Here is a 144,179-nt window from a genome sequence, read left to right on the forward strand (position 1 = left end):
ACTACCTGAGCTGACTAGGTGGCAGACGGCAGAGCAGGGCCACAGGCGATGGAGATCCGGTCGCGGGAAACCTTAAGTGGACCAGGGAAGGGTCGTAGCCCGCTGGTGCCGACAGCGGGAACCCGATCCAGAGGCCGTGCACAGTCGGGGTACCTGGACCCTAGGGTGAGGACAGCTTCAAGCACCTTTCCAATCAACTAGCAGGGGACAAGATTCCAAGTCTTGTCCCACTAGTAGCCCAGATAGAGCGAGACGGAAGTAGACAGGGCGTCTGCAAGTGCCTGCAAAAATCCCAAGGGTCAGATCTCACAGGCCACAGTTCCCACAGCAAAGACACCGGGAGTGGACTTTTCCCATTCTATGAGGACTAGTCAACAAACGAGACACCAAACTAGAGTGCAGGTGGAAGGGCCCCTGTTCTGTTCACCGGTGTGCTGGACCCGAGCACACAACTCCGGAGGCTACCGGTATCCGGCACTTCGTATACTATCTGGACTCTGTGTGATTTATTCAAAAACAGTGAGTACACCGGTATCATCCGGTCCAGCCCTGCAGACTGTGTACCAGCAATCCACTCCACCTTCACCTGGGCTCCGGGACAACACCTCCCCTACCCGTGGAGGGGATACCATCCTGCTGCCCCACTCCATCAGCCCCGGGTGCCCCATACCAAGGCAGCGGCGGTGTCACCAACTATCACCGCAACCCATGGGTGGCGTCACTGACAAACTCTCGGCTGTAAATACCCCCTTTATTAAGTTGTGGATGACAGGCTGCTGCACGAGCCCCGGATCCGGCTACCACTCGAGCCACAGCCATATCCTGGATCCAAGCATCTCGAGTAGCTCCCCACTGACGTGGTCTGCGCCCCCGCCCACGACAGATGCATCATGCACCGCGGCTTCAGAATAAGGAAGACCAAGATGGCTGAAAGGGGAGGCGCCGGTCCCGGAGAACGGTGCCACCCATCCAACCGGTGTGCACCGGAGCGACCTGGGCTCTTATATACAGCGTGTTAGAATGCTGTATATAAGAGCCGAGTGGTGGTGGCTGCAGCTTATAGGGCAAAAAACTAGTGACAGGTTTCCTTTAATCATCTCACACTGATCATAATCTACAGTATTAGGTGTCTGTAGATATAAAGCAGAAAATGTCTGTCCTGAAGGATCTCAAATCTCAGATCTGAAACCTGCCTCCCAGTCAGACTGGGCTAGTTGTTCAGAGCAGCCAATCAGAGCTCAGCTTTCACTTTACCTCAGCAGCTTCAATGCTGTAAACTGCACTCTTGTTGCTATAGGCCACCAGAAGATTTTACAGTGAGGCAAAGCTCAGTGGATCGATCTGCTCATCTCTAAGGCCCTGTGCGCACTTAACGTTTTTTGCCGCGGATTTCCTGCGGTTTTGCTGCATGTTTCGCTGCATGTTATGTTCATAACATCTCTGTAGTGATTCACCAGCAAATCCTATGGGAAAAAAAATGCTGTGCGCACTTTTTTTGCGGATTTTGACAGCTGCATGTTTTGCTGCGGGATTCCCGCAGCAAAAACAATTTCATGTCACTTCTTTCCCGCACGTCGCTGCGGCATTTCACTCCATTGACTGCAATCTACTCGGGAAATCCCACAGGGAATAACGCAGGTAGCAAATTCTGTGCGGTTCATTGCGTTTTCCTGCGTTATTCCCTGCGGTATTTCGCGGTTTCGGGACATAATGTTCATCACTGCCCTGCGGTATGCAGGGAAGTGATGTCATTATGATAGGAAGAGGAAGCGGAGCAGAGAGTAAACACACACACATCACAGACACAGACCTAGAACACACACATATCGCACTCACACACAGACACAGACATATAGAATAGACATACAAATCAAGCGGACATATAAAAAAACACACGGGCTCCGTCATATTTTTACCTTCCAGCCGAGGTAAGCACAAAGCAGCGGCCCGGTATTCTCAGGCTGGGAAGGGCGAGGGCCAGGGTTAATGCCCCCCCCCCAGCAGGCGAGAATATCAGCCCGCAGCTGCCCCGGGACTGTCGCATCCATTATGCGACAGTCCCGGAGTGTCCTCGGCTCTTCCAGATGCCGTGATGTGGTGGCCATCCAGGTAATAAGGAGTTAATAGCAGCGGATCGCCGCCACTAAGTACGGGCTTTAATCATAGCAGCGTCTATGAGACAGCTTTCATGATTAACCTGTAAGTAAAGTGAATAAACACACACACACCGAAAAATACTTTATTTTAAATAAAACACAAAAAAGACCCTCTTTCACCATTTTATTAACCCCTCCCAAACACACAGCTTCGGCGTAATCCACGGAGGTCCTGCGATGCTTGCATCCAGCCGCGACTGACACACTGCTGAATGCAGCCTCGCAACGAGACAGCAGAGAGGTGACCATAGGTCATTTCCCACGGCCGGTAATGTGAACACACTACCACTCGGGAGAAATGTAGCGTGTCGATTGTTGATTAATCTCTATCTATCTATCCCTCTATCTATTCTTTTATATGTCTATTTATCTATTTATCTACTATCTATCTCAGAAGGAAATTACTTTTTTTTTTCAATGTGCTTTATTGCATTGAATGCATTAAAACACATGTACCAACTGCGGGTGTAGTAATCTTTCAGACTCTGCGGAATTTTCTTAAGAAAATTCCGTTTTCCAGTACGCACAGGGCCTAAAAGAGATCCTGATACTCTTCACTTATTCATTAGAATAACAGCATACCATTCTGTAACCATAAAAGGAGGCTCCCTACGTTGTGATTTTTTATTTTTTTTTACAAGTTTTCATGAAAGTAATAATAAATTCATATACCACCTAGTGGTGGCAAAGATAATTATCATTTTTATCTGCATTTATTTTTCTCTAAAAAATACCTTCAAGTGGGTAGTCATGCTCTGTTTCAGGTCGCTCCTTGGCAGGTCTGGGGTCAGGGCTTAAATATCACTACACTACATTTGTCACGGGCGGGGAGTGCGCTGCTCGACTGCGCTTGCGGCTCGGGTCCGGCTGCTGCTGCTCGGTGGCTCGAGCGGTGGGCCGGATCCGGGGACTCGAGCGGCGCTCCTCGCCCGTGAGTGAAAGGGGCGGTCTGTCGGGGTTTGGGATGTCGGTTTGTGACGCCACCCATGGTGTGTGGTGAGGTTGGGGCACCACCGCTGCTCTGTACGGGAATCCCGGGAGCGATGACAGGGTAGGGGGATTTTGGTAGTCCCGAGGCCCGAAGTTGTTGACTGTAAGGTGGATTGCGGGGCTTGGCCGGGTGAAGGGTCGCGGGGGGCAGCGCAGTGCCAGACGGCACGGTGGTACTTACTCAGCCAGTAACGTACACGGAGTCTCTGGTAAAACAAACGGCTGGATGGACGAGTCCCACAGACGGCTGCGGCGGTCACTCCTGGTAGGTTGGCGGTAACTGTCTCTCCCTGCACCGGTGTTGTGTTCTCGGCCCCGATGGCTTCCCACTGGTAACCCGCTCCCCAGCGGTATATTTGCCGGAGGAGCCCCTTTTGCCCGCAGGCACTGGCCCTGGGAACTCTAGCTGTGGCGGTAGCTGTATTTCCCTTCACGGTTGAGCAGTTGCCTTTAGTCGGGTCTTTACTGCTGGGAAACCCCGGAGGTTCCCGTCGCTGACGGATTTGACCAGTTTAACGGCGACTCCAAGCCTGGTCGGGGTCCGCAGGCCCTGCCGAATGGTGCTGGCCTCTCTTCGCTCCCCGCTCCGGTACCAGTGGGCCACCGCCCGTCCCCGTTCCTCACGGTTGTGTGTCAATCGGCCTCGCCTGCAGACGGTCACCACCGTCTGCCAACCTTGCTGTTTCTGTGCCCGGGCCACGTACTCGGATACGGCCAGTCAGCTCCTCCACTACTACTTCCTCAACTCCACTCCAAACTCAACTCCAAACTGAACTCAACCCTTTTCCCACCTCCAGGACTGTGAACTCCTCGGTGGGAGGAGCCAACCGCCTGGCTCCACCCCACCTGGTGTGGACATCAGCCCCTGGAGGGAGGCAACAAGGATTTTCTGTGTGCGGCTGATGTGCCTAACCGGGGTGTGGGGTGTGTTGTTGCAGTACCTGTGTTGTCCTGGCTTGTCCAGGGCGCCACATTCCCCCTTGGTTAAACGCAGACCGTCCGCAGGCTGCTCGTCCATCACCGGTTTTATTTTCACAACTGAAAAAGTAGAAAACATGTAAAAACACAAGCATTACTTTATAAAACTTCCCATAACGGGAGGAACTTTTCTTAAACGTTCCGAACATTTTTATTAATGATAACGGCTTCCGCTCTCTCCCGCCCAAACAACCTGGCCCTGATGCTGCCCCTAAGAAAATGGGCAGCACCCCTTGCCCCAGTCCAGAACCAAATTGCCCGAGCGGTTACGGTCTCTTTCAGGGGACCCGCGTCCATGGGGACCCCTGAACCCCCGGAGGATTGCCACCGGTTATGGTAGTGGCGGGCCTGGGCCATCCATTTCCTCCAGACCCATCCTCCCAAATCAGCCTCTCCGGAGGCGGTCATGGTAACAAGCCAACATTTTTATTTACATGCCACAAGTTTGTGGTTGCCCGGCAAGTTATCGGGCTTGTCCGTAAGTAGTTCCTTATGCAACGGTTGCAGAAGGTCCCTATGGGGACTAGTTGCCGGCAACGGCCGGTTCAATCACGGTGCAAATCAGGTAAACAACGGTTGATTCCTTTTCTTATCATTCGGTTACATTCAACAACATTACAACGGTGCTGGTGGTCCCAACGGGGACAACTTGCAGCGGGGAACCGCTGACCCTGGGGCGGCTATCACCGCGGAGGGTCGGCCCAGTCCGGGACCGGACGGTACATCGGGTTCTCCTTCCATAAGCAGTGCAGTCCAGAACCGCTGATCGCTGTTGGAAACGACGGCGGGGGCAGCGTGCTTGGGACCCCCTCCTCCATCAGCTGCACTCTCTCTGGGCCCCTTGCGGCAGGGCCGGTCCCCGGCTCCCACTCAATCAGGGCTGGTTCGGGAACTTGGGTGGCCTGGTCACGGCGTGCCACGGCCGCCGCGGCCCCTTGCTCCCGGGCCTCCACTACGGCGACCATCCTGCGCACCTCTGCCCGCCAATCCAACAGCTGCTGCAGGCTCTGTGCCCTGACCTTCGTAGAGAACCGGCCCAGCTCTCGTTCCAGCCACGCCACGGTCCCGGTGGGGAGCTCACCCGGGCCGCTGTCTTCGAAGGCTACTCCCCCTCTGCTCCTCCAAAGCTTAGACGCTCCAGTGGCGGGTGCTCCCGCGCTCCAGCTCCAAGATGCCGCCATTTCTCCATCCGCGTCCCCCCTTGGTTTCTTTCCGGCACCTCCTCTTCAGGGGCGGAGCTTCGGCTTTCGCGCCTCCACTGCTCGGGAAGACGCTTGAGCGGGGACTTTTCGCGCCCAAGATGGCGGCTTCTGAAAACTTTCGGCCGGACCCTCCGGCGGGACACAAGGCGCACCTCTACCAGATGGCAGAGCGGTAAGATCCTGTTCATGACGCCAAGTTGTCGCGGGCGGGGGGTGCGCTGCTCGACTGCGCTTGCGGCTTGGGTCCGGCTACTGCTGCTGCTCGGTGGCTCAAGCAGTGGGCCGGATCCGGGGACTCAAGCGGCGCTCCTCACCCGTGAGTGAAAGGGGCGGTCTGTCGGGGTTTGGGATGTCGGTTTGTGACGCCACCCACGGTGTGTGGTGAGGTTGGGGCACCACCCCTGCTCTGTACGGGAATCCCAGGAGCGATGACAGGGAGCAGCTGGGATGTTTCTCTCCCCTCCGTGGGAAGGGGGATTTTGGTAGTCCCGGGGCCCGGAGTTGTTGACTGTAAGGTGGATTGCGGGGCTTGGCCGGGTGCAGGGTCGCGGGGGGCAGCGCAGTGCCAGACGGCATGGTGGTACTTACTCAGCCAGTAACGTACACGGAGTCTCTGGTAAAACAAACGGCTGGATGGATGAGTCCCACAGACGGCTGCGGCGGTCACTCCCGGTAGGTTGGCGGTAACTGTCTCTCCCTGCACCGGTGTTGTGTTCTCGGCCCCGATGGCTTCCCACTGGTAACCCGCTCCCCAGCGGTATATTTGCCGGAGGAGCCCCTTTTGCCCGCAGGCGCTGGCCCTGGGAACTCTAGCTGTGGCGGTAGCTGTATTTCCCTTCACGGTTGAGCGGTTGCCTTTAGTCGGGTCTTTACTGCTGGGAAACCCCGGAGGTTCCCGTCGCTGACAGATGTGACCGGTTTAACGGCGACTCCAAGCCTGGTCGGGGTCCGCAGGCCCTGCCGAATGGTGCTGGCCTCTCTTCGCTCCCCGGTCCGGTACCGGCGGGCCACCGCCCGTTCCCGGTCCTTACGGTTGTGCGTCAATCGGCCTCGCCTGCAGACGGTCACCACCATCTGCCAACCTTGCTGTTTCTGTGCCCGGGCCACGTACTCGGATACGGCCAGTCAGCTCCTCCACTACTACTTCCTCAACTCCACTCCAAACTCAACTCCAAACTGAACTCAACCCTTTTCCCGCTTCCAAGACTGTGAACTCCTCGGTGGGAGCAGCCAATCGCCTGGCTCCACCCCACCTGGTGTGGACATCAGCCCCTGGAGGGAGGCAACAAGGATTTTGTGTGTGCGGCTGATGTGCCTAACCGGGGTGTGGGGTGTATTGTTGCAGTACCTTTGACGTCCTGGCTTGTCCAGGGCGCCACACATTGGCAACAAAAATGTTGGTAATCATGGTATTTTGCCTAAAACTGTATCATGACAGTTTTCTTCTGTATGTTCTATAACTTTAAATTGAATTAAAAAAATGAAATGCTCATAGGGCCACTGATTAGCAATTCCCTTGATAAATTTTACACTAATCCAATCACATTCCAGTACCATGTAGATCTTAAGACCTTCCAAAGTTACAACAGTAGATCTCAGGATGTCCGAGGCTTGATGAATACTTCGTCTGTGTGCCTAGCCTTCAGTGTATATGTAAGAAGCTTTTTCAGATGCCATAAGTAGTGATGAGCGAGTACTAAAAAGCTCGGGTGCTCGAAGCTCGGGCTGAGCCTCCCAAGATACTCGTGTACTCGCCCCGAGCACCGAGCCCAATGTTATCCTATGGGAGACCCGAGTATTTTTGTGAAATGACCACCGGCAGCATGTAGAAACCCTAAAAATGGCACAAAAGTCTCCGAAGAGTGCTCAAATGACATGGCAACAGCATGGGGAAGACCCCTTGAAGCATTTATCACTCAAAAGTCACAGCTGTGAACAATTTTGTCCGCGTTTTACGCCATTTTTACGGACTCACCAGAAGACCTTCCAAAATGACACCAAAATGATTTTTCATGGCGGAAATGTTAAGGGCACATACCCAATAGTGAGATAGAGCTAATGTATGTTACTTTTTGAGATCAATACATGAAAGATTTTACGTAAAACATTGTGTGGCACTCCGATGTCCCTGAGAAGAGACGTACATAAAGGCTTCTTAGTCTAATGTGCCCATTTTGAGGAACTGAGTCTTTGTAGTATTTTCCTTTGCCAGGGCAGTCCAAAATTGTGAGGTTCACCAATGCCCCTGCATACAGACGTGCATGATGGCCTGTAAACCTGAAGTGCCCATTGTAAGGAAGTGGGTCTATTGTAGTATAGCCCTTAGGCAGGGCAGCCAAAAATTGGGAGGCTCCACGTTGTCCCTGGATAGAGACGTGCATGAGGGCCTCAAAACATTAAGTGTCCATTGTCAGGAAGTGGGTGTATTATAGTATAGCCCTTAGGCAGGGCAGCCAAAAATTGGGAGGCTCCACGTTGTCCCTGGATAGAGACGTGCATGAGGGCCTGTAAACCTGAAGTGCCCATTGGAAGGAAGTGGGTCTTTTGTAGTATAGCCCTTTGGCAGGGCAGCCAAAAATTGGGAGGCTCCACGTTGTCCCTGGATAGAGACGTGCATGAGGGCCTCAAAACATTAAGTGTCCATTGTCAGGAAGTGGGTGTATTATAGTATAGCCCTTAGGCAGGGCAGCCAAAAATTGGGAGGCTCCACGTTGTCCCTGGATAGAGACGTGCATGAGGGCCTGTAAACCTGAAGTGCCCATTGGAAGGAAGTGGGTCTTTTGTAGTATAGCCCTTTGGCAGGGCAGCCAAAAATTGGGAGGCTCCACGTTGTCCCTGGATAGAGACGTGCATGAGGGCCTCAAAACATTAAGTGTCCATTGTCAGGAAGTGGGTGTATTATAGTATAGCCCTTAGGCAGGGCAGCCAAAAATTGGGAGGCTCCACGTTGTCCCTGGATAGAGACGTGCATGAGGGCCTCAAAACATTAAGTGTCCATTGTCAGGAAGTGGGTGTATTATAGTATAGCCCTTTGGCAGGGCAGCCAAAAATTGGGAGGCTCCACGTTGTCCCTGCATAGAGACGTGCATGAGGGCCTCAAAACATTGTTCCCATTGCAAAGGAGCGGGTCTCCTGTCATTGTAATGTCCATTCTGCAAAGAATGGGCGAAACAATTTACCACTGGGGGTATACCTGAAACAAAGGCCTAACTCTTGTAACGGTCATCATGGTGGCGCATGAGGAGAAGGAGGAGCAGTCCAGCGATTATCCAAAGTCCAGAAGTGTGTACCCATGGGTGACTGGAGGTACATGGCAAATTCCCGTTACAAACTTTAAATTCCGCTCTCATTTGCTGGTGGTGTGGTGAAGTCTGGCCCAATCCAACCCTTGTTCATCTTGATCAGAGTCAGCCTGTCAGCATTTTCAGTTGACAGGCGGGTGCGTTTATCTGTAATGATTCCACCTGCGGCACTAAAAACACGCTCTGACAAAACGCTAGCGGCAGGGCAGGCCAGGACTTCCAAGGCGTAGAGAGCCAATTCATGCCACGTGTCCACCTTGGATACCCAATAATTGTAAGGCACAGAGGAATGTCGGAGTACAGTTGTTCGATCTGCAAGGTACTCCTTGAGCATCTGGGCAAACTTAGGATTTCTTGTGGCACTACCCCGCACCTCAGGGGCTGTGGTACGTGAGGGGCTGAGAAAACTGTCCCACATCTTAAAGACTGTTCCCCTACCTCTGGCGGATTGGACTTGTGCCTCTCTCGGCTGTACGCCTTGGTTGTCCACTGATTCCTGACCTATGCCGCTAGCGTTTTGTGAGGGGAATGCTTTGCCTACTTCCGTGACTATGGCCTTCCGGAACTGCTGCATTTTGGTTGACCTCTCCGCCTCGGGAATAAGAGACATAAAGTTCTCCTTGTAGCGTGGGTCTAACAGTGTTACCAACCAGTAATGATTGTCGGCCAAGATGTTCTTAACGCGAGGGTCACGAGACAGGCAGCTTACCATAAAGTCAGCCATGTGCGCCAGACTCTTAACAGCCAGGACTTCAGTAGCCTGACCAACACGTTGACTGAACATGCTGTCCTCCTCCTCCTCCTCCTCCTCCTCCTCATCTACCCTGTCCTCTGGCCAGCCACGCTGAACCGAGGATATGACTGGTGTGCATGTCATATCCTCAATTTGGCCGGAGATTTGCTCCATGTCTTCATCCTCCTCCTCGTCATAGTCCTCCACTGCACGTTGTGATGAGACGAGGCTGGGCTGTGTGTTATCACCCACACCCACTACTGTTTCTTGCTGCAACTCATCGCGCTCCGCCTGCAATGCATCATGTTTGGTTTTGAGCAGAGACCGTTTTAGAAGGCAGAGTAGCGGTATGGTGACGCTAATAATGGCGTCATCACCACTCACCATCTTGGTGGAGTCCTCAAAGTTTTGGAGGATGGTACATAGGTCGGACATCCATCTCCACTCCTCAGGTGTTATGTGTGGAGTTTGACCCATTTCCCGACGGCTTAGGTGATGCAGGTACTCAACAACTGCCCTCTTCTGCTCACATATCCTGACCAACATGTGCAGAGTTGAATTCCAACGCGTGGGGACATCACACACCAGTCTGTGAGCCGGAAGATGCAAACTGCGCTGAAAGCCGGCAAGGCCGGCTGAAGCAGTAGGTGACTTTCGAAAATGTGCAGACAGGCGGCGAACTTTTACCAGCAGATCAGACAGCTCTGGGTATGACTTTAGAAACCGCTGAACCACGAGGTTGAGCACATGGGCCACGCATGGAACATGTGTCAGCTGGCCTCGCCTCAAAGCCGCCACCAGGTTCCGGCCATTGTCACACACGACCTTTCCTGGCTTTAGGTTCAGAGGTGTGAGCCAGTGATCTGCCTGCTGTTTCAGAGCTGTCCACAGCTCTTCTGCATTGTGGGGTTTGTCACCTATGCAGATTAGCTTCAGCACAGCCTGTTGCCGCTTCGCCGAGGCAGTGCTGCAGTGCTTCCAGCTTGGGACTGGTGTGGAGGGTACAGTGGATGAGGATGCGCAGGAGGAGGAGGAGGCTGAAGAGCATGACATTCCGGAGCTGTAGAGTGTGGGTGAAACACTGACTGAGGTAGGGCCTGCAAACCTTGGTGTGGGAAGGACGTGTTCCGTCCCTCGCTCAGACTGGGTCCCAGCTTCCACAATATTAACCCAGTGTGCCGTCAATGAGATGTAGCGGCCTTGCCCACAAGCACTTGTCCACGTGTCTGTGGTTAGGTGGACTTTGGGTGAAACAGCGTTGTTCAGGGCACGTGTGATGTTTTGTGACACGTGGTTATGCAACGCGGGGACGGCACACCGGGAGAAATAGTGGCGGCTGGGGACCGAGTAACGTGGGACAGCTGCCGCCATCAGGTCGCGGAATGCTTCTGTCTCCACCAGCCTAAAAGGCAACATTTCCAGCGCAAGCAGTCGCGAAATGTTAGCATTTAGAACTGTGGCATGTGGGGTGTTGGCAGTGTATTTGCGCCTGCGTTCAAAGGTTTGCTGAATGGATAACTGAACGCTGCGCTGGGACAAGGACGTGCTTGATGATGGTGTTATTTCTGCGTAGGCAACTGCAGGTGCAGGACCGGAGGAGGCTTGTTCGCAGGCAGCATGGACAGGGGATTGGCTCGCATGCACAACCAGCGAAGACGTAGCAGTGACATTAGCAAGCACTGCTCCTCGACTCTGTTGTACTTCCCACAAAGTCGGGTGCTTGGCTGACATGTGCCTGATCATGCTGGTGGTGGTCAGGCTGCTAGTTTTGGTACCCCTGCTGATGCTGGCACGGCAGGTGTTGCAAATGGCCTTTTTAGAATCATCTGGATCCAACTTAAAAAACTGCCAGACTCGGGAAGACCTAACATTTGTACAGGCACCTTGTGTCGTGTTGTTGTTCCGGGGAACGGTTGCCTGACTTCTGCCTGGAGCCACCACCCTGCTTCTTACTGCCTGTTGGGATGCTACGCCTCCCTCCCCCTGTGCACTGCTGTCCTCGCTCTGCATATCCTCCTGCCAGGTTGGGTCAGTTACTGGATCATTCACCACGTCGTCTTCCTCTTCCGCACCCTGCTCCTCCTCCTGACTTCCTGACAATTGTGTCTCATCATCGTCCACCCCTTGTTGAGACACGTTGCCAACTTCGTGAGAACGTGGCTGCTCAAATATTTGGCCATCTGTACATACGATCTCCTCATGACCCACTTCAACATGAGCTGGCGAGAGGCCAGAATGTGCGAATGGAAACGTGAACAGCTCTTCCGAGTGTCCAAGTGTGGGATCATTAATGTCCGAGGACGTGTACTCAGCCTTGTGGTAGGAAGGAGGATCAGGTTCTGAAATGTGCGGTGCAGTATCACGGCTACTGACACTTGACCGTGTGGAAGACAGAGTGTTTGTGGTTGTGCCAATCTGACTGGAAGCATTATCCGCTATCCAACTAACAACCTGTTGACACTGGTCTTGGTTCAAGAGCGGTGTACTGCTGCGGTCCCCAAGAATTTGGGACAGGACGTGCGAGCGACTAGATATGGCCCTTTGTTGTGGCAAAATTAGAGCTTGCCCACGACCTCGGCCTCTGCCTGCACCACCATCACGTCCACTTCCTTGTTCCTTGCCAACGCCCTTGCGCATTTTGCAATGCTGTGCTGACGTGTATTCACTAGACTTGTGCGTTATATCAAAGTTTGTGCAAATGGTGCACCTGTACGCTGCCACCGACAGGCACACACGTGCGGTTTTTAAATGCAAGCACGGACGCACTAAGAACCTAACAGGTTTTAGGAGCAAAAATTAATGACGAGAACTCTGACACTATCAGCCACTGCTGACTGACGTGTATTATACACTACACTTGTGCGTTATATAATAGTTTGGTAAAAACGCACACAAGTGCACCTGTACGCTGCCACCGACAGGCACACACGTGCGGTTTTTAAATGCAAGCACGGACGCACTAAGAACCTAACAGGTTTTAGGAGCAAAAATTAATGACGAGAACTCTGACACTATCAGCCACTGCTGACTGACGTGTATTATACACTACACTTGTGCGTTATATAATAGTTTGGTAAAAACGCACACAAGTGCACCTGTACGCTGCCACCGACAGGCACACACGTGCGGTTTTTAAATGCAAGCACGGACGCACTAAGAACCTAACAGGTTTTAGGAGCAAAAATTAATGACGAGAACTCTGACACTATCAGCCACTGCTGACTGACGTGTATTATACACTACACTTGTGCGTTATATAATAGTTTGGTAAAATCGCACACAAGTGCACCTGTACGCTGCCACCGACAGGCACACACGTGCGGTTTTTAAATGCAAGCACGGACGCACTAAGAACCTAACAGGTTTTAGGAGCAAAAATTAATGACGAGAACTCTGACACTATCAGCCACTGCTGACTGACGTGTATTATACACTACACTTGTGCGTTATATAATAGTTTGGTAAAAACGCACACAAGTGCACCTGTACGCTGCCACCGACAGGCACACACGTGCGGTTTTTAAATGCAAGCACGGACGCACTAAGAACCTAACAGGTTTTAGGAGCAAAAATTAATGACGAGAACTCTGACACTATCAGCCACTGCTGACTGACGTGTATTATACACTACACTTGTGCGTTATATAATAGTTTGGTAAAAACGCACACAAGTGCACCTGTACGCTGCCACCGACAGGCACACACGTGCGGTTTTTAAATGCAAGCACGGACGCACTAAGAACCTAACAGGTTTTAGGAGCAAAAATTAATGACGAGAACTCTGACACTATCAGCCACTGCTGACTGACGTGTATTATACACTACACTTGTGCGTTATATAATAGTTTGGTAAAAACGCACACAAGTGCACCTGTACGCTGCCACCGACAGGCACACACGTGCGGTTTTTAAATGCAAGCACGGACGCACTAAGAACCTAACAGGTTTTAGGAGCAAAAATTAATGACGAGAACTCTGACACTATCAGCCACTGCTGACTGACGTGTATTATACACTACACTTGTGCGTTATATAATAGTTTGGTAAAAACGCACACAAGTGCACCTGTACGCTGCCACCGACAGGCACACACGTGCGGTTTTTAAATGCAAGCACGGACGCACTAAGAACCTAACAGGTTTTAGGAGCAAAAATTAATGACGAGAACTCTGACACTATCAGCCACTGCTGAATGACGTGTATTATACACTACACTTGTGCGTTATATAATAGTTTGGTAAAAACACACACAAGTGCACCTGTACGCTGCCACCGACAGGCACACACGTGCGGTTTTTAAATGCAAGCACGGACGCACTAAGAACCTAACAGGTTTTAGGTGCAAAAATTAATGACGAGAACTCTGACACTATAAGGACTGTTTTAGACTGTGTACACCAGCCCCAGATATGATGAAGGCTGGTATACGGTCACCACTAGGAATGGCTATATACCCTGCCTGCCTGCCTGCCTGTATACTGCTACAATAGTCCTGACAAGGACTCTTTTGGTCACTAGCCTGTATTCCAACCTGGCTATACCCTGCCTGTATACAGCAACAATAGTCCTGAGAAGGACTCTGCTACTGTACTCCGACCTGGCTATACCCTGCCTGCCTGTATACAACTAGAATAGTCCTGAGAAGGACTTTTGGTCACACTGTTTGCAGCCCTGCTACGGAAATAGCTATAAAGGGCCGCAAACCTTTCCCTGAAGCAGCGACACTCTCCCTGCACTGACTGTCTGGATAGCTGTGAGCAGAGCACAGCGCGCCCGCCGGTATAAAGGCTCGGTCACGCTGTGCAGGCCGGCCAATCACTGCAATTCCACAACTAACAGGGCTGTGGCATTGCAGTGGTCTGCCAGCCAATCCCTGCATGAGGGCTGGCTCTCAAAAGAGCGCCAACATGCAGAAATGAAGACCACGAGTACAGCACGAGTATCGCGAGATTACTCGGTCCCCGCCGAGTAGACCGAGTACAGTGATACTCGTGCGAGTACCGAGTAGTAACAAGCATGCTCGCTCATCACTAGCCATAAGTAACCATTCACCAGATCTCAGGCTGAGGTTACGGTTCCACTTGCGTTTTGCATGAACAAGTGCAATCCGATAAAACATCAGATTGCTTTTACTCTAGAGCAAAACTATGGGCCAGTGGCCATCTGCGATTGATTTCTCATGCCATACTAGCCTGAGAAATGAATCGCAGCATGCTGTGTTTGGCATCAATTCTCGGCTCACGCACCCCCATACAAGTCTATGAGAGTGACATGCCTGCACCGTCGTCGTGGGGCACTCGTTACTGAGCCATGGTTCTGTTTCTGGGATGCCCCGGTGGTAAGGCCCGGTTCCGTGACCCCAATGGTGTCAGTTAAAATAAAGAGGGGGTAGTAGTTTGTTATGCCACCTGTGGTATGCGGCAAGTTAGGTGCCACCGCTGTGGGATGGGGCCTCTGGGACAGATGGTCACGCAGCTTAGATGGTATAGCTCTCCACAGGTAGAGCTGGGCCCTAGGGCAGATGGGAGTAGTAGCAGTAGTAGGTGATTGATGGAAAGATGTTGGGGTGCAGGACTGAAGATGCCGGTAATAACTGGACAACACAAGGGCCGTAGTTTTCTTTACCTTTTACTTGGTAGTTGATGGTACAGGCCCGGGAGACTGGTCCAGTAGGTAACCGAGATCCGGTCAGTCTGGAAGCAATTGAGGGGATCCACCTAGCCAGATGGGTTGTAGGCCTTCCTGCTTGCGCTGTAATGTGTGGGTCCCTGCACATTGAAGCTACGCTGAGACCCTCTTCCTTATGTTGGTTCTGATTCTCACCCGTATGGCAGGCAGCGCAAGTCCTTTACTGGTGCCGTTTTGTCTATCACAGATCCTGGCTCTAGTATGCTGCTGTGCTCCTGGCAGTTTGTGGGCCAAAAGACCTGCAGTCCACTGCCCTTCTTATTCTGCTGCGGGGACTTCAGTACCCACGCAGCCTTGAGCTCCGATGTATAGTTCAATGCGCTCGGCCCTGAGGGAGCTATGGCGCAGCTCTCTTCTCAGCAACCGTCTTCTCTCCACTCCTGACTTGTTCTGATCTGTTAGTTTCACTTTTGGGTGTCTGTGTGTTCCTAACTCCTCCTCCAGGCCAGAATACATAGGGAAGCTTCACTCAAACCGGGTTCTCGAGTTCCTTCTTTTGGTCTGGAGTAGGAAGTGTTTCAGTGCTAGTGTACCTAGCATGGGAGACCCCCTCTTGCTTCCAGGCATAGCATCACCCCCTGTGAGGAGGGCAATGTTACTGTGGCAACCGGACCACTGGGGTGCCACAGCAGCGTGTGAAACATCACACTGCACTTGCATGTAATCCGAGTACAGTGTGATGTACACAAAGATAGGCCGCGGAGGAGATGGGGAGAAAGTGTTCCCTCCCTCTTCTCCGCAGCTGTGATCCAATCGCAAGATCGCATCACAGTCAAATGACCCTCGGCTGACACTCGCAGCAGATCGTCATTAGCATATTGCTTCCGATGCTCTCACATTGGAAGCTATGCACAAGTGGAGCAGTACCATGACAATAAGTACGGTTGTTAGAAAAGACACGGATACTTAGATTTCAAAATGATTTATTGATTGAATGAAACATATGATTTATAGATCATTATCAAATTATTTTATACTTTTTTTTTCTTTTTTATTGCATGCTTTCTTCTATTCTACTGTTTGTGTCCAATGAACCTAAAAAAAAATTGATAAGCCCACATTAACTTAAGAAATACTTACATCATTGTAGTACAAATTATTTAGAGAGACAAGTTCTAATACTAATTAACTTAGGGAGTATACTCATGTACAGTCCCTGACAGAAGTTCTGTCGCTTATCCATGTTATGTAAATAAAAGCATATAACCTGACTTTAAATTCATCCATTGGTTTCATAAATTACTCTTTTGAAAGCTGAAACCCTCCCAAATTTGGTTTAGGTTATGAAAATAAAGTTGCTGCAAAGCTGAAATATTGATCATTTAATGAACACAGAAAGGTCAGAAATTATCAAGACAAACGTTTTGTCGTCCACAGAAAGTAATGTGAAATTCAAACAAATAATTAACTTCTAATACCAAGATTTGTTACATAACATTGGTGAATGAAGTTGTGGTGCTATTAGAGCAATATTTAATATTTTGTGTGACTTCTATGAATTTGAAGGACTGCATCCATGCGGTTCAAGAATGATTCATACAATTTATTGATGAAGTCATCAGGAATAGCAAAGAATACAGTCTTACATGCCTCCCAGTGTTCATCTAGATTCTTTGGTTTTGTCTTCCAAGCTTCCTCTTTCATCCTACCCTAAACATGCTCAATGATGTTCATGTCTGGTGACTGGGCTGGCCAGTCTTTGAGCACCTTGATATTCTTTGCCAGAAGGAACTTTGTTGTAGAGAAGAATGGATGAGATGGAGCACCATCCTGCTGCAGAATTTGGGTTTCTTTTTATACACATCCACTAATTAACCGATCATTTAGTGAGCACAAGTGAGGATGTAAACTAGGATTGGGTGCATTATATGACAAGGCGACAAAACTTTTGTCTTGCCAAAATCTGACCTTTCTGTGTTCATTAAATGATCGATATTTCAGCTTTGCAGCAACTTTATTTTCATAACCTAAACCAAATTTGGGAGGGTTTCAGGTTTCAAAGGAGTAGTTTATAAAACCAATGGATGAATTTAAAGTCAGGTTATAAGCTTTTATTTACATAACATGGATAAGCGACAGAACTTTTGTCAGGGACTGTAGGCTAATACTATGAGAATTGTCTGTTAACCCTTCGACTGGTCTTTAGTTTATTATTAAGTTGGAGGGAAGCAAGAACAATGAAATCTGAACTAAGTTGTATGGATATAACAGCAATTTCAGCTGCAGAAATACAGATACACGGCTGACATTAATCTTTGCATTGCAAATTGTGAAATATCTTTTGAATATCGGTAGCATAAATTCACAGACTTTAGATGAGAAATCCACTGTGTCAGTCAATTTACCCTGATTTTCTCCACAGTGTAGATGACATTTCATAAATACTGTGACTTGCAGCATATTTTCCATCTGGAAACTCTGGATAGAAATAGACACTGTGCGTCTGACCTGTGTAGACATTTCCTAAATAAACATTCCAGGGAGCTGCAGAATTCATAGCAAGTGTTGAAAATTAGAAGATCTGGTGACATCTAGTGATGAACGAGTGTGTGATCGCACTGCTCATTATTTGATCGAGCATCAGCGTGTACTGAGTATAAGGGAAGTCAATGGCTACTCAGTACTGAGCAAAGGGTCTGTATATTTATGATCATGTGATATTTCAGTTTTTTTCTTGTTTAATAAATTTACAAAAAAAATCTACATTTCTGGGGGGGTTTCTGTCAAGTTGGGGTACATAGTGTACATTAATGATAAAAAATGACCTTTTTTGAATTTGCCAAATGGCTTCAATGAAACAAAAAGTGAAAAATTTAAAGGGGTCTGAATACTTTCCATACCCACTGTATATTGTGTGTGAAAAGTGGCCAGGGTAATATAACTCTTTGGATGTACAACAAATGATCGACACCAAAAACTAAAGTACAGTAATAGGGTCACGTGTAACTATTCGACGCAGTGAAATGGGTTTTTTTAACATCTGCATTGCAAACTGGAAATACAGAGTTTGTCAGTAATGGTTAAAAAACAAACAAGAAGCCCTTTTAACTCGGTTGACCACATTTTCTAAATTTACGACATGTGATTGCATCGGATGTATGGAACAGGCTCAGGAATTGATCTCGGTCCATACCAAGCATCTGCTTATAGGATTATGTTCACACAACAACTTTAGAGGCAATGAATGAACATGCTACTTTCTTTCTTCTACAGAGCCTCCGAACACTGAAGCTGTTAAAAGAAGAAGCAAAAGACAGAACTTGTGCACAGCAAAGTAATTTATACATTGCTGAGCACTAGATTATTTTTTGCGCAGGTTTTGCAGCACTTTTTCAGTTGGATTTCCTCCCGAAAAAGACATTATGCGCATACACCCTTAAAGACACGGTCAAAGTGAGCTCTGTTTGCGGCTGTTTAATTATATACTGTAAATGCCGCTGTCAATCTCTGATAGAAGCATTTCAATCGCATGATCACTGGGCACATGATGTTGTCCATGATAATATGAGCATTCTGCTTGACCTAAATGTGCTACTATGGCCTGCAGCATCACCGGACTTGTCTCCCATCGAGCACGTCTGGGACTCCATTGGTCAACAATAGCAAAGGCAGGTGCCAGCAGTGGACCTTGATGATTTTTCCAAGTGCATTCAGCATTGTAAAACATTCCTCAGACAGCTGTTAACCCCTTAACCTCCGGCCGATTTTGGATTTTTTACTTTTTGTTATTTCCTCCCCTTCTTCCAAGAGCCATAACTTTTTTATTTTTCTGTCAATATTGCCATATGAGGGCTTTTTGTTAATGCTGTATATTGGCATTGTTCATTTTTCTCATTCGACCCCTGATTTACCTTAGATTGTGAGCCCCAGTGGGGACAGTGTTGCTGATGTATGTAAAGCACTATATAAATGAATAAATATTATATTATTATTATATTATTATTTGGTGGCCGGACAGGACATGAGATAAAACTGAGTCCATGTCTTATACCAATGCAATGAATAAGGACACATAGTCGGAAACATGTCCGCTGCTAGCGTTTGATATTTTTCTATATGTTTGTTTCCTGATGTCATTCCATTTTTTCCCTTGCAATACTCTTAATGGTTTTGGATTAAAGTTTATACCCTTTAAGAAGCCCTTTAGACGCTGGATTTCTTTGGATGTTTTTTTTTATTTTTTGAGGGACGAGTTGCACTTTTGAATGACACCATTCATTTTACCATGCAGTGTACTGAAAAACAGCAAAAAAAATTCTAAATGTGGAGAAATAGTGAAAATAGTGAAATTGCACAATGGTTTTGGTTTCTTTTTTATTCACCGTGTTCACTATATGGTAAAACTGACCTGTCCGTATGATGCCTCAGGTTCATATGGGTTCGTAAATAAGCATGTATACTTTCACTTTTATATAAGGGGTGAAAAAAAAATCAGAAGGCTGCCAAAAAAAAGAACTGTGTTTTTGTCGCCATTTTCTGAGACCCATAGCCTTCTCATATTTCGGAATTGGGGGTTCAGAGATGGCTTATGTTTTGTGCCTTGAGATGTGCTGTTATGATTGCCTGTTATTGCATTTTAATTAAATGTTGTGGCGATCAAAAAACATAATTTTGGCATTTGGAAAAAAAATTTTTGTCACACCGTGTACCGATCAGATTAATTGCTGATATTGATGATTATGATTTGATATTTTGATAGATCGGGCATTTCTGAACATGGCAATACCAAATATGTGTATTTTTTATTTTTTTAATTGTTTTTTTTTTCAATGGGGTGGATTTGTACTTTTAGGGGGGTTTTATTTTTTAAATTTTTTTTTTACTTTTTTTATTGGTTTTACTTGTCCCCCTATGTGACTTTATGACTCCACAGTCCAATCGCTTGTGCTGATCAAAGCGATGCTGCAGCACTGTTCCTGTGAGTGCTGTCATCATTTTGGTTCTCACAGGTGGTGAGTCATGGTAGCATCAGGGGTCATCAGCTGACCCCGTGCTACCATGGCAACACCATGGTGCTCCGTGATCACGTCACAGGGCCGCCGATGATGGCGAGGATAGTCATGATTCCTGTTGCGGCCCTTTAAATCACGCTGCCAGCGTTTGACAGTGCGATCTAAGGGGTTAAGAGGCACGGGTGGATCTCCGATTCACCTATGCCTGTTAGCCAAACATCTCTGCTGATAAGATCAGCACACATATGCAGGGAATACAGTGGGTTCACCTCCGGAGCCGAAGTAACTGTAGGGAGGGGACCAAGAACATACCAGTACATCCTTGATCGTTAAGGGGTTAATAACCTCATTGATAGCTACAGATGTTGTAATTGCAAGGATTTCTACATCAGGAGCTCATATTCAATACTGAATAAATTGAGATGTTGTGATGATTTTGCTTCCATTTTTTCATAGTATATAATTAACCCTAGAACGCATACCTGGGGCCTCGCAGGCCTGCTAGGTCATTTGTTTTCTATGGTAGATTGAATTGCTTGCGCGTTCTAGGGTTAACATGTCTATAAATCCTGTGATTTTTGCAATTCCACTACTTTTTCATCTAGCTGCTGCAGTTTCAATGAAGGGAATGTATAATTGTTTAATAGATAGATGTGTTTCACTTTCATTTTTAACATTGTTTGTTGTGAAACACATTTTACACAACTTACCAGGTTTTTTTGTTAGGTAGGATTAGATTTAACTGGAACACGTTTTGGCTTCTGAGCAAGAAGGCCCCCTAGAATGCCTCCACCAACACTGCCGCCTCCAGAGCCTCCACCAAGAAGGCTGCCTACAATGCCTCCAGGAAGAATGCCTCCTCCAGCGCCTCCACCAACGCCGCCTCCACCAAGAAGGCTGCCTCCAAAGACCCCACCAAGAAGGCCGCCTCCTGCTCCACTGAGAATATTGAACTAAATACAAATCAGACACACCCGAAACATGGAGTAAATATTTCAGGAAAGTAATGCAGAGACAATTGTAAGATACATAGTAGCAATTTAACACAAAAATCAAGTTTCCTTGAATTTCAAACAATTAATTTTTCTGCAGAAGCTTTTCAAGACAGAGAAGCAAAGTTCTGACAACTTCTACATTACCTCTAATTCATAGCACTAATGAGCCATTCAGGGACAGATTACATATTAGGGAATTGCATTTACAACAACTCCATAATATTTACCTATTACAAAGATTACTTCCTATTTGTATAATTTTGGTTTATAGGGAAAAACAAATTGTATAATATGCTCCACAACACAGTTCTCTTCAAATAATAGGCAATTAATAATGTGATCCCAGAAAACCCGCATGATATACAACGGCCCAAATTCATCAATGTATTTTTGACAGAAATTAGGCGTGACACATTAAGTCATAAAATATTTGCACAACTCGAGTTTGCTCATAAATGTGGCAACTTATGGTGTTTTCACACAAGTTTTGCCCAGTTCCACCAAAATCGACAGTTATAGGGCGGGATGGGGACATAACACCACAGCAGGGTGGGACGGGGACATAACACCACAGCTTGTCTACTTCATGATGAGCTGTGGTGCTCCTTAAACCAGAATTCTTACTCCAATCCTTGACTGGAGAAAGATTTGGGGTGAACGGCATGGAGGTACTCACCACTTCTCAGACAAGACCTATTCATTAAGAGGCATATAACTCTTAATGAATCAGTAGCACCAGACTCCACCATGCCCTTCATCAAGACTGGCGGTGTTTATTGGACTATGTCAGAAAGTGAATGGAGACACATAACTGATAGTTTCCAGTAGTCAATAAAGTCACAGATTTCTAGGAGGAATAACAGAAGAATGGCAAAATGCAGAGCTCTGAGAAAAAGTCTCCAGAATTGCTATACCGTAATTTTCGGATTACAAGACGCAATTATCCTCCCAAAAATTTTGGGAGGAAAATGAAAAATGAGGGGTGCGTCTTCTAATCCGAATGTAGTTTACCAGGGGAGGTGGAGAGAGGTCTCAGGAGATGCTGCGGGCTGTGCTGCAGGTTGTGAGGCAGGGGCTGCAATTCTGAAAATGCTTCAAATAATGGCACCCGGAGTCGGCGGATGCGCAGATGGAGCTCTCGGCTCAAGACCTCATCTGCGCACGCACCGCCTCTGGCCTATTGATCTCCCTGCAGCGGACTTAAGGAAACTGGCGCCTGGAGGTGGTGCATGTGCATATGAGATCTCTACTTGTCATTGAGCTGAGAGCTCCATCACCGCACGTGCCAACTCCGTGCACCATTTCTTTGAAACCCGCACCGCCGACAGTTTATGGATGCTCCTGCCACCTCACAGTGCCCGCAGTGAGCATCTGGGACACCTGCTGCACCGCCCACAGCTTCACCCTACTCCAGCACCGCCCCTGACTCCTGTGACTCTGCTCCACCAATGCTGCAGCCTCCTCTGCTGTAAGACAACACCAGATTAGAAGACGGACCCCATATTTTTTTTTCTTCTTTAAATTTGGGGTGCGCCTTATTATCCAGTGTGTTTTATATAACGAAAAGTATGGTATTATGCAGAGCACAGGTAATACGAAAAGCAGACGAGTCCAGACAGCTGACATTATATGCAACACAATACAACATTAATTGTTCTTTAGCCTCTTTTATTTTGTACAATCCTAATCTCTATATTTTCTTATTTATAGTGATGGTAAGAGGGGAAACAAATATAGAAGAAATTAGCTTTGAAATGGTGACAAATTGTATAAAATAACACTTACCAAAAGGCATCCTGATTTAAGTACTCCACTGTCCTTTAGAATACCCTGTAGTAAAATAAGATTATTACATTGTATGGTGCTCGGTATAGTTAATATTCTACCCATTTCTAGGTAAATTATTATTTTTATTATGCTGTAATCTGTGCACCATAATGAAAATGTAAAATCTAACTATTCAGCTAAATACTTTTGAACAAGTTATACAGTACAGTATCTCAGCTGCTTGTGTATCATATACAAATGCATCCTGCTTCCTTGTGCACCTTTTCCTACCACACTTTTTCTTCCACTCAACTTTCCATGAATATGCTTGGATACAGCACTCTGTGAGCAGCCAGCTTCTTTAGCAATGACCTTTTTGTGGCTTACCTTCCTTGTGGAGTGTATCAATGAGTTCCCTCTGGACATCTATCAATTTAGCAGTCTTCCCCATGAATGTGTAGCCTACTGAACCATACTAAGGGACCAATTTAAATGCTTAGGAAGCCTTTGCAAGTGTTTTGTGGTAGTTATTCTAATTTTCTGAGAATACTCATCTATTTTCACCTTCTGCGAGTAATCTCTTGGGTTTTCATTGACTGTAAGCCATAATCATCAACATTAACAGAAATAAACACTTATAATAGATCTGTGTGTAATGACTCTATATAATATATATGAATACTATTGCGCTCACTAGATGGGAGTGGGGTTCGGGAAAAGTAGTTCTACCTGAATAGAGATGTATGGATGTAGAGTTAAATGAAACACCTGAGAATTAATAATGATAAAAATATCAATATGTATTTTATTAAGTATTACATTTGAATAAAAACATCTCAGGGTGATCGAGCTTAGAGGATTCACTTCAGTCCTGTGTGCACCAACTGCTCAGTGTCACTCTTTTATGCCTTTTTAGTGATTTTCTCAATTTGTATGTAAAAATTATTTTTTATATGAATACATATATTTTTATTTTAGTTTCAAATACCAGCCCCTGGAATACTCATCTATTTTCACCTTCTGAAAGGACACATCTAGTAGGAAAACCACATCAGGTATCCGTAAATATTACTAGTAGCATCATTCTATTAGTTTTAGTGACAGTATATAACTTGTAACCATCACTATTCCAGGGTCTTTTTACATTCTATCTACGCAAGCCTTACACGAACTTAAAGCCCTCCTATATTTGGCATAAGGTACCTACAGTTAGGTTGCCTTTATAGAGATTCTATGTTTTGTATCCTCTAAGGTAAAGTAGATTATTGTATATATCTTTTTATTTCAGGTACTCTTTTTAGGTGGGCTTTTTCTGTAACTACACCTTTCTACTTACCTTTTCAAGACAAGAGTTACGCCTTCTCCAACAAAACCGCTACCTTCAGGTAAACTCCATTTCCTTGTAGACGCTCTAACATCTGTTAGCACAGGTACAGGTATACTTACTCTTGTTTATTTATTTTTTCAATTTTGGCAGGTCTTATACCTATCAGGCTGGTTCTCTATTACCTATTCGAGTACCCAACTCAATGTATCACCCTGAGACATTTTTATGCAAATGTAGTACTTAATAAAATACATACCGGTATTTATATTTTTATCATTATTAATTCTCAGGTGTTTCATTTATCTCTACATCCACACATCTCTACTCAGGTATAACCACTTTTCCTGAACCCCACTCCCATCTTGTGAGTGCAGTAGTCTTCATATATTATTGTTATTAACCCGCCAACTACCTGCAGCTCCCTGGAGATCCAGCACTCCCACAATCAACCCACCCCCCCCCCCCGCCCATTCTTGAGCACTAGTGTCCATCTTTTAAATATCTACAGTGCCTTGCGAAAGTAATCAGCTCCCTTGATTTTTTTCAACCTTTTCCCACATTTCAGGCTTCAAACATAAAGATAAAAAAAAATTAAATTTTATGGTGAATAATCAACAACAAGTGGGACACAATTGTGAAGTTGAATGAAATGTATTGCCTATTTTAAACTTTTGTAAAAAAAAGAATAAACTGAAAAGTGGGGCGTGCAATATTATTCGGCCCCTTTACTTTCAGTGCAGGAAACTCACTCCAGAAGTTCATTGAGGATCTCTGGATGATCCAATGTTGTCCTAAATGACTGATAATGATAAATATAATCCCCTTGTGTGTAATGAAGTCTCCGTATAAATGCACCTGCTCTGTGATAGTCTCAGTATTCTGTTTAAAGCGCAGAGAGCATCATGAAGACCAAGGAACACAACAGGCAAGTCTGTGATACTGTTGTGGAGAAATTTAAAGCTGGATTTGGTTACAAAAAGATTTCCAAAACATTAAACATCCCAAGAAGCACTGTGCAAGAGATCATACTGAAATGGAAGGAGTACTGACCAGTTATGGGATAGCGTCTTTCTTTATTTACACAAGAGTCCCATTCCTGGAGCTATTTCTGCTCTCGGTCATGTATTTTACCAATTCTTGCTAAATTGTATATTGTTGCAAAGTGCTTTTCTGATTTATAGTATGTGTACATGTTGAGTTTTTGCAGCCATAACAACCTGAGTGTGGGAAGAAAAATGCTGCAGAAAAAGTGTGCCTTTTTACGCGTTTTTGATACATTTTTAAATGAGGCTTTTTTTCCTATTCGTTTGAATGGGTGAAAAATTCTGCATTAACACTGAAGAAATATACATGCTGCAGATATAGATATAATGCTTTCATGATTCAAATCTGCAAGGAATTTTTTGATGCTCAGAGAAAAAAAGGCTGCAAAACACAGAATATGAACAAATCTTTAGAATTCTGGAGTAATCATTTACTTTATCCTGTACCTATCTGTTTCATCTACCTACCCGGCCTATATAAACTGTCTAGTCAGTCATTTCAGATGACTCCACCTGATACATACTACCCAATGCCACTCAAGCCGAATTATCTAATGGTCCCTTACCTCACAATAAAACCAACAGACCTTCCTCCATAACCTCTTTCCCACCTCTCCGGTGACTGCAGAAATCATGGAACATAGAACCTTCTATCTCTTGTCACATAATAACCAAAATCTCTTACATATTATAAGACAACACGTTAATTACCAATATGAGTAAATATAGAGATATCAATTATATAGAAAAGTAATTTAAGAAATACTTACAGCCAGAGATATAACAAAGTTCTGCAGTAGAGGAGCAAGAGGATCGCCAAATTTCTTAAACAATTCTTCCTGTAAAATATGTCATGTTAGTTGCACAATTTGCACCTGTCGTCTACATCTTCCTAACAAACATTTAATAGATTGAAAAAATGCAATGCAAAAGTGCAAAACAGTAAGATATCATTAACCTTTTTGCTATATTACATAAGGTTCGAGGTGTAAGAAATGGCATTTAGTAGGTTATCTGTCAATCATTGGCCGGGAATAATACTCTGTAATCTGAAGAGTTCAAAAGCATTTATATAAGTGATCAAGAGATCACAGCATTAAATCACCTAGAAGAAAGTTTCAAGTGAAAAATACCAGAAAAATAGCAGTAGTGAATACATTGTTATTGATACCATTCTTATTGAGCGTCCTAAAGGGTGCTTTACACGCTGTGACATCACTAGCGATGTCGCTAGCGATAGCACCCGCCCCCGTCGTTGGTGCAATATGTGGTGATCGCTGCTGTAGCGAATATTATCGCTACGGCAGCGTCACACGTACATACCTGCTTAGTGACGTCACTGTTGCTGCTGAACAATCCCTCCTTCAAGGGGGAGGATCATTCGGCGTCACAACAACGTCACTAAGCGGCCACCCAATAGCAGAGGAGGTGCAGAGATGAGCGGCCGGAACATGCCGCCCACCTCCTTCCTTCCTCATTGCCGGTGGAGGCAGGTAAGGAGATGTTCGTCGTTCCTGCGGTGTCACACATAGCGATATGTGCTGCCGCAGGAACGACGAACAACCAGCGGCATGCACCACCAACGATATTATGAAAAGGAGCGACATGTCAACAATCAACGTTTTTTGCTGTTTTTGCGATCATTGATTGTCGCTCCTAGCTGTCACACGCTGCGATGTCGCTAACGACGATGGATGTGCGTCACTAACAACGTGACCCCGACGATATATCGTTAGCGATGTCGCAGCGTGTAAAGCACCCTTTAGTGAAAATGCTAAGGATTTGACCAAGAGACTTTCATTTCACCTGCTTTTATTTTGCATTTCTAAGGCCACGTTCAGAGCTAGCTCGGCATGTCTGCCACATATTTTGCTGCAAACATTACAATTCTGTAGCAAAATCAGCTATTCATCTACTGCAATGGAAAGAGTGGAATCAATCGCAAAATTTCCCAGCACATTCTGTAGCTTTGAAGATATGCAGCTTGCGCTTAAAGAAAATGTTTCCATCATTGTGATATCTATAACTCTTTATAAAGTTCTATGATGAAAGGTTTGCGCCAGCTCTCAAAGTTACGGTAACACCTAACCATATATTAGGTAATCTCTCTCTGATTACTGGTGGTCTCATCACTGTAATCCCTTCAAATCTCAAGAATGATGAGAATTATAACAATCATCGTTATACTTTCAAACAACCCTTTTTTCATGTCAGAATCTGAAAAAAAAAAAATATATATATATAATGACATATGACAGGTTTCATTCTGGCAGTTGAGTATCAAAATTTCTTTACACTCTCTCTTTTCTGAAGAGTAAAGCTATTGTCTGATGAAAAATAAATGATCATCTGTTCGATGGAGAGGTGATAACCCATAATCTTCAGAATGAAGAATTCCTATTCCCATTACAAAATGGAGTGGCATGCTGTTGGATGTTCAACCTCTGTTCCATTCATTCTTTATGGGGCTGACAGAAAAATCAAAATGCATCACTCTGAAGCCCCATAGGCAAGGATTAGAACGATACTCAAGCATTTGTTCTGACGCTCCAATCTAACTGGGATAAAAATGTCCTGTTCTGACGGCTGGTGAGGGTCCGAGTGGTCGGATGCCCACCGATCAACAGTTTAACCACTACTTTCTGGGAAGGTGATGATTTGTTTACATTGCACAATCTCTGTAGTCTGCTCATTAGGCTGAGGCCACACGGGGTTATGTGCAAGTCCTTGCATGACTATTGGCTCATGCTCGCAGAATAGCGGGAGCCGAGTGTCATGCGAGGGTCATGCAACTGTGGTCCAATCGTGCGATCAGTTCAGAGGGGAGGGCGAGCGCTGCGGAGGGGAGGGACGATGATTTCTCTCCCTATCTCCTCCCTTGCCGGCTGATGTGAGAGCAGTCCGATGTTTCTCTCGCCCCATAGACTTGCATTAGTGCGAGTGGAACAGGATCGCATTCCACTCGCAGCATGCTGCGACTGTTTTCTCGGTCCGATTAGGGCTGAGAAAATAATCGCTCATGGGTGCTAGCACATAGAGTAATATTGGTCCGAGTGGAATGCAATTTTTATCGCATTCCACTCGCACCGTTTTTCTTGCCATGTGGCCTAGGCCTTATCATCAGAGTTGGTTATGGTCACAACCCTCCTCTGAACAATGAGATCTGGACAAGTCAAGAATATTTCCAGGAATCATCTAACAAATGTAATTATATAAATAACACAAATGTGATTAAAAAATATTCACATACAGTGTTAAACTTTATTTGTAGACATCTCAAGAACAGAACAAGGAAATATTTTCATACCACTGTTTCTTTGGTTCCAAGAGCATCATCCACAAAGCAACCGATATTTTGCTGAAATACAAATAAATAAAATATTTGTAACGTTTCTGTAAACATTCCACACTATTCATGCATTTATAGTGATACTATGACTCTGTTTATGTTTACATTCATGTCATGGTTTGTCTTAATTACAGAAACAGTACGGGTTACAGATACTATTAGTACCTGACAGATTCCATTGTTGGTTGTTATTTCATACCATTCAGTATGAAAAATAGTGCTACATAAAAAAATCTTCCAGTGAAATCTGAAGGAATAAATAATTCCAAATAATTGTAAAAGTTACAGAATATTTAATAATTTACCCTAATATTCTGGGTGTGTGTCGCTTGTTTTATATAGTAACCGAGAGTGTATATTTTTTTGCTGATTGATGAGTCCATCAGCAACTGTTCAGTATTGTTTGAGACATACTGCACCATTGCTATGAAGCTATATAACATTAGTATTTTCCCATGCAGTCATCACAAGATCTTAGTTCATGGAAATTTTTACAACACAAATTATGATCAGTAGTAGCTGCAAAAAAGCACTGAGCTCCCCCTAGTGGTGTCTCCAGGATGAGGAGTTTTATCGTGCGCTGTGTAAGGGGATGTAAAGGACTTGGAAAATTATCAGTCCACTCATTTCAGTTGTCTGGTATAAATTGTTCACTCCAGTCTTGATGATGATGAGGGGGTGCACTGGAGTTAGACACGCCTGACTCACAATAAAGCACTTGTGATTTCAATGTCAATTCTGTGTGATTCGTTGCTTGTGGATTGACAGGTCTATTTTTAATGTGACGCCCCTGGACTATCAGGTCGTCACAGGGTATTGCACAAGATGCCCTTCCGTGCAGTATTCCGCCTCCCTCTTCGTTCTCAGTCCCTACTTAAGTGGTGTTGCCTCCAACAGCAAATCAAAACCCTAAAGACACCCTGCACCAACCCATCTGACACACCAGTTGATGGCTTGAGCGGAATAGAGTCGCCCACCTGGGGGGTCAGGGAGGGGAGGTGAGGAGTGCAGTGAGTCTAGTCTGTGAGAGAGCGAGTTGAGGAGTGGAAGGAGAGATGAGCGTTGGAGTAGCCCTCGAGCTGAGAGGAGCTCAGAGGAAGTCGGGAGTGGTGACTCCTGAAGTAACTGCCTAGGTTGCAGACGTTGATCTGGGCCTAGATGAGTCGGACCCCCAGTCGCAGGGGATTGTGGCGAGGTGCTCGGACCTGTCGAGGAGGACGGCCGGCAGCCTAGCACTATCACCAGTCCGGGACCGAAGGCACGACAGGGTACACGGACCCTAGGTCGGGGAGTAGCTTCAGGCAACCCGACAATTCACCTAAGGAGAATGGAGCCTTCACGATCCATTTCCACCCACTCCAGAATTGGGGCATTAGTGCAACGAGGGGGATAGGATTTTCCAACCAAAACGGTCCATAAAATCCCAAGCATGAGCCCTGAGAGCAAGCTCTCATACTTAGCCATAGTGGGGAGCGGGGCCCAGCTAGTTCCATGCTACCGGGCCATCAAGTTGAAGTCAAACTAAGTGCCAGGAGGCAGGTCACGGATCACTAGGCAGCACCACTTGGGGACAGGACACGGACGAGCTCCCCTCAGCGGCAGCGGTACCCAGAGACTTGGTTTACCGGTTGTCAGTGTCTGTTTATGAACTGAGTGAGCACGAGAGTGACCCCTGCACCCCACGGCACCCCTCACCGAGTCCTGGGGCACCCCCCTACCCGTGGACGGCTACAACACCTTGCTGCCCCCACTCCGTCATCCCCGGGTACTCCCAACAGCATATGTGGTACTCTCAATTACCACACACCACAGGTAGCGTCACGAACTATAACTCCCCTGTAAATACCCCCCTTTTCCCTCGAATGGCCGCATGACCCCCACGTCCGGAGAACCTCGAGCCACAGCGAACCCGGATCCGAGCAGCTCGGCTGCTTCCACGGGGGCGGTACATTAGCATAATGTTAAGAGATAACTATTGGATAGCATTGCTTTTAGACTCATGCGATGAAAGCTAAAGGGAAGAATTTGTTTCTGTTTCCAAAGGGAGGACCTATGTACTTAGTATGGTGCAAATTTCACCAAGCAAGTGCTTGCCACCCACATTTATGCTCGCAAAACCTCTCTCTGCTTCTCACACAGTCTATGCCCCACCAGCTCTGACAGCACTAATGCTATAACGAAAATAACGTTTATGGGACATGATGCACCAGAAGTTTTTTCTTCTGCTGCATCAACTTGATGCACATCAGCAAACAGAGATGCACCGGCTGACCTTCCAGGTTCAGTTGTACTGGGCAGTGCTGTGTACCTGTATCCCTGTATCCCTGATCCCATGGTCATCAGGTTAGAACAGTGGCGAAAATTTGCCTAGTTTGACATTGTTATACTGCCTTGTCCAGCTGTAGGGGGTGGCGAGCGGTGCCCATTTCTACGTGGAGGTGTTATTGTCATGAAAATAAAATGTATATAAAGGTATGGTGTATAATATAGGTTGCAGCAGAGCTGAACGGGCACAGTGTTCTGTAACACCTAGCGGCCGTGTGGCGCCCCTGACCTGGTCAGGCACCACAGAGTATTGCACCCATGCGGGGACAATGCCTCCAGGTAATCTCCAAAGGCCAGGATGAGGTGCACACACAAACACATAGTGACCAGGTCTCCCACATCACTAGAGGGGACCCTTGGGTAGCCAGTAGGGGTTAACTTTCAATTCCCAGCAAGGGGTGTGCTCCGAGGCTGGTTGCTAGGAAGCAGGGCAGAGAGGAAGTGAGGAAAGTCGGGAGCTAGAGGTTGAGGTGTGTGGAAGGGAGCAGAGGGGCTCTCGTGTAAGACAGGTCCTGAGGAGTGCAGTAGCTGAAAGCGGGGGAGAAAGGGCACCGTGGGTCGGCCTGAAAGACATCCAGAGAGAGGGGTGGCTGAGTACGGAGATCCTGGTATCCGAGCACGCAAGGGGAAACAGATCCCCAGTACGGGCAGCAAATCATCCAGAGCTGCTTAACCTGCAGGTGGGGGGGGTACTTCATGCCCTCACCACGACTACACAGAGCTCGAGCCAAGCAGCAACCACCAGGCCCATAAGGGGACAGGGCCAGAAGCCATCCCACCAAGGCCACGCTGCCGGCAGACGGGCCAGAGCAAGGGGAGCAGGGTAGTAACAGCTTCCCTGGAGGAGTCCTACCACGCTTCAGGCAAGGGATCCTCCCAAACAGAAAGAGTGCAAGGAGGGCGAGTGGACAGCTACCCTCAGAACGGCCTCCTGGAATTCCTGGTTCCACCTGGTTATCACAGTGTCGCCCGGGCATCTCACCGTGACCTCTAAACAGTGAGTAAACACGTTAAAAGACTACTTGGACTGTGTTTGAGTCATTCTGCGACCTGTGGTCCCACACACATACACAGGGGCCTGGGGCTTGCCTCACTCTCAGGAGGCTATTATACTGACTGCACCCACCATCAGCCCCAGGCATCCCTTAACCTGCAGTGGTGGTCCTCACTGACCGCAATTCTCAGAGTGGCGTCACGGCAAATCCCAAAACGAAGGTTCCCTACCTGTGACCCGATCGTTCCATCCCGTGGAGTCCCTAAGGGTAGTACCCTACTGCACCGCACCTGAAGGGCTCAACAGATCTGGCGTCACAAACAGGATTTGGACTAGACCTGTTCAGACAGGTGACCGTGTGCCTCAGAGGTCCGACCGCAAAAATTGAACCGCCGCCATATTGCCATCTTCAAAAGCGCGCGCTGCAGCCCGCGCGAGGGAGAAGAGCACCGCCCACGAAGAGGTGTGGCCGCCCCAGAATCCCCACAATTCAGAGAGCGTACTGACCCAGGAAGTGGAAAGGGAGCGCGCAGATTTTTTTTGAAGAAAAATGGACGCTGCAGGAGGTAATGCCCCTGGTCAGGGCGACGCAGCCCAAGCGATGCCAGCCCCCGTCGCGCTGGACGCAGCAGCGCCTGGTGCCGGTGCCGCGATCGCAGCTGCGCCGGCCGAAATCTCCCCCATAATGCCAGTTTCCTTACTGTATGTCCCAGGAGCGCAATGGCTGCCCCAATACGCCGGTAAAATAGACACGCTGACCGGGTTTAAGAAGAAGATCAACACCCTGCTAGACATGCACGCGATGACTGGTAAGCAGAGGGCCGCTGTGGTGCTGGGACAATTGACTGGAGCAGCAGAATTGGAAGCTGAGTCCTGGACCAATGATGACCGGGGCTCTGTTGAGACCATCTTTGCCAAACTAGCAGCTGCTTTTGAACACCGCACAGAGGGAGAGCTGAGGACGGACTTCTATAACTGCCGTCAGAAGCCCCAAGATAGTATAAGAGACTATGCCCTCAGGCTGCAGGCTGCACTACGGGCTCTCAAGCTGGTGGACCCTGTCAGTGATCAGGAAGGAAACCGGATGATGAAGGAACAATTCTTGCGGGGCCTGCGCTCTCCTGAGGATGGGAAGCAGATGAAGCTGTGGTCCCTGGAACACCCTGACGTGGACTTTGCCATTCTGAAAGACAGGGCAGTGAAAGCACTCCAACCTCCTGTGGACACAGACCCCGTCGCACCAGCATGGCCTGCCAGTTCCACGGCTGCAGGAGCGGAATCCTCCTCGCAGGCCCTGATAACTGCAAAAGGACTCAACACGCCAGCAGAGACCATAAATACACTATCCTCCCAGGTGCAACAGCTCACTAAGGACGTCGCACAAATCCTGAAAGCAATGCAGTTGCCCTCGGACACCAAAGTCCCTCATCGGATCCTGCTAGCTGACAGCCCAGAGGACGTCCCGTGGATGCGGAGGAGAAGAGGTCCTACAACCCGAGGCAGGAGCAGTGATCGCTATGACTCATCTGGACAACCCATCTGTCGTCGTTGCCAGGAGGCAGGTCACTATGCAAGGGCTTGCCCTTTAAACGAGCCAAACCTGGGGCCGAGGGCCAGTCCTCAGGATTAAGAAGATCAGGCCCAGGTCGCTGCCGTGATCAGTACGTGGGTGGACGTCCTGTCCTGTCCATCGTCCTGGATGGGATCCCTACCCCGGCATTATTGGACACCAGCTCTCAGGTAACCACGATCCCGTATGTCCTTTATCGTAGGTTTTGGTCGGACGACGAACTCCGACCCCCGGACCCCTCCCTCACCATCTATGCTGCCAACGGACAACCTATAGGCCAGATTGGAGTCAAAGAGGTAACCATAAAGGTGGGAAGGCAGGAAATGAAGGGACAAGGACTGATTGTTGTGGACACTGATATTAGAGAAAGGAACCCGCAAATGATTTTAGGCACTAATGTCATAGAAAATTGCCTAGGGGAAGTGTTGTTGTTGCTTCACCAGATTGTTGAAGGTGCTGAGGGCGGGTCGCAAAGAGCCTTGCAAAAGGAGATCCGAATCATTCTGAGGAAGCAACAGGTAAAACAGACTGGCGGTGAGATTGGTAGTGTACGGGTGATGGATGCTAACCCCATTGTGATACCCCCACGGAGTGAAATGATGATGTGGTGTAGAGCAGCGGTAGGTCTCAGAGGACAAGATTACCAGGCTGTACTAGAGCCCACTCATTCAGACCACTGGCCCACGATTCTGACAGCCAGGGGGGTAGTTGATGTACACAAGGGACGAGTGCCTGTACGAGTGTTGAACTGTGGGGAGGAGGAAGCCAGACTACCAAGGTACGCTACCATAGCCAAACTGTTTACATGCTCAGATGACGCCATAACACCTGTAGGTCCCCTGACACAAGCTGACTCAACAGAGGACGAGACCTCCCAAAAGCAGTTAGAGGACTGGTGCCAGAAACTACACGTGGGGACTGACTCTACACCCGTCTACCAGAAACATGGGGTTTACAGGGTCGTGCAGGAATACGAGCAGGTCTTTAGTAAGAACCCACTAGACTTTGGTAGGATCAAAGGGGTGCAACATCACATACCCACAGGCAGTCATCCTCCCATTAAGGAAAGACATAGGCCTATTCCACCAGCCCATTACCAGCGCACAAAGGACATGCTGAAGGACATGAAGGAGGCAGGAGTCATAAGGGACAGTTGCAGCCCCTGGGCGGCTCCCCTGGTCCTGGTGAGAAAGAAGGATGGCACGATGAGGATGTGTGTGGATTACAGACGGATAAATCAGATAACACACAAGGATGCCTACCCTTTGCCAAGGATAGAGGAATCCCTCGCTGCCTTAAAAACCTCCAACTACTTTTCTACCCTAGATCTTACTAGTGGCTACTGGCAAGTATCTGTAGCAGAGGAAGATCGGGAGAAGACGGCCTTCACCACCCCAATGGGCCTCTGTGAGTTCAACAGCATGCCATTTGGACTCTGCAATGCCCCCGGGACCTTCCAGAGGCTTATGGAATGCTGCCTAGGGCACCTCAACTTTGAGACCGTCCTGCTCTACCTGGATGATGTCATCGTGTACTCCAAGACCTACGAGGACCACCTGAAACACCTGGCTGAAGTCTTTGAAGCGCTATCCCGATATGGAATGAAGCTGAAACCATCCAAGTGCCATTTACTGAAGCCAAAGGTCCAGTACCTAGGTCACGTGGTCAGTGCAGAAGGAGTAGCACCGGACCCAGAGAAGGTCACAGTCATCCAGGAATGGCCCACACCTACTACCGTTCGGGAGGTACGTCAGTTCCTTGGCTTGGTAGGCTACTACAGAAGGTTCATCAAGGGCTACACGAAAATGGCAGCGCCTTTGCAAGAGCTCCTGGTAGGCCACCCAAAGAAGAAAGGAAAGATCTCCGGCCCGCCATTTCACTGGGGAGAAGCAGAAGAACACTCCTTCAGACAAATGAAAGGGGCCTTGACGGGTGAAGAGATCCTAGCCTACCCTGACTACGGTCTGCCATTCGTACTGTACACAGATGCCAGTAATGTGGGATTGGGAGCAGTGCTTTCACAGGTGCAGGGAGGCAAAGAGCGTGTGAGTCCTATCTCATTAGTGGTATCAGAAGTAATGCCTGGCACGACTAATGAGATAGGACCCAGATTCATGTGGTCCTTAGTGGCGCTACCAGGCACAGCAACCGTATCTCCATTGTGATATCGGCTGTAGAGACTGAATATCTCCTGATGAACCCCCAGACATCCTGAGGGAGAAACGCGTTGAGATGAGATGACAAGCGATATGATAAGTACTCTAATCAGAATGAGATGAATATTACTTTAACCTGAGATGGGTGTGCAGGTGCTTAAGCACCTTATTTGAAATTGTATTTGTATTGACATGTCCTTTAGGATAAAAGTATTGCCTGTTTATCCTGAGGGGATTATTGTAATTTGATATTATATAATGACTCTATAGAGTAGTTACCCTGATTGGGGAACTACTGGATTTGATATGTATTGACTCTATAGAGTGGTTATCCAGACTATTAAGGTTTTTTTGACCTGCATGTTTTTGCACGTACACTATATGGTGATGGTGGTTTGTGGTTTTGAAGGGATAGTAAGGGACAGCCGCCGAGGAGCGGGGGCACCGAGTGTTAGGGTGTTTACACTCCGCTGGTAGGTAGGGGAAATTCATAGGGCTAGGTTAGGCCCTTTCCCTCCTACATATCCAATATCCTCAATATCGACATCTGGCGCACTTGTCCTTTTCACCCGCCCAACCACTTTTAAGTGGCTATTCTGTTTTTGACTGCACTGACAGTTTTTTAGCAAATGACTAATAAAATTTTGGTAATTTCATTGTGAAATCTGCCCTTCTGTGCAATATCCACCTCCCCCTTGGTTATGGGTCCCCAACTAATGGTGTTGCCAACAGCAATCAATCAAAGTCCTAGGTACACTCTGCACCACACCCACCAGACACACCAGTGGACGGCCTGAGTAGAATATGGTCGCCCACTTGGGGGGTTTGTTAAGGGGAGGTCAGGAGTGTCAGGAGCAGAGAGTTGGAGTTAGGCAGTTGAAAGAAGAGGTTAAAGTCAGGATCCGGGTGCCTTGGAAGTAACTAGGTGACAGACGGTGCTCTGGGCCTAGTAGGAGCTGGACCCCCGGTCGCAGGGGATCATGGCAAGGGGCACAGAACTGTCGAGGAGGACAGCCGGCGGCCTTGGACCATCACCGGGCTGGGACCAGGGCATGACGGGGTACGTGGACCCTAGATCAGGGAGTAGCTTCAGTCAACCTGACAATTTACCCGACGAGAATGGAGCCTTCAAGATCCGTTCTCCACCCGCTCCAGAATCGGGGTACTAGCGCAACGAGGGGGATAGGACTTTCCACAAATACGGTCCAGAAAATCCCAAGCGTGAACCATGAGAGCAAGCTCCCACAGTTAGCCATACTGGGGTGCGGGACCCGGCTAGTTCCACACTACCAGGACCAACAAAGAAGTAACTTAGTGCTAGGAGGCAGGTCACGGATCACCAGGCAACACTATCGGGGATGGGACCCAAACTAGCTCCCCTCAGCGGCAGCGGTGTCCAGAACTTTGGTTTATCCAGTTGTCAGTGTCAGCTTTATGGACTGACTGAGTACGGAAGTGGCCCCTGCGCTCCCCACGGCACCCCCCAACACCATCACTGAGTCTCGGGGCATTCTTCCCTACCCGTGGAGGGTCCTAACACCTGGCTGCCCCATTCCATCGCCCCTGGGTACTCCCAACTGCAGCGGTGGTACTCCCAAACATTACCACAAACCATGGGTGGCGTCACGAACTCTAACACATCCCCTGTAAATAATCCCCCTTCGTTTGAGTGGCAGCACGACCGCCGGGTTCGGAGACCCCTCGAGCCACCACGGATCCGGATCCAAGCAGCTCGTCTGCTGGCATGGGGGCGGCACACCTCACACCCTAATGGGAGCACAACACGGACATACACATTTAATGAAGCAAAGGGGAGTTCTGCCGGCCATCACCCGCTTCCTCTCTTCACAGCTTCCTCTAATGTGCTGTATAAAAGGATAGTCACTGTGGCAGGTGGCATTCTCACACTCTACATTTGTGAAAATGAATTTGACATGCATCCATTGAGATTTTCACACACCTATAGCGGAGCAATTACCACAGCCACTAGACAGCCATACCGCTCTGGCCTGTCCATCCTGTTCTATACCGTACTGCTGCTGAGAACTACCCTGCACCTGCATCTCTGTCTAGAAAATGGCTGCCGATGGAGGAGCATGTGACCACACCATGTGATCAGCCTCCTCTGTAAAAATGTCTCACATGGAAAAGCTGCATTTCTATTGGACGAGGCTGATTAACTTGTCTGGTCACATTTTCCTTCACCAGCAGCCATTTTATGGACAGAAGTGCTGGTCAGTGTGAGGAAAGTTGCACTAACAAGGGAATTTGGCAAATAAGTCATTATTGGATCAGTTTTTGTTTTTAAAATGCCTAATCAGTGTATTATTACACAGGATGTCACCACTGATCACCATCCGGCTACCTATTGAGGTCACTGTGACATTAGTAAAGCTGTGTTTGCATTAAAGGGCTTGAAATTAATTGTATAGAGTCCTAGGAGACCCCAGAGTGTTGGGCCATGTGTGCACGTTCAAGATTTCGTGATTTTTTTTTTACCTCAGTATTTGTAGCCAAAACCAGGAGTGGGTAATAATTACAGCAGTGCCCATGTTTCTATTCTACTTTTCCAATGATTGTTCCCCACTCCTGGTTTTGGCTATAGATTCTGAGGTAAAAAACTCACCAACTTCTCAATATGTACACAGGGCCTAATAGACATTGTTTTTTCAGTGAAAATGGAGGTTCTGGTGAAGTTTTGATTTACTACAGATTCAGTTATCATCTTTTGTTCCAAATTATGTTAATTCTTTGGCATTTTAGAAAAGTTACTCAGGCAGCACGGTTGCTCAGTGCTTAGCATGGTGGCTCAGTGGTTAGCACTGCAGTTTTGCTGCGCTGGGGTCCTGGGTTCATAATCCCACCAAGAATAACATCTCCAAGAAGTTTGTATGTTCTCTCCATGTCTGTGTGGGTTTTCTCCCTCACTTCAAAGAGATACAGATAGGGATTGTAGATTGTGATCCCCAATGGGGACAGTGTTGATCAGTTCTGTGGAGTTGATAGCGCTATATAAGTGACTAAAATATAAATTAATGTTAAAAATCTTTTACTTACAAAGAATATAAAGATGTCGTATGCAGATAAAGCTGTGAAATCATCCTAGAAATAATGAACAAAAAGTAATATTATAAATGACGTGAGCTCTCAGCCTTATTCACCATGGGGTCTGTGGAGATTCTGCAAGGGTGTCCATCACAGTACCAGACAATCAAGGGCAGCATGCTGCGTTAATTTGTCCAGTATTCTTACCAGAATATTCAGCACCGGCTCCTAAAGGGGGCTTTACACGCTACGATATCGCTAATGCGAAGTCGTTGGGGTCACGGAATTTGTGACGCACATCCGGCTGCTGTAGCAATGCCGTTGCGTGTGACACCTATGAGCAATTTTGCATCGTCGCAAAAAAGTGCAAAATCGCTCATCGGTGACATGGGGGTCCATTCTCAATTATCGTTACTGCAGCAGTAACGAAGTTGTTCCTCGTTCCTGCGGCAGCACACATCGCTCCGTGTGACACCGCAGGAACGAGGAAGCTCTCCTTACCTGCCTCCCGGCCGCTATGCGGTAGGAAGGAGGTGGGCGGGATGTTACGTCCCACTCATCTCCGCCCCTCCGCTTCTATTGGGCGGCGGTTCAGTGACGCTGCTGTGACATCACTGTGACGCTAAACGAACCGCCCCCTTAGAAAGGAGGTGGTTCGCTGGTCACAGCGACGTCGCCGGGCAGGTAAGTACGTGTGACGGGTCTAGGAGATGTTGTGCGGCACGGGCAGCGATTTGCCCATGTCGCAAAACAAATGGGGGCGGGTACCCACGCTAGCGATATCGGTACCGATATCGCAGCGTGTAAAGCGGCCTTAACAGAGGCCCTAATTTAGAAATGATCAGAAAGAGAACAAGACAATGGACAAATGCTGCATGAACCATGGACAGCAACTATCAGACAATGGCTCCATCATGTCAGCCAGGCAAGTTTTATTCAGAGAGACATTTGAAAGCCACATTGGCAACTAAGTCATAAGGCAGCATTTCAGAATTTCTGATATATGATGTCTGTCCTTCAAGGACCATGTACCAAATGTCAGGTTCACTTTAACATCCAATTCACACATCTGCATATTTAGATAGTATCTCATCCACATTTGTAAGGCCTCATTAAGTTGTAAGGCCTCATTGTAAGGCCTCAGACGTCCGTTTTTTCCACATATGAGAAACGTGTGATGATTTTTTTAATCAGACTTTGATCTCAGTGTGGTCCAAATATCAGTAGTTTTCTTAGAAAAAAAAAGAGAAAAAGAAAAAAAGTTTCTCAACTTTCTCAATTCAGTCAGTCTGAAAATCGAACCATATTCGGATGTCATCCTATTGCAGTCAGATGATTTTTCACTGACTCATAGACTTGCATTTCTGATTTTGACTCGACCCTCAAGATTACAATCGGCTCTATCTCTGCGATATTCAGTTTGCATGGTTCATGAAGTCATGGACATGTGAATGACCCCATAGACTATAATAGGTACCAGTGCGGTCCATGAAATTACGGATAGCAGTCGCACATGAAAATCAGATGTCTGAATGAGACCTAAGCCAGAATATGGAGTGGCTTTAAAAGTCAGAACAGGAGTGAAATGTTCTACCTGTAGGGTCTACTTCTGGGTTGAGATTACAAATACAGATGGAAAATACTGACGTGTTACTTTTGTTTTGTCATTACGCTGTGGAATCTGCACAGATTTTTCAGAACCAAAATCCCCTTTAGAGAATACTCTATAGATTTTTGTATATGCCTCATTTATTCCTGTTTTAGTTGATGTGCCATGCCTGGACTGTTTGTCATCTTGATTCTTTCTTTCCCTCTCTGATATGGTTTCCCTCAGGCTGGGGCTACATGGCGACTTTGACCACATCATAAGTTGTGTCATTATATATTGTGGCAGAATACATGAGAATGGAGTATCCTCAGCAGCCTAATGTAGATTACATTGCCGTAATGCAAAGATCTCTTCATATTGTTTTTGCTGCCATCTAGTGCTTGACAGTGATAGATTAGAAACATAGAATGTCTGTCTTCTGATGTGTACAGAAGTGTTAGTGTCTGATATGTGATTTATATACAGCTGTCTCTGTATATCATATCTGATGTATATACAGCAGTCTTGGAGTCTCCTATGTGATGTATATACATCAGTTTCAGTGTATCCTATTTGATATAAACACAACAGTCTCAGTGTCACCTAATTGATGTATAGGGCAGGGTCTTAGTGTCTGCTATGTGATGTGTATACAGCAGTCTTAGTGTATCCAATGTGATGTATATACGCCTGTCTCAGTGTATCCTATGAGATGAATACAACAGTTTCAGTGTATTTTATGTGATGTATATACAGCTGTCTCAGTGTCTCCTATGTGATGTATACAGTGAAGTCTTAGGGGTACTTTGCACACTATGACATCGCAGGTGCGATGTCGGTGGGGCATTGTCGAAAGTGACGCACTTCCTGCATCGCTCTCAACATCGTAGTGTGTAAATCCTAGATGATACGATTAACGAGCGCAAAAGCGTCATAATCGTATCATCGGTGTAGCGTCGGCGAATTCCATAATTACGCTGATGCGACGGTCCGATGTTGTTCCTCGCTCCTGCGGCAGCACACATCGCTGTGTGTGAAGTCGCAGGAGTGAGGAACATCTCCAACCTGCGTCACCGCGGCTCCCATAGGATATGCAGAAGGAAGGAGGTGGGCGGGATGTTTACATCCCGCTCATCTCCGCCCCTCCGCTTCTATTGGCCGCCTGCCGTGTGACGTCGCAGTGACGCCGCACAACCCGCCCCCTTAAGAAGAAGGCGGTTCTCCGGCCAGAGCGGGTGAGTGCATGTGAAACTGTCGTAGCGACAATATTCGCAACGGCAGCTATCACAATGATATCGCAGCTGCGACGGGGGTGGCGACGATCGCGCTCGGCATCGCAGCTTTGGCTTGCGATGTCGTAGTGTGCAAAGTACCCCTTAGTGCCTGCTATGTGATGTGTATACAGCAGTCTTAGTGTATCCAATGTGATGTATATACACCCGTCTCAGTGTATCCTATGAGATGAATACATCAGTCTCAGTGTCTCCTATGTGATGTATACAGTGAAGTCTTAGGGGTACTTTGCACACTACGACATCGCAGCTGCGATGTCGGTGGGGTCAAATTGAAAGTGACGCACATCCGGCGTCGCTGTCGATATCGGAGTGTGTAAATCGTTTTTGAAAAGATTAACGAGCACAAAAGCCTCGAAATCGTATCATCGTTGCAGTGTTGCTCACTTCCATAATATCGCGGCAGCGACAGGTACGATGTTGTTCCTCGTTCCTGCGGCAGCATACATCGCTGTGTGAGAAGCCGCAGGAGCGAGGAACATCTCCTTACCTGCATCACGCGGCTCACGCCGGCTATGCAGAACGACGAAGGTGGGCGGGATGTTTACGTCCTGCTCATCTCCACCCCTCTGCTTCTATTGGCCGCCTGCCGTGTGAAGTCGCTGTGACGCCGCACGACCCGCCCCCTTAGGAAGGAGGCGATTCCCTGGCCAAAACAACGTTGCAGGGCAGGTAAGTGCATGTGAAGCTGCTGTAGCGATAATGTTCGCTACGGCAGCTATCCCAAGATATCACAGCTGCGACGGGGGCGGGGACTATTGCGCTCGGCATCGCTACCATCGACTTGCGATGTCGTAGTGTGCAAATTACCCCTTAGTGTCTCCTTTGTGATTTATATACATCAGTCTCAGTGAATCCCATGTAATGTATATACAGCAGCCTCCGTGTCTCTTATGTGATGTATATAGCAGAGTCTCAATGCATCTTATGTGATGTATATAAGAGCAGTCTCAGTGTCTCCTTTATAATTTATACACATCAGTCACAGTGTATACTCTGCGTTGTATATACAACAGATTCTCAATGTATCCTATGGGATGTATATAAGAGCAGTCTCAGTGTCTCCTTTATAATTTATATACATCAGTCACAGTGTATACTATATGTTGTATATACAGCAGAGTCTCAATGTATCCTATGTGATGTATATAAGACCAATCTCAGTGTATCATATTTGATATATATAAAAACAAAAGTCTCAGGGTCACCTAACTGATGTTTACGGCAGGGTCTCAATGTCTCCTATGTTATGTGCATACAGCTGTATCAGTGAACCCTATGTAATGTATACGGCAATACAGCAGAGTGTGGAGAAAAAGAAGTAGTATCGAGAGCTGCTAGGAGAATACGTTAATATATGTGCTGGACTGCTTGTAAGATTTTTGATCTCAAGACCTATATTGAAGTGGGGGGAGGGGAATGTAAAGATGTAACTGAAATGAGTTAAAAGGAAAATAAAGCAGTGAAAATATGGATGGAAAATAAGCACTGAATGAGCAAAATAAAAGACAAAAAAATTACGAAACTACTTCTTTAATCTTATTTTGCACTATGCTATTCACATTCTTACCTTACAAAACAGATCATATAGCTTCGTATTTGTGGATGGTAATGAGTTCTTCAATAAAAAAATATTTATATACAAATATTAAACATTTATATTTGGAGTTTCAAAAATATATTTGAAAGGATAAGTATAATTTTAACCCTAAATATTTTTGCAACCAACATAATTAATGTTTGCAAACACATTCAAATGGGCTGAGTTTACATACATTAATGCTATGTTGTGGCGTTGGGCTCTTGGTGAGTTTCTGATGCTGCATATTTCTAATGCATCAAAAACGTGGCGTCTTACAGTTCCAAAATCCGCAGGTAAAAACGAACATGAGTGGCTGAAATATATAAAAAAAAATGCAATCTTCACCTAAGTATATCAATAATGTTTTGTCAAAGCCAAATAGCAGGAAGTATCAAAAACAAAGCAGCTTTATTTAAAGCATGACACACCAAAAATAGACAAACATGCAGTGGCAAAGGCGTGATAAAACACATTAAAAAAAAAAACAAAAAAACCCCCCACAAAACTCCAATGAAAAAACCGCAAGAAACCTAACTTATTAAATAGGTGCAGAAATGCTACAGAGATTCTGCAACAAGAAAAACTCACCAAAATCTCATCGTGGGAACGTATTGGTATGTTTTGTTTTAAACAAAGCTGCTTTGTTTTTGACACTTCCAGGACTTTGGCTTTCACAAAACTTTATTATGCATGTTCATTTTTTGCCTATTTTTTTTTCTGTATCTAATGCAAATATATGGGGAAAATCTGCAAATACAAGTGCATCTCAATAAATTAGAATATCATCAAAAAGTTAACTTAGTTCAATAATTCAATGCAAAAAGGGAAACGCATATATTATATAGAGTCATTAGATACAGAGGAATCTATTCCTATATATTATATAGTCAATAGACACAGAGGGATTTATTCCTATATATTATATAGAGTCATTACACACAGAGGGATCTATTGCTATATATTATATAGAGTCATTAGACACAGAGTGATCTATATCAAGTGTTTATTTCTGTTAATGTTGATGATTATGGATTACAGCCAATGAAAACCCAAAACTCATTATCTCAGAAAATTATAATATTATATAAAACAAACTGAAAAAATTATTTTAAACTCAGAAATGTTGGCGCCTACTGAAAAGTCTGTACAGTAAATGCCTCAATACTTGGTTGGGGCTCTTTTTGCAGGAATTACTGCATCAATGCAGCATGGCATGGTGGCAATCAGCCTGTGGCACTGCTGAGGTGTTATGAAAGCCCAGGTTGCTTTTATAGCAGCCATCAGCTCGTCTTCATTGTTGGATCTGGTGTTTCTCATCTTCCTCTTCACAATGCTCCATAGATTCTCTATGGGGTTTAGGTCAGGTGAGTTTGCTGGCCAATCAGTCACAGTGATACTGTGGTTATTAAACCAGGTATTGGTACTTCTGGCAGTGTGGACAGGGGCCAAGTCCTGCTGGAAAATGAGATTTCCATCTCCAAAAAGCTTGTCGGCAGTGGGAAGCATGAAGAGCTCTAAAATTGTCTGGTAGACGGCTGTGCTGACTTTGGCCTTGATAAAACACAGTGGAGCTACACCAGCAGATGACATGGCTCCCCAAACCATCACTGATTGTAGAAACATCACACTAGACCTCAAGCAGCTTGGATTGTGGCCTCTCCACTCTTCCTCCAGACTCTGGGACTTTGATTTCCAAATGAAATGCAAAATTTACTTTCATCTGAACAACACCTTGGACCACTGACAACAGTCCAGTTGTTTTCCACCTTGGTCCAGGTAAGATGCTTTTGGTGTTGTCTATTGGTCATGAGTAGCTTGACACAAGGAATGCGACAGTTGTAGCCCACGTGCTGGATACATCTGTGTGTGGTGGCTCTTGAAGTCCATTTCTTGTGAACATTTTTGAATGGCTTTTTCTTAACAATCCTGTCAAGGCTGCAGTTATCCCGGTTGCTTGTGCACCTTTTTCTTCCACACTTTTTCTTCCACTCAACTTTCCATTAATATGCTTGGGTACAGCACTCCGTGAACAGCCAGCTTCTTTAGCAATGAACTTTTGTGGCTTACCCTCCTTGTGTAGCGTGTCAATGACTGCCTTCTGGACATCTGTCAAGTCAGCAGTCTTCCTCATGATAGTGTAGCCTACTGAATCAGACTAAGGGACCATTTTAAACTCTTAGGAAGCCTCTGCAGGTGTTTTGTAGTAACTATTCTAATTTTCTAAGATAATGACCTTTGGGTTTTCATTGACTGTAAGCCATAATCATCATCATTAAGAGAAATAAACACTTGAAATAGATCACTCTGTGTGTAATGACTCTATATAATATATAGGAATAGATCCCTCTATGTGTAATGACTCTATAAAATAAATGCGTTTCCCTTTTAGTATTGAATTACTGAAATAAATTAACTTTTCGATGATATTCTAATTTATTGAAATGCACCCAAAGCATACCCATGAGGAAAATTGACATGTTGCGAATTGAAACAGCCTTATGAATTTTTTTTTACCTATTTACGGACGGAATTTTTAAATTCTAAAAGTAAACAAAACCATGAACAAAAATAATTTTCATTGATCCTGAGATTTATTGTAATTTTATATCTGGGAATTGAAAAGAGATTTAGCCCAGTTATGAAGGAATTTTCATGGAGATCAAGAAATGTGCTTTGCCCAGTGCTGCATCAATACTGTAGGTTAGGCTGATCCAGCAATTAGCAGGTTAATATTTTCAACATACTATATATTAATGGGAAGGTTAATATTGAATATAATATACTCTACTAATATATAACACAGTAGTATAAATAAATACATATCTACAAAGAAATATATGTGACTGATAAAAAAAATATTGAAATATAGAAATTCTTACATACATGTAACTAGTGTGTGAGTGTGTATATATATATATATATATATATATATATATACACACACACACACACATTAATTACATGTATGTAGGAATTTCTATATTTCAATATTTTTTTTAAATATATCTATACAGCTATGGCTGAAAGTGTTGGCACCCTTGAAATTGTTCCAGACAAATACATATGTTTTGTTATACACATGGTTATTTCCTTTGTGGGTATTGGAAAAATGCAAAAAAAAGGCTAATTTGACACAATTTTACACATTACACCAGAATGAGCAAAAAATTGTTGGCACCTTTCCAAAATTGTGGATAAGGAACTTTGTTTATGTTTATGCATGATGCTTGTTTAAATTCATCTGTGGCAAGTAAAAGGTGTGAGCAACATTAAAATTCAGGAGTGGACATGTAACTGGTGCTACTTCTGCAGCTGCACAGGGGCTCAAGAAGAGGTAAGCGTGCCCATTTCTACCTCTAAGGCCCGTTTCACACGTCAGTGAAAAACACAGACATTCTTCACTGACGTGTAAAACACGCATATGTCCCTCCGTGTTCCATGATTCATGGCTCACGGTGGTTGCCCATGTGTAATCCGTGATACATGATCCGTTTTCCGTGATTGCACATGGACTTATGTTCACCTGTCCCTGCTCTCCATGGTGCTGAAGTCTCCAGCTCTGTAGTGTCCGCTCACTGCTCTCTGCAGCTACTTCCGGGTCGTCTCTGGCTGCATTCATGAATATTTATGAGAAGTTGCAGAGAGCGGGAGCTGCACAGAGCGTTGCTGGAAAGGTGAGTTGAAAATGTTTATTATTTTAAATGTCCGTGTTTTTCTGGTACGTGTTTCACGAATCACACCACTGCGTGATCCGTGAGACATCAGTGATGCCAGAAAAAAATGGACATGTCTCCATGCGGCAATCACGGACACGCATATATGCTACACAGAGACACGGTCAGTAAAAAATCACTGATGTGTGAGCAGACCCATTCATTATAATGGGTATGCGTATGTCAGTGATTCTGGTACGTATAAAAAAAAGAATATACGTACCAGAATCACTGATGTCTGAAACAGGCCTAAAGTAGGTGGAATTGTGCATGTTGATGAGCTTTTAGACTGCAAAGTGCCCATATATTGTTCTTGCCCAGGTGCCCTTTTCTCTCTTAGACCACCAGTGTTAAAATCACAGATAAAAAGAGAAGTTAACTCAATCTTTGTATTGTGTATCTGTTTGTGCCACACTAAACATGTAGAACAGAAATTTGAGAAAGTTAAGAAGAGAACTGTCTGAGGACTTGAGAACCAATATTGTTGAATATCAACAATCTCAAGGTTACAAGCCCATCTCCAGAGATTTTGATTTTCCTTTGTCCACAGTACACAACATAATCAAGCAGTTTGAATAAAATTAAACTCTATGGCAGGAGACCCAGGAGGACCACACTGCTGACACAGAGACATTAAAAAGCTAGACTGCAGTTTGCCAAAATGTCTGTGAGTAAACCAAAATCTTTCTGGGAAAGCATCTTGTGGACAGATGAGTCCAAGATAGAGCTTTTAGGTACAGCACATCATTCTTTGGTTTACCAAAAACGGAATGAGGTCTATAAGTATGGTGGAGGTTCAAATAAAGAGGAGTCAAATATGGTGGAGGTTCAAAGATGTTTTGAGGCTGTTTTGCTGCCTCTGCCACTGGGTGCCTTGAATGTGTGCAATGCACCATGAAATCAGAAGAATTACAAAGGATTTTGGGTGTGAATGTAATGCCCAGTGTCAGGAAGTTGGATTTGTGTCCTAGGTCATTGGTCTTTCAGCAGGACAATAGCCCCAATACATACTTCAAGACCCTCAGAAATGGATGGAAAAAAAAGCCATGGAGGGTTCTGAAGTGGCAGAAATAAGTTCAGATTTAAATCCCATTAAACACCTGTGGAGAGAGCTTGAAATTGCTGTTAGGAGGATGCAACAGTCAAATATGAAAGACCTGGAGCGGTTTGCTAAAGAAGAGTCCAAAATTCCAGTTGAGTGGTGTAAGAAGCTTGTTGATGATTATAGGAAGCAATTTATTGCAGTAATTTATGACAAAAGGTGTGCACCCAAATATTAAGTTTTGTCTTGCCCATTTTTGTTGTTTTGTGTGAAATTATGTCCAATTTTGGCTTTTTTTTTGTTTTGTTTATTTTTTTTGTTATTTTAACACAAAAAGTAAATAAACATTTATATATCATATATTCTATATAATATAGTGGTATAAATGTACCTATGGATAAATTTATAAATAAATATGTCACTGATAAAAATAATTTAGAAAAAAATAAATATAGGTTCACAAATGTGTAAACAAGGATTTTACCGTAAGAATAGTAGCGGCACACTTTGAAAACAAAGCCCCACTGGTCTGTGAAAGAAAAAACATATTAATCATTATGTAGATTCTGTTTTCAGTAACAATGCATTTTACATGTCCATTCTTTTTAGACTTTCCACTTTGTGAATAAACCATTAAAGGGAACCAATCACCAGGATTTTCATATATAAGCTAAAGCCAGTGCTATACTGGCACTATCAGGCTGATTCTATACATACCATTAGTGGGCAGCTCGGATGTTTACTCTTTCAAATCCAAGAAAGGGAAGTTTAAAAATTCATCAACTAGTTTTTGAGTGACAGTTGCAATGCAGCAGGTAATAGCAGGGTGGGTTATGCATATGGATTCCTGTCCCCCTGCCGCTTGTTCCTCCCTCTCTCTGTTCTCTATTCTATGCTAATTTTTCTATTCACTAAGATGGCGTCGGAGTTGGTGGCTGCGCATAACGCTTATCTCCAGCACCATCTTTGTGAAGCCCGTGTTACCCGTGTTAGCATAGAGAACAGAGAGGGAGGAACAGACTGCGGGGGGCTGGAATCCTTATGCATAACCCACCCTGCTATTATCTGCTGTGCTGCAATTGTCACTCAAAAAACTGACAAATTTTTAATCTTCAGTTTCTTGGATTTGAAAGCCTAAATATCCGAGCTGCCCACTAATGGTATGTATAGAATCAGCCTGATAGTGCCAGTATATAGCACTGGCTTTAGCTTATATACAAAAATCCTGGTGATTGGTTCCCTTTAACAGTGAAAAACATGTGGAAAAAATGTTACCACAAATATTTAGCTTTGCGAATATTCGCCGAATAGGTCGCCGCTAATTGACTATTGCGAATATTTGATGCGCAATATAAGTCTATGGGAAACTCGAATAACAACTATTCGGCCTTCCCATAGACTTACATTGCGCATCAAATATTCACATAGCGGCGACCTATTCGTCGGATATTCGCGAAGCCAAATATTTGTGGTATTCAATCATCCCTAGTTCTTATTATTAAAGGATCATTCCCATCTAAGCAAGTTATCAACTTTCCACAGGACAGGTCAAAACTTGTATATCACTGGGCCCAATACTAGAACCCACCAATCCTGACAACCTGGGCTGTGAAATACCCCTCTAATGGAGTGAAGAAGCTGCCCACACTCCGCCTTGAAGATATAGTGATTATATAGCACATTGCTATATATATGTATAAATGTTGTTTTATCTATTTGGTGCCCAGAAATAGTTACACAGATTGTACATTCTGAAGTAAAGCAAAGATTAACAGACAGCAGGATTCTGGATCTTAAGGCCCCGTCACACTAAGCAACATCGCTAGCAACATCGCTGCTAACGAACAACTTTTGTGACGTAGCAGCGATGTTGCTAGTGATGTTGCTTAGTGTGACATCCAGCAACAACCTGACCCCTGCTGTGAGGTCGTTGGTTGTTGCTGAATGTCGTGGGCCATTTTTTAGTTGTTGCTGTCCCGCTGTGAAGCACAGATCGCTGTGTGTGACAGCGAGACAGCAACAACTAAATGTGCAGGCAGCAGGAGCCGGCTTCTGCGGAGGCTGGTAACCACAGTAAACATCGGGTAACCAAGAAGCCCTGTCCTTGGTTACCCAATATTTACCTTTGTTACCAGCCTCCGCCGCTCTCACTGTCAGTGCGGGCTCCTGCTCTGTGCACATGTAGCTGCAGGACACATCGGGTTAATTAACCCGATGTGTGCTGTAGCTAGGAGAGCAGGGAGCCAGCGCTAAGCATTGTGCGCTGCTCCCTGCTCTGTGCACATTTAGCTGCAGTACACATCGGGTAATACCAAGTGTTATCAAGAGTTACCAAGCGCAGCATCTTCCACGTGGTGCTGGGGGCTGGTCACTGGTTGCTGGTGAGCTCACCAGCAACTCGTGTAGCCACGCTCCACCGATCCCTGCCAGGTCAGGTTGCTGGTGGGATCGCTGGAACGTCGCAGTGTGACATCTCACCAGCAACCTCCTAGCAACTTACTAGCGATCCCTATCGTTGTTGGGATCGCTGGTAAGTTGCTTAGTGTGACTGGACCTTTAGTTCGCAGCCAATCAAAGATAAAGGGAAGGACGAGGTGCTTATTCCAGGTCAGGAGGTCTAATCAATGGTGCAGAACATCGTTCAAGGGGAGCAGTAGGTCAGGTGGCCTAAAGAGAACTAAGCTAGTTAAGATCCTTATCTCAGGCAACCAGGCCTTAGGCAAACAATCTGTACTCGATATAAAGCTAGACCCATATAGGGATACAAGTTCTCCTATGGAGAGCTGAAGATGCAGTGGTACAGCAAGGAGCATGGAGCACTCATCAAATGGTCTTTAAGATTACTAGTAAGGAGTCATAATTGTGCACCTCAGCCAGTGGGGTCCTCACAAATCAACTATGAGTTAAGAGTGGCTGTGAGGGTGCGTAGCAACACACCCCGACCTGTACGGTCCTCACAGATGGAGCTTGCCATGCTGGTTCCCTGGACTGTTGTAACATGTGATGGAAGTAGTGTACGTCCAAATGTAACTGTAAAGTTCCTTTCTCTGGATTGTACAGAGGAAGAATTGGTAAAGATAAAGAGCTGTGCCCGCTATCTGATATATACACTTCTCGTCAATTTTTTGATCAGTAAGAAGTCTTTTTTTGAACTTTGGTCTTTCTCTTTCAACTCTACCTCATCTGGTCCTGGTCTGACTCCAACGGCAGTATGCGGTCTGCTGAGATGTATCCCCAAAGTAATAGCAGCTCAGATACCCAGCCAGGAGCCCCATTTTACTGTAATGTGGTGGGGCGCGGATGACATGCACCTCCCCTCCCATCCGTTAAACCCTTTAGAATGCAGCGGTGGTCACACATGTGCCATGTACTCAGCTATACTCAGTAATTCAATTAGAGGCCACCTCCCAATTCCAACTAATCACTGCAGAGCTGCATTTTAATGTGGAGTATCCCTTTAATTATTTTATATAATATATTTATATTCTATTATTATAAAGATAGAACAATATATTACATTCTATGTTGCTACTTTCTTCTTTCTGTATAGTCAAAAAATACTTAAGATACCAAAAAAATACTCTTTCAATGTAAAATTGTGTCCTTACCAGTTTGCAAACCACTTTTGCCAATCCAGGAGCTATACCTAGTGCACTCTGTAATAATAAAGAATACAAGATCGTTGAGGATTGTGTTTTTAATGTATAGAAACTGATAGAATGCAAGCAGCTAAGGTTGGCAATAGTGTAAAGATTTTCTAAAATTGCACAATATATTCTGATCTGAGCAGATTTTCATTGTTTTGGTATTATATGAATGCTGTTTGTATATTTCAAAATCATCATAATCTTGTGAGTAACTGATCGCCAGTTGGAATCTGCAGAATTCATTAGCAACAACCAAGGTAAATCTATTGGAAGTCTGATACTATTATTGTTGAAATGTAGTTAGACATATCTGGTGTAACTGCAGCCTGAAGCTAGGAGAGCCCTTTGCTTCTCACCTTACTTCTGAGCAAGGTGAATAACAAAAATTTTGGACTAGCGAAAGAAAATCAGTAGATCAGAGAAAGTCCGTCCCCAAATATATTCTTGTAAGCAGCTTCATGGAGGACAGATACCCCGGGCATCAGTCGTCTTCTTCCAATGGACCCTGCTTTCTGGTAAAGAAGTTGCCCACTACTCGGACAACCCCTTCTCAAAACTGTATGTTTCCCCATTTAAAATAATAAAACTTATACTCACCGCCGGTGCTAGTGCGGTTTCAGCAGTGTGGGCACTGTCTTTCCTGATGATCGGGTAAAAGTGTGACGTTACTCTATCCCACTGGCCAATCAGCAGCCGCGTCACTCTTCCCGATGTCGGACAAATTGCTAACATCCGGAGTAAGTCAGCGCTGCTGCTCTCTCTTCCTCCAGATGTGTGTGTTATAAGTGTAGCGAACAACCCCTTTAACCTATTATCTACCAATGTCCTTTTTTTGGGACGCCTAATCTTTTGCTTCTAGCAACTAAGATTTTATAATTAGTCCAATAATTATTATTTTAATTATTATCTTTATTATATTATTACTATTTATTAATATTAATAACGGTTATAATTATTAATTTAATAATTATTATTAATTATTATTTGGCAAATTATGTTTCTGATTCATTAGGACCCAAATCATTAAAAATCTGTAATTTAATAAAAAAAAAAAATGAAAATTGCTAATTTAGCAAGTAATGGGTTAAGAGCTCCACGCATGTTTTTTCAGATATCTCAGTTACACTTCCACCATGCAGGATATGGTAATAATTTTCACAGTTGTTGCAATACTGTTCTTTTGTTTTTGTGATATTCATAAGGCGCAGTTCTGACAGGATTCTAAAAATTGTGGCGAAAATATTGTTGTTTTCTGCAATTAAGAAATCATTGCAATTTCTGCCATTACAGAAATGCTGACGAAAAATAAAAAAATAAAATAAAAAGGAACAAAATGGGACTTTTTAGTGAAAATCTTTTCAAAACGCACAACTTCACCCTATTTTGAGACTATATGTTTAGGGTTCTCAGCCACTCATCCTGTTTCACACGTCCGTGAAACATAGATCGCATTTATAGCAGAAGATCTGGCTCTACTGCTTGGCCCACCAAACTGGCCTGCTTCCATTTCTACCTGTAAAGCAGTTGCTCTGGCAGGGGGGGTCAGGCCGACTCTTCCAATCTGAGCACGGCCGAAGTTTCACAGACATGTACAATGGGCCTTAGGCCTCTTTCACACATCCGTGCAAAACATACACGTTTTGCACAGTCTGTGGTGTAGGTGCATATGTGTATGTTTGTGTCCAAGTGTGTGTTCAGTGTGTTCTATCCCTGTGCTATCCGTCTGACATCAGGATAGCACATGGACAGCTTGTACTTGTATAGTCACCTGTCCTCAGTGATGCTGTCTCCGGCGCTGCTGTTACTTTTTGTTCCGCGGTGCTGTGAATATTTATGAGCATAATGAGCAGTTCGGAAGCAAGTGACAGAACTGTCAGAGACAAGTGAGTATAGAAGATAATTTTATTTCAAAGACACGTGTTTTCTCCGGTACGTGTCACACTGATGTCACGTTGATCACATCAGTGGGCGGTCTGTGGGACGTCAGTGCTGATGGAGAAAAATGGACATGTTGCCGTGTAGAATACACGGACACGCGTGTGTTCCACATGGACACAGGTCCGTGTGAAGACACAAAGGTGTGCGTAGACCTATTGATGTAATGGGTCTACATGTGTCCTTATCTCCGGTAAAAACGGACGTCACACATACCGGAGACATGGATGTGTGAAAGAGGCCTTAGGGGTACTTTGCAAGCTGCGACATTGCTAGCCGATGATAGAAATGCCGAGCGCGATAGTACCCGCCCCCGTCGCACATGCAATATTTTGTGATGGCTGCCGTAGCGAACATTATCGCTACGGCAGCTTCACATGCACTTACCTGCCCTGCGACGTCGCTCTGGCCGGCGACCCGCCTCCTTCCTAAGGGGGCGGGTCGTGCGGCGTCACTGCGATGTCACACAGCAGGCGGCCAATAGAAGCGGAGGGGCGGAGATGAGCGGGACGTAAACATCCCGCCCACCTCCTTCCTTCTGCATAGCCAGTGGAGGCAGGTAAGGAGATGTTCTTCGCTCCTGCGGCTTCACACACAATGATGTGTGCTGCCGCAGGAACGAGAAACAACATCGTATCTCCTATTGGTGCGACATTATGAAAATGACCGACACTACACAGATCACCGATTTTCGATGCTTTTGCGATCGTTTATCGGTGCTTCTAGGCTTTACACGTTGCAACGTCGTTATCGGCGCCGAATGTGCGTCACTTTCGATTTGACCCTGACGATATCGCAGTAGCGATGATGCAGCGTGCAAAGTACCCCTTAGTGTGTAACTGAAACAAATCTGCCACATGTGAAACGGCCCCAGGATATATTCAAATGTAGCGGTTATGTTAATGATTATTGCTGCGACTACTGCAAACTCATATCAAATGACTTCAGTTTAACAAATTCTATAGCATTTTGATACAATTTTGGGTTACTCGTCAAAAAACCCCCCCAAAAAATAGGAAATAACCTAACACCATTTAAGACATGGCCGATCTGCACTAAAAAATCTTGTACAAATTATAATACATGAGAATGGGGTTGTAAAAGCAGGATGCATATGCAATAAATTTAAACCTGGAGGGAATTGTGGACTTGTCTATGGGAGAATAACTTTTCAACACAAACCAAGTCTCATCTGTCAAATGCCTCAATAAATATTAAATATTACTTTTCAGAACTTTTAGATGTTATCGCTTGTTATAATTTCATACAGGAAAAAATGATATTGTAACAGTAAAATGTAACATTTTCACAGTTTGTATTGTAGAATATGCTTGGAATGTTTGAGCTTTTCACTAATAAAATGATATAAAAAAAAACAAAAAACAAACAAAACCTGAACAACTTACGAGAACCTCCCCGAGGACCCTGCTAACTTCTGTTGCAATGTCTGCAGCACCTTCACCAGTCTGTTCCTGTTGTAAGATACAAATTTATAAACATTTTCCCAACCATTTTAGACAAACAAATACCTTTTCTAATCATTACTACATTATTTGAGACAGATATAAAAAACCTTTCATGAATGCATCAATGTAATTCAATCTTTCAGATTCATAATTTAGAGTTGGATTTTTTTTATATGGGTTAATACAAAAGTAGCAGGCTGATTTCAATATTGTAAAAAATATTGTTCAAAGCTTTATTTATTTAGTTGCCGTTTTTTTTTAGATAGGATATAGTATCAAATACAGTAAATGTGGCAGAGTATATTATAGTAGTATATACTAGAATCCACAATCACTATTCAGTAAAGTGTGAATTGAAACAAATATTAGACCCTAAGCATATCATCACCTACATGTGTCGCGCTCCCTCCTCACATGGTAGATGCCGACAAAGTTACACAACCGGCACTTGTGCCTAACAGCCCGAGTCTCAGAAAATGGTGACACTAACCAAAATATATATTTTTCCAACCACTTAACCCCTTTACCCATGGGCGACTTTCCGTTTTGTTTTGTTTTTTTTTTTTCGTTTCTTCCACCCCTTCTTCTGGGAGCCATAACTTTTTTATTTTTCCATCAATATAGCCATATGAAGGGCTTGCTTTTTGCAGGATGAGTTGTACTTTTGAATGACACAATAAGTTTTACCATATAGTGTACTGGAAAATGGGAAAAAAATTGCAAATGCAGTGAAATTGCAAAAAATAAGTGCAATTGCACGATTGTTTTGGGGGTCTTTTATTTATTCTGTTCACTCTATGGTAAAACTGACATGTCCGTATGATGCCTCATGTTGGTACGAGTTTGCAGATACCAAACATATATACTTTTACTTTTATCTAAGGGGTAAAAAATAATTCAGAGTTTTGTCCAAAAAAAGAAAAGTCCTTTTGGCCCCATTTTCCGAGACCTGTAGCTTTCTCATTTTTCAGGATCTGGAACTAAATGAAGTCTTATTTTTTGCGTCTTGAGCTTGTGTTCTTGAAAATACAATTTTAGTGCAGATGCTACGCTGTGATCGCCTGTTATTGCATTTTTAAAAAAATTAGCGGCGACTAAAACACATAATTTTGCAGTTTTAATTTTTTTTTCTCACCACGCCATGTACCAATCAGAATAATTTATTGCATAGTTTGATAGATCGGGCATTTTTAAATGTGGCAATACCAAATATGTGTATTTTAACAATTTTTTAACTTCTTTTTTTCAATGGAACGAAAGGGGGGATGATTTGAACTTTTAGGGTTTTATATTTTTTCATATTTTTTAAAACTTATTTTTTCTTTATTTTACTAGTCCCTAGGGGACTTTATCACTGCACAGTCTAATCACAGTCTATTCATTTCTGCTAATCAGAGCAGCATTGCTCTGATCAGCAGAAATGCAGCGTTCCTGTGAGAGCCGGCATTCTCACAGGAAGTTAGTCATGATAGTGTCAGGGGTCATCATCTCATCCTGCGCTACCATAGCAACACATTGGCGCCCTGTGATTGCATCACGGGGACAGCTGGTGTCGGGTAACAGCGTGGTTCCCGCCACAATAATTTAACACCAGAAGTCCCAGAGAGGGGTCATTTAACATTTCTACCTTTGGAACCCAGAGACGGGTTGAATGACCTGAAGGATTTTAGCTAACATCCCATAATCACCGTCTTTTGCTCTGTAATTAAGGCCATTACTGTGGCACCACAGGAGGTTGTTGTTTTCCATTGAGTTTAGCATTTTAGTTTCTAGTTAGTTCTATTCAGTTTATTGTATTTGATAATATAATTGACTAAGGGTCATTTGACCCTCTTTCGGGACTTCAGGGGCGAGCTTGAAATTTCTGGGACTTCTAGTGTTAAATTGCACTGTCAGTGTTTGACAGCGCGATCCAAAGGGTTAACAAATGCGGGCAGGTTTCCAATACACCTGCGTCTGTTAGCCCCACATGTCTGCTAGTCAGATCAACAGACATGTGTGGGTATTACCGCGGGCTTGCCACTGGTGATGAGGAATTCACCTTTTCATATATCCCTCCAGAATATAAAAGATAAAAAGTTATCTGATTAAAAAAAAAGAAATAATTATTTTTTTTAATCAGATAACTTTTTATTTTTTATTTTGTGTATATATACCTGGACCTCATGATGGTGATGAGATGCATGTACCCCAATACATAATGAAATGGACAACAGAGACTAAAGGGGCTATACTCTGCTAATACATAATAAGTAAGAGACTACTGTTTGTAAAAAAGTATATCAATTTTATTGTACAAAAATGCAACACTAATTTTATAAAACAGTGAGAATATCACAGTAAATAATTATATCAATGTTAAATGTAAAAACACAGAAAGAGAGGTAACTGGAGGAGGAAAATCCCACAAGGAGGACGGGAGACTGACCCCTACCATAGCCAGAAGTCAGACAGGAGGCCAAGTGTTAAAAATAGCCACCAATGTAGATATAAATACATAGGAAAAAATATATGAACCCCTAATACATTGGTGGTAATTAAAATCAGAGGAGCCTACCTGTATATTAATAAAGAAGGGCTGGAAGGGAAAGACTGCCATCCAAGGTGTGGGACCGGTCCCGACACATGTTTCCGTAACTGCTTCAGGAGACCGACTGACTCACTGTTTTATAAAATTAGTGTTGCATTTTTGTACAATAAAATTTATATACTGTTTTCAAACAATGGTCTATTACTTATTATGTACTAGCATGGTATAGCCCCTTTAGTCTCTGTTGTCCATGCAGGGACTTTTGTATACATTTGAATACCTTTCTAATAATACAGTAGATTGCAGGAATAGCAGGAGAACTGCAATATTCTGTTAGTGTGGTGGGAAGGTATTAGATGGGTCCTGGATCTCCCATTTAGGATATTTATGGTTTATCATCAGAAGTTGCTACACTTTATAGATATGGCGACCGTGGTTCAGGCAAGTTTCTTTCTTGAGAATGGGGTCCCATTGTACTGGCCAAAAGTATTGGCACCCCAGCAATTCTGTGAGAGAATACTCCGTTTCTTCTTGAAAATGATTGCAATCACAAATTCTTTGGTATTATTATCTTCATTTAATTTGCTTGCAATGAAAAAACACAAAAGAGAATGAAACAAAAATCAAATCATTGATCATTTCACACAAAACTCCAAAAATGGGGCAGACAAAAGTATTGGTACACTTAGCCTAATACTTGGTTGCACAACCTTTAGCCAAAATAACTGCGAGCAATCACTTCCGGTAACCATCAATGAGTTTCTTACAATGCTCTGCTGGAATTTTAGACCATTCTTCTTTGGCAAACTGCTCCAGGTCCCTGAGATTTGGAGGGTGCCTTCTCCAAACTGCCATTTTGAGATCTCTCCACAGGTGTTCTATGGGATTCAGGTCTGGACTCATTGCTGGCCACTTTAGTAGTCTCCACGTGCTTTCTGTCAAACCATTTTCTAGTGCTTTTTGAAGTGTGTTTTGGGTCATTGTCCTCCTGAAAGACCCATGACCTCTGAGGGAGACCCAGCTTTCTCACACTGGGCCCTACATTTTGCTGCAAAATTTGTTGGTAGTCCTCAGACTTCATAATGCCATGCACACGGTTAAGCAGTTCAGTGCCAGAGGCAGCATAGCAACCCCAAAATATCAGGGAACCTCCGCCATGTTTGACTGTAGGGACCGTGTTCTTTTCTTTGAATGCCTCTTTTTTTTTTCCTGTAAACACTATGTTGATTGGTTTTCCCAAAAAGCTCTACTTTTGTCTCATCTGACCAGAGAACATTCTTCCAAAATGTATTAGGCTTTCTCAGGTAAGTTTTGGCAAACTCCAGCCTGGCTTTTTTATGTTTCGGGGTAAGAAGTGGGGTCTTCCTGGGTATCCTACCATACAGTTCCTTTTCATTCAGACGCCGACGGATAGTACGGGTTGACACTGTTGTACCCTCTGACTGCAGGGCAGCTTGAACTTGTTTGGATGTTAGTCGAGGTTCTTTATCACAATATTGCATTGAAATCTCTTGTCAATTTTTCTTTTCCTTCCACATCTAGGGAGGTTAGCCACAGTGCCATGGGCTTTAAACTTCTTGATGACACTGCGCACCGTAGACACTGGAACTTTCAGGTCTTTGGAGATGGACTTGTAGCCTTGAGATTGCTCATGCTTCCTCACAATTTGGATTCTCAAGTCCTCAGACAGTTCTTTGGTCTTCTTTCTTTTTTCCATGCTCAATGTGGTACACACAAGGACACAGGACAGAGGTTGAGTCAATTTTAATCCATGTCAACTGGCTGCAAGTGTGATTTAGTTATTGCCAACACCTGTTAGGTGCCACAGGTAAGTTACAGGGGCTGTTAATTACACAAATTACAGAAGCATCACATGATTTTTCAAACAGTGCCAATACTTTTGTTCACCCCTTTTTTATGTTTGGTGTGGAATTATATCCAATTTGGCTTAATGACATTTTTTTTTTTTTTTCATTGAAGACAAATTAAATGAAGATAATAATACCAAAGAATTTGTGATTGCAATCATTTTCAGGAAGAAACTGAGCATTCTCTGACAGAATTGCAGGGGTGCCAATACTTTTGGCCAGCACTGTAGGTGGCTGTACATGCAATGCTCTCTCCATTTATTGGTTTAAGAATTGCAAAAATTGAAGATTCAATTTGATCCTCTTTTCCTATCTCATACACTTTGGTCCTAACTGATCCCAGCAAAACACTTGGAAATAACCTTTAATTCCTTGCTAATTATATTATTTCTCCAGGCAGATTTATTTTTCCATTCTTTTTTTATTTATACTAAACCAAGATCTAAAATGGAACCTTCCTTAGATGCTCCCCTGTAGGACATAATATAAAATAAGCACATGATCCTCTTTCATTTTAATATGTTATCGATATTATCTTACAAGTGTTGCTTTTGTGCCAAGTATTTCATCAAGGTTACATCCATACTGTCCCTATTAAGGAATCAGAAGAAAAAATATAAAGTGAAGTTCAGGCTTTTAATGTAAATAATATAAATTTACTGTAATTACATTATTTTTTCCTATACCACAAGAGTTTCTTTTACAGATAGGTGGGTTTTTCAGGCGGTTTCCCATCACAAAATGCTCAAAACAATGAACATACTATCTTATATATTACCAGCATTACTATGTAAAAACGACTTGCTGTGCACATGTTCAGGCTTTTGAAAGTCTTCTACCTACTTTAGGTTTCTAAAAATGTCAAGCAGCTGAAATTAATAACATGTCCATTCTTCTATGTTCTTTTTTTTTTTAAAAAATACAAATCAAAGCAAAAGGTTAAAATAAAAATCCACCCCAAGATGCCCAGATGCCGTTGGAAGCTTTTTGTCTTTTGTCTTAATTGATGCTTAAAAAAATCATTATTATATAATGGAGTGGACAATAAAAATAACTGGAAAGCGACAGTAAAGAAGACATAAAAAAAAAAACATGGGAAAGCCCTCCGAAAAACCGGTAGTGGACAAAACCATGGGAAAATGTTCAGGAAACAAAAAGAACACACAAAAGACACTTTAGAAAACAACATCAGAGTTTCCTAAAGAGTCTTTTGGTTGAAAAATTTGACGGATTTGCCCAAGTGGAAAAGATGACGTCTGCACATACACAGTAAGATACTTGAAGATCTCAAGGCTTTGTCAGTAACAATCAGGATCCAATTACTGCATAGGTGATATGTTGGGCTGCGTTATCACAATGAGTTTTTGGTGACTTTGACATTGTGTATTTAGTGGTGCAAGGAGAATCCGGATCGGGGCGGAGGCAGGCTAGTCAGAGCTCTCCTTTTAGCTCACGGTTGGCTTTTCAAATTGTGTTTTATGTCCAACGCCGCAGCATTTCAGAGAACCACATCCCTGGATGCATTCTGCAGCCTGACTCTGATCCATGCTGCCCATAGTTTGGAAAGCATGAATCAAGAAACAGGATCCCTTTAAAATTAGCATACAGGTATGATACTCTAGTAGAGATATACTAGAAGTTATTATTGCACCCGCTAAACAGTTTCCCACAGATCCAAACAAAGGGGTGGCTGAACCCAAAGCTCGTCCAGTTACAGTATTTATTCCATCCATGACGCTTCTCGGTAGTGATGAGCGAGTATGCTTGTTACTACTCGGTACTCGCACGAGTATCACTGTACTCGGGCTACTCAGCGGGGACCGAGTAATCTCGCGATACTCGTGCTGTACTCGTGGTCTTCATCCCTGCATGTTGGCGCTCTTTTGAGAGCCAGCCCTCATGCAGGGATTGGCTGGCAGACCACTGCAATGCCACAGCCCTGTTAGTTGTGGAATTGCAGTGATTGGCCAGCCTGCACAGCGTGACCGAGCCTTTATACCGGCGGGCGCGCTGTGCTCTGCACACAGCCATCCAGACAGTCAGTGCAGGGAGAGTGTTCTTGCTTTAGGGAAAGGTTTGCAGCCCTTTATAGTTATTTCCGCAGCAGGGCTGCAAACAGTGTGACCAGAAGTCCTTCTCAGGAATATTATAGTTGTATACAGGCAGGCAGGGTATAGCCAGGTCGGAGTACAGTAGCAGAGTCCTTCTCAGGACTATTGTTGCTGTATACAGGCAGGGTATAGCCAGGTCGGAATACAGGCTAGTGACCAGAAGAGTCCTTGTCAGGACTATTGTAGCAGTATACAGGCAGGCAGGCAGGCAGGGTATATAGCCATTCCTAGTGGTGACCGTATACCAGCCTTCATCATATCTGGGGCTGGTGTACACAGTCTAAAACAGTCCTGATAGTGTCAGACTTCTCAGTAAGTGTCGCTCCTAAAAACCTGTTAGGTTCTTAGTGCGTCCGTGCTTGCATTTAAAAACCGCACGTGTGTGCCTGTCGGTGGCAGCGTACAGGTGCACGTTTTGCACAAACTATTATATAACGCACAAGTCTAGTGTATAATACACGTCAGTCAGCAGTGTCTGATAGTGTCAGACTTCTCAGTAATTGTCGCTCCTAAATACCTGTTAGGTTCTTAGTGCGTCCGTGCTTGCATTTAAAAACCGCACGTGTGTGCCTGTCGGTGGCAGCGTACAGGTGCACGTTTTGCACAAACTATTATATAACGCACAAGTCTAGTGTATAGTACACGTCAGTCAGCAGTGTCTGATAGTGTCAGACTTCTCAGTAATTGTCGCTCCTAAAAACCTGTTAGGTTCTTAGTGCGTCCGTGCTTGCATTTAAAAAACGCACGTGTGTGGCAGTCGGTGGCAGCGTCAGGCTCCATATTGTCCCTGGATAGAGACGTGCATGATGGCCTGTAAACCTGAAGTGCCCATTGTAAGGAAGTGGGTCTATTGTAGTATAGCCCTTAGGCAGGGCAGCCAAAAATTTGGAGGCTCCACATTGTCCCTGGATAGAGATGTGCTTGAGGGCCTCAAAACATTGTTCCCATTGCAAAGGAGCGGGTCTCCTGTCGTTGTAATGCCCATTCTGAAAGAATGGGCGAAAAAATTTACCACTGGGGGTATACCTGAAATAACGGCCTAACTATTGTAACGGTCATCATGATGGCGCATGAGGAGAAGGAGGAGCAGTCCAGCGATTAGCCAAAGTCCAGAAGTGTGTTACCATGGGTGAGTGGAGGTACATGGCAAATTCCCGTTACAAACTTTAAATTCCGCTGTCATTTGCTGGTGGTGTGGTGAAGTCTGGCCCAATCCAACCCTTGTTCATCTTGATCAGAGTCAGCCTGTCAGCATTTTCAGCTGACAGGCGGGTGCGTTTATCTGTAATGATTCCACCTGCGGCACTAAAAACACGCTCTGACAAAACGCTAGCGGCAGGGCAGGCCAGGACTTCCAAGGCGTAGAGAGCCAATTCATGCCACGTGTCCAGCTTGGATACCCATTAATTGTAAGGCACAGAGGAATGTCGGAGTACAGTTGTTTGAGCTGCAAGGTACTCCTTGAGCATCTGGGCAAACTTAGGATTTCTTGTGGCACTACCCCGCACCTCAGGGGCTGTGGTATGTGAGGGACTGAGAAAACTGTCCCACATCTTAAAGACTGTTCCCCTACCTCTGGCGGATTGGACTTGTGCCTCTCTCGGCTGTACGCCTTGGTTGTCCACTGATTCCTGACCTATGCCGCTAGCGCTTTGTGAGGGGAATGCTTTGCCTACTTCCGTGACTATGGCCTTCTGGAACTGCTGCATTTTGCCTGACCTCTCCGCCTCGGGAATAAGAGACATAAAGTTCTCCTTTTAGCGTGGGTCTAACAGTGCTACCAACCAGTAATGATTGTCGGCCAAGATGTTCTTAACGCGAGGGTCACGAGACAGGCAGCTTACCAAAAAGTCAGCCATGTGTGCCAGACTCTTAACAGCCATCACTTCAGTATCCTGACCAACACGATGACTGAACATGCTGTTCTCCTCCTCCTCCTCCTCCTCATCATCTACCCTGTCCTCTGGCCAGCCACGCTGAACCGAGGACATGACTGCATGTCATATCCTCAATTTGGCCGGAGAGTTGCTCTATGTCTTCATCCTCCTCCTCGTCATAGTCCTCCACTGCACGTTGTGATGAGACGAGGCTGGGCTGTGTGTTATCACCCACACCCACTACTGTTTCTTGCTCCAACTCATCGCGCTCCGCCTGCAATGCATCATGTTTGTTTTTGAGCAGAGACCATTTTAGAAGGCAGAGAAGCGGTATGGTGACGCTAATAATGTCGTCATCGCCGCTCACCATCTTGGTGGAGTCCTCAAAGTTTTGGCGGATGGTACATAGGTCGGACATCCATCTCCACTCCTCAGGTGTTATGTGTGGAGTTTGACCCATTTCCCTACGGCTTAGGTGATGCAGGTACTCAACAACTGCCCTCTTCTGCTCACATATCCTGACCAACATGTGCAGAGTTGAATTCCAATGCGTGGGGACATCACTCACCAGTCTGTGAGCCGGAAGATGCAAATGGCGCTGAAAGCCGGGAAGGCCGGCTGAAGCAGTAGGTGACTTTCGAAAATGTGCAGACAGGCGTCGAACTTTTACCAGCAGATCAGACAGCTCTGGGTATGACTTTAGAAACCGCTGAACCACGAGGTTGAGCACATGGGCCACGCATGGACCATGTGTCAGCTGGCCTCGCTTCAAAGCCGCCACCAGGTTCCGGCCATTGTCACACACAACCTTTCCTGGCTTTAGGTTCAGAGGTGTGAGCCAGTGATCTGCCTGCTGTTTCAGAGCTGTCCACACCTCTTCTGCATTGTGGGGTTTGTCACCTATGCAGATTAGCTTCAGCACAGCCTGTTGCCGCTTCGCCGAGGCAGTGCTGCAGTGCTTCTGTGTCGCCCTGGACAAGCCAGGGGCCACAGAGCACAACACTTACACACCCCACACTCCCTGCAGGCACATCATAGTCAAAACACAAAATCCATGTTGCCTTCCCCAGGGGCTGTTGTCCACACCAGGGGGTGGAGCCAAGCGGTTGGTCTCCACCCACCAAGGAGTTCACAGTCCTGGAGGAGGGAAAAGACAGGCAGTGAGAGTTAAGCTAAGGAAGTGGAAGGAGGAAAGTAGTAGAGAGGAGAAAAGTGACAGCAAAGAGCCTGAAGTTGGTCCGGGTGTGTGGCCCGGACAGGACAGCAAGGTTGGCAGGATGTGGTGACCATCTGCAGTGGAGGCCGATTGGAGTCTGCCGTAAGGACCGTGGACGGGTGGTGACCCGGCGGTATCGGACCGGTATACAAAGAGAAGCCAGCACCATTGGCAGGGGCCTTTCGGATCCCGGCAAGGCTTGGAGTCACCGTGAATTTGCCAAATCCGTTAGTGAAGGGGACATCCGGGTTTCCAAACAGCCAAGTCCCGATAGAAGGCAACCGTCCAACCGTGAAGGGGAGACACCGCCACCGCCAAGGGCAACCGTCTCCCAGGGCCAGCGCCTGTGGGCAAAAGGGGCTCCTCCGGCCCATATCCAGGTCGGGGAGCGGGTTACCGGTGGGAACCCATCGCTATCAACACTGAACTTAGGTGCAGGGAGAGACAGTCATCACTAACCTGCAGGGAGGAACAACCGCAGCCGTCCGAGGGACCCGTCCATCCAGCCGCTTGTTTTACCGTGAACTGTGTCATCATCATTGGACTGAGTGAGTACCTCCGTTCCGTGCGGCACAGCGCTGCCCCTGCGACCCTGCACCTCATCAGGCCCCGCAACCCGCCTGTCATCCATCTCTACCCCATCACCGGGCCCCGGGACAACCAACCCCCCCACCAACGGAGGGGAGAAATAACAACAAAGCTGCTCCCTGTCACAGGCTCCCGGGATCCCTGTCCAGAGCAGCGGTGGTGTCCACACAATCACCACAACCATGGGTGGCGTCACGGACAATATCCCCAAAACCCAAACCACCCCTTTTCACTCACGGGCGAGGAGCGCCGCTCGAGTCCCCGGGATCCGGCCATCGCTCGAGCCATCGAGCAGCAGCAGCCGTAGAGCAGCGGCAGCCGCACCCGAGCAGTGGGAGAGCGCAGCGTCCCCTCCTCCGCCCGCGACACTTCCAGCTTGGGACTGGTGTGGAGGGTAAAGTGGATGAGGATGCGCAGGAGGAGGAGGAGGCTGAGGAGCATGACATTCCGGAGCTGTAGAGTGTGGGTGAAACCCTGACTGAGGTAGGGCCTGCAAAACTTGGTGTGGGAAGGACGTGTTCTGTCCCTCGCTCAGACTGGGTCCCAGCTTCCACAATATTAACCCAGTGTGCCGTCAACGAGATGTAGCAGCCTTGCCCACAAGCACTTGTCCACGTGTCTGTGGTTAGGTGGACTTTGGCTGAAACAGCGTTGTTCAGGGCACGTGTGATGTTTTGTGACACGTGGTTATGCAATGCGGGGACGGCACACCGGGAGAAATAGTGGCGGCTGGGGACCGAGTAACGTGGGACATCAGGTCGCGGAATGCTTCTGTCTCCACCAGCCTAAAAGGCAACATTTCCAGCGCAAGCAATCGCGAAATGTTAGCTTTTAGAAGTGTGGCATGTGGGGCGTAGGCAGTGTATTTGCGCCTGCGTTCAAAGGTTTGCTGAATGGATAACTGAACGCTGCGCTGGGACAAGGACGTGCTTGATGATGGTGTTATTTCTGCGTGGGCAACTGCAGGTGCAGGGCCAGAGGAGGCTTGTTCGCGGGCAGCATGGACAGGGGATTGGCTCGCATGCACAACAAGCGAAGACGTAGCAGTGACATCAGCAAGCACTGCTCCTCGACTCTGTTGTACATCCCACAAAGTCGGGTGCTTGGCTGACATGTGCCTGATCATGCTGGTGGTGGTCAGGCTGCTAGTTTTGGTACCCCTGCTGATGCTAGCATGGCAGGTGTTGCAAATGGCCTTTTTAGAATCATCTGGAGCCAACTTAAAAAACTGCCAGACTCGGGAAGACCTAACATTTGTACAGGCACCTTGTGTCATGTTGTTGTTCCAGGGAACGGTTGCCTGACGTCTGCCTGGGGTCACCACCCTGCTTCTTACTGCCTGTTGGGATGCTACGCCTCCATCCCCCTGTGCACTGCTGTCCTCGCTCTGCATATCCTCCTGCCAAGTTGGGTCAGTTACTGGATCATCCACCACGTCGTCTTCCTCTTCCGCACCCTGCTCCTCCTCCTGACTTCCTGACAATTGTGTCTCATCATCGTCCACCCCTTGTTGAGACACGTTGCCAACTTCGTGAGAACGTGGCTGCTCAAATATTTGGGCATCTGTACATACAATCTCGTCATGGCCCACTTCAACAGGAGCTGGCGAGAGGCCAGAATGTGTGAATGGAAACGTGAACAGCTCTTCCGAGTGTCCAAGTGTGGGATCAGTAGTGTCCGTGGACGTGTACTCGGCCTGGTGGTAGGAAGGAGGATCAGGTTCTGAAATGTGCGGTGCAGTATCACGGCTACTGACACTTGACCGTGTGGAAGACAGAGTGTTTGTGGTGGTGCCAATCTGACTGGAAGCATTATCCGCTATCCAACTAACAACCTTGAGTCAGTATCAATTTATACATCTTTTCTTTTATTAAATTGTTAATACATACAAAAATATTCCTTGAAAAATGTTTTTTACACAAACAGTTAAAATATTGCACTCAGTATTATAGCAATTAAATCCCAGTCAAAAAACAAGGCCAGTCCATGGGGTCCAAAAATCAAGCTAATTAAGCGTCAATGCACATGGGTAAATACAGGGGAACAGTTATATATATATAGTATGTAACAAGGAAGTTACCGTCTATGTAAAAAGTTTCACAAATCCAACAGGAGATACACAAAATGACCACAGTAAAGTCATTTAAGTTTTATTTACTATAATTTTTGAACTGCTTACATCAGCATTCAAATATCCACAACTCCGGTGGATTTAATAAATATAAAGCGGATCCCTTGATATCCTGTTCTCACTGTAATTGCGTCCTGAAAAGCGACCGCCATGCAACCTGTACTCCGCCACTCTATAACTAATGTGGCAAAAGAGTCTCAATATAACCAATGTGACAGATCCTTAGTGCATGCAGTCACCCGTCAGGTCACAACCTCCCCAGGTTTTTTTATAAAGTCATTATAGTGCCCATATGCGTATGACCCACAAGTAGATGAAGTTAAATCAATTTAATATTTACCCATAGTAGAAGTGAACCACCTGGACGGCTCCCCGACACGTGTTTCGCAAACTCGCTTCTTCAAGGGGGCGCCCCCTTGAAGAAGCGAGTTTGCGAAACACGTGTCGGGGAGCCGTCCAGGTGGTTCACTTCTACTATGGGTAAATATTAAATTGATTTAACTTCATCTACTTGTGGGTCATACGCATATGGGCACTATAATGACTTTATAAAAAAACCTGGGGAGGTTGTGACCTGACGGGTGACTGCATGCACTAAGGATCTGTCACATTGGTTATATTGAGACTCTTTTGCCACATTAGTTATAGAGTGGCGGAGTACAGGTTGCATGGCGGTCGCTTTTCAGGACGCAATTACAGTGAGAATAGGATATCAAGGGATCCGCTTTATATTTATTAAATCCACCGGAGTTGTGGATATTTGAATGCTGATGTAAGCAGTTCAAAAATTATAGTAAATAAAACTTTAATGACTTTACTGTGGTCATTTTGTGTATCTCCTGTTGGATTTGTGAAACTTTTTACATAGACGGTAACTTCCTTGTTACATACTATATATATATAACTGTTCCCCTGTATTTACCCATGTGCATTGACGCTTAATTAGCTTGATTTTTGGACCCCATGGACTGGCCTTGTTTTTTGACTGGGATTTAATTGCTATAATACTGAGTGCAATATTTTAACTGTTTGTGTAAAAAAAAATTTTCAAGGAATATTTTTGTATGTATTAACAATTTAATAAAAGAAAAGATGTATAAATTGATACTGACTCAAGTTTCTCACATTCTGAAGTTGTTGTTGGAGTCATAAGGTATCCAGTAAGATGGGTTTGTTGAACTTTTGTATCCAACTAACAACCTGTTGACACTGGTCTTGGTTCAAGAGCGGTGTACTGCTGCGGTCCCCAAGAATTTGGGACAGGACGTGCGAGCGAGTAGATGTGGCCCTTTGTTGTGGCGAAATTAGAGCTTGCACACGACCTTGGTCTCTGCCTGCACCACCATCACGTCCACTTCCTTGTTCCTTGCCAACGCCCTTGTGCATTTTGCAATGCTGTGCTGATGTGTATTCACTAGACTTGTGCGTTATATCCAAGTTTGTGCAAAACGCACACAAGTGCACCTGAACGCTGCCACCAACAGGCACACACGTGCGGTTTTTAAATGCAAGCACGGACGCACTAAGAACCTAACAGGTCTCTATCCAGGGACAATGTGGAGCCTCCCAATTTTTGGCTGCCCTGCCAAAGGGCTATACTACAATAGACCCACTTCCTTACAATGGGCACTTCAGGTTTACAGGCCCTCATGCACGTCTCTATCCAGGGACAATGTGGAGCCTCCCAATTTTTGGCTGCCCTGCCAAAGGACTATACTACAATAGACCCACTTCCTTACAATGGGCACTTCAGGTTTACAGGCCCTCATGCACGTCTCTATCCAGGGACAACGTGGAGCCTCCCAATTTTTGGCTGCCCTGCCAAAGGGCTATACTACAATAGACCCACTTCTTTACAATGGGCACTTCAGGTTTACAGGCCCTCATGCACGTCTCTATCCAGGGACAATGTGGAGCCTCCCAATTTTTGGCTGCCCTGCCAAAGGGCTATACTACAATAGACCCACTTCCTTACAATGGGCACTTCAGGTTTACAGGCGCTCATGCATGTCTCTATCCAGGGACAATGTTGAGCTTCCCAATTTTTGGCTGCCCTGCCAAAGGGCTATACTACAATAGACCCACTTCCTTACAATGGGCACTTCAGGTTTACAGGCCCTCATGCACGTCTCTATCCAGGGACAATGTGGAGCCTCCCAATTTTTGGCTGCCCTGCCAAAGGACTATACTACAATAGACCCACTTCCTTACAATGGGCACTTCAGGTTTACAGGCCCTCATGCACGTCTCTATCCAGGGACAATGTGGAGCCTCCCAATTTTTGGCTGCCCTGCCAAAGGACTATACTACAATAGACCCACTTCCTTACAATGGGCACTTCAGGTTTACAGGCCCTCATGCACGTCTCTATCCAGGGACAACGTGGAGCCTCCCAATTTTTGGCTGCCCTGCCAAAGGGCTATACTACAATAGACCCACTTCTTTACAATGGGCACTTCAGGTTTACAGGCCCTCATGCACGTCTCTATCCAGGGACAATGTGGAGCCTCCCAATTTTTGGCTGCCCTGCCAAAGGGCTATACTACAATAGACCCACTTCCTTACAATGGGCACTTCAGGTTTACAGGCCCTCATGCACGTCTCTATCCAGGGACAACGTGGAGCCTCCCAATTTTTGGCTGCCCTGCCAAAGGGCTATACTACAATAGACCCACTTCCTTACAATGGGCACTTCAGGTTTACAGGCCCTCATGCACGTCTCTATCCAGGGACAATGTGGAGCCTCCCAATTTTTGGCTGCCCTGCCAAAGGACTATACTACAATAGACCCACTTCCTTACAATGGGCACTTCAGGTTTACAGGCCCTCATGCACGTCTCTATCCAGGGACAACGTGGAGCCTCCCAATTTTTGGCTGCCCTGCCAAAGGGCTATACTACAATAGACCCACTTCCTTACAATGGGCACTTCAGGTTTACAGGCCCTCATGCACGTCTCTATCCAGGGACAATGTGGAGCCTCCCAATTTTTGGCTGCCCTGCCAAAGGGCTATACTACAATAGACCCACTTCCTCAAAATGGGCACATTAGACTCAAGAGGCCTTCATGTACGTCTCTTCTCAGGGACATCGAAGTACCACACAATGTTTTCACGTAAAATCTTTCATGTAATCTCCAAAAGCAACATACACCAGCTCTATCTCACTATTGGGTATGTGCCCTTAACATTTCCGCCATGAAAATTCATTTTGGTGTCATTTTGGAAGGTTTTCTGGTGAGTCCGTAAAAATGGCGTAAAACGCGGACAAAATTGTTCCCAGCTGTTACTTTAGAGTGATAAATGCTTCAAGGGATCTTCCCCATGCTGTTGCCATGTCATTTGAGCACTCTTCTGAGACTTTTGTGACATTTTTAGGGTTTCTACATGCTGCTGGGGGTCATTTCATAAAAATACTCGGGTCTCCCATAGGATAACATTGGGCTCGGTGCTCGGGCCGAGTACACGAGTATCTTGGGATGCTCGGCCCGAGCCTCGAGCACCCGAGCTTTTTAGTACTCGCTCATCACTACTTCTCGGCCATTCAGCTGCTCAGAAGAAGATGTTGGTATTATGGTATTAATTTAGGTAAGAAAGCAAACCAGCCACATAACATGCTTTCCCAAAATAAGATGGAATCTTATATTATTTTTGGCTCCAAAAGATGTGCTAGTGCTTATTTTCAGGGGATGTCTTATGTTCTATGTCACCACATTATTTTCCTGTAAGACCCTGAAAATTTATATTGAATTGCCGGCTGTTAATACAAAATTAAAATTCACACCAATCACTGTTGTTGGCAAAGAGGGGTGGATGGGGGAAGGGGTGAATATTCATTTTATGTTAACAGTGGGCGTGCGACTATAAATTTTCTGAGGCAACGTACAGCAATAAAAGTTACATATTCTGAAAGGACTCGACAAGCCATACTTCAGGATACTATTAATATGATGAATTGCAACTGGGGCTTATTTATGGAGTAGGGCTTATATTTTAACAATATTCCAAGAAGGACAAAAAATCCTGCTAGGGCTTATTTCCGGGGAAACGTATATCTAAAAAATATATCTGTAAAGATTGATACCAGCACAATTAACCCAATACAACTATAGTTACAGCTAGATCATGGCAAAAACCCTGACTTTGCTCAATAGTAAGGTTAAAACATATAGTGTATACAGTTAGGTCCAGAAATATTTGGACAGTGACACAATTTTCGCGAGTTGGGCTCTGCATGCCACCACATTGGATTTGAAATGAAATCTCGACAACAGAATTCAAGTGCAGATTGTAACGTTTAATTTGAAGGTTTGAACAAAAATATCTGATAGAAATTGTAGGAATTGTACACATTTCTTTATAAACACTCCACATTTTAGGAGGTCAAAAGTAATTGGACAAATAAACCAAACCCAAACAAAATATTTTTATTTTCAATATTTTGTTGCGAATCCTTTGGAGGCAATCACTGCCTTAAGTCTGGAACCCATGGACATCACCAAACGCTGGGTTTCCTCCTTCTTAATGCTTTGCCAGGCCTTTACAGCCGCAGCCTTCAGGTCTTGCTTGTTTATGGGTCTTTCCGTCTTAAGTCTGGATTTGAGCAAGTGAAATGCATGCTCAATTGGGTTAAGATCTGGTGATTGACTTGGCCATTGCAGAATGTTCCACTTTTTTGCACTCATGAACTCCTGGGTAGCTTTGGCTGTATGCTTGGGGTCATTGTCCATCTGTACTATGAAGCGCCGTCCAATCAACTTTGCGGCATTTGGCTGAATCTGGGCTGAAAGTATATCCCGGTACACTTCAGAATTCATCCGGCTACTCTTGTCTGCTGTTATGTCATCAATAAACACAAGTGACCCAGTGCCATTGAAAGCCATGCATGCCCATGCCATCACGTTGCCTCCACCATGTTTTACAGAGGATGTGGTGTGCCTTGGATCATGTGCTGTTCCCTTTCTTCTCCAAACTTTTTTCTTCCCATCATTCTGGTACAGGTTGATCTTTGTCTCATCTGTCCATAGAATACTTTTCCAGAACTGAGCTGGCTTCATGAGGTGTTTTTCAGCAAATTTAACTCTGGCCTGTCTATTTTTGGAATTGATGAATGGTTTGCATCTAGATGTGAACCCTTTGTATTTACTTTCATGGAGTCTTCTCTTTACTGTTGACTTAGAGACAGATACACCTACTTCACTGAGAGTGTTCTGGACTTCAGTTGATGTTGTGAACGGGTTCTTCTTCACCAAAGAAAGTATGCGGCGATCATCCACCACTGTTGTCATCCGTGGACGCCCAGGCCTTTTTGAGTTCCCAAGCTCACCAGTCAATTCCTTTTTTCTCAGAATGTACCCGACTGTTGATTTTGCTACTCCAAGCATGTCTGCTATCTCTCTGATGGATTTTTTCTTTTTTTTCAGCCTCAGGATGTTCTACTTCACCTCAATTGAGAGTTCCTTAGACCGCATGTTGTCTGGTCACAGCAACAGCTTCCAAATGCAAAACCACACACCTGTAATCAACCCCAGACCTTTTAACTACTTCATTGATTACAGGTTAACGAGGGAGACGCCTTCAGAGTTAATTGCAGCCCTTAGAGTCCCTTGTCCAATTACTTTTGGTCCCTTGAAAAAGAGGAGGCTATGCATTACAGAGCTATGATTCCTAAACCCTTTCTCCGATTTGGATGTGAAAACTCTCATATCGCAGCTGGGAGTGTGCACTTTCAGCCCATATTATCATATTATATATATAATTGTATTTCTGAACATGTTTTTGTAAACAGCTAAAATAACAAAACTTGTGTCACTGTCCAAATATTTCTGGACCTAACTGTATATATATATATATATATATATATATATATATATATATATATATAAATCTGCGCTAAACTGAGGTTATTATTAGACTGAAAAGAGGTGTTTTTTTATTTCTTATTTTCCTGTAAAATGTCTAAAAAATAATACTTTGACATATGGAATTTCAAAACAATAATGTAGAACAATAATTTAACCTCTTCACGACACATGACGTACTGGGTACGTCATGGATCATGTCAGGGTAATCACCGCTGGCTGCTGCGGTGAGTCAGCGGTGAGTCCAGCACGTCAGCTAATTTGAACAGATTTAAACAGCTGACATGCGTGGTTTTCAGGCGCAGGTGAATACGCGATCCACCCGTGCCTATTAACCCCTTAGATCGCGCTGTCAGTATGTGACAGTGCGATGTAAATGCATGCCACAGTAAGTGTGCACTCACCCACCGCCATTGGAAGTCACATAACGTGATTACAAGGAGCCGATAATTGCCATTGTAGCAGAGGGTCATATGATGATCATAACTCACTTCCTCTTACTGCCAGGAGAGCGCTGACTGTAAGAGGAAAGCAGCATTTCAGCAGATCAGAGCTGTGCAGCAGTGATCTACAGAAATGAACAAGCAAGCAGACTGCTGATCCTTATATCCTCTTAGGGAGACTAGTAAAGTTTTAAAATAAAATAAAAAACCTAAAAGTTCAAATCACTGCCCATTTGCCCCCTTGAAAATTATAGGGTTAAAAAAATAAAAATATACACACATTTGGTATTGTCGCGTTCAGAAATGCCCAATCTATCAAAATATAAAATCAAATAATCTGATCAGTAAACAGTGTAGCGGCAAAATAATTCCAAACACCAAAATTACATTCTTTGGTCGCCGCAAATTTTGCACAAAATGCAATAACAGGCGATCACAACGTAGCATCTGCACAAAAATGGTACCGCTAAAAACATCAGCTCAAGACGCAAAAAATAAGCCATCACTGAGCCATAGATCCCGAAAAATGAGAATTCTATAGGTTTTGGAAATGGCTCAAAAAGTGTGCCACTTTCTTTAGATAAACCTGTGATTTTTTAACCCCTTAGATGAGAGTAAACTTATACATATTTGGGGTCTACAAACTCATACCGACCTGAGGCATCACACTGACACATTAGTTTTACCATACAGTGAACACGGTGAATAAAATATCCCAAAAACAATTGTGCAATCTCACTTTTTTTGCAATTTTCCGCCCTTGGAATTTTTTGGTCATTTTCCAGTACGCTATATCGTAAAACTCATCGGTTTATTTAAAAGTACAACTCGTCTCGCAAAAAAATAAGCCCTTATATTGCAAGAGTGACGGAAAAAAATAAAAAAGTTACGGCTCTTGGAAGAAGGGGAGCAAGAAAAAAAAAACAAAACGAAAAATCGCCCGAGGTGAAGAGGTTAAATTTTGAAATATAAAATTTTTATTGTGTATTGTTATTATTCTAAATTATTGTTTTGAAATTCTATATGTCAAAGTTTTATTTTTTATACATTTTACAGGAAAATAAATAAAAAAAACACTTTTCAGTCTAATAATAATAGCAACCTCAGTTTAGTGCAGATTTATATATATTTTCTATATGTTTTAAATATGTACATCTATACTCCCTGAATTGTCCTTCGTTTATATGAACATGTACTTAAAGCATTACATTCATTAATGTGAGAACACCATATCTTAATATTCATCAACAGACCATCATTATATATTTCTTACCAATGCTTCTTTTAAACTGTTGAAAGCAACTTCAAAGTTCTGCATATTGTTTTTAAACTGTAAAATGACAATTGACAATATGTATATAATTAAATCTAAGTAAAATTAAATTATCAACTGATCAATATAAAGATTAATATAAAGATGCATTCAAAAGATACAGCATTCCCACCCGACGGAAACCTTAAGCTTAGCCTATGCATGGGCGGACATACCATTGATGCATGCAGTGCAGCCGCACAGGGGTCCGGGACATTATAGGGCGCAGAAACAGGTGAAATTGTGCATTATGATGGGTTACTGGGCTACAAAGGGCCCATATATTGATTTTGCGCAGGGGCCCTTTTCTGTCTGTTTCTGCTCCTGAGGTTATGGATACCTTTAATCTTAACTTTTGAAGTTTCCCCAGCCTATAAGGCTAGTGGACAACAATACAGCAATAGTAAAAGTGCCTAATGAGTCAGCTGGGTGTTGCAGCTGAAATTTTGGGGACTGCCCATATGATATCCATGTCTTTATTACCATATGGATTATTCCATACTAGAGAGAGCAAGCTGCTTATACCTTATTCCTGCTCACAATGAAATATTGGATTTCACACAATCAGCAAATAATTATTCTGATTTTTAGTAAATGTTTATGTAGCGCCCCTGAAGCCATCAGGGTGCTACAAGGTTCTGCATCCCCATCAGGATGCAGGGCCTACCTCCTAGAGCCTCGGAAGACCAGTGCCGGTAATACACAAAAACTCCAGGTAATCCCAATATTCCCCAACAATCCCCCATACAATAGTACAAAGCTAGGGTCGGACCAATATATGGCCGCCTAGAGGTGGAGCCAGTTCAGTCCACTAGTTGACCAGGTGGGAGGGGCAGACTGTTTACAGTCAGAGTAGAGTACAGAGAGAAGAGGAGTGAAGGTGGACATGAGGAGACTTTCTGACGCGTGGTTAACAGTGACCTGGTACCCAGGAGAGTAGTTGCCGGTGGGGTACGGTGGAGTACTCCTGGAACTACGCACCAACGGGGTACAGGACCCTAGGACAGGAAAGAGCTCCAAGCCGACCTGTTAACACCTGCACAGCGAGGGGACCATCAAGGACCTCGCTGACCCTAAGAATCCGAAGACTCAGTAGCAAAGGGAGAACTGGGGACAGGACCAGAGACTCCAACCCCACAGGGTTCATGCTACTGTCAGGCAGACAGAAGTGGACAAACCACCGGACGGGGACCCCCAGTTACTCTACGCCATGGGGACCCATTTACCAGAGACAGGTGCAGGGGAAGAAGGTAGCAGATCACTACACTGGCACTGGGACAAAGGGGACCTGGAGGTGAAACCACCAACCAGCAGTGAGTAAAAACCAGTTGCACTAAACCTCTGTGTGGACTACCTTCGTCTGACGCCCGTCACATCACCCATCCTCTGGGGCCCGGCCCTGCTTGCGGAGGGCCTACCATCCAGGCTGCAAATTAACACCATAACACTAATAGAAAGGATTTCGGCACAGCGGACGAGTGCGGTCTTTTTCCTTTCTGGAGCTGCTTGAAGAGGGAGGGAGCGCTTTCTCCTTCTCCTCCCCGGCCTGTCTCTGCGTACATTGCACTGCAATCGGATTACATGTGAGTGCATTGTGATGATTCACATGCTCCCATAGACTTGTATGGGGGTGCATGAACTGTGACTTGCTGCCAAACGCAGCATGCTGTGATTCATTCCACATGCCGCTATGGCATGAGAAATCAATCGCAGATGGACACTGCCCCATAGTTTTGCACTAGAGTGAGAACAATCTGATGTTTTATCGTATTGCACTCGTCTGTGCAAAACGCAAGGGGAATCGAGGCTTTATATGTAGACTAATCTCTGCAATTATTACAGCATTCACTACAAGGGAAATAAATGATTGACAACAAGAATGCATGACGTTTTTCCTTCATACTTTCTCTTCTAACTTGTCTACAGAATATTAGATAGAATGTAAAATATAATAAGTGTGTATCAGAACAAAAGTATAGAATAGGAACAGGCTTCTAATGGCACTGTTCACACAGGGATCCTGGCCTTTATCTATAACCATATCAGCAATGCTGAATCTGTTTTCCAATAAATGCCATTATAATTTGGGGGTTCTGGTATTTTTGACTCTGTAGATTGTAATGTTCTTGTACTTAAATTAAAGCATTTTAAGGTCAGAATATTAGAACAGAGTTTGTTGCTAATTGATTCTCATACTTTCAAAGTACAAGTTATATCGTTGTTTTTACTTTATTAAAGACTGACACAATAACATATACTTACTTTGCCTTCATAGTCACAAGCCAATCTCGAAAATTTCTGCATGAAATCTGAAGTTTTCTAATTGAGAAGAGACAATTAATTTGCGCAATCAATGTAGGAATGATAATGTTGATAAAATAAGACCATATGTAATGGACATGTTTATGAGAACGTGAAATAATAGGAGCACTGAACCACTGGGAAAAATAATAATCACCACTAATAATATTGTACACAGTATAACTTCTATTTTACAGAAATTAATTATGCCTGAATGAAAACAACTTAATATTAATGGTTGTAGATTTGGGTTAGAATTTCAGTGTGAGTTTAGTGACATTTTTCCCTTCAAGAATCTTACCATTAGTCCATTAAACGAGCACTGCCACCTCGTATCAGGATTTGTATCAGAATCTCCTTCAGAAATAAAGCAAAAACAACAAGTTATCATCTCACAATGCATAGGAATAATTTATGATTTAACAGAATGTCACAATCTACATACCGGGAGCAGCGAGGCTGAGACCGGCCAGGACCAGGAATACGATGATCTTCATTCTGCAGATAGTAGAGCTCAAGGCATGGATAGCACCAGTCAATGTCCTTCTTTTATAGCCCTAAAATTGGTGGCATCCCTAAACACTCTACATGGCACTGCGCACATTGGAAACTGTCCTAGATACTGGCAACTTCGATGTTTGAACTATTTCAACCACGTTTATTGGTATAGTTATGGCAACATTTAACATTTGCCAACATTTCACATCCAGCCTTAAGTGTAAACATTAATATAACCTGATGCTGTTTTTAGCCTTTAGCTTTTTCTATGTGCCAAAGTTTGCTATTACCAATTTTAATAAATAATACTAAGAATCAATGCATTCTACAGTAAGAATCCCCATATCTAAGGGGTACTTTGCACGCTGCAACATCGCTAGCCGATGAAAGCGATGCTGAGCACGATAGTACCCGCCTCCGTCGCAGATGCAATATTGTGCTACGGCAGCTTCACACACACTTACCTGCCCTGCGAAGTCGCTCTGGTAGGCGACCTGCCTCCTTCCTAAGGGAGCGGGTCGTGCGGCGTCACAGCGACGTCACACGGCAGACGGCCAATAGAAGTGGAGGGGCGGAGATGAGCGGGACGTAAACATCCCACCCACCTCCTTCCTTATGCATAGCTGGTGGAAGCAGGTAAGGAGATGTTCCTCGCTCCTGCAGCTTCACACACAGCGATGGGTGCTGCCGCAGGAACGAGGAACAACATCGTATCTCCTGATGTAGCAACATTATGGAAATGTCCGACGCTACACAGATCACCGATTTACGACGCTTTTGCGATTGTTTATCGGCGCATCTAGGCTTTACACGTTGCGACGTCGTTACTGGCGCCGGATGTGCATTACTTTCAATTTGACCCGGACGATATCACATTAGCGATGTCGCAACGTGCAAAGTACCCCTAAGTCTTAACATAAAAATAATACAATAGGATAAAGAGTTTCACACCAGTCACAATGCATATGGGAATGATGAAAAGCAGAACTGCTATGGGTATACTAGACTGAAAAATACAATGAACTATCTGAAAAAATGAAAAACATGAAAATGGAATATGCATAACTGCTATGAATAATAGGAATATAAGAGATGTTTAGCCATTGTATTGATTAATACAAAAGAGCCCCAAAACCATGCCAAGGTAATCTCCATTTTCTGGGGTCCCTAACCTATGTGTAACCTCACCTGCAGTTAAAAAACTTGCTCTGTATGGGAAGCAAAGGACCAAGCTATACATGTGAAATAAGACACATGACTATGGGTGGGGCAGGGTTCGCAGACAGAAAATGCATACTAACTAAAGAATGTACGTCTGGAGCACCATGGTGTGAACAAGGTGCAAGACTCAAAAACATATAACTATACAATAAGGTAAAGAGTTGCACACTAGTCACAATGTATATGGGAATGATGAAAAGCAGAACTGCTATGGGAATACCAGACTGAAAAATACAATGAACTATCTGAAAAAGTGAAAGACATGCAAAATGGAATATGCATAACTGCTATGAATAATAGGAATATAAGAGATGTTTAGCCATTGTATTGATCAATACAATGGCTAAACATCTCTTATATTCCTATTATTCATAGCATTTATGCATGTTCCATTTTCATGTTTTTCACTTTTTCAGATAGTTCATTGTATGTTTCAGTCTAGTATTCCCATAGCAGTTCTGCTTTTCATCATTCCCCTATACATTGTGACTAGTGTGCAACTCTTTACCTTACTGTATAGTTATATATTTTTGAGTCTTGCACCTTGTTCACACCATTGGTGTTCCAGACATACATTCTTTAATTAACATAAAAATAAGGCAACTTTATCATCAAAAAAGATTGGTCGGTTTGGCAAGAAATCTCTGTGCATAAACCTAGCTGTAGGCCTTGTTCACACGCGCATATTTTCGGTCAATGTGTCATCCTTCAACAATGGGTTGCACACAGACAGCACAGTAACCGGTGAAAGTCAATGTGCTAGTGCACATGAGGGACGTTCTACATAGATCAATGGTCTTGTGGGTAAATATTGCCCTAGTCTTATCCATTGAGATGAGATCCATTGAGACAGTGAGATTTTTTAATGGCAGATAGCTGCAAATTTCCCTGATGCAGATTAGGCCAGTTTCACACATCCGGCATTTCGCTACTTTGCCGGATCCGTTACACTTCAGTACAGTGCAACACAGTATAATGGCATGCAGCATGCTGTCATGTGACTGGAGCATGTGACCGGAACTTGCCGCGAAGCCATTGTACTGTATTACACTGTACTGGAGTGTGACGGATCCGGCAAAGTGGCGAAATGCCGGATGTGTGAAACCAGTGTGATGGAGATGGAGCTGTCATTTCTGCATTGCTTTTAATAAAAATCTGCAACTTCAAAAACTTGCAAAAAGCTCATCATGAGAATGTAGCCTCAAGGGAATTTGTACCCAGATTTTGCTACCTAACCTGAGAGCAGCATGATGTAGGGGCAGAGACCCTGATTCCAGCGATGTGTCACTTACCGGGCTGCTTGTTGTAGCTTTTATAAAATCCTGCTCCAATGTCTCTGACCAGCTCGATGATGTTATTATTACATCATAGATAATGAAGGCATTACATATTCTCAATCTTAAAATGGGTAATGATAAAATCTTATCAAATATGAACTACTGATCATGTGTTTAATAAATTTATAATTAATACATTTAAAGGGAACCAAACATCAGCATTTTCCTATATAAGGTGCAGCCAGTGCAGTACTGGCACTATCAGGCACATTGTGTACATACCATTAGTGGGCAGCTCAGGTGTTTAGGCTGTGAAATTCAACTTTATAAAGTTTGAAAATTCATGCACTTTTTGATTGACGTGTGCACCTCGCTGCTAATGTCCGGGTGGGTTATGCACGTGTATCCCCGCCCCCTGCCTCCTGTTCCTCCCTCCCTCTGGCCGTATGTAAATTTCTAATCTTCAGTTACACGGCGTCGGATTTAACGCCAGCGCATAGCGCTCATCTCCGGCGCCATGTTTCTGATTCTGAAGCCCACAGTATTATGGTGCATGAGAGGTTGGTGCATGCGCCCTCGCTTCTTCAGATCTGTTGCGACCGCGAGAGCGCGCGCGGTCACAACAGGACTGGAAAACAAGAGTAGTATAAGAAAAAATCTTTATTTAAGACTAAAAGTATACAGAAAAAAGGGAAAGAGGGGGTGTAGTAACAGGGAGGATACACAAAATGGCATACCAGAGCAGCTGAGAGCAAAAAAAGCGTGCAACGTTATGAGGGAGCCACAAAAAACCTTATAGAGAGTAGGAGGGAAGCCAGCATATATTACTGAATCATATTCAGGCAGAATCCCAAGGTAGAATGATACAGAAAGGCATCATGTTGTGGCAACCATGTATTGGAGGTAAACACGTATACTCACAGCTGGAATGGCGCCACGTCTGCTGCAGCTAATCAGGGTAAGATCAGCTGTGTTCCAGTCCTGTTGTGACCGCGCACGCCCCAGTGGTCACAACAGATCTGAAGAAGCGAGGGCGCATGCACCGCCCTCTCATGCGCCGCCCTCTCATGCACCATAATACTGTGGATTTCAGAAACATGGTGCCGGAGATGACCGCTATGCGCAGACGCTAACTCTGACGCCGTGTAACTGAAGATTAGAAATTTACATACAGCCAGAGGGAGGGAGGAACAGGTGGCGGGGGGCGGGGATACACGTGCATAACATGCCCGGACATTAGGAGCGAGGTGCACGCGTCAATCAAAAAGTGCATGAATTTTCAAACTTTATAAAGTTAAATTTCACAGCCTAAACACCCGAGCTGCCCATACATGGTATGTACACACTGTGCCTGATAGTGCCAGTACTGCACTGGCTGCACCTCATATAGGAAAATGCTGATGTTTGGTTCCCTTTAATTAATGTAAACAACCTCTATATTTTTATAGATATACAGTATAACTGGAAAAACTCTAATGTAATTAGTAGAGTTGAGCGATGTTCGAGGTTCGCCAATTTCATGTTCGAGTGATTTTTGGGGGTGCTCGAGATCGAACTCGAACGCGAGCTTTTTGCTTAAAGCTCGATAGCTCGAGTTACGTTCGATAACGGTTCGATCAGCAAAAAGCCTAGCTAGTTACTAGCTGGCTTTTCACTGTAATAGTGTGAGTCACTGTGATTCACGCTATTATCAAATTTCAGCGTATAGTGTGTGGGGGGGCGGGGTTTAGATCTGTGGTGCTGATAGAATGCCGATTGCCATTTTTTTTTTTCCCTAAGCGCGCGTGCAGTGGGGTGGGCCAGGATGTCAGCCAATCACAGACACTCACACAGCTAAGCGGATTTTTGCCAGACAAGCAAGGGCATGTGTCATAGGCTGTGAATGTCACATGTCCTTGCCTTATAAAATACGGCCATTTTCACTGTCGCCGCCATTATCTGCCTTCTGTGTGTGGGTGACAGTCACCGCTCACGCTGCTGCCGCCGATCCTGCTGTGTGCGCTATAGACATAGTGCAATCTACACCGCGCTGTAGGGATTAGGGACTGCTTGTTATTTCAGCCCTTTTCAGGGCTGATTTCCAGGCGTTCATAGCCATTACTGCTAGGCAGGTCCGTGCAAACGCTGTGTACAGCTTTAGATAACAGCGTCTGTGTACCTCAGCTCAGGGAATTCCTTGCTGCATTTCATCATTAGGAGGGATAGAAAGTGAGGCTTCCTTTCCTGTCCTGGCACCCACAGAACCCGGGCACTGTACCCACCTGCCCACTTTTGCCACGCTATTTTATTTGCCCAAAGAGCTGACACTTTTGCTGCCATCCTAAAAGTATCTGGAATACTAACTTAGTTTTCCTTTCCTGTCCTAGTACCCACAGAACCCGGGCACTGTACCCACCTGCATACTTTTGCCACACTATTTTATTTGCCCAAAGAGCTGACACTTTTTCTGCCATCCTAAAAGTGTTTTGAATACTAAGTTAGTTTTCCTTTCCTGTCCACTGACCCACAGAACCCGGGCACTGTACCCACCTGCCCAGTTTTGCCACGCTATTTTATTTGCCCAAAGAGCTGACACTTTTTCTGCCATCCTAAAAGTGTCTGGAATACTAAGTTAGTGTTCCTTTCCTGTGCACTGACCCACAGAACCCGGGCACTGTACCCACCTGCACACTTTTGCCACCCTATTTTATTTGCAAACTGTGCTGCCACTGTTAGGGGCATACAAAAATTGTCTGTGATAGTCAGTGTTGGGTCTTCAGCTGTCTATAAAGCTAGACAACCTCTGCATTGTACACACCTGTCCATTTTTGATACGCAATTCTAATTGAAAACTATGCTGCCACTGTTAGGGGCATATTAAAATTCTCTGGGATAGTCAGTGTTGGTTCTTCAGTTGTCTATAAAGCTAGACCACCTCTGCATTGTACACACCTGTCCATTTTTGATACGCAATTCTAATTGCAAACTATGCTGCCACTGTTAGGGGCATACTAAAATTGTCTGGGATAGTCAGTGTTGGTTCTTCAGCTGTCAATAAAGCTAGACCATCTCTGCAATCTACACCACCTCTCAACTTTTGCATCCACATTTTAAGTGACCAATCTTGTCGCTAACAAAATGAGTGGCAAAAGGACAGATGCTGGTGGAAAGGGGAACAGGTGTGTTGGAAAAGGAAAAAAAGTTTGTGTCCATGGGAAAGGTGGGAAAGCTACATTAACATCTGCTGAAGATAGGCCATCTTCCAGCAAAAGTAAGATGTCTACTACTTTCCGCGGACAATCCGATGTGCTCCCTTTTTTTACGGACCCGAACAACTGTAACAAAGGTAGATGATGCACAAAAAAAGAACATGCTTGAATGGATCTCAAGTGCTCCAACAAGTGCCCTCTCCTCCACCTCAACTTCAACATCCAAAAAACAACAGTCCTCTGAGTTGTCATCCCAATCACACTTGCTTTCTCCCAGCTCTCAAGTTTCCACCCGCCCTGCACAGTATGGTGTAACAGAGATGGCTGAGTCTTCAGAGCTGTTCAATCACACTATAGCCTGGGAATCAGAGGTCTGCTCCCAAGCTACAGTGAGTACAGACCAGGAAATGGTCTGCAGTGATGCCCAGAAGCTTTGTGACTCAGATTCTGGCCCTGATGACCAAGTTTCTGAGCATAATGTACACCCTCATTCCCAAACTGTAACAGCTGTTGGTGGAGACAATGAGGAACATACTGATGACGATGAGACGCAGATACCTGATTGGGATGACAACTTAACTATTCAGTCAGGGCAGGATGAGGTTAGGTCTGAGGACGAGGGGAGTGCAAACACAACGCTTGAAGATGAAGTTCTAGATCCCACTTACTGTCAAACCACAGCCAGGCACTCGAGGAGGTCACCAGAGGTGGTGGAGGAGGATGAACTGACGACGAAGTTACCTTGCAACTTCCTGGACAGAGTCGGAGTACTGAAAGCATGTCTACAACTGCATCATCAGCCACAACTCTGCCTCTGAGCACAAGTCGGGGTAGCTTTGCAGGTTGCATGGCCTCTAAGCCTTTCCTAGCTTGGTCCATTTTTGACCTTGCAAAGGATCTCCCAAATCATGTGATCTGTAAAATTTGTCAGCAATCTATAAGTAGAGGCCAAAAACTCACCAGTTTGAAAACTTCTTCCATGAATCGTCACATGAATAACAAGCATAAGTCCCAGTGGGAAGCTGTAACGCCTGCCTGGATCAACAGACTCAGATGGGACGTAATGGACAGGCTAGAGGGAAGCCACTCACCAACCAGGACCCCCAGAACCCTGAAACCCTTTAACCCCTATACAGGGATTTGGAATTACACAGGGCCCTGGAGATCACTACCTGTGGAAGGCTGCAGTCCGATGAGAGTAGTCGTCAGGCAGGGTCAAACCAGGAATAGTAGAACAGGGACAGAATCGGCAGGCAAGGACGTAATCAGAAAACGTAGCTGAGGTCAAATCCAGATCGGGCAGCGAGGTACAAAAACAGCAGGCAGAAGACTAGTCAGAAAACAGGCAGAAGTCAGCACACAGGAATCACAAAACAGAATAGGGCGGATCAGGAGCCAGGAAATCAGAACTATCTCTGGCAGAGGTCAGCAGACAGAAGGGGAACTAAGAAGGGTGTGGTGTCTTCCCATTGGTTGTAGCTGAACGCTGGCAACTTCAACTGGAAGACACACGCCACCCACAGTCAGCCAGTGGTACTGCAGATCCCAAGATAACCCAGACCAGTGGATGATCGGAGTCTGCGCCCACCGGGGCCACTTGCATCGACTCCTCTCCTATCACCAGCACCATCCACGGCAGAAACACGGCGTCACCTGGCGATCGGAGCGGAAGTCGCTGAAGCGGACTCCGGTGGTGACGTAACAGAAGCTCACCGTGCTGCAAAGCAGCCTAGCGGAGCAGGCCAAACACCATCTGCCTATTCAAGTTCCTCCACGCGCTATTCATCTTCTATGACTGTGGGGACAGCTGTCACGACTGGTTTTACACACAGACCTTCCACCACTTCAACCGCAACAGGCAGTTTGCTTGGTAGGTCATCAGTTAGTTTGGAAGGGGAAAAAAGTGCTGGTGTACAGCTCTCTCAGACATCGAGAGCACCATCTTTGGATGAAGGCAACATCATGTCTCCGCCTGCACTTTCCTCAGAGACCTGCATTTTTCCAGGGACACCCTACTCACCACCGTCTGCACACAGCAGCCATATCTCAGTCCCTCAGATGTGGACAAATAAAAGGCCATTTCCTCCGACCCATGACAAATCTAAGAGGTTGACTTTATCCCTCTGTAAGCTCTTGGCTACCGAAAGGATGCCTTTCCGCCTGCTGGACACAGAGGATTTTCGAGACCTTATGTCCGTCGCAGTGCCCCAGTACCAGATGCCCACTCGCCACTACTTCTCCAAGAAAGTTGTGCCTGCGCTACACCATCATGTCGCACACAACATCACCGCTTCCTTGAGAAACTCTGTGTGTGACCGGGTGCATTTCACCACCGATACTTGGACCAGTAAGCATGGACAGGGGCGTTATATGTCGCTGACTGGGCATTGGGTAACTATGGTGATAGATGGAGAAGGGTCTGCTGAACAAGTCTTGCCGTCCCCAAGACTTGTGCGTCAATCCTCTGTATGTCGAAGTTCCTCCACTGCTTCTTTCTCCTCATCCTCGTCTGGGTCCTGCACCTCCGCCCCAAGCCTGCCTGGTCAGGCCACCCACGTTGTAACTGCGCACAAGGAATCCCACACACCTCCTTACTATGCTGGCAGCAGAGCTCAACGGGCATCAGGCGGTCTTTACCTTGAAATGTCTTGGAAATAAGAGTCACACAGTGAATGAGTTGTGGTCAGCTCTGCGGTCCGAGTTTCGTAAATTGTTGTCTCCACTCAACCTGCAGCCAGGGAACGCCGTGTGCGACAATGCTGCAAATCTGGGTGCAGGCCTTCACCTGGGCAAGGTGACACACGTGCCTTGTATGGCTCACGTGTTGAACCTTGTTGTCCAGCAATTTTTAACCCACTATCCCGGCCTAGATGGGCTTCTGCACAGGGCACGGTCACTCTCTGCTCACTTCCACCATTCAACCGCCACAGATGACCGACTTGCATCGCTCCAGAAGTCTGTCGGCCTGCCGGTTCATCGCCTAAAATGCGATGTGTCGACACGCTGGAATTCAACTCTCCACATGTTACAGAGACTGTGGCAGCATCGCCGAGCCCTGGTGCAATACGTTATGACGTATAGCCTGGGCCAATGAGGTGCAGAGGTGGGGCAGATCACGCTGATGGAGTGGTCTCAGATCAAGGACCTATGCACCCTTCTGCACAGTTTCGACATGGCGCAGAATATGTTTAGCGCTGACAATGCCATTATCAGCATGACAATTCCAGTCATTTACATGCTGGAGCACACGCTAAACACTGTTCGGAGTCAGGGGGTGGGACAAGAGGAAGAAGAGGAAGTACAGGAGGATTCATATGCGCAAGGGATACCAACATCTATAAGGTCCAGACGTTCATCATCACCAAGGCGGCAGGCATGGGACGGTGGGGGAGAGGGATTAACAAGGGCGCATGGAAGCAGCCAAAATGTTGAGGAAGGTGCAGGAGACCATGAAGAAATGGAGGACGAACTCTCGATGGACATGGAAGACTCAGCAGATGAGGGAGACCTTGGTCAAATTTCGGTTGAACGAGGTTGGGGGGAGATGTCAGAGGAAGAAAGCACGGTTAACACCTCTACGCCACAAACACAGCGAGGACTTGGTCCGCATAGATGCGCAAGACACATGAGTGCTTTCTTGCTGCACTACCTACAACATGACCCTCGGATTGTCAAAATTAGAAGTGATGATGACTACTGGGGTGCCACCCTATTAGATCCCTGGTATAAGTCCAAATTTGGTGAAATAATTCCAGCCATAGAAAGGGACGCATGTATGCAGGAGTATCAGCAGAAGCTGTTACTCAATCTTAGCTCGGCTTTTCCCCAAAAAACCACTGGTGCACGGAGTGAATCTCGCAGTTGTAATAACTTGCCAAACATGGGACTGTCTCATCATTATCAGTCAAACCGTACCAGCAACACCGTATCTGGTGCTGGTAACAGCAATTTTATGGAATCGTTTCATAATTTTTTTAGACCATCCAATGCAAGGCCACAAGACACAAGAAGTCTGACACATAGTCAACGTCTGGAGAGGATGATACAGGAGTATTTCCAAATGAACATCGATTCCATGACTTAGCAAATGGAGCCTTGCTCATTTTGGGCTTCAAATCTTGAAAAATGGCCAGAGCTCTCAACTTACGCCTTTGAGATTTTGTCGTGTCCAGCTGCCAGCGTTGTCTCTGAACGTGTCTTCAGTGCTGCTGGGTGTGTGCTGACAGATAAGTGCACACGTCTATCCAGTGACAATGTGGACAGACTAACGTTCATCAAGATGAACAAGTCATGGATCCGTAAGGACTTTACTACCCCTGTGTCATCCTGGGGAGAGTAAAGGCTGGCGTTTTTTTGACAGTGCTTGATGCAAATCAACCTGTCCAGTTTGCAACTGGGGCACAAGTGCTGCCACTGAAGTGGTGCCTATGGGGCCCAATTTTTGGAAAAAAAGGGAGACTCCGCTTGCAGTCCCCTTGCTGTGTTTTTAAAAACGGTCTAAGATGAACAAATCATGGCTCAGCAAAGACTTTGCTACCTACCCTGGTGTCATCCAGGGGACAGTTAAGGCTGGCGTATTTTTGAATGTGCTTGATGCAAATGTACCTGTGAAGTGTACAACTGGGGCACAAGTGCTGCCACTGAACTGGTGTCTGTGGGGCCCAATTTTTGGAAAAAAGGGAGACTCCGCTTGGAGTCCCGTGCTGTGTTTTACATGATTTTAGAAGGGCATGCCATTCTATATCTGTGTCTTCTCCTCTTTTTCCTCGTCCAGCTGTTTTGTTTTCGCATTAGTATTTGTCCTTGTCACTTTCCCATGTGTTTCTGTTGTCTTGTCTTGTGAGTTGTTTGTCACCTTTTGGACACCTTTGAAGGTGTTTTCTATGTGTTTTTATGTGTTTGTGATTGCCTCCCATTGTTTTCTATGGGGTTCGAGAACCGAACTCGAACGCGGGCTTCGTTTGATGAACCGAACCGAACTCGACCCTCTAGAGGTAGGCTCATCTCTAGTAACTAAAATAAACTAATTTATCAACCAAAGCATCGCTCCATTAAAATGATGTGTGTAGATAGACAAAGTCAATAATGGAGTAGGAGAGGACTAGGGGAGTCGCAACAAAATACCAAGAACAAGAAAAGAAAACGACCAAAGAGCCCAAAATGCAATCAGTGAATCTTTATTCAGGTATTGGTGAGCGGCACACTTAGCAAGAGGAACGCTAACAACAGGGTCTCCCAGAAGAAGTGATAATACACTATTATAAACATGGGTATAATATACACAGTATAGAAAATGGTGATACACTATTCCTATGAGGATGATTACAATAGATATGCACAGTGTAGAGAGAGGGTACAACAATAATATCTAATAAGGACTAAATTGTCATTACCATCCGTTCAAAGGAAAAAAATAGCCAGGGAGATCACAATTATAATCTCAGAAAGTAGATGGAAAGGAGTAATGTGTCAAGAGGACCAACACAGGTGGACGCTGCGTCGACGCAGGTGGACGCTGCTACTCGGTCTCCCAGACTTTTGTGGTATGTATACCGTGTGATGGGCATTTGCCCCTCGGACTTTATATGATTCCAGTATTATGGGTACTTTATACACCAGCCACTGTTGGTCCTCTTGACACATTACTCCTTTCCATCTACTTTCTGAGATTATAATTGTGATCTCCCTGGCTATTTTTTTCCTTTGAACGGATGGTAATGACAATTTAGTCCTTATTAGATATTATTGTTGTACCCTCTCTCTACACTGTGCATATCTATTGTAATCATCCTCATAGGAATAGTGTATCACCATTTTCTATACTGTGTATATTATACCCATGTTTATAATAGTGTATTATCACTTCTTCTGGGAGACCCTGTTGTTAGCGTTCCTCTTGCTAAGTGTGCCGCTCACCAATACCTGAATAAAGATTCACTGATTGCATTTTGGGCTCTTTGGTCGTTTTCTCATCTCTAGTAACTAGTAAAATTAGGATTTTGAAAAACTACTTAGTTTTTTCACCTTGGCATGTAGCAAACCTTATTTTATGGTTGTACCTGTGACGCCCTGGGCAAGCCAGGGGTCACAGGTCACAACACCACCACACCCTACACCCCAGTTAGGAACACCAAGGCTAACCAAAAATCCTTGTTGCCTTCCTCCAGGGGCTGATGTCCACACCAGGGGGTGGGCCAGGCGGTTGGCTCCGCCCACCGAGGATTTCACAGCCCTGGAGGCGGGAGAACCAGGCGGTTCAAGCTAGGGGAGTGAAGGAGAAGGAAGTGGTAGAGGAGCGTGAGAGTAGTGACAGAAAAAGTAACAGTTTGTAAAGCCTGAAGCTGGTCCGGGTGTGTGCCCCGGACTGAGACAGCAAGGTCAGCAGACGGCGGTGACTGTCTGCAGGGGTGACTGCTTGGAGGTTGCTGGAAGGACCGCGGATGGGTGGTGGCCCGGCGGTACCGGAGCGGTATACGAAGAGCAGTCAGCACCAGTGGCAGGGGCCTTTCGGATCCCGGTAAGTCTAGGAGTCGCCGTGAATTTGCCAAATCCGTTAGTGAAAGGGACCTCTGGGTCTCCCAACAAGCAAGTCCCGATTGAAGGCAACAGTCCAACCATTACAGAGAGACACCGCCACCGCCAGGGCACCAGTTTCTCAGGGCCAGCGCCTGCGGGCAAAGTAGGGCTCCTCCGGCCCATATCCAAGCCGGGGAGCGGGTTACCGGTGGGAACCCATCGAAACCATCATCATCTTAGGTGCAGGAAAAAGGGACCGTCACCGTCAACTACTGGGGAAAGCAAGTGCAGCCGTCCGTGGGAACCGTCTTTCCAGCCGTGTGTTTTACCGAGAACTTTGTCATCGTCTCAGGCTGAGTGAGTACCACAGTGCCGCAAGGCACAGAGCTGCCCCCGCATCCCTGCACCCCACAAAGCCCTGCATCACCCACTTCATCACTGGGCCCCGGGACAACCAACCCCCTACCCATGGAGGGGAGGACTAGCATCTAGCTGCTCCATACCATCACTCCCGGGATCCCCATACAGAGCAGCGGTGGTGTCAACAAATCACCACAACCGTGGGTGGCATCACGGACAATAAACTATCCCAAATCCCAATCCCCTTTCACTCACGGGCGAGGAGCGCCGCTCGAGTCCCCGGGATCCGGCCCATCGCTCGAGCCACCGAGCAGCAGCAGCAGGCCGCAGCAGCCGCAGCGGCAGCCGGACCCGAGCAGAGGGAGAGCGCGGCGTCCCCTCCTCCGCCCGCGACAACTTGGCGTCACGAACAGGATCTTACCGCTCTGCCGTTGGGTAGAGGTGCGCCTTGTGACCGCCGGAGGTATCCGGCCGGAAAATTTCAGAAGTCGCCATCTTTGGCGCAAAAAGTTGCCCCTCGAGCGTCTTCTCGAGTAGTAGAGGCGCGAAGGCCAAAACCCCGCCCCGATAGAGGAGGGGCCAGAAAAAGGCTAAGGGGGATGAAATGGCGACTGGTCGCATGTAGCCGCGGCTCTAAAAGCAGGGACGCCAGGACTCTGCAGCAATACTGGGTTCCTGGAAGGCACGATTGCCAAGATGTACAACCCAACTCCCAACGAGGAAGACCCCACGCCCGGCACGGCGACGTGGTTGAGGGACCGGACCGTCCCGCTGAGTAACCGTCTGTAGGCCTACATGCAACTCCTCCTGGAGGAGTGGGAGACCGACATGGCGGACGTGGTGGCTGCTATGCAGAGACGCGAGGTGGAAGAGGATTTGGAGGAGCGGGTAAGAGACCCATGCCCCTGTATACCCGAGGGATCGGCCATTGAAGCTGAGGGGCCCGGCCTGCCTCCGCTCACCCTGCCTCTCGCCCCGCTACCCGCGTTAGCTGCTGCCGCCCCACCACTAGGCCCGCTACCTGCCCAACCGGTAGCGATACCCTGCCAATCCGCCCCGGCGGACCAATCGGCTGCAGACACTCAGGACGTTCCCGAATCGTTCCCGGGGGAACCGCTGGAACCGCGGCCCTGTAATAAAAATGTGCCAGACCCCGAGCCTGGGACCGTGGCATGGATGAAAGCCCGGGTGATTCAATTCCACCAACGTCAGCAGGATCAGATCTTCAGGATGATGGAGCAGTGGACCAACGAGGTGGAGATGCTGATTGCAACTGCCCCAATGTACGGGGGGGGAATAGATGTAACAGAGTCGACTGGTGACCCACGTCCCTATGTCCTACCAGGACCGGCCGCTGCGGCTGAGGGGCCCGGCCTAGTCTCGGCCTATGCATCACCCTTGCCGTTACTTATGGGGCGCCTCAGTGTGAACTCGCCTGATCTGTTGCTCCGTGCTACCGCAGAAGGGTCTGAAGTGCTAGATGCTGGAGGCCAGGAGGCTGCGGCAGCTGGCGGTAACCCGCCTGGCGCAGGAACAAGAGATGATGACTCCGGCCCCAGCCCCGGGTCCGCTGATGAGTTTGAAGAGGCAAGTGAGCGTTCCCGCTATGTAGGAGACCCCGTGGTTTTCCATACCCCGCGTACCGGTAGAAATGGGTACCGAGTACCCCTATCACAGCAGGCATGTCAGTGCATGTTTGATATGCTGGTGGCGGAGGATGGGTCCGCCTCAGCAGAAGAATCTGAGTAAGGCAGCGGAGCACCGTTGCACCGTCCCCGTTGGGACCAGAAAACATGTGTGTTTAAAGTGTGTTTGAAAACGTTTTGCAAAAATGAGAATAATAACCGAATCTTTACCTGATTGTTTACAGTGATTGGAAACCGGCCGTTGCCGGCACCGTTGTCCCCGTGGGGACCCTTCAAAAAGTTGTTTGCATAGGAACTCCTATGGACAAGCCCGTGAACTTGCAGGGCAACCACAAACGTTAAGTGGGTTGTAAATAAAAATGATGTTGTGCAGTTAACCGTAACCGCCTCCGGAGAGGCAGGTTGGAGGGAGGGCCCACAGTGGAGCAGGCTGGGGCCCAGCCACCACAGGAACCGGTGGCTACCCTCTGGAGGGGAAGGACAGATCCCGCTCGGGTAACTTGTGCTGGACTGGGGTCAAGGGCTGCTGCCTGGGTTTTAGGGGCAGCATCAGGGCCAGGTTACTTGGGTGGGAGAGAGCGGCAGCCGCAACCGTTTTAATATTACCGTTTGCAACGTTTAAGTACCGAACCTCCCGATGTGGGATGATGTCATAAATTGTTATGTTTACCTTTTATATATTTTTCAGAAAATAAAACCGGTGTTGGACGGGCAGCCCGCGGACGGTCTGCATTTTGCTAAGGGGGAATGTGACGCCCTGGGTAATCCAGGGGTCACAGGTCACAACACCACCACACCCTACACCCCAGTTAGGAACACCAAGGCTAACCAAAAATCCTTGTTGCCTTCCTCCAGGGGCTGATGTCCACACCAGGGGGTGGGCCAGGCGGTTGGCTCCGCCCACCGAGGAGTTCACAGCCCTGGAGGCGGAAGAACCAGGCGGTTCAAGCTAGGGGAGTGAAGGAGAAGGAAGTGGTAGAGGAGCTTGAGAGTAGTGACAGAAAAAGTAACAGTTTGTAAAGCCTGAAGCTGGTCCGGGTGTGTGCCCTGGAGTGAGACAGCAAGGTCAGCAGATGGCGGTGACTGTCTGCAGGGGTGACTGCTTGGAGGTTGCTGGAAGGACCGCGGACGGGTGGTGGCCCGGCGGTACCGGAGCGGTATACGAAGAGCAGTCAGCACCAGTGGCAGGGGCCTTTCGGATCCCGGCAAGGCTAGGAGTCGCCGTGAATTTGCCAAATCCGTTAGCGAAGGGGACCTCTGGGTCTCCCAACAAGCAAGTCCCGATTGAAGGCAACAGTCCAACCGTTACAGAGAGACACCGCCACCGCCAGGGCACCAGATTCTCAGGGCCAGCGCCTGCGGGCAAAGTAGGGCTCCTCCGGCCCATATCCAAGCCGGGGAGCGGGTTACTGGTGGGAACCCATCGAAACCATCATCATCTTAGGTGCAGGAAAAAGGGACCGTCACCGTCAACTACTGGGGAAAGCAAGTACAGCCGTCCGTGGGAACCGTCTTTCCAGCCGTGTGTTTTACCGAGAACTGTGTCATCGTCTCAGGCTGAGTGAGTACCACAGTGCCGCAAGGCACAGAGCTGCCCCCGCGTCCCTGCACCCCACCAAGCCCTGCATCACCCACTTCATCACTGGGCCCCGGGACAACCAACCCCCTACCCACGGAGGGGAGGACTAACATCTAGCTGCTCCATACCATCACTCCCGGGATCCCCATACAGAGCAGCGGTGGTGTCAACAAATCACCACAACCGTGGGTGGCATCACGGACAATAAACTATCCCAAATCCCAATCCCCTTTCACTCACGGGCGAGGAGCGCCGCTCGAGTCCCCGGGATCCGGCCCATCGCTCGAGCCACCGAGCAGCAGCAGCAGGCCGCCCGCGACATACCTATTGCTTCTCTTCTTTAACCCCTTTACCCCGGATGATTTTCCGTTTTTCGTCTGTTTCTTCCTCCCCTTCTTCCAAGACCCAGAACGTTTTTAATTTTCCATCAATCTTTCCATATGAAGGCTTGTTTTTTGCAGGACGAGTTGTACTTTTGGATCAAACCATTAGTTTTACCATATAGTGTACTGGAAAATAGGAAACAAAATTCGAAATGCGGTGAAATTGCAAAAAAAGTGCTATTGCATAACTGTTTTTGGGATATTGTATTCAGCATGTTCACCATGTTCACTATTTGGTAAAATTGATGTGTCAGTATGATGCGTCAGGTTGGTATGAGTTTGTAGATACCAAACATGTATACTTTTAGGCCCTGTGCACACGCTGCTTTTTTTGCTGCATTTTTACTGCTTTTTTGGTGCAGTTTTGGCTGTAATTTATGGTCCTAAACTACATGTATCACCTTCCACAGCAAAGTCTATGAAAAATCCGAAAGGCTGTATGCACATTGCTTCTTTTTTGCCTGCAGTTTTGGGCGCAGAATAAAGAAGCAGCATGTCACTTCTTTTCTGCATTTTTCCCTGCATTTTTCAATTGAAAATAGTGAAAAAATGCATGGGCAAAAATGCAGGGGAAAAAATGCACCAAAACGCTGCAAAAACACACCAAAAATGTGGCAAAAACACATGCGATTTTGATGCGTTTTTTCAGCCAAAGGTGCGTTTTTCAGCCAGAGGATGAGGTTTTGCTCAAAAAACAAAACGTCTGTGTACACACATAGCCTTACTTTTATCTAAGGAGTTAAAAACATTTCAGAAGTTTGTTCAAAAAAAGAATTGGGCTTTTGTTGCCCTTTTCTGAGACTCATAGAGTTCTCATTTTTCGGGATATGGGGCTCAGTGATGGCTTATTCTTTGCATATTGAGCTGGCATTTTTAATTATACCATTTTTGTATAGATGCTACATTTTGATTGCCTATTGTATTTTAAAACATTTTGCTGCGACCAAAAAACTTAATTTGGGCGTTTGAATTTTTTTTCTCATCACTGTGTACCAATCAAATTACTTGATTTTATATTTTGATAGATCAGGAATTTCTGAACGCGGCACTACAAAATATGTGTATATTTTTTATTTGTTTAACTGTTTTATTTTCAATGGGGTGAAGGGAGGGTGATTTGAACTTTTCCCTTTTTTAATTTTTTCATATTTTTTAAAACTTGTTTTTTATTTATTTTACTAGTCCCCCTAGGGGACTTTATGGATCAGCAGTCTGATCGCCTGTGCATTTCTGCTGATCAGAGCTGCACAGCTCTGATCAGCAGAAATGAAGCATTCCTGTTAGAGCTGTCGCTTTGTCGGCTCCAGCAGGAAATACGTCATGATAGCAACAGGGGTCATCACATGACCCGTCACTACCATGGCAACCATCAGCTCCCCGTGAGTCATGGGGCCTCCGATGGCGGCAGGTAACGGTATCGCAGCCATTTAAGTCGTGCTGTCACATTTTGACAGTGCAATCAAAGTGGCAAGCAGGTGTGGGTGGATCACGGATCCACTCACGCCTGTTAGCTCCACATGTCTGCTGTTCAAATTAGCAGACATGTGCAGGAATCACTGCCGGCTCACCGCAGCAGCCAGTGGTGAGTACCCTGGTATGACTAAGGACATACAGTTATGTCCTTGGTCGTAAAGGGGTTAACCTTCACTTACTTATTAATATTTTGTTTAGGAACCTGCTATTTGAAACTCATTTATATGGTTTAAATCTGTAATCCTGTTTACTTAGATCTTTTATAAACACAAAGGATTTTAAAGCAGCACTCTAGTATTTGTTTATTTTTCATTTCAGTGCTGGAGTTTTTCCACTAATTTAAGTTCTCTGACCCCATTAATTTACTTTCCGTGTTCAGCTCTTCCCGCCTCTGCTCCAGTCCTGCGCCGCCATCCTCTGACTGACCAGAAGTTAAAAGTAACGGTAACAAGATCTTAGTGTAAGTCTATGGGAGCCTTGTTCTTCTTTTCATAGACTTATATTGAGTAGTGACTTCCAGTTCACCCAGCAAATACTGGAGCGATCAAGCCGGTAACAACCTGCAGAAGACGACTGGAAAAATGACGATAACAAATGAAGACGTTGGCTGGTGAGTATAATACTAAAGCAAGGAATGGAGATTTAATGGTTCCACTCCAGCTTTAAAATAACAAAAAATGCTGGTGCTTTAACTGGATTTTTTGCATTTCTTTTTATCCATATAAGTGTCGAAAGATAAGAATGTTAACAATTAGCATTCAAATACCTTAACCTCTTAGCAACATCTTCCCTAAATTCACAGCACATGTGTGCAGAAAGGCTCGGGAGGCGGGTGCTGGCTGTATTATACAGCAGACATAAGCCTGTATCTGCTATGATCAGAGCTCTCATGCGTCTCTTCATAGGAGTGTAGTTGTATATGTTGTATATTTCAGGTGACTACAGGTTCAAGTTCCATAATGGAAAAAAAAGATAAAGAATGTTTTCCCCCCCAGATTTTGTAAATAGAAAACAAGTACAATATAAAAAAATAGACAATGGAAGTTGCTCCTGAAAAACTATTTACTGTATAACTCCATATACAAGGTTACCCAGCAGATGGCGATGTTTTAAAATCTATATTGTTATATCATTTTAGAGCTGATTTTCTATTGAACACTGTTTTTGGTTGGTTTTTATTATTCACAATATTAGTTATAGTTTAATGATCTTTTATTACATCTAAATTATGCCAATGTTCTGCTGCGCTGGGACTGAAATTCAGCCTTAGACATTTGAGAGCAAACAAGCTTGGTTACTGCAAGGTGAATGTGAAATATGTGCATGAATTTGTTGGTTGTGGCTATAATTGAGAGAATCTACAAAGATTCAATTTTGCCAGATCAGTCAAGTTTGGCAAGGAAATTCAGTTGACATCAAAGTCATTTTATGGTTTCTAGTGCCAAATAGGCTACAGACATCACAGTGCATGTTGTGATGTCTCTCAATGCGCATTGTAATGTCATTGTCACATGGAGTTTTGCACAAACTTCGCCTACTGTCATGGCTGTGTAGAACGGAGGCTGGCAGGCAGTAGTGGCCATTTCGTAAGGGGTTACCAGCAGGGCCGGCATCAGCACCCGGCACACCTGGGCAAATGCCGGGGCCCTGGAGAGCTGGGGGGGTCCACTTGGCCTTGTCAGTTCTGCTTCCCCCGGGCCGAGTTCCGGGTACCCCAGTCCTCGGCAGGAAACTGTGGCTACCGTCCCTTTAAGGCGCGCAGACCACAGCGTTCGCTGCGTCCTCCTGGATTGAGCTTCATCTGTGGGCGGAGCTACTGCGCAGCGTCTTGCTCGGTCCCACAGATGAAGGAGGCGCAGTGCCAGCCAGCGACCCCCAGCACAGCACTTCCCTCCGACTCTGTGTGGGCCCCCTCTCCACCGTGACCTGAGCGGTATGTGGGACACCCCTCCTCCCACTCGATCTGTATGTGCCCTCCCCGCCCCCCGATTTATGGGCCCCGGTGAACTGTATGGGCTTCTCCCACACGCGATGTATGCCCTGCCCCTCTCTCCCCGAAGCCGTATGTGCTGGCCCCCGGAGCTGTGTGTGTGGGCCCCACAGAGCCGCGTGTGTGGGCCCTGCAGAGCTGCGTGTGTGGGCTCCGTAGAGCAAGGTGTGTGGGCCCCGCAGAGCAAGGTGTGTGGGCCCTGCAGAACAAGGTGTGTGGGCCCCGCAGAGCAAGGTGTGTGGGCCCCGCAGAGCAAGGTGAGTGGGCCCCGCAGCGCAAGGTGTGTGGGCCCCGCAGAGCAAGGTGTGTGTCTGTCCATATGTATGTATGCAGCAGAGCAGTATGTGTGTGTCTGTCTGTATGTATGTATGCAGCAGAGCAGTATGTGTGTGTCTGTCTATATGTATGTATGTATGCAGCAGAGCAGTGTGTGTGTGTCCGTCTGTCTGTATGTATGCAGCAGAGCAGTATGTGTGTCTGTCTGTATATACGTATGTATGCAGCAAGCAGTGTGGGTGTCTGAAGCAGACATTTTCATTTTCTACCTATGCCAGCTTTAGTTCATTCATTCTGTGTTGGTCTATGAGCATTGCTGTTTCTGACTTTTTGGTGAAAGTGATGCTTGTTGCTTGGAACAGTTGTTGAGTTTACCCCTGTTGTCTTATTGCTTCCTTACTGCTCTTGTTTTCCTCCTAATCTCTCATTGTCATATACGTGTGTGAGTGTGTGTGTGTGTGTTTGTGTGTGTGTGTGTGTGATGAGTGACAGAGTTTTGTTTTCCCCTGTTTCGCTATTTCTGTTGGTTTCATCTCATTCCTGCCCCGTCCTTTCCTGGGGAAGGGGGTATCAGATCAGGACAAGTCAGGAGCAGGGCCAGGAAGGAGACTTAGGCATCTCCACCATCTGGAGTATCCCAGGCATTAGGGATAACTTAGGGCTCTCTAGCTTGAGGGTCTGTGTAGGAGCTATCTCATAGTCATCATGACAGTCAGGTATATCTCGTGTAATGTCATGAAGTGTACACCCTCTGAGACAGCGGGGAAGATATTGGAAAGAAGAGGAAGGCAGAAAGAAGAGGTCGGAGCATACAGCAAGATGTGGGGCCCAGCATTCTCCACGTTTAGGGGTAATCCTGGGGACACAGATATCCAAGGGACTCCTAGCTTGAGGAACAGCGCAGGTGCACACTTATCCCTGCTTCCTACAGTCGTAACAGTTATATGGGCTCCTCAAAGCTATATGGGCCCCCCTCAGAGCTGTATGTGCCTTCTAGAGCTATATGAATCCACCTCAGAGCTGTATGTGCCCCCTCAGAGCTATATATGCCTCCGAGCTGTATGAACCACCCCCCAGAGCAGTATAGGTCCCCCCAGAGCTGTATGAGCCACCCTCCAGAGCAGTATGGACACCACAGAGCTGTGTGAGCCACACCCCAGAGCACTATGGGCCCCCCCAGAGCTGAATGGCCTAAAGCTGTATGAGCTACCCCCAAAGCAGTATGGGCCCCAGAGCTGTATGAGCCACCCACTAGAGCAGTATCGGCCCCCAGAGCAGTATGTGCTCACCAGAGCTGTATGGGTCTTCTTTAGCTAGGGCTGTATGAGCTACCCCCAGAACTGTATGGGCCACCTAGAGCTATATGAGCTACCCTTCAGAGCAGTATGGGCCCCCAGAGCTATATGAGCGACCCCCAGAGCTGTATGGCCCCCCCAGAGCTGTATGGACCATCTAGGCTATATGAGCTATCCCCCAGAGCAGTATGGTCCCCCAGAGCTGTATGAGCCCAGTAATGTGCATGTCCCCCAGTAATGTCTATGTCCCCCCAGTAATGTCTATGCCCCCAGTAACGCCTATGCCTCCCAGCAACGTCTATGTCCCCCAGTAATGTGTATGCCTCCCAGTAATGTGTATGTGCACCTCAGTAATGTGTATGCCCCTCAGTAATGTTCAAATTGTCTCTCCAGGAAAGGAGACAAACTCTAGCGCCACCTATTGGAAGCAGCAATCCTAAAAGTCAAAATTGGCCTTTTAACAAACCTTTTCATATGACCTAGGATATATGCCAGATCAGAATCCCAATTTGCAGACACGGTGTCTCGGGATGATTGCCCCTCGTCAGTGCAAAGTGTGGGTATCTGATCTGGCTGTATGAGAAGCTATGTGGGGACCACGGGGGAAGACTATTCTCCTTATGGAGACCTGCCAAACCAGTCTGGCTGTCAAAGGTAAAGGGACTTATAGCTGCAATGCCCCTGTGGGAATTATTCAAATTGTCTCTCCAGGAAAGGAGACAAACTCTAGCGCCACCTATTGGAAACAGCAATCCTGAAAGTCAAAATTGGCCTTTTAACAAGCCTTTTCAGATGACCTAGGATATATGTCAGATCAGAATCCCAATTTCCAGACACGGTGTTTCGGGGTGATTGCCCCTCGTCAGTGCAAAGTTTGGGTATCTGATCTGACTGTATGAGAAGCTATGTGGGGACCACGGGGGAAGACTATTCTCCTTATGGAGACCTGACAAACCAGTCTGGCTGTCAGTGGTAAGGGGACTTATAGCTGCAATGCCCCTCTGTAATGTGTAATCCTCCAAGCAATGTGTATGCCCCTTAGTTATGTGTATTCTCCCTTAGTAATATGCATGCCCTCCCAGTAATGTGTATGATCCCTAGTAATATGTATGCCTTCCAGTAATGGGTATGCCCCCAAGCAATGTGTATGCCCCCAGCCTCTCCTGTGATATATATACTGCAGCCCCCTTCCTCACCTGTGATGTATATACTGTAGTCCTCAGCCCCTCTTGTCATGTATATAATCTAGCTCCCAGTCTCTCCTGTAATGTATATACTGTAGCCTCAGCCTCTTTTGTGATGTATATACTGTAGCCCCCAGACCCTCCTGTCTTGCATAAACTGTAGCCCCACCACTCCTGTGATGTTTTTACTGTAGTCCTCAGCCCCACCTGTCATGTATATACTTTAGCTCCCAGCCTCTCCTGTGATGTATATACTGTAGCCCCAGCCTCTCTTGTGATGTATATACTGTAGCCCCCATCTCCTCCTGTGATGATCCTCCTGAGCATGCTCAGTTAAAACAACTGGATCCGTTGGTGGAATGCGTTTTTTGCCGCTTTACACTGGATCAGACGCGGTGCGATTTTTTGCCGGTGACAAAAAAACGTTCCCTTGTGCGTCCTTTCTGGCAGCCGGACACAGAAATTTCGCCGGATCTGGCACACGCCGAATGAAACACAAGGGCATCAGGCCCAAGCCGGTGCTAATACCATTCAATGAGGAGGATAAAAACGCATCCATCCGTTTTATCCGTTATTCGCCAGATTGTGCCTGATGTCAAAAACTGGATGTGTGAAAGCAGCCTAAAGCACCAGAATTGACACATCTATTGGATACTCCATTTCTGGGGTAGCTGCAGGCTGTTATTTTCAGGCTGGGAGGGGCCAAATTACTGCTGTTTGCTTTGCCATGGCTGGTTATCAAAAATAAGACAGCGCTCATACAATTTTTTTAAAAAAAAATTTAAATAATTAAAAAAAACAGATTGTGATCCTCTTTAATGTTGATAACCAGCCAAGGTAAAGCTGAGAGCTGAGGGTTGCAGCCTGCAGCTGCTGCTTTACCCACACTGGGATCACACGTCTTTTTTAATTTATTCCCTATTCACATTTGTTTGCATGGCAATTGATTCGGTTTTGCTTCCTTTCACAGACCCTAGCCCTTACTGCGAGTATTGTACAGCCATTTTTCAACACATAACTTCTGGTCTCCATTGAATTATATGGGGTTTAGCGTCTGGAGTCAAGTTCGGGTAAAGTCCAGGTCCTGGACCAAACTTTTATTTAAAGTCCGGCCAAACCCGGCGGACCTAAACTTCTACAGGTCTGTTCATCTCTAGTTAGGAGTATAAACATGTAAAATTGGACTGATAAAAGAGGTGTGCAAAAACATGCATGCACTGTTAAATCTCTGGATATTTGTAAAGATTTTATTTTCCTTCCAAAAAAGGTATTACAAATAAAATGCTAGGTAAACATACATCTAGAATGCTAGCAACTGCAAAAGGCCTTTTTATTGGTGTGGCTTTTAGGGGTGAAAATTGGACTAGTAAAATAGGTGTGAAAAAAATGCATGTATTGTTACCATTTTTTAAAAAATAATTCTCCCTCATTTTCCAAAACTTGTATTTAAAGAAATAGATTGGCAGGTACACTTCCAAAAAGCCAGCAACAGCATAATGCCACTTTATTGCAGTAGCATCTATGGATGTGAAATTTGACTATTAAAATGCATGTGCAAAAGAAATTGTTTGTGACACATATATTAAGATGCAGTTATATGTCTGGATTTTGATTAGTTATCTTTAGTATTTTTAAAACACAGTCATTCCACCTGTAAGAAAAAAAGTTGCACAATAAATGAAAAAAGTCAGTATCGTCATTTGCTTTTGATAAACATGCTTTCTTTAGTACACTGACTTCAGATTTTTTTTTCTTTGAAAAATATTGAATTGGCTCGCTGCTTTCTAGTGCATGAAGAGTGCAAATGTGTAAGTTAAATGAAGTAGGGCTTTTGATATCTACAGTATATCACTGATTGACCAAACTAAGTCTGGCACTACTGCTGGCACATTTCCTATCTCTCTTCCCCATATCATTGAATCTTTTTATTATTCATTCACTACTACTCTCATTTTCTTCAATGCAACATGGTAGATCCCAAAGCCTTCAGATTGCTTTTTTTGTATTAATCGACTGATGTAACTTTTTGTATTGCTTTTATATATTGGAAAGCAGGTTTATATTTTGATGTCCTGTTACTTCTTGAGTTGCAGATTAAGTAAGAAATCTGGTAAAAACAGGGTAATATAACAAATACATCGAAATTAATTATTTTGAATGAAAACTAATGCAAGAAACAAAGAACATTTCAGCCAAACCAGACCAGTAGCTTTTCTCTATGAAAACATTATCTCCACATAACACATTGAGTGATGTAACATGGACGTCTGTTTGTTGTTCTTCCTGTTATTTACTTTTTATTATTGGATTCATTTATATTGGACTGTTGAAGTTGCCAACAATGGAATAATAATGAGGTGTATGCTTGTCTACAGTGTTTCAATTTGTGCAAAGAACACAATATCCGGGATTGGCAGGACTAACCGGACTTCAAAAAAAAAATTGGTTCTTGCCCGGATTTGATCTTGGATATCTGGCCAGATGCAGGTCCTCATATAAATCTATGGGGATCAGAATCCGGTGCTTATAAATGGTGATGAAGGGATAGATGATTTAGAAAAAGCGTGCTATACTTACCGAGTCTCCGTCACGCCTGTAACTGCTTTCGGGCGGCTCACTCTTCTTCCAGGGCCATTCATATGCATGAAGATGCATATTCACTGCTTCCTCCGCCCACCGGCAGTCCTGACATCTGTGATTGGTTGCAGTCAGACGCACCCCAAACATGTGTGACAGCGTCTGCTTGCGATCTAATTAAATCTGAATGTTTTAGGAGTTTTTTCTTTTTTCTATATACTTTTGTACTTCTAAACCTTATTGCTCAAGTTTCTAACATTCTGTATTGTCCTGCCATGCTCTCCTGCAGAACCAGTATATTTTACCTATGGTGCACAGCATTTTGCAGGATGAATGCTCTGTTGGCTGCTATCGCAGATACTTCTCATTCCCGCTGATTGCTCTGCTTCTTTAGGGAGCGTGTTAGCTCAGGACACCACCAGTCATACTTCCTGTTTACAGTTGTGCTGTTAGTTCCTGTGGTGCTCAGAGTTCAGATCCTGGTCTTTCGACTCCGGACTACTGTATCTCTGCCTGTCCTCCCAAGTTTCTGTTGTGGCTTCCCGGCTTCTGACCTCAGACTTCCTCTTGACCGAGTCCTCGCTTGCTCCCTGTATCTTATATATACTCTCCTGGAACCCTGACCTTCGGCTTGTACCTCAATTTTGCCTCTAATAGTAACATAGTAACAACAAGGAGTAAAGGCTTTCCGCTTAGATCACCTGTTTCCTCTTTCAGGGATGGCGCAAGGAAGTCTGTGTTCATTGAGGCAAATCACAAAAATAGAAAAAAAAATTCCAGTATCACGTCTTACGTGTTTCGAACCTGGACATAAGACTTTTTTTAATATGGATGTCCACCTAACCAAGTGTTAGTTTTAAGCTTTTTTGAAATAAAATAGAATCTTAAAATTGTTTATACCTGGACGTGATGATGGAAACGTTTTTTTCTATTCTCAACCTGCGATTTCTGAGGCTGGTGACTCGGATAAACTTATTCTCCGCAGCAGAGGTAACTCTTGGTCTTCCTTTCCTGGGGCAGTCCTAATGTGAGCCAGTTTCTTTGTAGCGTTTGATGGTTTTTATCACTGCACTTGGGGACACTTTCAAAGTTTTACCAATTTTTCAGACTGACTGACCTTCATTTCTTACAGTAATGATGACCACTCGTTTTTCTTTACTTAGCTGCTTTTTTCTTGCCATAATATAAATTCTAACAGTCTATTCAGTAGGACTATCAGCTGTGTATCCACCAGACTTCTGCACAACACAACTAATGGTCCCAACCCCATTTATAAGGCAAGAAATCGCACTTATTAAACCTGACAGGGCACACCTGTGAAGTGAAAACCATTTCCGGTGACTACCTCTTCTTGAAGCTAGTCAAGAGAATGCCAGAAATGTGCAAAGCAGTAATCAAAGCAAAAGGTGGCTACTTTAAAGAACCTAGAATATAAGACATATTTTCAGTTGTTTCACACATTTTTGTATTTCATTCCACATGTGTTAATTCATAGTTTTGATGCCTTCAATGTGAATCTACAATTTTTAGAGTCGAAAAAATAAAGAAAACTCTTTGAATGAGAAGGTGTGTCCAAACTTTTGGTCTGTACTGTAGGTAAAAATAGAAATAAATATGAATGTATCTGATTGATTAAAAGAGGAGTACAGAGGCTTGGAAAGGCCAAAAACATGAAAACTGAACAACACATGATTAGGTAGTAAAAAACTGAAGTGGTATGGAGAGATTCACATACCAGCAGACCCGATGCGTATTTCGCGCTTCATCTGGTGTAGTCAGTGGTTGTCAGTGCCAGTGGGATATGCATGGACAGCACATCATTGCTGCAGGATATTAGTCGATACTAGCAAAGACCACCAGAGTGACAGCTAGGAATAGTGCGGTTTTTCACATATGAGTATTGGTACATGTTTATTTTATACCATTTCTTCTTCTAAGTAATTTTTTAAAAAAAAATGCAGATAAACCTTGTTAATTACAGAATTATGCTGATTGCCTTATTCAATAGAGCAGTGCATTGTGGGGGCGCAGATAATCTGCAGGGTGGAGATAAACCAATAGTGGTTTTCAAGGGCAAAAAGAAAAATATTGAAATCGTCTCTGTAAAGGAAAAGGAGAAAAACATGATATAGCTGAAAATCTGTGCAAAGTCTACAATGCTAAATATGTGCAGACCCTGACAACATTATACCATGATTTAACATGTTTCTGTGTAGTGTATGGAAACATTTCTAATACTTATTGAAGAAATGTACTTTTAAAGAATGAAGAATGAAGAAATGTAACCCCTAAAATGCAAATCACACTACTTAAATAGTAATATAGGTGACATAGCCCCCATAGAATCATAACTGCAATATACACTTCATTTTTGTAGTTACAAAATTTGTTAGCTACAAAATTAGTTTGAAAGCTCACTATATTCTATATGAAAATAAGGGGGTTCTGGTACATCCTTGGCATGGCCGGGGGCTCAGTGGACCCTTGTACCCTCTTTAATTTGCATGATGAGCAGTTTCCCTGATTCTGATTGACAGCGCTATTGTGACGCCCTGGCCTATCAGGTCGTCACAGGGTATTGTGCAATCTGCCCTTCTGTGCAATATCCACCTCCTCCTTGGTTACGGGTCCCTAACCAATGGTGTTGCCAAAACCAGTTAATCAAAATCCTAGGAACACTCTGCACCACACCCACCAGACACACCAGTGGACGGCCTCAGTGGAATAGGGTCGCCCACTTGGGGGGTTGGTTAAGGGGAGGTCAGGAGTGTCAGGAGTCAGTCAGAGAAAGGGAGAGTGTAGTGTTGGAGGTGAAAGAGGGAGGAGGTAAGGAGCTGGGCTCCTTTGAACTACTAGGTAGCAGACGATGGTCTGGGCCTGGTAGGAGCTGGATCCCCAATCGCAGGGGATCGTGACAAGAGGCACGGCATTGTCGTGGAGGACAGCCGGCAGCCTTGTACCATCACCGGTCAGGGAGTAGCTTCAGTCAACCTGACAATTCGCCCGACGAGAACGGAGCCTTCAAGATCCGCTCTCCACCCGCTCCAAAATTGGGGTACTAGCGCAACGAGAGGAATAGGACTTTCCACAAATACGGTCCAAGAAATCCCAAGCTTGAACCCTGAGAGCAAGCTCCCTCAGTTAGCCACACTGGGGAGTGGGACTCAACTAGTTTCAAGCTACAAGGATCAACTAGAAGGAAACAAGGTGCCAAGGGAAAGGTCACAGATCAACAGGCAACACCAGCAGAAACGGGACCCAGACATAGACATGCTTCCACTCAGCGGTAGCGGTGTCCAGAACTTTGGTTTACTAAAGTAGTCAGTGTCAGCGTTATTGGACTGAGTGAGTACGCAAGTGACCCTTACCTCCCCAACGGCATATCCCTGTCACCATCACCGAGTCCTGGGGCATTCCCCCCCTACTCGTGGAGGGGTTAAACACCTGGCTGCCCACTCCATCACCACCGGGAACTCCCAGCTGCAGCGGGGGTACTCCCAGCTACAGCGGTGGTACTCCACCTTAACACACACCACGGGTGGCGTCACAAACTCTAAATATAATCCTCTGTAAATACCCCCCTTCATTCGAGTGGCCGCGAGACCCCTCCCCCCAGGTCCGGACGCCCCTCGAGCCACCGCAGATCCGGATCCGAGCAGCTTGCAGCTCGACTGCTGACACGGGGGCGGCACACTATCTTGGCCAGAGTTATCGCTGCCTGCACTCACACCGCAGCCCTGCACATGTACTCTGAATCTGGAGGCGTCATTGGTGAGGATGTGGCTCCCATTCTAATCAATGCCTTCTGTCAGCGGCCGCAGATTCCTTCACTGATGCACCCAAAAGTGTGGTGAGCGAGCGGCTTCAGAAAGGAGGAGCAGTTTCAGAGGATCAATATCATGCTCCTCCTGTGTTCACTATATAACAGAAATCATCAATGTCACCACTGACATTGACCTATTCTGTGATACAATGCAGACAGTTGAAACTGGAAAAAAGTCTCTATTTTAACACACAGCAACTCAAATGTTATAAAACAGTGAATAGTAGTATACAAGTGCTTCTCAATAAAATAGAATATCATCAAAAAGATAACTCATTTCAGTTATTCAATACAAAAAGGAAACACATATATATTATATAGTCATTCAACACAAAGTGATCTATTTCTATATATTATATAGAGTCATTACACACAGAGGGATCTATTTCAAGTGTTTATTTTTGTTAATTTTGATGATTATGACTTACAGCCAATGAAAACCCAAAAATCATTAACTCAGAAATTTGAATAATTACCACAAAACACCTGCAAAGGTTTCCTAAGTGTTTAAAATGGTCCCTTAGTCTGGTTCAGTAGGGTATACAATCATGAGGAAGACTGCTGACTTGACAGATGTCCAGAAGGCAGTCATTGACACACTCCACAGGGAGGGTAAACCACAAAAAGTCATTGCTAAAGAAGCTGGCTGTTCACATAATGCTGTATCCAAGCATATTAATGGAAAGTTGAGTGAAAGGAAAAAGTGTGGTAGAAAAAGGCGCACAAGCAACCGGGATAACTTGCCTTGATAGCATTGTTAGGATAAAGCCATTCAAAAATTTGGGGAGTGGACTGCTGCTGGAGTCAGTGCTTCAAGAGCCACCACACACAGACGTATCCAGGACATGGGCTACAACTGTCGCATTTCTTGTGTTAAGCCACTCATGACCAATAGAAAACGCCAGAAGCGTCTTACCTGAGCCAAGGAGAAAAAAAACTGGACTGTTGCTTAGTGGTCCAAGGTGTTGTTTTCAGATGAAAGTAAAGTTCACATAAATTATATAAAGTTTATAATGGGTCTATATAATATATGTGTTTCACTTTTTATATTGAATTACTGAAATAAATTAACTTTTTGATGATATTCTAAGTTATTGTGAAGGTCTTGTATACAGTCATGGCCAAAAGTTTTGAGAATGCTACAAATATTAATTTTTACAAAGTCTACTGCTTACGTTTTTCTAATGGCAATTTGCATATACTCCAGAATGTCATAAAGAGTGATCAGCTTAACAGCAAATACTTGCAAAGTCAATATTGGCAAAGAAAATGAACTTTAACCCCCAAAACACATTTCAACATCATTGCATTCCTGCCTTAAAAGGAGCAGCTAACATTGTTTTAGTGATTATTCCATTAACACAGGTGTGGGTGTTGATGAGGACAGGGCTGGCAATCAGTCATGATTAAGTAAGAATGACACCACTGGACACTTTAAAAGGAGGCTGGTGCTTGGTATCATTGTTTTTCTTCAGTTAACCATGGTTATCTCTAAAGAAACACGTGCAGCCATCATTGCTCTGCACAAAAATGGTCTAACAGGGAAGAGTATCGCAGCTACAAAGATTGCACCTCAGTCAACAATCTATCGCATCATCAAGAACTTCAAGGAGAGAGCTTCCATTGTTGCTAAAAAGGCTCCAGGGCGCCCAAGAAGGACCAGCAAACACCAGGACCGTATCTTAAAACTGTTTCAGCTGCGGGATCGGACTACCAACAGTGCCGAGCTAGCTCAGCAATGGCAGCAGGCTGGTGTGAGTGCTTCTGCACGCACTGTGAGGCGGAGACTCTTTGAGCAAGGCCTGGTTTCAAGGAGGGCAGCAAAGAAGCCACTTCTCTCCAGAAAAAACATCAGGGACCGACTGATATTCTGCAAAAGGTACAGGGAGTGGACTGCTGAGGACTGGGGTAAAGTCATTTTCTCAGATGAATCCCCTTTTCGATTGTTTGGGACATCTAGAAAACAGCTTATTAGGAGAAGAAGAGGTGAGCGCTACCACCAGTCTTGTCTCATGCCAACTGTTAAGCATCCTGAAACGATTCATGTGTGGAGTTGCTTCTCAGCCAAGGGAATCGGCTCACTCACAGTCTTGCCTAAAAACACAGCCATGAATAAAGAATGGTACCAGAATGTCCTCCAAGAGCAACTTCTCCCAACTGTCCAAGAGCAGTTTGGCGCCCAACAATGCCTTTTCCAGCATGATGGAGCACCTTGCCATAAAGCAAAGGTGATCACTAAATGGCTCATGGAACAAAACATAGATATTTTGGGTCCATGGCCTGGAAACTCCCCAGATCTTAATCCCATTGAGAACTTGTGGGCAATCATCAAGAGACGGGTGGACAAACAAAAAACAACAAATTCTGGCAAAATGCAAGCATTTCTTATGCAAGAATGGACAGCTATCAGTCAGGATTTGGTCCAGAAGTTGATTGAGAGCATGCCAGGGAGAATTGCAGAGGTCCTGAATAGAGTTGAGCGCGGTTTGCGGTTCGAGGTTCTCCAGTTCGCGGTTCGAGTGATTTTGGGGGGTGTTCTAGATCGAACTAGAACTCGAGCTTTTTGCTAAAGTTCGATAGTTCTAGTTACGTTCGAGAACGGTTCTAGCAGCAAAAAGCAGGGCTCTTTACAGCTACAGTGTGCAGGAGCCATCGCTGGCAGCCTGCCAGAAGCTGGTAACCAAGATAAACATCGGGTATCCAAGCAAAGCGCTTTGGTTAGTAACCCGATATTTATCCTAGTTACGTGTGCAGGAAGCTGATACTTCCCCGCTCAGCTCACTCCGCCCCCTCCTGCACGCGGCATGTACACATACATACACACACACACACTCACACTCACCTGTCCCCAGCCATGCAGTCCACGACACTGATGTCCTCAGCGCCACATGACCCCGCTAGGCTCCACCCACTTCGCACTCCGCCGCCAGCACACATGGCTCCACCCACCTGGCACTCTGCACACATGGTCCCGCTAGGCTCCGCCCACCTGACACTCTGCACACATGGTCCCGCTAGGCTCCGCCCACCTGGAACTCTGCACACATTACCCCGCTAGGCTCCGCTCACCTGGCACTCTGCACACATGGCGCTGCTAGGCTCCGCCCACCTGGCACTCTGCACACATGGTGCTGCTAGGCTTCGCCCACCTGGCACTCTGCACACATTACCCCACTAGGCTCCGCCCACCTGGCACTCTGCACACATTACCCTGCTAGGCTCTGCCCACCTGGCACTCTGCACACATTACCACGCTAGGCTCCGCCCACCTGGCACTCTGCACACATGGTCCCGCTAGGCTCCGCCCACCTGACACTCTGCACACATGGTCCCGCTAGGCTCCGCCCACCTGACACTCTGCACACATGGTCCCGCTAGGCTCCGCCCACCTGACACTCTGCACACATGGTCCCGCTAGGCTCCGCCCACCTGGCACTCTGCACACATTACCCCGCTAGGTTCCGCCCACCTGGCACTCTGCACACATGGCACTGCTAGGCTCCGCCCACCTGGCACTCTGCACACATTACCCCGCTTGGCTCCGCCCACCTGGCACTCTGCACACATGGTCCCGCTAGGCTCCGCCCACCTAACACTCTGCACACATGGTCCCGCTAGGCTCCACCCACCTGACACTCTGCACATATGGTCCCGCTAGGCTCTGCCCACCTGACACTCTACACACATGGTCCCGCTAGGCTCCGCCCACCTGACACTCTGCCCACATGGTCCCGCTAGGCTCCACCCACCTGGCACTCTACATACATTACCCCGCTAGGCTCCGCCCACCTGGCACTCTGCACACATGGCACTGCTAGGCTCCGCTCACCTGGCACTCTGCACACATTACCCCGCTAGGCTCCGCCCACCTGGCACTCTGCACACATGGTCCCGCTAGGCTCCACCCACCTGACACTCTGCACACATGGTCCCGCTATGCTCCGCCCACCTGACACTGCACACATGGTCCCGCTAGGCTCCGCCCACCTGACACTCTGCACACATTACCCCGCTAGGCTCCGCCCACCTGGCACTCTGCACACATGGCACTGCTAGGCTCCGCCCACCTGGCTGTCTGCACACATTACCCCGCTAGGCTCCGCCCACCTGGCACTCTGCACACATGGTCCCGCTCGGCTTACCTGCGATGATGAAGTCCCGACCTCAGTGCTGTCACTGTCCTCCATGGCCGCCGCTTGTCACATCACCTTCTCTCGCTTCCAACCCGAGACTGACTAGCGGTGACGTCACGGGCCGCTCGCGATACTTGGCTGTGAAGATGATTGAAGGCAGTGTGCAGGAGATCAGCGCAGGTAATGTACCTCGCTGACAGGAGCACTTGTCATCCCCTGCAGTGACCTGGGCTGACCCATTGATGTTAGCTCAGGTCACTGCACTGCTCTCCCAGCCAATGGGGAACATCCTGCTCTTCATTGACTGGGACAGTGTGGATCGTCATGAGAACCCCTTGGATTACACCAGACCTGGATTTGTTTTTCTTTCTAATAAATTGGTTAAAGAGGGAATGTATTGGGGAGTGTTTTTTCAAATAAAAATGTGTTTGTCGTCTATTTTTTTTTATTACTGACTGGGTTGGTGATGTCGGGTATCTGATAGACGCTTGACCTCACCAACCCCAGGGCTTGGTGCCAGGTGACATTACACATCTGGTATTAACCCCATATATTACCCCGTTTGCCACCGCACCAGGGCACGGGATGAGCTGGGGCGAAGCACCAGGATTGGCGCATCTAATGGATGCGCCACTTCTGGGGCGGCTGCGGCCTGCTATTTTTAGGCTGGGGAGAGTCCAATAACCATGGACCTCCCTAGTCTGAGAATATCAGACCCCAGCTGTCTGCTTTACCTTGGCTGGTGATCCAATTTTGGGGGGACCCCTACGTGTTTTTTTTTTTAAATTATTTATTTAATTTAAAATAACAGCGTGGGGTGCCTCAGTTTTGGATTACCAGCCAAGGTGAAGCTGCCAGCTGTGGTCTGCAGGCTGCAGCCATCTGCTTTACCCTAGCTGGCTACAAAAATAGGGGGAACCCTACGTAATTTTTTTTTCATTTTTTTGGCTAAATACAAAGCTAAGCACCCCTTAGTGCCACATGAAAGGCACCAAAGGGTGCAAAATTACAAAATGCAGGAGAGTGGGACATTATGTGTCTTTCTGCCATTATAATGACAGAAAAGAATGATATGAAGTGCACAAGCACAAGAAAATCACCAGAGCGCTCTACGCTGTGAAAAGCAGTAGAAAATGGCACTGGAGTGAACATGTGACCGCCTCATGTAGGTTGAAGCTATGGATCCTGGGTAAATTTATGTATTTTCCCTTCTTCAGTTTTTTTGCAGTACGCAAAAAAAACGGAAGGCACACGGATGACAAACAGATGACATACGGACTGTCTACAGAACGGAAATGGATGCCACACGGATGCACCCGTGAAAAAAAACGGACTGTTTTTTGCAGACTGCAAAAATGGATCGGTCGTGTTAATGTAGCCTTATTCTGATCTGCCGTTTATAAACAGCAGGCAGAAATAAGTGAATAGCGCCCCCCAGCGTCAGAAAATCTCTGGGGTTTCAGGCGTAGCTGAGACCCTGGAGATCCTGATTCAGGACAGTTTTTCCGGTCCCCGCTCAAGTGATGACAGGTATACACCGTACACCGATGATCACATTACAGTAAATGACAGTGTCGGTAAAAAATTATTTATCTCCCATCTGGCATGAACAAACATGATAAATCTCCTCCCCGGTCCCCTCCGGTCCCCCGGTGTCGCCAAAGTGCCCCCCCCTGATGCCCTCCCAGAAATCCAAGATGGCCACGCGCACAGCAGCGCACCGGCCGCATTCACCCTACTCCTCTGATTTCTGTCGCATGTGCCATGACACATGCGACAGAAAATTCCTCCCCAGGCCCTGCCAGGTCATCCCCTATAACCCCACCGGTGTTCCCCGGTGTCCCACGGTACCTGTGCAGCGTTGATCCCCCGCGGCCCTCTCCTTCACAATAGACGCTGCTGCATGCACAGAGCGGCTGTCAGCTCAAGTTCCTGTGTTCAGACACAGTGAGTGGTGGTTATGCATCTGAAAGCTAAATGGGCGGCACGGTGGCTCAGTGGTTAGCGCTGCAGTCTTGCAATGCTGAAGTCTTGGGTTCAATTCCCACCAAGGACACCATCTGCAAGGAGTTTGTATGTTCTCCCCGTGTTTGCGTGGGTTTCCTCCGGGTACTCTGGTTTCCTCCCACACTCCAAAGACATACAGATAGGGAATTTAGATTGTGAACCCCAATGGGGACAGTGTTCGCAATGTATGCAAAGCGCTATGGAATTAATAGCGCTAAATAAATTATTATTATTACTGCAATGCCCTGCTCATGAGGTAAGGAACATAGTTGATCAGGAGAGCTATATACTACATTTCCAAATGGAGGCATTTGATTTTATAGTTGCCCTGCTGAATGACTACCAAACATGAGAGTCCGTTATACGCCACAAGAAAACACATCTAAATAGTGAGCTCTGTTGTTTAGTATTCATTCAGCTGGATAACTGGACTTAAAGGGGTATTCCATCTCCAAGATCCTATCCCCAATATATAGTAGGTGGAATAGCAATAATATCAGCAAATACCAATATTTGGAAATGTAGAATAGTTCTCCTGATTAGGCATGCCCTTACCTCATGAGCAGGGCATTGCAGCTTTGTAGCAACCGTTACGACATGGACTCTGCTGCTGTGGACCCGGGGAGAGTGGGTGCAGAATCATTGCACCCACACTCCTCACATGGAGGGTCTGCACTCCTAGAAAATGGGGGATACGTTCCCGTTTTTTCCTTACAATAAATGTGTGAAAGAGGGAATGTTTTGTGGAGTTTTCTTTCAAATAAATTTTTTTTGTCGATTTTTTTTGTTAGTACTGACAGTTTGTGATGTCAGGTATCTGATAGACACCATGACATCACAAACTGCTTGGCTTGATGTCAGGTGACTTTACAACTAGTATCAACCCCATTTATTACCCCGTTTGCCACTGCACCAGGGCACGGGATGAGCTGGGGTGAAGCGCCAGGATTGGCGGATCTAGTGCATGCGCCACTTCTGGGGTGCCTGCTATTTTTAGGCTGTGAAGGCCCAATAACTATGGACCTTCCCACCCTGAGAATACCAGACCACAGCTGTCCGCTTTACCTTGGCTGGTGATCCAATTTGGGGGGAACCCTACTTTTTTTTTGCAATTATTATTATTTATAAAATAATTATAAAAAAAGAGCCTGGGGTGACCTCCACATTGGATCCCCAACCACGGTAAAGCTGCCAGCTGTGGTTTTCAGGCTACAGCCGTCTGCTTTACCCTAGCTGGCTATCAAAAATGGGGGGACCCAACATCATTTTTTTTTAACTATTTTTTAAATAATAAAAATTAATGGTCTTCCCTGTATTTTGATTGCCAGCCAAGGTAACGCCAGGCAGATGGGGGTGGCAACCCATAGCTGTCTGCTTTATCTGCACTGAGAATCAAAAATACCGCGGAGCGCTACGTCATTTTTTTTAAAGATTTATTTTTACAGCACTGTCATGTCAGGCAATCAAAATACAGGGAAGCCCTTTTTGTTTTTAGTTATTTAAATAAATAATTAAAAAAAAAATATATATGGGCTCCCGCTGCATTTTTTGTATTGCTAGCTAAGGGTAATCCAAGCAGCTACTGGCTGCTAACCCCCACTGCTTGGTGTTACCTTCACTGGCAATGGAAAATCCAGGGAAGCATTTTTTATTTTTTTTGCCAAACAACTACAAAAAAAATGACGTGCGCTTCGCCATATTTTTGTATGGTAGCCAGGTACAGCAGCCCGTAACCCCCAGCTGCCTATTTGTACCCGCCTGGGAACTAAAAAATATAGGGAAGCCCTTTTTTTAATTAATCATGAATTTTATGAAATAATTAAAAAAAAAAAAAAAAAACGATGTAGGCTTTGCCCCATTTTTGTGTCCAGCCGGGTACAACTAGGCAGCTGGGGATTGGAATCCACAGCACAGGTTAGCCCGAGGTTTCTGGGCCCCTCTGCTGCGAATTGAAGTCCACAGCCGCCCCAGAAAATGGCGCTCTCATAGAAGCGCCATCATCTGGCGCTGTATCCAACTCTTCCAATAGCCCTGGAGCCGGGTGGCTTGTTGGGTAATCATGAGTTAATACTGTCTTTGTTTTACTAGCCAGTATTAAGCCAGAGATTCTTAATGTCAGGCACCTTTGACCCGGCCATTAAGAATCTCCAATAAAGGGTTAAAAAAAAACACCACACAGAGAAAAAATACTTTAATAGAAATAAATACACAGACACATTAGAGACTCCATCTTTATTACCCCCTGTCACCCCTCCACGATCCTGCTCTTCTGTCTTCTTTCCCCTTCAACACATGCAGCTCTGTCTGCTCCATCAGACAGCACAGCTGCATGGGGGAAGACGCTGTGCTCCATGCAGAAATCACTCTGTGAGAGTGGCCCCAGGCTCCCGGCTGTAAGTGGTGGCACGGGTTGCCATAGCAACGCTGCTCCGATCACGTGATTCCGGTGCCGCTGCATGCTGGTAGCGGGACGTCCCCATCACCGCTACCAAGTGCGTTGCTATGGCAACGGTGATCTCCGTGATTGACCGGCTGTGTCAGCCGGTCAGGAGCCTGCTTCTGCGGACACTGGTAACTACGGTAAACATCGGGTAACCCAGAAGCCCTTTCCTTGGTTACCCGATGTTTACCGTAGTTACCAGCATCCGCCACTCTCACGCTGCCAGTGCCAGCCCCCAGCACACATAGCCAGACTACACATCGGGTTAAATTAACCCGCTGTGTACTGTAACTAGGGGTGCAGGGAGCCAGCGCTAAGCGGTGTGCGCTGGTAACCAAGGTAAATATCGGGTTGGTTACTCGATATTTACCTTAGTTTCCAAGCGCAGCATCGCTTCCACGTGTGCTGCTGGCTGGGGGCTGTGGTCACTAGTTGCTGGTGAGATCTGCCTGTGTGACAGCTCACCAGCAACCCGTGCAGCGACTCTCCAGCGATCCCTGCCAGGTCAGGTTGCTGGTGGGATCGCTGGAGCATCGCTTAGTGTGACAGTACCTTAAGGGAACGGGGAAGCAGAGCGGGGAGTCGAGCTAGAGCATGTCGCCGGTACACGGCGATACACAAACGTGCACCGTGTAACAGAGAGATGCAATGACAGGTCCTACATGACGCGTCATAGTCATGTGACCAGTCTGTAGCCAATGAGATAACAGGCACGTGACTGGTCACATGGCTATTTTTCACATCACGATAGGTCCTGCATCACTGCTGGCAGTGCTGGTTACCGGGAGGATTCAGCGATCATCGAATGGAATAGCAGCAGGAGACAGAGTGCAGGAGGGATCGCGGGGACCGGTAAGTGTTATGGCAATGTTTATTAACTGTATGTGTACATTTATAATGTGTTTTTATGTGTTTGTGATTGCCTCCTATTGTTTCCTATGCGGTTCGAGTTCGGTTCATCGAACGTTCTCCGAACCGAACTCGAACGAGACGCCCGTTCGGCGAACCGAACTCAAGCCGAACCGCGACCGGTTCGCTCATCTCTAGTCCTGAAGAGGAAGGGTCAACACTGCATATATTGACTTGCTGCATTAACTCATTCTAACTGTCAATATTAGCTTTTGGTACTCATAATATGATTGCAATTATATTTCTGTAAGTGATGTAAACATCAGACAAACAGAATTAAAAACCAGAGGGCAACAGATCATGTGAAAATATAATTCTGGTGTCATTCTCAAAACTTTTGGCCATGACTGTATATACAGCGCTATGCAATAGTATTAAATTGGTGTATAAAAAATGCTGCAAAGTATAGAAGTGTTAATAGTTGATTTTTAATTAATAAACAAAATGCAAAGTATATGAACAAAAGTAATTTAACTCAAACCAACATTCGATGTGACCAGTACTGTTTGCATTCAAGACAGCAGGAATTCTTCTAGGTACACTTCGTACACTGGCACACAATTTTGAAGGACTTAAGGCCCCGTTAGACGCTACGATTTATCTGACGATATGTCGTTGGGGGTCACAGTTTTCGTGACGCACTTCCGTCGTCATTAGCGACGTCAGTGCGTGTGACGCCTACGAGCGACTCCGTCGTTGGGAGGAATGCTGTGTGACAGTGTCCACACGACCACCTTGGTCAAACAATATATCGCTGAACAATGTTGCGTCGTTTGTGAGATGGGTACGTGTGACCGCTACAAAACGACCTATGACGAAAAACACAGAAAAATAGGGGGTTTTACCATGTCGGTACGTAATAAGATTAAACCACTGTTTGTGAATAGGGATTACTTTTATTAATACAAAAGTGCATAAATAATACAAACATGACAGTAAAATTGGTAGCAATAAAATACAGTAATTGGCCAGATACAGAGACGGAATGGAGGAGAAGATACCCACATGAAAGAGAGAGAGACTCCCAGAGCATAAGAATGTTTCAAGATCACAATGGAACAATATATATAGTAAAAAAAAGAGGAAAAGTAGTCCCACTGATTAGCAACAGCCAAATAGACCAGAAAACAGATAGTACATGTATACTAGGAAGTATATGTATGCAGTATCTGCAGGTTAGTCACAGGGCCACTTACTACAGTGTACCCATCAATGGTAAACAATTGTAGAACAAGACAAGCAGTCATGTGAAAACTAGCAACATTGGTGGTGAAGTGGAACCTGGAGACCTACCTACTGCTAGTATACACAAAGAGAAAAGTCTGTCAGTCAAGCATGTGGGCGGGATCCCGACACGTGTTTCGCGTGTGCTGCTTCTGGAGACCACAGATCTTCAATGGATGTATGGATCCTTTGGTCTCTTCATTTAATCCCAGACATACTCAATGATCTGAGCTTTGTGGGTGCCTCAAAGACAAAACCCTTCTACAGCTACGTAGATAGAAAAATAAAAAACTTGTGGATTTTGGAAGAACTGGAGGAAAAAATAAAAGATCAAAATGAAAAACGGAGGGTGTTAAAACACCGCCAGTAGACAAACTTATAGTGTAAGTCACAAAAGTAAACCAAAGTTACCACCCAATAAAAAATGTACAAAATGGCATATTTCTAAATTAGTGTTCAAGTGCAAAATACAGACTGAGACAGAACTGATACACATGGCTCTATGTGATACGTGCAGGATAGGCTATAATGCTAGGCTTCACACATTGTTTTCTAAACTCAAATACCAGTTGCCGTTTTATTGTTCTTGGAACAAATTGCAACACTATAGCCAAGCAGACAATTCATTAGTCCAATATGAAGGAATCCAGTAATAAAAAGTAAATAACAGGTAGAACAACAAATAGACATCCATCTTCCATCACCTGTTGTGTCAGGGTGATCCATGAGTGGAACAGGCTGCCATGAGAGGTGGTGAATTCTCAACAGAGGCTGGACAGGCATCTGTCTGAGATGGTTTACCAAATCCGGCATTGAGCAGGGGGTTGGACTCAATGACCCTGGACGTCAGTTCCAACTCTAACAGTGTATGATTTTATGTCTAAATAGAGTTTTTGCAAATGATAAAAGTGACAGATCTGGATGAGGATGAAATGTACTTTGCACTTTAGCGTTGTTTCAATACTGCAATAACGAGCAACCATCACGCAGTGTTGAAGAGGTTGTCCAAATGTATCACAGAAGTCTGTAATCACATGGACACCTCTCAAATGAAACATCACAGGAATTGCTATAAAAAAACACATTTAGAGATTAGCTGGATGGGGAAAAGGTATTGTACAATAAAGCTATTTACAAGAGTGGTTAAGATGACAGGACATTTTAGGTGTCGGACCACCACTTTAACTTTTTACTCCTTCACCTCAAAGCCTTTTTTCACTTGAGGCCAATTTTTTCAATTCTGACCAGTGTTACTTTATGCTGTAATGAGTAGAGATGAGCAGAGACATAGAAGTTCGAGTTTGGAGGGTGCAGCTGGACTTTAGATAACGTTGAGTTTCAGTTAAACTTGACCAGAACTTCATTGGAAGTCACTGATTGGGCAATTCGGGTCTGCGTCCACATGCAACCCGCCATAAACAGATCATGTTTTGTTTTTTTATACATACTAAACACTTTAATGCTGTTTTTACCCCCAGTGCAAAGCGCTTAAACACTGCATGTGGCTCACACCGGGCCGAGCATCGAGCGTACCCAAGCAGAGCGATGCTTATTCGAATGGTCAGCATACCTAAAGCACCCGAACTCCGAGCTAACACTGAGTTTTTTGAAAAGTCTGTGTTCGGTAACTTTTTGCTCTATAGGGGAACTCTGGCAATTTTGGCTTTGTGGCTGAACTGGGAAAACAGGCTCTATAGGGGACATTTTTTAAACTTGTTGCTCTATGGGGGGAAATCTGCCAAGCTTAGCTGCGTGGGTCAACTGTCTATAAAGGCTCTGTTGGGGCCTATATTTTCAATTTATGCTATGTGCTTAAACTCTGGCAATCTTGGCTGTGTGGGTGAACTATAGCGCCCAGGGATATGGGGTACTCAGTCCCGGGCAGTACTTATAATTAGGAATGTTACTTTGGTTTCCGTTGCACGGTCCCGTGCCCTGGGCCCTTTTTGTAATGGGAAGTATTTACAGGAAATAATAGTTATTGTCATGTGACGCCACCTGCTGGTTGTGGTTAAGGATGGAGAACCGCCGCTGCTGAATGTGGGTACTCCCAGAGCTGGTGGTGATTGCAGCAATGGTTTTAGGCCCTCCGCAGGTAGGGCAGTGCCTGGGAGATGAAAAGGGGTAATAATGGAGACCACACCAGGTTGTCTTTAACAGTCTCTACTCACTTGGATCCAGGGATTGCTGGTTCAGGTCCCAGGAGTATCAGTGCTGATGTAGTGACCCAGGTTGCTCTGTCCCTGGCACTCTCTGGTGGTTGGGTCCCCATAGCATGGAGCGTTAGGGTGCCCCGACTGTCCCTTTGGGGAACAGTCTCCTTCTCCATACGGCGGGCAGTGCGGACCCTGCGGGGAGGTAAGTGTCTGAACCCCGATTCTAGTTTACTGCTGATGCCCCCGGATTATTTGGTTCGGTGAAGTCCGTGAAGGTGTCCTCAATGGGCAGGTATTTATCAAACCGTTTGAAACTGCCACTTGACCTAGGGTCCTGTGTCCTGTGTCCCGTTTGTACCCATCCTGGCGACCTCTCTCTTGTGCCCCCAGGTCACCATTACACGGACCCAGCTCTGGCACGTCCACACACCTCTTCTGTATGCTACACTCTCCTCTGACTACTACTGACTGACTGCTGACCCCTCCCACCAGGCTGGCTATGCCCAGGGACTCATTTCCATGGCGACCATCCCCTTACATGGTTAACCCTCTATACCCAGTGTCGAGTGGAGAACTAGGAATTTGGTCGTGTCTTGCTTGTATCGGCACTAATACTCCAGGTCCCAGGGGATAGGTCCTGCATTCCCAAGAGGATGCAGTTCCCTGTAGTGCCCTGAGGGTCTCAGGGGCGCTACATTCACCCTTGGTTAAACACAGCATGTCCTCGGGCTGTAAGCAAGCAAGATAGAGTTTTATTATAGCCGCAAAGGAAAATGAATTGTTAACATAATTTATAACATTCTTCCCGCGCAGGGGAGGCACTTTTCTTGAACGTTGCAAACCATGAGCATCCCCCCATCAACCAACCACCCAAAAAGGTCCTGGTTCCCCAAAAACCTTTGAGGAGTCAGGTCACCGGTCCCTTTGGTGACCAGGTCTGGGCCTTCTCTATCCCTGACCTTTCCTCTAACCTTCCTCTCCTTGGGGGTGGCAATAATGTCCAGATAGTAAAGAAGGATTACTCTGTGAAGCACACTGAGTGCAATTATATACAATGACACAAGTTTGTGTTGGCTGCTGCCAGTCCTGCAGCCATGGTCCATTTTTAAATCAACTTTGTGAAACAGGTTAAGCAGGTTACCTTTCCGGGGTGATTGAAAATGTTCAAACTTCTCAGATTATTAAACATTTTTAAAACATTAGCAGATTTTTAGCAGAAATAACAAATATAACATTTCAACATTAACTGGGTAACCTAGTGAAACCATTGCCCTCCGTGCCACCCTCCACCGAGGGCATCTGGTGCTACCTCCTAGTGGCGCACCACCCAAGACCCTGATGGCCTTTTTAGCTTTAACCGGACAGTGTAAGGGTATGTGCGCACGTTGCGTACTAGCCCAGCACCGTAAAAGGTGCGCTTCAGAGCGCAGCTGAAAAGCTCCGTTTTGAAGTGCATGGTGCCGGCGAGAACGTTCGCTCTGCCTGCAGCTCCTGCCATAGACAGAGCAGGAGCTGCCGGCAAAGCGCACGGAAGAAGTGACATGTCACTTCTTTTTGCGCAGCGCTTCGGCAGTAGCCGAAGCGCTGCGCTCTAAAACGCCACGTGCGCACGGCCCCTGCACAATCTCCATAGACTGTGCAGGGGATGCAGGACGCATGCAGTTACGCTGCGCTGCAAAGCATGAATTTACGCAACGTGCGCACATAGCCTAAAAAGGTTCAACAAGGATGGCACAATGAACATTTTAAGCATTTACTTCCTTGCCACCCTCCACCTAGGGTCCCTGGTGGTCTCTTTACTATAACAGAACACATTATAAAGGTTCAACAAGGGTGACAAGTTCTGGAGCAATTTTCTACTTTTTCAACTAAAACATTTGGGTAGCCACCTGGTTTGCGCTACCATGTCTGCACCTGGGAACTGGTCCCAGCTCCCTGGCATCGGGCGTTCTCCGAACACACCCGGCCAAAGTGTCCTGGCAGGCCGCAGTGGCAGCAGATCGGTACCAAGACATCATGGGTGTCAGACGCAGGCTCCTCATCTGATAGGGACTCTTCCTCATGCTCCTCCACCAGCATCTCCGGCACAGAACGTGTTTATAGGGAGGCATGGTAGTGTTAAGGACAAGATTATGAACTATTAGGAGTATATATGAAGATATCCAAATGCCAGGATTTAAGATGCTGTTTCAGACTGTGTACCCCACCTAGTTCTCCATTTGGACATAAGACTCAGACAGTCTGGGCTATTCATGTGATGAGTGAATCATGCTGACATCGCTTAATATAAATGAGGAACAAAGCACATTACAGGATATTGTATATCACAGAATAAGCTGTTCTATTTTATCCAATGGGAGACGTGTTATGTATTCTTGGCACCTAGCCAATAATTCCGTTTAAATATTTTTACAACTTCCGTATTAAAATCAGTCTTACTTTCTATTTATATCAGAGTACGTTTCTAGTGTGTTATGAAAGAGAGTAGTATGCATGCTACCACGAGTGATTCATAATTTGGACTGCAGACACTTTAAGAGGGATGCATGACTAGATTGCGTCAAAGTAAATTTATGGCCAACATTAACAGTAGTAGTTCCCTCCGAAGAGCGGGACCCAGGCTGCTGGCTGCCTCCGGGGTGCTGGAGCCTGCAGTCTGACTCCTCCGTGTCTAAGGCGGTGGGGGCTGGAACGACTTGGTCAACGTCCGCGGCTACTTTGGCCTGTTTATCCCAGCTGGCCATCTCTTTCAGTGGCAGAGTGGCTGGCATGGTCGGTGCCAAAGTGCTAGGTGCTGTAACTCCCAGGCTATCGCCATCTCCCTGCGCCTCCATCTTGCCAGTCCCCCTCGGTTATTTCTCACCACTCTTGTGATCACTGGGGCACTCTGGGAGCTTCCGGGTCCGGTCACTGCCGACTTCCGCCCGTGCTTACAGGACTAGTGGGTGGGGCTTCTGTTTGCGCGCTTTGGCAATTTTGCGCTCTTTTTGGGCACAGTGATGGCGCAGCCAATTTTTCAGCATTTAAGATGGCGACAGTCTTTACACAAAAAGTCCATTAAATACAGTTCTAAAGCACATGTCACCCGTGTTAACGGGCCTTGTCCAAATCGTGTTCGTGACGCCAGAAAAAGGGGAACTGTAGCGCCCAGGGATATGGAGTACTTGGTCCCGTGTAGTACTTATAGTTGGGATGTCAGTTTGGTGGCCATTGCCCGATCCCGTGCCCTGGGCCCCTTTTGTAATGGGAAGTATTTACAGGGGAAGATAAGAGTTACACCACGTGCATAATTATTAGGCAAGTTGTATTTTAGAGGATTAATTTTTATTATTGATCAACAACTATGTTCTCAATCAACCCAAAAGACATAAATGTCAAAGCTGAATATTTTTGGAAGTTGGAGTGGTTTTTTTTTTAGATTTGGCTATCTTAGGAGGATATCTGTTTTTTGCAGGTAACTATTACTGTGCAGAATTATTAGGCAACCTAATAAAAACCAAATATATTTCCATCTCACTTGTTTATTTTCACCAGGTAAACCAATATAACTGCACAAAATTTAGAAATAAACATTTCTGACATGCAAAAACAAAACCCCCAAAAATTAGTGACCAATAGAGCCACCTTTCTTTATGATGACACTCAACAGCCTACCATCCATAGATTTTGTCAGTTGCTTGATATGCTTACGATCAACATTGCATGCAGCAGCCACCACAGCATCCCAGACACTGTTCCGAGAGGTGTACTGTTTTCCCTCCCTGTAGATCTCACTTTTTATGAGGGACCACAGGTTCTCTATGAGGTTCAGATCAGGTGGACAAGGGGGCCATGTCATTCTTTTTTCCTCTTTTAGATCTTTACTGGCCAGCCACGCTGTGGAGTAGTTGGATGCTGTCAGGGCCGGGAGGACTGGTGGGCCCAGGAGGTGGATCCACTGGACCATGCACCCCACCGGAGGGCAGGGTACACGGCAGCCGGAGCACTGGCGTGGCAGGGACAGGTATAACCAGGTCACCAGGGTCACGGAGTTCTTTAGGACAATACAGGAAACAGGCACAGGTACCCGGTAGCAAAGACAAACAGTACTGAAACAAACAAATGGGGAAGCAACTTGAAATGCAGGGAGCACTGGTTCAAGAAGCCTCTGCAGGTCTTGGGATCCCCCGCATAGCGAGGCGGAGCAGCGAGGCAGAGTTGCAACGCCAAGAGGACAACAGGTTCGGTCTTAGACGCTGTCTGCTGCGTCGACGGAGACGAGGCGGCGGTCTGTAGCGTGTACAACCGGTGGTCCACAGACGTCAGGAACTTCAGTATGCGGTGTAAGGTGTCACGCTGTTGCACCAGTTCCTGGCATAGTTCAGCCAGCTCAGACGCTTGTGCTCCGGCGGAATCCATGGCCTGATCAATCTGTCAGGGCCGGGAGGACTGGTGGGCCCAGGAGGTGGATCCACTGGACCATGCACCCCACCGGAGGGCAGGGTACAAGGCAGCCGGAGCACTGGCGTGGCAGGGACAGGTATAACCAGGTCACCAGGGTCACGGAGTTCTTTAGGACAATACAGGAAACAGGCACAGGTACCCGGTAGCAAAGACAAACAGTACTCCCGGTAACAGGACACGGTACAAGGGGACCTGAGCACCTAGCTCAAAAGACAAGCTTCAAGACACGTTGATCAGGCGCCGCCCACATGGATAGGTCAGTCTTATATACCCAGCACAGCCCTATGTCATTTCCTGCTGCAGGTGTGCTGGGCCTATAAGACCAGGAGAGTGGGCGCGGCCCGGTCCTATACAGAACCATGTGGCTAAGACTCAGAGTCAGACTCCTGAGACCAGGAACAGGACTCAGGGGAGCATGAGCGGGAGCGGCAGGCGTGACCGGCGGACATGTGAACTGGATCAGTGGGCAAGGAGCGGTGGTGCGCTGGCGAGGCTGGATCAGTGGGTACAGAGCGGTGGTGCGATGCAGGTGCGACTGGATCAGTGGGTATGGAGTGGTGGTGCGATGCAGGAACCGGCTCAGTGGGTAAGGAGGGCTGCCGGGACACCGGGAGCGTAACAGATGCATGTGATGGAGCATTGTCCTGCATGAAAATCATGTTTTTCTTAAACGATACTGACTTCTTCCTGTACCACTGCTTGAAGAAGTTGTCTTCTAGAAACTGGCAGTAGGACTGGGAGTTGAGCTTCACTTCATCCTCAACCCAAAAAGGTCCCACAAGTTCATCTTTGATGATACCAGCCCATACCAGTATCTCAGCATCACCTTGCTGAGTCGGAGTGGAGCTCTCTGCCCTTTACTGCTCCAGCCTCTGGCCCATCCATCTGGCCCATCAAGAGTCACTCTCATTTCATCAGTCCATAAAACCTTTGAAAAAATCAGTCTTAAGATATTTCTTGACCCAGTCTTGACATTTTATCTTATGGTTCTTGTTCAAAGGTGGTCGTTTTTCAGCCTTCCTTACCTTGGCCATGTCCCTGAGTATGGCACACCTTGTGCTTTTTGATACTTCAGTAACATTGCAGCTCTAAAATATGGCCAAACTGGTGGCAAATGGCATCTTGGCAGCTTCACGCTTGATTTTCCTCAATTCAAGGGCAGTTATTTTGCACCTTTTTTGCCCAACACACTTCTTGCAACCCTGTTGGCTATTTGCCATAAAATGCTTGATTGTTCGGTGATCATGTTTCAAAAGTTTGGCAATTTCAAGACTGCTGCATCCCTCTGCAAGACATCTCATAATTTTGGACTTTTCAGAGCCCGTCAAATCTCTCTTCTGACCCATTTTTCCAAAGGAAAGGAAGTTGCCTAATAATTAAGCACACTTTATACAGGGTGTTGATGTCATTACACCACACCCCTCCTCCTTACAGAGATGCACATCACCTGATTTACTTAATTGGTAGTTGGCTCTCAAACCTATAAAGCTTGGGGTAGGACAACATGTATAAAAAGTATCATGTGATCAAAATACTCATTTGCCTAATAATTCTGCACACAGTGTATTGTCATGAAACGCCACCTGCGGGTTGCGGTTAAGGATGGAGAACCGTCGCTGCTGAATGTGGGTACTCCCAGAGCTGGTGGTGATTGCAGCAGTGGTGTTAAGCAATGGTGTTACTATAACATCAAGACAAACTGTAGGTCCATGTACTGAAAATCAATATGGAGTCACACAGGTAGCTCAAATTCAAACCTTCAACCATAAATACAAGAAATCCTCTCAACCATTATATTCATATAAGAGACTTTGTGTCTATCATTGCTGGCTGGCTTCACTATATTGGCATATACCCAGTATCACATATACACATCATTTTCCTTTGTTACCCATGTTAATATTGGTGGGTCAGCAATGCATCCACCTCCACCCCAATGGTTGAAGGTTTGAATTTGAGCTACCTGTGTGATTCCATATTGATTTTCAGTACATGGACCTACAGTTTGTCTTGATGTTTTAGTGATGAGATATATATTGTACTAGCTGTACTACCCGGCTTCGCCCGAGTTAATAACTGCTGTTAACAAAATAGAATGTATTAACAAAAATGTATTCTGCACACAAAAACCACAAAACAAATAGATATAAATGTAATTATAATGTCTGTCTCCCTCTCTGTATATATCGCTCGGTCTCTCTATCTCTTTGTCTGTCTCTTTCCCTGTCTGTCTCTGACTGTCTCTGTCTCTTTCTCCGTCTGTCTCAATCTCTTTCCCTGTCTGTCTATCTCTTTCCCTGTCTGTCTATCTCTGTCACTTTCCCTGTCTGTCTCTTTCCCTGTCTGTCTCTTTCCCTCTCTTTCCCTCCTTAATCTCTTTCCCTGTCTGTCTATCTATCTCTTTCCCTGTCTGTCTATCTATCTCTTTCCCTGTCTGTCTATCTATCTCTTTCCCTGTCTGTCTATCTATCTCTGTCACTTTCCCTGTCTGTCTCTTTCCCTCTTTTTCCCTCGCTTTCCCTGTCTGTCTCTTTCATTCTTTCCCTCTGTCTCTTTCCCAGTCAGTCTGTCTCTTTGTCTGTGTCTGTCTCTTTGTGTCTGTCTCTTACCCTGTCTGGGTCTGCCTCTTTCCCTGTCTGTGTCTGTCTCTTTCCCTGGCTGCATTGTGACACTCCAACATTCCATATAAGGGCGTGGCTGCACATTCTTCTGAAGTTCCGGCTGCACTGTGGCTCCCAGCTCCTTTCGCTTTAATGGAGGCAGGTTTTTTGGTGAATAACTGTAAAGCGCGGGGTTATAATTTCCCCTCAAAACATAGCCTATGACGCTCTCGGGGTACAGAAGTGTGAGTGTGCAAAATTTTGTGGCTGTAGCTGCGACGGTGCAGATGCCAATCCCGGACATACACACATATATACACACACATACACACATTCAGCTTTATATATTAGATATTATAAGATTTTATTATCACTCTCTCACTATTATGTGTGAAATTTAATTGTCAAGTCCATGTGTAGAGACCTAATGGTAATGAGATACCAGCTTATGGATACATGAAGGTCTATGCGGATGAATTTTGAATACATATTTACACTTTACTAGTCAGCTCACAGGTGGATATGAGATGGAGATATGTACTGATGCAATTCCAAATGCACATGTATACCCTTCTAGCCAGCACTTGCACTTTATTTATCCCATGACCATCAATCAGCAAATACTGACAGTTTAATAACTGTTACCTCTGTTATCAATTATATCAAAATCCAAAGCAATTGTCAATTTGACTTTATTGTTATCATACTCCTAGGATTTGTATAATCTAATTGAATTTACAAGCGTGTTAACCCTCCGCATCCTTGTGTGTTTTGTACACTGTAACTGCATTTTTAATGTGTTTTTTGTATGTCCATCACTCGTTTTGGATCAATTTTTCTAAAATAAAATATTCCTATATAAGATATGCACGTGACAAATCCGGTGATGGAAGATGGCTGACTGTTTGTTGTTCTTCTTGCTATTTACTTTTTTTTCTTAAAGGAGTCTTTCATTTTGAGTAATTGTTGGATTGATAACAAAAGAATGATGATTTGTTTTCTTGGATAAAATCTTGCACTTTATTCCAACAATAATTTTCCTGTTTCCTTCTGAGAATAATGATGTGCATTATGGACTAACCTGCGCATGTGACATAGTGCCACGTGTATCGGTCCTCTGTCACTCTAAATTGTAGAATTAAACTGGGACTTTTTTTGCAAAACACAAATTTCTCTAATGTAGCAAATCAATTTGTAAGTTTGGAGAATCATGGTCTAGAAACCCCACAGCCTAATAATCGTATGTACCCCCTCTTCTTACTGCTTCTTTTATTGCTCACTTTACCCTGGAAGGTCTTCAGCGCCTCTTGGTACCACAACCACATCCTGAAACACCAGGCATCATCATGCCAGGACTCCTGGTATATAATCACGAGGTCCAGGATGTCCCTGCTCATTTGTGGGGATGTCCTGAGCCTATTAGCAGCCAGGAGTCCTGGCCCAATCGTTGGTGCACATCTTGTTGTCCCGGCCCATCTTTGAACTAATCTCCCGATGTACTCCAACACGTAATCTCCAGTCTTCCCAAGATCTACAGTACTGCTCTCCTCTTCACTCATTCGCCCCTCCAAGATTTCTCTGGAGCATCCCCTGTCTTATGGAATTTGCTACCTCAACATGTCAGACAGGGGCATACAAAGAAATCATGGGGCCCCATAGCAGAATTTCTAATTGGGCTCCCCCCCCAAAAATATATATATTCAGCTATAGTCATCGTGAGCATATCGCACAACTTTGAAGACGCTACAAACTAATTTTCCTCCTATTGAGACCCTGGATCTCCCTTTCATTGCACCCAGAATGTATGATGCAAACAAAAGTGTCTCACAAACTGCACAATACCCCCACAGTGACTTCCTCCACAATACCCTCGTATTATACCCCCCACAAAGATCTCCATGCATTATAATGCACCCCCGTATAGTTTTCCATGCAATATAATGCCCCCCCGCATAGTCCTCCATGCATTATAATGTCCCCACATAGTCCTCCATGCATTATAATGCCTCTCGCATAGTCATTCATGCATTATAATACCTCCCATATAGTCCTCCATGCATTATAATGCACCCCCGCATAGTCCTCCATGCATTATAATGCCTCCCGCATAGTCATTCATGCATTATAATACGTCCCGTATAGTCCTCCATGCATTATAATGCACCCCCACATAGTCCTCCATGCATTATAAAGCCCCGCGCATAGTCTCCCATGCATTATAATGCACCATGCATAGCTCCCCATGCATTATAATGCACCCTGCATAGTCCTCCATGCATTATAATGCACTCTGCATAGACATCCATGCATTATTGATGGGATGGGGCATACATGTTACTGGGGGGGTAACATATACATTATCACTCCAGCCATACCTGGACGTAGCCCATACACTTCAGCCCTACCTGGACGGAGACAATACACTTCAGCCCTACCTGGACAGAGCCCATACACTTTAGCCCTACCTGGACGGAGCCCATGCACTTCAGCCCTACCTGGACAGAGCCCATACAGACCAGCCATACCTGGACGGAGCCCATACACTCCAGCCCTACCTGGACGGAGCCCATACACTCCAGCCCTACCTGGACGGAGCCCATACACTTCAGCCCTACCTGTACGGAGCCCATACACTTCAGCCCTACCTGGACGGAGACAATACACTTCAGCCCTACCTGGACGGAGCCCATACACTTTAGCCCTACCTGGACAGAGCCCATGCACTTCAGCCCTACCTGGACAGAGCCCATACACACCAGCCATACCTGGACGGAGCCCATACATTCCAGCCCTACCTGGACGGAGCCCATACACTTCAGCCCTTCCTTGACGGCGCCCATACAATTCAGCTATACCTGGCCGGAGCCCATACACTTCAGCCCTACCTGGACGGAGCCCATACACTTCAGCCCTACCTGGACAGAGCCCATACACTCCAGCATCTACCGTCCCGTAAGTAAATTACTACCACCCAGGGCCAGATTAAGGTTGGTGGGGGGCCCTGGGCAGAAAATCTGGTGGGGGCCCAATAACGTTAACATTTTTAGCCATAAGGCTATGTGCGCACTTACCGGATTTTGCCGCGGATTTTCCGCGGATTTGCTGCATGTTTCGCTGCAGAAAATGTTCATAACATCTCTGCAGTGAATCACCAGCAAATCCTATGGAGAAAAAAAATCCTGTGCGCACTAGGCGGAATTTGACAGCTGCATGTTTTGCTGCGGGAATCCCGCAGCAAAAACAAGTGCATGTCACTTCTTTTCCGCACATCGCTGCGGGATTTCACTCCATTGACTCAATGTTAATCATGAAATCCCGCAGGGAATAACGCAGGCAGCTAATTCTGTGTGGTTCACTGCGTTTTCCTGCGTTATTCCCTGCGGTATTTCGCGGTTTACCTCCGGTAATGTGCATCGCTTGTCTGCGGTTTTGCAGGGAAGTGATGTCATTACAGGAAGAGGAAGCCATGCAGAGAGTAAACACAAACACATCACAGACATAGAACACATCACAGACACAGATAGACATCACAGACACAGAACACATAGAACACACATAGAAAGAAAACGGAAATATATAAAACAAAGAATGTGGGCTCCGCTGCATATTTACCTTCCAGCCGAGGTAAGCACACAGCGGCGGCCCGGTATTCTCAGGCTGGGGAGGGAGAGGGGCAGGGGTAATGTCCCCCGCCTCACTCCCCCTCCGGCAGCCGAGAATATCAGCCGCAGCTGCCCCGGCACTGTCGCATGCATTATGCGGCACTACCGGAGTGTCGTCGGCTCTTCTTGCCACCGTGTAGCAGTGGTGGCAAGGTAATACAAGGGGTTAATGGTGATGGGGGACCACCGCCATTAACCCCAGGCTTGATCATGGCAGCGTCTATGTGACAGCTGACATGATCAACCCGTAAGTAAAGTGAAAAAAACACAGACACCGAAAAATCCTTTATTTTAAATAAAACCAACAAGCCTCGTTCACCATTTTATTAACCCCCCCCAAACAAAGCTCCGGCGTAATCCACAGGTCCGACGTCCTGCGCTGCTTCCATCCAGCCGCGACTGTCACAGACACAGCGCTGAATGAAAGCAGCAGACAGCAGAGGTAATTACCGGTCATTTCCCACGGCCGGTAATGTGAACTCACTGCCGACCGTGGGAAATGCAGCGATCTGTCCTCTATCTATCCCTCTATCTATCTGTCTGTCTATCTATCTATCCCTCTATCTATTCTTCTGTCTATCTACTATCAGAATTAAATGTATTTTCTTTTTTTTTTTTTTTCTTCAATGTGCTTTATTGCATTGAATGCAATAAAGCACATCCCAACCCGCACGCGGCAAAACCGTGGCAATACCGCGGTAAAACCGCAGCAAACCGCGGCAAACCGCATGCGGTTTTCGGGTGCGGTTTCCCGCGGTTTTTTACCGCGGGTGCGGTAATCTTTGAGAGCATGCGGAATTTACGCAAGGAAATTTCATTTCCCAGTGCGCACAGAGCCTAACAGTAAAGCACAAACTGTAGCATTTAGATATAAATCCAATGAGCATGCATCTTATCCTGTTCTACCACATCCAGATTTACAGCACTACAATACAGATACAGTCCAGGATAACTCACAGCCATCACTTATACACAGAAAGTAAAGTTACTCACATTTTTTTATTGATCCCAATGTTAAGACAGCCAAAGAATAGTAAAAATGCAGAAAGGGAAAGTTGTCACTGGCAGCAATGGTTGCTAAAAATAACAATGTGCTCTCTATTGTATTATCTCCGGAGTAGTACATAACAGCTGATGTCTGTGCACAGTATACCATATACAGTATCAGAGGTGGATCGTTCAGTTTGGCGCCCCCTCCTATACACGGCTTATGCGGTTTGAGTAGTCGTCATGTGACCACTCATACGCCATTTTCACACTTGCCACGTGCCGATGAGCTGCTCTTCCTAATTCTCTCAATATTCAGTGAAATACTACAGCTCATAAAGAGAAGCAGGAAGAGAAGCTAATTTTGACTGGAAGTATGAAAATTACCTGCAAGTGGTCATGTGACCACTTCTGGAATTGGCAAGCAGAGCTGAATCCTTAAATTGAGTATATTACAGGTTGTTAAGATTGGGCATGCTACAGGGCTTCATTTTATTATTAAAAGGATTGTCCAGGTCCACAAAGAAAATTTGTAGTTATTCTATATGTCTGCAGACTTTTGAATTCTTACAGCTTGCGGACTGCACGCTGTCATGATTTTCCCATGCCATGAGCAAGTAGTCAAAGGACTACAAGTATGCGATTTGCCTACTTCCGGCCACATTCAAATTAGACGTGTGCAGCCTTACTCAATATAAGTGAATTGTGATTATACTTGTGGTTAGTGCCATCAAGCTCTCACTGCTGGCATCTGAGAGTCCTGACAGTGTGCACACTAAGGATTCAGAAGTCTGCAGTCACAGAGACTTTCATCACAAAACTGGACAACCCCTTGAATGCTATTAACATAAATACTAATGTAGAAACCCTTGTGGTCATGTAATTTTACAAATTATGGCTTACTACATGTGTACAGGAGCAGAACCAGTAAAAGGTAAATAAATACATTACCAGAACCACCAGCAGTACAGTAATACATCACTAGCACCCTCATCAGTAAACGAATATATCACCAGAACCACCAATACATGACTACAGCACCAAGTTTGCCACAACAATATATTGTAATGTCATATCCCCATATACATTTGTATCACATGAATTAACAACTCCCAGTCTGTCCTTAACAAATGTAAGAAAATGCAGGGCATTGTTATTAGTATTTATCAGACTTTGGACCATACAGGAACCACAGTCCTGATAAGAAGCAATGAGTATCACAAACATACATTTACATCCAGGTACCTCGTAGGTGACATCTTCTTTGATCGGAGTCATCTTATTTTTTTTCTCCATCTTGTCCAGACGTCATGATGACTTTTCACTTCCACAGCTCATCTCTGCAGACTTCCCGGGTCTTCTGCAGCACATCTTGACATTATGCCCTTAAAAATAAATAGCAGAATGATTATAATGCTCCTAAATATAAATATATGACCTACGCTGTGTGCCTGAATAAATAATTGCCTCTCACTGTGCTCCCTGCACAAAATGACCCATACAATGTCCCTCTTTTGGTACATGGCCTCTTCTTTCAGTACTGGGCCCCCTCTTCACACTGTCCTCTACATTGTGTCCCCACTATACTGTACATCCAAATGTCTATACTGTGCCCCCTTCTCACACTCCCCCTCCTGAGCTGTACCCTCACACTGTTCCCCAAGCTATCCCCTCTCTATACTGCCCTCACCCTCAGTACCAAAATCACTATACTGTACCTCAGTCTCACATCCCCCCTCCTCAGCATACTGTGCCCTCCATACTGAGCCCTCACACTGTTCCCCATGCTATCCCCTCACTATACTGCCCTCACTCTCAGTACCAAAATCACTATACTATACCTCAGTCTCACATTCCCCCTTCTCAGCATACTGTGCCCTCCATACTGTGCCCTCACACTGGCCACCATGCTGCCCCTTCTCTACACTGCACCTCAGTCTCACAGTCCCCATCCTCAGCATACTGTTCCCTCCATACTGAGCCCTCACACTGTTTCCCATGCTATCCCCTCTCTATACTGCTCTCACCCTCAGTACCAAAATCACTATACTGCACCTCAGTCTCACATTCCCCCTCCTCAGCATACTGTGTCCTCCATACTGTGCCCTCACACTGGCCACCATGCTGCCCCTTCTCTACACTGCCTACCTCCTTCACTATCCAGTCACTATACTGCACCTCAGTCTCACATTCCCCCTCCTCAGCATAACGTGCCCTCCATACTGTGTCCTCACACTGGCCACCATGCTGCCCCTTCTCTATACTGCTTACCCCCCCCCCCCCACTACGCAGTCTCTATACTAAGCCCTTCACACTTTTCTTTCCCAATACCGTCCACTTACACTTTTCTTCCACCATACTGCTGCCTCACATTTTCCAATGGTGCCACCCTGATTGCTGTGCAGGGGAAAATATGCCGCATGCCTCCCAAAGGTACGTCCCTTTACAGTGAATAAGAGAATACATGACTGGTACACGCAGGGCCAGCTCCAGGTTTTTGTGGGCCCTGGGCAAAAGAGTCTCAGTGGGCCCCATCCCACATAGACATGCACAGATACATACACATACAGGCATACGTACATATACATATTTAAAGAGAAATTCACAAAAACACATATAAATAGACATAAATCTAGACACAGTCATTGATGCTGACATACATAGATATACATCATACATGCACACACAGACACATATTTATATATATTTTTAATATTGGGAAACCGGCAACAGCCTCATTCACCTCCCCGCTTGTCTAAATCCAGCTCTTCCTGGGCATGTGTCTGTGCCACATTGATTGGTGGCGGTCACTAACAGACATGGCCGCACATAGAGAACACTGACACTGATGTGTATACATCACAAGAGAGGCTGGGGACATACATATTACTGGGGGGCATACATATTACTGAGGAAAGGGGTATACAGCAATGGGGGGCATACAGCTCTAGATTGGGCCCATGGCTCTAAGGTGGGGGGACAAACAGCTCTGAGGTGGGGGGGGCACATACAGCTCTGGGGGTATACAGCACAGGGGTGGAGGGGACATACAACTCTGCGGGTATAGTAGTATGCAGCCCCCATATTCCTCCATATAGTGTTATGAAGCTCCCATAGTCCTCCATATAGCATTATGTAGCCCCCATGTAGCATTATGCAGCCCCCATATGGCACTATGCAGCCCCCATATGGCACTATTCAGCCCCCATATAACAGTAAGCAGCCCACATATAGCACAATGCAGACCCATATAGCATTAGGCACCCTCATGTAGTATACAGCACCCATATAGCACAATGCAGACCCATATAGCATTAGGCACCATCATGTAGTACACAACCCCTATATAGCACAGTGCATAGCCAGATAGCATTAGGCATCGTCATGTAGTACACAGCCCCTATATAGCACAGTGCAGAGCCAGATAGCATTAGGCATCCTCATGTAGTACACAGCACCTATATAGCACAGCGCAGACCCACATAGCATTAGGCATCCTCATGTAGTATACAGCCCCTATATTTCACAGTGCAGACCAGATAGCATTAGGCATCCTCATGTAGTATACAGCCGCCATATAATTTAATGCACCCCTATGGTCGTCTGGCCACAGTAATTGTACATACTCACTTCTCCTTGTTCCCCCGCTGCTCCGGTCTCCTCTGCGTGTCCACTGCTGTCGCTCTGACCTCTCAGCAGGCATGCAGTGATGACGTCACCGTGCTCCGCTGCTGAGCTGTCAGAGTGCCAACAGACACAGCTGGGAGAATGATGAGAGAGGGCGCGTCACTCCATCTCATCATTGCTCTCAATTGTATCGGCAACTGCGATGCAGATACAATTGAAAGCGCGATCCTCGGCGGGGGAGGCCACTGACAGTGCGGGCACTGGCCCCCTGACTAGCGGTACGCTACTCCTGCCACTGCGAGTGGGCCCCACTAACAGCCCAGGGCCCCGGCATTTGACCGGGTTTACTGTGATACAGATGTACCGCCCCCATGTCAGCGGCCGAGCCGCTCGGATCCGGAGCCACAGTGGCTCGAGGTGTCTCTGGACCTGGGAGGGGGTCGCGCGAACACTCGAAGTGAAAAGGGGGGATATATACAGGATATTTAGAAGTTCGTGAGGCCACCCATGGTGCGTGGTAAGATGGAGTACCACCGCTACTGTTGGGAGCGCCCGGTGGCAGTGGTATGGCAGCAAGGTGTTTAACCCCTCCGTGGGTAGGGGGTTGTGCCCCGGGGCCCGGTAATGGTAGCGAAGGGGTTGGGGAGGAAAGGGATTTCTGCATACTCACTCAGTCCAAGAATACTGACACCGACAGCTAGTAAACCAGAATTCTGAGCACCGCTGCAGCAAGGAGGGAGCACGCTTGGATCTGTGCCCTTGGTGTTGCTTTTTAGCCTGTGGCCTTTTCCGTGGCACCTTCTTCACTGTTTGGACCCTGTAGTGTGGAACTAGTTGGGTCCCGCTCACCCGTACGGCTAACAGAGTGAGCTTGCTCTCAGTGTTCACGCTTGGGATTTGATAGACTGTGTTTTGGGAAAAGTCCTATCCCCTCGTTGCGCTAGTACCCCGATGTTGGAGTGGGTGAGGGATGAATCTTGAAGACTTCACCCCCATCGGGTAAATTACCAGGATGCTTGACGCTACTTCCAGGCCTAGGGTCCACGAACCCCATCGTGCCCTGGCTCTTGCCCAGAGATGGCTCAAGGCCGCTGTTTGCCCTCCTCGGCTGATCCATGCCCCTTGACACAATCCCCTGCGACCGGGGTTCCAGCTCCTACCAGGCCCAGACCAACGTCTGCCACCTAGTAAACCAAGGAGCCCAGCTCCTGCCCTCCTCTCACTTTCACCTCTAACACAACACTCCTTCTTCACTTTTCACTTTCCCCTACCAACCCCCCAAGTGGGCAGCTCTATTCCCTTCAGGCCCCCCAATGGTGTGTCTGGTGGGTGTAGTGCAATGTGTTCCTAGGATTTTGATTGGCTCTGATCCTAGCAACACCGAAGGCCAAGGATCTGTAACCAAGGAGGATTGGATACCGTGCAGAAGGGCAGGTTGCACAATACCCTGTGATGACCTGATGGGCCAGGGCGTCACACAGACACCAGATGTTATACAATGCAGGCTCAGATGTGATCAGTGCAGGATTTGTGTAGTGATGTCTGTGCTTTCTGCTGAGCTCAGTGTGAGTTATTGCTGGGGAGGGATGAGGCTGGAGCCGATGACCCGGCACTGACAGCCCAACCTGATCTGCAGCATTTCAGACTCCTGCAATAACTCACACTGATCCCCGGCAGATAGGCTGCTGAAACTATGGAATTCCATCCTGCTGCCTCCTCACTGCAGCCTCCTGCCCGCCACCATCATGGCTGATGTCATACTTACCGTGATCCACTGAGGCCTCCGCTCCGGTCCTCCCACAAGCTCCTCTACGGCAGGAAGAAGCAGCAGGCGCGCGGTAACGTCATCCTTGCAGACGCAGCCCACACAACGTGCAGTGGGCGTGTCTGCAGCACAGTGAGGGCGGGATTGAAATTCTTTAAAGGTACAGTGCAGTACTGAACCACTGCAGCGTTAATAAAATGGCGGCCACACAGATGGTGGTGGGGGCCCCCTCAGAAGCTGTAGCCCTGCCTGCCCCGCCTATTATCCGGCCCTGCTACCACCGCTGGGCCCGGGTTACTGTCTCCATTTTTGTGACTGTACCTGCCTGACTCCCTGCTGAGTGCTGACGCAGTGCAGAGCCGCCCACGAGCAGAAGCCATTATCAATAGCTGCTGCTCACTTGTCTGCCAGCGAGTCTAAATCTCCACTCTCTGGCTAGAGCTGCGTCAGCCAGGGGCGTGTGCATTCAAATTCAGCCAGAGAGACAAGGAACAGAGCAGAAGAAACTCCTCCTAGACATTGTACATGCCGACGCTGAGAGTCAGTCTGACACTGAGCATGAGATTAAAATGAAAGCGGGCAGCCGCCGCGGGCCCCTTAGCTCATGGGGTCCCATAGCAGTGGCATGGCCTGCCTCTATTGACGGTACGACACTGATGTCAAACTATCTGTGTGATGTCCTGGCAAAACCAGGTAGTCACACAGAGTAGCCCCCGCATAACACCATCCCACACAGGGTTACACACAGCCGAACAGAAACCCTAGTCACCCCCCCAGGGTAGGAAAGGAACACCAGTGGGCGGGGCCAGGCGGATGGAGAACGCCCACCTAGAGGTCTGGAGAACCCGGGGCAGGAAAGGAGTCAGTTCAAGTTTGAGAGTCGAAGTTGAAAGCTGGAGTTCAAGGTTGAAGGTGGAGGTGAAGTGGAGAGACAGAAAGGAAAGGCGTCGGGGTTGGAGCCCCGGCGTACTGGCTAGGTGGCAGACGGTGGTCCATGTCTGTCAGGAGACGGGAAGATGGCTGCCGGAGATCCGAGGTGGACCGGGACAGGGTTGGGGCCCACCGGTACTGACACCGGAGAACCGACCTGGAGACCGTGCACAGAGGGGGTACTTGGACCCTGAAGCCAGGATCGGAACCAATGGCCTAGCTAATTAACAAATTGAGGGCAGGATTATAGGTCCTGTCCCAACCAAAGTCCCAAAAGTAGACAATCACCTACTGAGAGGGATAGGGCATCCGCCAGGGCCTGGTAGATCCCAAGGGTCAGCGTCAGCGGGCAAGGCTCCCAATAAAAGGACCGGGAGCGGACTCCCGTGTTTCACACCGGGAAGTCCACAACACCAAACACAGAGTGCAGAGGAAAGTGACACAGACCATCAGCCCGGGTGTGGGACCAGATACACCCAACCATGGCGGCCGGCCACCAGCACCTTGGTTTACCATTGGACTTGTGTGATTCATTTAATCATGAGTAAACTAACATCCCCCGGTCCGACCGGGCGCGCCGGCCCTTGCAGCCACCATCTTCAGCATAGAGACATTGGGCCCCGGGGCATCCATCCCTACTCACGGAGGGGTTAACATCCAGCTGCCATCCCATCGCCCCCGGGTGTCCCACAACAGCCGCAGTGTTGTCACACTTCACCACACATCGTGGGTGGTGTCACAGACAGTTTACGGCAAATCCCGTACAAATACGTCCCCTTTTATTTGAAGTGTCTGTGCGACCCCCGGGTCCGGTAGAATCCCTCGAGCCACACTGCGAATCCGGATCCGAGCAGCCCCGGCTGTTGGCACGGGGGCGGTACATCTGCTTCACTTGCAAGCTTCAAATGGAACTTGAAAACTCATCTAGTCAGAAATGCCTATAGTCTTCCATGACCCCACTGCCTTACCACCACTACCACCACAGCTACTGCTGCCTCACTAACACCCCACCTATTGTCTCCTTCCCAATATCCTATAGAATGTATACTCGCAAGGGCAGGGTCCTCTTCCCTCTGTAACATAGAAGCAAAAAAGATTTTTTACCAGCTCACCTGAGGTTGCTTCAATGAGGCTTTATAGCATTGCTGAGAGCACGGAAAAAATATTGTGGTCCCATGTTCAGATACAAGTTAAGAAAGAGGCTAGTATCGCAAATTAGTCCAAACAGCTAGAGGCATGACACCCAACGCAAAGTCTAACAACAACTCCATTATGTCAATAAGACAATGGAAACAGGAGATCCATGCAAAATTGAAATTTTTTTATTATGATTTCTCAAAAATAGAAATAAGTGAATAAAAACAAGGACATTCCATAGAGAGACAGTTTAGATGCCGCTAGAAAAACGTAACATATTAATTAATACAAAAATACATTTGTCATTAAATTGCTTTATTACAAGGAATAGATTCCTGCAGAAAATAAATATATATATATATATATATATTAGTGCTAGCCAAAAGTATTGGCACCCCTGCAATTCTGTCAGATAATACAATGCAATTCTTCTTGAAAATGATTGCAATCACAAATTCTTTGGTATTATTATCGTCATTTTTTTTTGCTTGCAATGAAAAAACACAAAACAGAATGAAACAAAAATCAAATCATTGATCATTTCACACAAAACTCCAAAAATGGGCCAGACAAAAGTATTGGCACCCTTAGCCGAATACTTGGTTGCACAACCATTAGCCAAAATAACTGCGAACAACCGTATCCGGTAACCATCAATGAGTTTCTTACAATGCTCTGCTGGAATTTTAGACTATTCCTCTTTGGCAAACTGCTCCAGGTCCCTGAGATTTGAAGGGTGCCTTCTCCAAACTGCCATTTTGAGATCTCTCCACAGGTGTTCTATGGGATTCAGGTCTGGACTCATTGCTGGCCACTTTAGTAGTCTCCAGTGCTTTCTATCAAACCATTTTCTAGTGCTTTTTGAAGTGTGTTTTGGGTCATTGTACTGCTGGAAGACCCAGCTTTCTCACACTGGGCCCTACATTATGCTCCAAAATTTGTTGGTAGTCTTCAGACTTCATAATGCCATGCACACGGTCAAGCAGTCCAGTGCCAAAGGCAGCAAAGCAACCCCAAAACATCAGGAAACCTCCGCCATGTTTGACTGTAGGGACCATGTTCTTTTCTTTGAATGCCTCTTTTTCTTTCCTTTAAACTCTATGTTGATGGCTTTTCCCAAAAAGCTCTACTTTTGTCTCATCTGACCAGAGAACATTCTTCCAAAACGTTTTAGGCTTTCTCAGGTAAGTTTTGGCAAACTCCAGCCTGGCTTTTTTATGTCTCGCGGTAAGAAGTGGAGTGTTCCTTGGTATCCTACCATACAGTCCCTTTTCATTCAGACGCCAACGGATGGTACAGGTTGACACTGTTGTACCCTCGGACTGCAGGGCAGCTTGAACTTGTTTGGATGTTAGTCGAGGTTCTTTATCCACCATCCGCACAATCTTGCATTGAAATCTCTCCTCAATTTTACTTTTCCTTACACATCTAGGGAGGTTAGCCACAGTGCCATGGGCTTTAAACTTCTTGATGACACTGTGCACTGTAGACAGAGGAACTTTCAGGTCTTTGGAGATGGACTTGTAGCCTTGAGATTGCTCATTCTTCCTCACAATTTGGATTCTCAAGTCCTCAGACAGTTCTTTGGTCTTCTTTCTTTTCTCCATGCTCAATGTTTTACACACAAGGACACAGGACAGAGGTTGAGTCAACTTTAATCCATGTCAACTGGCTGCAAGTGTGATTTAGTTATTGCCAACACCTGTTAGGTGCCACAGGTAAGTTACAGGTGCTGTTAATTACACAAATTAGAGAAGCATCACATGATTTTTCAAACAGTGCCAATACTTTTGTCCACCCCCTTTTTATGTTTGGTGTGGAATTATATCCAATTTGGCTTTATGACAATTTTTTTTTTTTCATTGAAGACAAATTAAATGAAGATAATAATACCAAAGAATTTGTAATTGCAATCATTTTCAGGAAGAAACTGAGTATTATCTGACAGAATTGCAGGGGTGCCAATACTTTTGGCCAGCACTGTATATATATATGCACTTACACTTTACTATGCAAATAAAGCTGTGATGGTATTCCACAAAAATTGTATATTTATGAGGTGTCCGTGGAAATCATCACCGTAGTAAAGATAAACATGGCCAATGTGCAAAGTAGGTAAGTACAAATATGCCTTCAGGAAGCAAACTAAACCTCAAATGCCGTACAGTTAGTATCCCATGAGATCAATCTAAATAAGGAGCATTAAATATAAAGCCTCCGAAAATAGCATTATTCAATAGTATTAGTCATATGGCTAGGCAAAATAACAGCATGATTGTAAAATCTAATAATTAATTAATGGAAGTTGAATAACCATATATTAATATTGCTAATAGCAGAAAGCTACATATATATAGATGCAGTGTAGTACTGCCGTTGTCTAGCCAATGATAATACAGCCAAAAAAATATATCCAAAACATTGCAACACATACAGAGGAACAGATTTTGATGTCCAATTGACAATTATCACTCTAAAGCCGCTGCGTTAGTGTATAAAAATACACAAGTAAAATATATCTTTGTACCGTGTTAGCCAGTAGAGATAAAAAATTGTTGAAAAGAACAGAAAGTCCTCAGTGGTCAACCACTGAGGACTTTCTGTTCTTTTAAACAATTTTTTAAAAATACACAGGCATTCAATGCCATAGAAGGAAGTATTATGCAGTAAATGTGATAAAACAACAGTAAAAAAGCCGCATCATTGTATATCACAATATGCTGTTATTATTATACAAGTCAATGGCAATATATGCTAGTGTGTAGACAAAAATATATATATACAGCGGTAAATTCTATTTTTTATATCTAGTAAGTATAGCTCTCAAAAGCCCGCTGTATTAATGCATATATAATACACACCAGCAAACTGAATTGTAAGCGTAATATCGTCTGGAATGAAAATTATTTAACATACCCGCTAAACATCATGCACGATGTTTAGTATGATGTTTAGCTGGTATGTTAGATAAAAAATATTTTTCATTCTTGAAAATGTACATGTTCTACATTTGTCTGAACCGCATTTATAATAACCTGTATGATGAATCCAGGTAGGTTTCATTGTTGTTTGAGTCTCAAACAGACTCGGAGAGATAATGTTTCCAATAGTGATAGCTTTTTTGGCGACCACCATACATCCATCCTGCAAAATTTGAGACAAAAGAGAGTCTTCAAACAATATTGTTAAGTGTTTCAGAACCAGCTCCTTAATTCTATAAAAGGGAACCTGTCAGCAGAAATTTCGTAATAAACCTAAAAGATTCCCCCTCTGCAGCTCCTGGGCTGCATTCTAGCCAGGTTCCTGTTGCTATTCTGCCCCCTTTGGAACTAAATAAATAGTTTATAAAGTCTTACTTTTTGTATGCAAATATTTTTTTCTATACACTGGGGCGGGCTGTCTGGCGTCCGTTATTCTCCCTCCTGCCACTTTAAGCCGTCCCCCATCGCTCATTTCCATACTGAGGATGCCGCCCCATGCTCCCGAGGTCTCGCGCAAGTGTCGTGCCACTCTTGCGGTACCGTACACTGTGCACAGTGTGACCGCTGGTGACGTGATTGCGCAGGCGTGAGATTATGGGCGGCGCTGTGATTTGTCATCAGCAAGTACCCGCCCATAATCTCGTGCCCCCCTGCACCGGCCGTGATAGTCACCAGGGGCACGAGCCTGCAGACAGCAAGAAGCAAAGATGAGGCAGCCGAGGGAACGTGGGACAGGTGAGAAGAATGGTGGGGGGTTTTTTGTGTGTGTGTGTGTTTGTGAAGGGCGGCACATTAACCCCCTAGCGACCTATGAGATACTGGGTATGTCATGGCTCCCTGGTACTTAAGGACCCATGACGTACCCAGTACGTCATGGTGAAATTGTGGCCCCAGTGGCTGCGATCGCTTTGCAAATACCTTAGATTCGGGGAGGAGGGGACCTCAGGAGGGGTGGTGCCTCCTCCCTGGACCTACGGAGGCTGTGATTGGCTGACGAACGCCGCTCAGCAAATCACAGCCACTATAATGTTTCAACCATTGAAAATGGCTGAAACATTGAAATCCTGCCATGATCAGTGCAGCAATAGCACTGATCATTGGCTGGAGCTGGGTGACCTCTGCTTCACCCGCCCCCAGCTCTTATTGGAGACACCGGCCTTGTGACCGATCTCTCCAATCACTGTGGATCTGGGGCCAGAGAACACTCCCCTCAGCTTCACTTCGGCGTCTGTGGAAGCTGAGGAGAGCGACCGGTAAGTATAGTATAGTATAGTATAGTATAGCCACTGCCCTCTTTCAGCTGCTGCCACATTACTATAGGACGGGGACATTACTATTGGATGGGGACAAGGTGGGCAAATGACTATAGGATGGGGACAAGGCTGGGGACATTACTATAGGATGGGGACATTACAAGGATGGGCACAATACTATTGGATAGGGACATTATTACTATAGAATGGGGACATTACTATAGGATTGGGAGAAGGTGGGCACATTACTACAGGATAGGGACATTACTACAAGGGGACAAGGATGGGAAACATTACTATAGAATGGGGATAAGGCTGGGGACATTACTATAGGATAGGGACATTACTATAGGATCGGACAAGGTGGGCACATTACTATAGGATGGGAACATTACTATAGGATGGGGACAAGGTTGGCACATTACTATAGGATGAGCACATTACTATAGAATGGACACATTACTATAGGATGGGGCAGTACTATATGATGGGGACATTACTATAGGATGGGGAAAAGATTGGCACATTACTATAGAATGGGCACGTTGCTATAGGATGGGACAGTATTATAGGATGGGGACATTGCTACAAGGGGACAAGGATGGGGAACATTACTATAAGTTGGGGACAAGGATGGACACATTACTACAGGATGGGCACATTACTATAGGTTGGGAACATTACTATAGGATGGGGACAAGGATGAACACATTACTACAGAATGGGTACATTATAATAAGATGAGAACAAGGCTGGGGACATTACTATAGGATGGGGACAAGGATTCGCACATTACTATATAATGTGGACACGGATGGGGCACATTACTATAGGATGGGGACAAGGATGAGACACATTACTACAAGATGGGGACAAGGATGGGGAACATTACTACAAGATGGGGACAAGGATGAGCACATTATTGTAGGATGGGGACTAGGATGGGGCACAATACTAGAAGGGGACAAGGATGGGCACATTACAACAAGATGGGGAACATTACTAAAAGATGTTGGTCAAAATTTCTATATAGTGCTAATTGTAAGACTATTAGTTACAAGAAAGGAATAAAATATTACCGTCGTATTTTATTTTAGGATTTTAGCAGAAGGTGGATACCACACAAGGGGGATCTGGCATGTTCTGGGGGGCAGATATTAATTTGTGGCTCTTCCGTATGTCCTACGATTAAGCTTAAATATGTGAGATGTGCGTTATGGAATTTCGAGATCAACGGTATTCCCGCCATATCTGGGGGACATATGTATCTCGCAATATTAATACTTCCCCAACAGAGACAATATGGCTGCTCTAGCCTTTTGATCAGCAAAGCTATATTCCTGCAAGAAACTTGTACTCCGCCCCTGTGTATACAGATTGTAGTCGGAGAGTCTCTGGCTACGCAGGGGAGCTTTTAAGTCCTGGGAAGAGGTGTTGTAAGATAATTGAAAGGTACCTGTTACATCTCCTGACAAGGAAATCGTTTCCTGGCTGTTAATCTGGTAGGGCTCTGGAGGGAGGGGGGGAATCAACCCTGATCCAGGGACCATGAAAACATATCTGCTT

At 45.9% G+C, this 144,179-nt stretch overlaps 1 protein-coding gene across 1 annotated transcript; it reads right to left on the minus strand.

The window, feature by feature from the left end:
* Nucleotides 1–15,955: 15,955 nt before the first annotated feature.
* Nucleotides 15,956–77,640, minus strand: LOC142249407 (uncharacterized). The gene is made up of 15 exons (XM_075321059.1): nt 77,519–77,640; nt 77,375–77,430; nt 77,035–77,091; nt 74,734–74,790; nt 59,776–59,826; nt 54,778–54,843; nt 51,398–51,445; nt 48,274–48,318; nt 43,023–43,070; nt 38,585–38,629; nt 28,441–28,491; nt 25,904–25,972; nt 22,782–22,826; nt 20,712–20,954; nt 15,956–16,084 (listed from the first exon to the last, which is right to left on the minus strand). The coding sequence occupies exons 1-14, from the start codon at nt 77,568–77,570 to the stop codon at nt 20,724–20,726; spliced, it is 921 nt and encodes a 306-aa protein (XP_075177174.1). The 5' UTR covers nt 77,571–77,640; the 3' UTR covers nt 15,956–16,084; nt 20,712–20,723.
* Between the last annotated feature and the right edge of the window lie 66,539 nt (nt 77,641–144,179).

The sequence above is a fragment of the Anomaloglossus baeobatrachus genome, chromosome 8 (assembly GCF_048569485.1).
Source record: "Anomaloglossus baeobatrachus isolate aAnoBae1 chromosome 8, aAnoBae1.hap1, whole genome shotgun sequence".
Classification (NCBI taxonomy): Eukaryota; Metazoa; Chordata; class Amphibia; order Anura; family Aromobatidae; genus Anomaloglossus; species Anomaloglossus baeobatrachus.

Coding starts and splice junctions, on each gene's coding strand:
- LOC142249407 (XM_075321059.1), bottom strand. CDS start 77,570: ATGAAGATCATCGTATTCCTGGTCCTGGCCGGTCTCAGCCTCGCTGCT. Junction 77,431..77,518: donor TCTCAGCCTCGCTGCTCCCG/GTATGTAGATTG, acceptor TTATTTCTGAAG/GAGATTCTGATACAAATCCT. Junction 43,071..48,273: donor GTGCCGCTACTATTCTTACG/GTAAAATCCTTG, acceptor TTTTTATTGAAG/AACTCATTACCATCCACAAA.